Source organism: Ylistrum balloti, unplaced genomic scaffold (genome assembly GCF_031769215.1).
Source record: "Ylistrum balloti isolate Yb309-2 unplaced genomic scaffold, AGI_CSIRO_Ybal_v1 Utg369876, whole genome shotgun sequence".
NCBI classification, from domain to species: Eukaryota; Metazoa; Mollusca; class Bivalvia; order Pectinida; family Pectinidae; genus Ylistrum; species Ylistrum balloti.
Window position 1 is genome coordinate 25,952 of NW_026782016.1, and position 144,179 is coordinate 170,130.

Below are 144,179 nucleotides of genomic sequence, written 5' to 3' on the forward strand. Positions count from 1 at the left end.
TCTGAATTAACAATGATTCATACTTCGACTTTCTTAGTTTTTTTTTTTAAATATATATTGCATTTTAGAACAATAAAACAACGACTTCATAAGTCCTTATGTAAACTCAAAATTGATGCAATGGGACGGCAAACGAAACGAGTAATCATTTTAAAAGGAAAAGGAGAATAAGGCCAGGTTATTCTGAAAGGGTAAGCGTATTTTTGATGCTCGTCAGTTTGCCTTGCCTGTTGGCTCCGTTGTTGTGTACCGTGTTCTCATTTCAGAACATAGCAGTACTTGCTTGGATTAATCAATGTTTACACGGAGGGGTCGTCGATGAAGCAGGACACGCTTACTATTCCGGAACACATGGTCATATTCCCCTTGCACTTATTAAAAAATGTTTCTTGTGTTCATATTTTGCCATTTGAGTTTGAATTATGTTTATATTGACATGGTGGTGTTGTCTTTCCCCTTGATCTTGTCAACATAGTATGTCTTATACCAATAAGTCAATAACTTTTAGTAATAAGAAAGGCATCCTCCTGAAGCTGAAAATTCTGTAGCACAATCAAAATTTTTGATGCATTGGTTAACACAAAATCATAAACTCGTGATATCTAATGATGTGCACACCCGTTTTAAGTATTTCTAGTACATTTCGTCTTTGCCAAGGAAGGTTGGTAACGAGAAATCTAACATAGCCGATGATCTGATTTAGGAAACACCTACTCACACCGATCAAACGATAACACAACCAAACAGGAATATAAAGTATCTGTAAAATAAATCAATCCTTGTTTCCGAAGTGATATAATGTATCGACAATTAATTAAAACGAACATAACATGAAGCAAGTGCCAAGTCTGTTGGTCGATCAAACTATTGTCCTAAACGTTGATTTCTATCGACAGTTCATTAGTCAGTGCCTGTTAGACTGGCAAAACGGTATACCACTTCCCCGTTCTAGTGATATCCACGATGTGATCCGTCTGATTGGAAATGTCAGTTGGTCAATGCCGTCTCCGACCCCAGCAACATGTTATTGCAGAAAATGACCGCTAGGACGAATTGATAACAAGATACGCGACCAATATATTAGAACTGATATAATGGAACCCCGTCATGCCTGTAGTAACAAGATTTACCAACAAGAGGCTTTTGTTATATAAATATGATAAGGATAACATGGCATCGTCTATGTAACAGTGATAATTTGTTTCCGGTCCGAGAAATCCCTAAATGTACTAATTAGAATGACCATCTTCACTCCGGATAAGAAATCGACTTCCAATTATTGGCGAATATCCGCGCATAACATGTGTCGTCCCAAAAGACACGGGACGTGTTTCGATTATGGCATCAATTTTATTTGCGATGACCATCTCCTATGAATAAATTAGGTCTAACACGGGTAAAGGACACATCGTCTTACACTTATTTCATCAAGCTGGACTCTCATCGTTAATTAGATACATCACACACGGGACTCATTGTCAAAACACATACGTAATACTTTGTTTGGAATATACTACTGATATTCATCTTTATTCGGAAAAATCGACATTGTTTATAACTGAATCTGTTGTGCATAGAATGTAACAATATGTACAATTAATTTCGTTCGGCAGATATTGTCATATTATTGATATTACACGTAAATACATATCTTATTTAAAGCGGACTTGATTTTTAGAAACACAATACATAGCTAATCTTGATCATATTTTACACCTCGGCGAAGAATATACATATTCCTTAAAATGGTGGCCTGCATTATTAAATACATCTCTCGTGGTACTAACTTTTTCTACTCTGCAAATACGGCAAGGAGATGGTTTCCAGAAAGCATACAGAGCTTATATTTGCAAGAATTTCGTATTTGAGTGGGGATGTAACTCACAGCATTCAACAAAAACTTAAATTCCTCTACATTTACAAAACAATGCACTTTCAACATTGAGAATTCAACGCCATTATCTTATTAGACATGAAAGAAAATTCATAAAAATGTATAAACAATCAACATTCCGATCGTTTACCATTTTGTCACTACTTTTTTCATTCCTAAAGGTTTAATATGCTGGTCAATTCAGATCGTTAATTAACATATGAAATACGCTTGTGTCATGCTTATGAAGCCGTATCGGTCAAGGATGTTCTGACTTGTGAAACCTCCGTCCTGACAAACCATCAATTTCCATGACGTTTTTATGTCTTGTTTGTTGCGTGTGAACCTACCAATCTTGGCAATCTATCACATTTATGGTAGGTGTGTATTGGGAGGAGTGGTGACATATAGATTTTAGCGTTTATGGCACCCAATACATAAGCGTAAATTAATGCGTTGGGAGTCATTTCGCCACATTCCTTCTTCTGACACTTAAAGATTAGGTCAAGAGAGGAGAAGCAGTGAAGACATATTACTCTTTGCTGCTTCTTCTTCAAATGTCAGAGAACCAGCTCTAAATACTATTATTTAAATGTCATCCATCACACAAAAAGAAAAGACCATGTAGTTAAAACTATCATGATTGATTTGTATGTTATGGCTGACAGATGTCATATGGTTTCATCTTTTGTTGACAGACTGTTCCTTTTCAAGGACAGTCTCCTACGTTTTAAATGCATTCAGTCGACACTGTCATCATTTACACATCCAACGGCTAAATTAATGCTGACCAAATAACATCAATAACATCTTAGTATAATATGTAACTGTGAGGCCGTGGAGATATCCTGGGTCAATTTTTCACTTTCTGAACGGCAGTTTTCCTGGCGACAATGACAAAAGAATTTGATTTGCAAATATTTTTGAGTTTTTAAGTGGAACAGCTGAACGTAAAGAATTCCGACAGCAATATAGATTTGATGCTTTAAATTCGATCCCATTAAACAGTAGACACATAGTTAGGCAATTCAGTTTCGAAAATATCTATGTAAAAGAAATCTTTTATCATATTTGTATAAAAGCGAGACAAAACCCATAAAACCGTCAGGATATATTTAACCATACGTAGATTTGTGTCATCAATACTCACGAAAAAAATTCTTATTGACCGGATCTGCAATCTTAAAGATTTTGCGCAGATTCGCGATAATCACTATTGAACAAATATGTCTTGCTTGGGTCCCTGGCAGGTGCAACATCAGATTCTTTATTTGTGTCATGGGAACGATAGGAACGAAACGAGTTAAATTTCCTTTATATCGAATGAATGTCTTTCTCAATCAGGTAGTGGGCACTGCTATTCCATCCTTGCCCACGTTACACAGATCAGATTATAGTCACTTCTGGAAACAGAATATTCATTCATTTCATTCTCCTCAAAGTATCTGCTTCCTGGTTAAACAGTAGCAGCAGTTTTCGTGTAACGTCGCCTCTCTATAAGACGTTTTTTCCTATAGTCAGCCACTGGATACCAATATCGATGCACATGTTGCTAGTGTTCTTTCGTCTGAGAAAAGGTATCGCAATGTTAGTGGAATCTTAATTCAAACACAAAATCGATTAATTGAGGGAAAATAAAACAAAGCCAAGATCTACAGGGAAACCGGTGGAAATAAGACCAGGTACCATGTAAAACTTGGTTAATCCATGTTAGTAATTACTTTCCCTAATGAGAACAACTTTAACAACAACGAAACCACCAGACATCCTAACGAGTTTTAAACATGCCCAACTAAATGAAATAGAAGTTTTCCAAATGAGATCATTCTGGCAACCCATGATGCTTACTTACCTGCGTCTCTTGCAACCTAGCGTTGCAAGTTTACCCAGCGAGTGGCGACATCTTGTATACAAATTAATATTCATATTAATAAGAAAAGTTTCCCGCTAAACAAAATGGTTTCACTTTTTTATTGTGTAATTCCCATTTCTGGATAACAACATTCCTGCATCCCTAACATATGATTTTGAAATGTCACAGTTGATTCGAAATTCAGGGATCTGTTCCCATTATAACAAAAAATCAACAGCTGACAACATGATAAAGACGTATCACAGTGTTTCCAAAGATGCAGATTGATAAAAATTATCAATTATCAAACTGACGGTCGGTATAGTGATCTCATTGAGACATGTTATATGTCTTTGTGCGATATGAACCTGGACTTGTTTGATGCTCGTTAGTTTGTATGTTGGCTCCTTGTTGTATGCCTCGTTCTCATTTGAGAACGAGGCATCACTTACTGGGATTGACCAAGGTTTACATGGCAGGTGTTATCGATGAAGCAGAAGACACTTACTCTTCCAGAACACCTGGTCTTATTCTCCTTGTACTTTTTTGCAGGATTCGCTGTTTAAATCTTATTGTGTTTAAGGTTTATTGAATTTGATTTGGGATATCATGATTATGTTGGCATGTTGGTATTTCCATCTTGCTATTGCGATGAGTTTTCCACTTTATATCACTCTTGTTGCTTTCGAACGACCTTTTCTGTATACCTTGCATTGTAATTTCCCATTGCAGCATCCATTATGGTTTTTTTTTGTATCGCAGCATTCTGTATTCGGTTTTAATGACAACTGGTCCCAAAAACATTGGATTACGTAATCGTAACTTCGGTTTGATGGGCTTTCTCACAGTGTACCTTCCCTGGAGTTGTTTTCAATAAATTTATTTTCAAAGTTCGTCCTACCGGCATCTGTTTAGTTGTCTCCCTTTGTGGTACACAGAGTATTTCACCTTTATCTTGGATTTCGATCACAAAGGTTGCGGTACCAATCGTTTCTAAGCTAAATTGCTTGCAAACTACCATACACATGCAACATTACGCGACGAAAAGGGTAAACATCTACATTAATTTAGATCCAGACGACAACTCCGGGATCGAAATTTCCCTGCCGTACAGTAAATGAACTAAACACATGCTTACAGAAAATAAGAAAATAGACATCCACGATCAATATAGGGTGTTACGTTAAATTAGCTGTGACTTTTATCAAACGAAGATCTCATACGTTCACATACTGTTCAATTAGCGCCACGTGCCTCAATCAAACGAGATACTGGTAGTATAATGCACAAGTGGAATTTACACGTACAAATACATATGTAGAATGAAGAGTGATTCCTTACATCAAGCTAGCCTCCTAAAAATACCTATGTCATAAAATATGAATATTAAAGAATGTTAACGAGACTATCTGAAATTCGTCTTATAGAAAGTCTTTGATTATGTAACAATAACATTGTTTATGGACTTGTGACATCATCCCATACCTTCTTTTCATTCTTTGTAAATGAAATAAGATAATGTCTCTGAGTATCAAGAAGGGAGCTGTCTCGTCATAAATATCTACACGGCTCGAATCACACGTTTACTTGTTATGGATTTTCGCTGGCTTTTGGCACGAACCACATTATTAATACCAAGTACTGTAATCTTATAAGATGAAGCTCGTAAGTTATCTCACCGAGAAACGTAAATGGATATATTACGGCGTGACCTTGAGGTAGTTATAAGGCTGTGTCATACTGGCCGTAGCTTATCAATATATGAACATATAAAGTAAGAGGTCTTGACAACTCTTACATCATATGAGGAAACAGTCCAGTCTACAAAGCGTCATCAGGAATCGGATAAACAACACTTTGCACTCGCTATGTTCCTTAAGGTAGATTTATTAAGCTGTCGTTTTCCATTAGCGATGTTTATACATCAAGATCACACATCCGGTATGATGTATTTTCCCGACCTCTCGCATACAACAGACGAGTTACGTTTCCAGGAAAATAGCAGTCAGCTTAACGAAGGCATCCAAGGTCAAGAAGCATATATGTTCCTTCAAAACACTAGATATAATACCTCGATAAATCTGGATGTCACACAGATATACTCAGACATGTACTTATCAGCACGAAAACGTATATTGTATTTTTCCGTTTAAACTACATGTGGAAACAACTCATTATGTAAACATCTTCAGCTTTGTTTACCGAATGCAGAAAGGAAGAACACAACAAGTAGAAATTTCAAGTCCCTTAACACATACCATCCCAATTGTTCAGGAGAACGTGTTTACTCTTCCGGGTCTTCTGATGTTTTTTCTCCTTGTAGGTACTTTTTCATAAGTTTTCGTGTTTTGTTATATTTTGTCCTAGTTTTATTGGATTTAAAAATTGGTTATATGATTATATTCACATATTAGAAGTTTTAGTTGCTTTTGGGAGGAAATTGCATGTCATTTCTTTGGTGGTAATTGGATGTTAGTCGTCTAAATGACAGTGGTGATTTTTTCCCATTGCATTACGAAATAGTCACTTAATTCTGTTAAACATCGGTTGGTATATTCCTGATAATTTGATACCTGAAAGATAGACCCATCCAAAAATCATATTTGTGCTACATGCAGATCGGAATACAAACAATGCCTAGAACAGACACTCGATGGTTTAACAATGTTTTCAATTTCAATATAAGGCCGCGAAATTGCAACAAAAACGACGAACCTACTCTTCACACGTCTGAATGTAGTATTAATAAAGCTGGACGTGTTTGATGTTCTTTAGTTTGCCTATTGGTTCTGTTGTTTTCTCATTTCAGTACGTGACATTATTTACTAGGGTTGACCAAGGTTTTCATGGCGGATATCCTCGATGAAGCAGAAGACGCTTACTCTTTCGGAATCTTTGTCTTATTATCCTTAGATTTCTTTCATTAATTTCCGTGCAATTCTTTCTTTTGATCATATTTTCTCCTAGTTTTATTGAATTTGAGTTTGGACTATGTTTATGTTACCGGGATGGTATTTTTGTTGATCTTATTAGAATATTACTTACAATTCGACAATTAATTATTTTTATCAATACAAGTAGACTTCTTTTTATGTTTGCATCTGGAACAAACGGATAAAGGATCCATCAGTACGGAACACAACACGTGATAAAGGACATTCAAATAAGTGTGGTTGTTATTTTTAGTTCAATTTGATTAATCATTAGCGATCTGAATTTTTCTGTAAACATCGTTCCCACAGATACATTTCTGACTCCGTTCTGTCGTCATTAACACCCAACCTTTTCGGTATCGTGATCGCAAATATTACACGTGATTTAAATATACGCGACAAAATTGATATATTGTTTATAACAGCAACATGTTGCACTCAGTTCGAAATGATGTTTACCTAGCAAATAAACATCATTTCAAACTGAGTGCAACATGTTGCTGTAAAATAAATCAATGTATTAAACATGATATTGCGGAAAATCTTGAAAACGTCGTATATAAGTTTTGTCGTTTGTTTGCTGTTTAGCACGGACAATAGAGAGAAATTGGCATTCTTCACTGCTTTATCTATTTTTCAGATAATATGTATCCTGATTTGTTCATGTATGTTTGCTTACACGATTATTTCCACAGGGGTATGATTTTAATTCATTGATCAAGACGTACATCGAACGAACGTGTTGTTCCATTTTGAATATCTTAAACAAGCCGTCTGTTACAATAACAAACGAGCATAATCAACGTTGTAGTCAAAAGCTTACTTTTAAATGCCAGCTGGCGTCAAAACTAACCTGAACATCGGTTTTTTGATGTTATGTATCAGCGTGAAAATATCACGGCTTATTTTCTACCAAAGAATATGAAGTAAGCCGTAAGCTTTCACCCCTACATGTGGTATTTACGTTACGAAAGTTTGAAAAAATAATAATACGGAAAAACCGTAATCGTTGACAAGTTAAGAATAATGTGTATGCGTTCCAGAACCTATATAAAAATAACGAGATGGCATGATTCAGTATAACGACGTTTGCAGAGTTTGTGTACACTATGTTCAAGCTGTCTTAAAATCTACTGCATGTTTCATTTAGTTTGGAAGTAGTATACATATCTACTCCATGACTGTTTCTGTTTTCTATTTAAAACATGTGTTAGAAACAGCATATCCGACAACAGAAAATATAAAAAGGCAGCTTAGCTGAAATATTATTTTTGCATTTCGCGTTCCAATGATGTATGTACTTTTGGTTTTAAGAATTTGTGTAATTCCGCATTCCATGGACTCAGATTTGAAAACGTGTTTTGAACATGCTGGCGGAACTAACCGTATGACATTACCTTTACTTCGGAAACGTATCACTTTTTATCATATTTATATAATCATATTTTAATTTAGACTATAGATTTTTTATCTAACAGTTGCATCTACATTGTATACTGTCTAATAAAAAAGTAATTAATAAACCTTGTTGTTGTCGATGGTCACACATTCATCTGAAATACCACTCATTAGTTTTTTATCATGCTAGAAACGTGTTTCGTGATTTTGTTTTTTTCCTTACTGTGCCACGTCATCATGACCAACTAACATTGATGTCAACAGCTACATTGTTTCTGATCTGTCAGCTGATTTTGAACCGCTTTAATGTCGTAACATCAAAACACAATAACATGGATGGAATTGAAATCGTTCACGGACAAACACATGTCGTGTGATGACAGGTGTCAAAATTGATAATACATGAAAAACAATAAAATATAGATTTTTTATGCATAACATGTCGACGAGTGTCACGTTGGAGTTGACAGGTCACTTATTCGATGTAGAGACAATGCTTTGAAGATATGATAAGTGGTGTCACTGCAGATACCATGAAAAGTGATATTGCAGAATGGAAACTGTATAAAAGATGTCAACAGGGACAAAAAGGAAGACTGGTAGAGTTTATTTGCTGTTCGGTCTCAAGGGTGGATTACTATAAAGAGCAATGGAAGCCAATTTCTGATGCCTGCCAAGATACAGTCAGAATAAGGAAGACTGATGTAGGTCATTTGATTACAGTTGCGAAAAGAAGAGAGACATTAGGGTATCGAAGTTATAGATGTCGTGAAACATTGACAAGGACAGATATAGACTATACAGAGCTACCAACGACAATAGCTGTAATCATATTCAGAAGAAAACAGAAAGATCTGTACTCAGTTCTTATCTGCACTTAAATGGATGATAACTTACTTCAATCTTTTCCAACAACAGGGACTGCTTTTCAAAACTATGGTGTTCATATGTAAGATTAATATGCAAGAGCAGGTTCGAGATATCACGATTTCTTTTGATGATGACGACAGCTGACAGATAAACTTACACTTTCGTGAGATGCAGGCTAATGAATACTATGGGGAATTTTATAGTTGTCTTGATGATTTAATTCAAGTGATTGTGTTCTGGTGTTCTATGTTCTTGTTTTTATTTTCAAACAAATGGATTATTAAGACCATGAAATGCTAACAATACCATGGAGAATATATAAGGATGAAACATACTACAACCAAACGATGACATAAACTGCATCATGCAGCTGTTTCAAAAACGGATTATCACCTTAAAGAATGGACGGCTTTGACAATATGGTCGAGAAAATGACAGCAAACAAATCCAAATAACGCAAAGAACAGAATGAACAGAGAGTTAACAAACTGATCAAGAATAATAATCAACATGCATACAAATCATGATCTTGGATCATGCAGTGCTAAAATTACCATGAATTCAAAATAATACAATTCTTACAGACTTTATTTTTTTCAGTTTTTTTTTAATTTAAACAACCACATATATACGTATGTAACTGTTACTCCTTATTCTTACCTTTTTGACATATGGATAATCAGAGTTTACATGTATATATATATTTTATGTATTCTATTGTAATTCAATTTTTTTCTCTCTTCGGCAAATAATAATTATTCATGTAAAATATATTTATTCTTTCAAAAACACGATCCCTTGTTTGTAAACACTTTAATCATTTTAACTACAATTAACCGGTTCATCACGTGTGAAGTGAAATGGTGCATACTTTATGTTGAACTCTGGTGACAATACATTTAAATCATCGATAATGTTGCTGCGGTAAACTTTAAGCTCGGGTATGCCACCAAGTTGATAAAACAGGTTGATTTTAAGGCTTGTTGAAAAAAAATCAACATAACGATTTTAAAGTAAGAATTTGGACGACCAGATATTTTATCATATGGAGGAGTTGACATGTCAGCATTCACTGTTCCCCGAGGAAGATGGTATCGTTCAAGAACGAGGGAAGCTGCATTAGGCATTCTGTGTTATAATTGTATATTGGGAAAAATGTATTAATCTCAAAAATCGTTGGGAGAACATTTCCTATAAATAATTTGTAACTGATTTTCAAACATTCATTTAATTATATTGATTTACGGGGTTTGACAGGACAGCAAGTTGTTAATACAAAAACAGTAAAATAAAACGCATGATATGTACATATATATTTAAAAAGATATATATCAACGGATGTCAGTCTATAGAATTCGTTATGAGCTATCGCAAAATATAAATCTAACAATGTCTTTGTTTGTGTATAACTACGCCTAACAACTTTTGTAACGAGGGAAAATGCTGATGACATTTACTAAACAAGATATTATGTCATTACAGTAAAATGCCTGAATAAAGCCACGTTAGCATGACAGCCACATGACATTACTGTACTGATAACTTGCCAACCTTCCCCTAGGCGGACGCTGATATCTAAAATTAAGTGCAAGGTTGTGCAAAGTACGGTTTTAGGAATAAATAATGATTTCTAGGAAATAAGGAAAAACATATATTCTAATTACGTTCTGTAACAGTGAGTAAAATGAATCTATTTTGGTCGGCTTTAATTTTTCAAACACCATGAGTCGAATAAAAAAAAAACCAAGAGATTCCAAGATAAGTTACCTTTTACGAAATGCAGTCGGTGGCAGAGGGTTTGATGTTTTAATGCTTTGACTATCAGGTAACAGATGTCAAAGATATTTCAGGAATCCTTTCTAACTGAAAATGAAATGTTATATATATAATTTATGTTAACAGGGTTAGTTGTACGGAAGAAAAATAAAAAAGTAAGAAGATACAGAATGAAAACGAATCAGTTTAAATCGCAATGGGTGAGGCGAAAGCGAAATGAACACGAAGATGAAAGTAATCATGAGAATTCAAGTAGAAAGAAATGTAAATTAGGTCATGCCCTTCTAACGTGTTTCCTACCATGCCAGGGATATGAAACCGATTTTCATATCGAACAAGGAAACTTGTTCTGCTGAAATCACCATAGCTATCTTACTTATGTTTATCAACCTACTTTGATGAAACAGCAGTGGATAACCATTACGGAATTTGTGATATCGGGAACTTACCCTAAAATGTCAGAATGAAGGTGCGAATTTAAGGCACACACGAACGTGACCATCACATATTTGGTAAAGTATTGACAAGTAAGTAAACACAAAAAGCATGCTTTTGTCTGGTATTTCTTATTAACTTCCTATTTTTTTTATTTTCAAATTTTTGATATCTTATATTACTATTATTATTTTATAATCATAGAAACAACAAAATATATTCACTATTTGCACCATTTGTTTGTTAACTCATCATTTGATATCGATTGATAAAAGACCAACATCACACCCATCTAATATATATAAAAGCCTTGTCTTTCCATTTATCTAAATAGAAAAAAGCAAATGTCAGTTACAAAGCGTTGACATACAAATATAATTTTTTGAAATCTTTAAGATATAATGTCAAATATCATTACAAGCAAAATAAAAGATAACAGAATAAGTTACTATCATTTCAGGAGGTCCAAGATTTCGTCATGCCTTACAATGGCATAGTTCCTGTTTATTTAAGAAGTGATGTACGGATGATATTAAATAGTGTCTTCAATAATAACAAATATATTTCACAAGTAACATTAATAATAAGATATTAGGCACACGAGTGAAATATATTTATCACTGAAGACACTATTAAATATTCTACTTATTACATTTTCACAACCAAACTAGTCAAACTACGGGCATGTTTAGAACAGATGTAAAACGACAAAGTTGACTAGACTTTTCGCGGACACTGCTAACTCAATATAATTTCTCAATACGCCACAAAATATAGTCCGTTTGTTGAAAAAATCTTTAAAAATACGTAAACACGAAAATGAATTTCAATTAAAATATCTTTACATTTTGACATAGAAAATGTTACTTATTCATGTCACTAAGAGACATAATTTGCTGTAAAACGTTCAAAGAGAGTTTTACCTGCGACAGGTTACTACGAAGATGGAAATATACCAGCAACCTACAGTTGTCGCTGTTTATTAGACAAATCCGCTTGAAATGTCTAACGTGTTAGCTCCACATTCAAGACGTTCGGTTGGGGATTGGATTTGATCTCTAATAAGATAATTTGCTTTGCATTGTTTGAAGACTTTCACGGAAATAAACATTTACCATGGAAAGGAAGGTCATGTCACACGTAAACAATCCATTCAGATGTCTGGTTTTGTGTGTTCATTTTTTGTTTGTTTTTGTTTTGTTTATACGGTAGTTTATAATTTGTCAATTTCATCAGATCATTTGTCATTTCCTTTTTTCATTGGCGTAAGTCTGCAAAAGTATAACTTTTTCAAAGTACATTTCATTTATAAGAATATTTGATTTCCCCACTATTTTCACTTCTATATCTCATTCAAAACTGAAGAAATGTCCTGGTTCTCTTGGTATGAGAAAGGTGAAAAGTGGTACAAATACATGTCCGTAAACTACACTGAAAAAATATGTATTAAACAATCCTAAATGTGTCGAATTTCTCGCTCACATATAGTTATCTACTTGTATTGGCAACAATGTTTCTAGGTGATGATCTGAGAGTGTTCCTATCAACTTTGTCTGTGGTAGAAAATTTTGAAATTCCAAAGCATAACCTGAATGGTATACCGTTTAAAGCATTAAGACTTTTTTTCTTCACTATATCAGAAAATCAACCAATCACCTTTATATTTCTTAACAGAGCTTAAATACTTGTTCAGTCATTTTCGTTGTTTTAGCAATTGATAAAAAAAGTCAAAGAAATCATATTAGTACCAGACAGATTCAGTCTGCTTGTTCTCTCTGTTTCTTATAAAAGTGTATTCATAATAGGTTACCGAAAAATGGATTGCTGAATAAACGTCACTAGATTCTACATAGTTATGGTGGTCTGTGGGCCATGCGTTCACCTACCGTTTCAAACACCATGTAGTAGTGCAATGTGATAAAGTACACAAAATACCACGATCGGTGCCAAGTACAAGTATTAATCCGGATAAAACAATTGTAGGCAGTAAATAGCCCTTATAGAAACCCTATAACACCCTAGGGAAGACAGCTTTGATGGAGGAGAGTGTTATCTAGGAGAAATCGGAGAGGGGTTCTGTATACGGGTACATGTATGATGGCAAATGTACCCTCGAGATCCATTTGCATTTGTTTCCTCTCCATGATTTTAATTATTTTACAGACCCCTGGCCCCAGTTGCTCACTATTAAGTACTAACGGTATTAGCCTAATGATAATACGTTGTTCATTACAACCAATAACAATATTGCTTGTACTAGGGAGCTCATAAGGAACATGAAGGTTGCTATATGTCTGATACAAAGTTTGTACCAACTATCAAGCAAGACTATATCGTAATCCATAAGGTAGATAAAATTGTAAAAGTTTGGGAATGCAGTATGATGATTCAGTGAACAATAAATGTTTGTGCCGGGACTTGCCAGCTTCAACAGAAGGAATCTTGAGGAATATGGCGATTTCCCATTTTTGAGATGTAGTTTTGTTTCTTTTGTATTTTCTTATTTCGTCCCACATTTCAACTAAATCAGTTAAGACACTGACCATAGAATCTGTACTTTTATGAATTCATTGATTGGAATCAGAATCTCACTTGGTTCTGTTCCATGTACAGGGATATTTCAACCCGATAATATGAATTTAGCTAGGCAGCACGAGGTCTTGATTATTTTTCTCATATACTAAAAAAAAACAGTCGCAAATTGTCAGCAGTCGTAAAACCCTTTTTATCGCGTTATCAGTGCCCTATGTCTTATGAAATGTGCGTCGGAATCGATGACGTTATCAATTTTGCGACATGGCTACAGTACATAAAATGATGACGCTACTCCTTTGTTAGCATGTATATCCGTTTGAAATCCTGTCCCTAGCAAAACCAGGAAGGGATCACCATGTGAACCACAAGTATATGCGAGAAATGTCTCTCTCAAATATCAATCGTCTTTATCAACACTTCATTAGCAAAATCACATTTTCACTGGAGGGAGCAGACAGTGACGATACCAGATCCCAAGGTTATGATGATAATATATATGATGTACAGCCGGTGTCTCTGCGTCGATTCAACTTAAGAAGTCAGAGATTGGAAATTCCTCTAACCCGTTCTTATTACCATGTCCAAGTTCTTTCATGTAAACATGTCTTCTGGCCAGGGTATCCCTAGTCATGTCAAGCGTAGATTTGGGTGTATTCACGTGCTTTGAGCAATCTCCTGATCCGGTGGTGCCAACTTGATCTTGGTAAAGGCACAAAACACTTCACGTAAAGGATGTCACAAAGGTAGAAGACATGTTTACTGCTGTGGTTTTCACAAGCCTAATAAATCAATTTAGTATTTACAAAGGTTTATTTCTCGATTAGAAATGGTGGTGGCGTATTAAATCTTGAATGAATTTTCGGTCTTTACTTTGCCTGCATTTTGTTCTAGTTTTGAAATCACACATGTATCTATATATACATGTATGTGTGTAGGCTTATGATAATCGAGTTTTGATTTATACTAATTATTCAAAATTAAAAAAAAAATTCAGTATCATAAAAAGATAAGTGATTTTACTTTTTGTGCATTCAGAAAAAAATTAATGTGATATGATTTTGATTGACTCATTGTCTTGTATGAGACATTCGATATGTATTTGAAAATTATATTATGCTTTGTTTTTCATCCATACTAATAGTGAAAATTTGAATTTTCAAATAATGTGTGTAGTTTATTTCCCGTGACCAGTCAATACTTTCAATATTTAATCATCCTATTTCAACACATGGATTCTATGAACACGTTTTGTCGATCACTACAATTAATTCTGATAATCTTATTCGTTATCACAGTTGTGTCTCATTATTTTTCAGTTGAATTGTTTCAACTGTGATCTCCCGTGTATATCTAAATTGTTTAAAAATTAATTTAACACATGTCACGCACAAATATAGCAAGGAACATTACGTTGTAAAACCATGGGTTATGTGTACTTTTAGATGATAAGACTAAACGCTTCAACGGGAAGTTTAACAGCCTGTAGCTGCCCTAAAAAACCTTTAAAGCGATAAAACAGAACGGGAATGATACATAATAGGCTCATTAGTGACTGCTCATAAGATAACAAATGCATCTTACTCCGCTTTTATATACTTAATAGCAGGTGAGAATATCATCGATAAGGAAGGAACAATATGCAAAGAGTTAGTTACATATTAACAAAACAGATTGTAAAACTTCCGAGGACTGAATGTACTCCATTGTCTATCCCAGATAATAGTAACATTTTTGCCCTTTTATCATTAAACACGAATTCGTCTCGTGTTCATTCGCCCTCTGAGGGTTATATAAAATGGTTATATAAGTATATCAGACTTTCGCCCCATTCTTAAATTCCTCCTCCCTGTTTATTGATTAAAAGGGCGAAAATTAAACTGGGGCAGACATTTCCTGATTCAGCTATAAAAATAGTATCTTGGTATACTTGATAACAAGCTTGAGTAATTGACTCATCTTTTATTTTGTCAAGTGTTCATGAAATATACAGAATTTGCAAAAGCTGTACGAAACACAACAATAAAACTGAAAACAATGCAAGTGAATTAAGAACAGGTTGAATTCAGAATAACAATATCATTACATAACGACAGCGTTAACGATTGTGTCGGTAAGAGCAATGGTTACAAGTGTCACAAAGTTAGTTCACAAGTCAGGTATGTATCACATCGGTAGTTCACTGGAAACAGAAGTAGTACAGTACCAACGTGCAAGCAAGATATGTATCGAATCAATTCGTAAGAAAGAAGAAATTTAGAACAGCGTTAACAAAGACAAGATTCGCCGACGCCTTGAAAAGATACAAAAACATCGGCAAAGCGAGTGTGTTGCAGCTGCACGTGTGTTTACTTTATAGAAGGCCGATTTGAAGATGATTCTACTGTTTGTATTTTTTCATTTTTTCAAAGGTGTAATGAAATCGATAAAACAAAAACATAGAACACAACTTGAGGGAAAAAAATAAAAATGCATTCATCTTGAAGCATTTGACTTAATACATTGTTTCCAGAAATCCATGTTAATGAACATTTTAGGGAAGTTGTTTTTTTATCATCATGATAATCTCATTTGGAAACATTACATTTCCTTGTTCGAAGTTAGAAATTATCATCCGGATTTCGACCAATGTGGAAACGTGTAATCTCTATATCTCTTAAGTTCTAGATTGTGTTGTGTGATTTCAGTGTGTTCCCTTTTGTATCGACGTCTCCTCATTCTGAAATAGTATTTTTATATCGATCTTTAATTTGGTTTCTGTCTCCGTCAATTAATGAGAATCTTCCCTATTTCACTTCTTTGAGCACCAACATTTTCCATTTTTTGTATAATTGTTAAAGATTTTCCTGGCCTTACAGTTTTGTTTACGTGTTTACGGTCTATATGTTATGAAGGAAACGATCGTGCCTGGGTAATTTGTGATGTGTAGACAAAACGGCTCGAGTGGTGGACAATAGGGCCAACACTGAAGTAGACAACATGACGGACACGACAGCCGTGATAATACTTAGGACCTAATTTGTCTAAGTAGCCATATAGCACCTGCGTGAACTTCTCAGACTCTGAAAATTGCTGTAGACATCTCATGGGTTAGGAGAATGATTGCTTGTTATGGCTTCACTGAGGTAATACCATATTTGTATATACTTGAAATAAGTTAATTTCTTCAAAAGCTGTTAAGTTGGAAATAAATTTGTTTGTGTAGACTATTTAATTTCCATTTTCAATTTCATTTCGAACGCATTCACATACCAGTTTCTGGTACAAGTCTGAGTTATGAAGATATTATCTACTGATCTAGCGTATATGAAATGGAATACATCATAATGTTCCTCAGCGGTTATTGTGGTTTGTTAATATGGCTCTTATCGCTGCTGTTGCCATAGCGACATGTCATTTTTATTGAAATAGTTTCAACGCCACACCCACTCAAAACACTTATAAGGTAATTGTGATAGGGAAAAGTAAATCAAATTCCAATTTGAGGCAGGATAAAGCACAAAATGGAGCCTATTTAAGTATCTTCTTTTTGCTTAATAGATTTTGCTGAATACATCATCAATGTCTTGTTGCATTAAGATAAAGGATACCGGTGGTATTGATTCACGCGTCAGTTGATACCATCGTCTCTTTGTGGAATCGGAAAAAATATCACCTGATGCTTTACACAGAAAGCACACAATATCGATATTACAGTAAAACCATAATTCAAAGCGAGGTCGACTAAACGCAGGCAAAAAATTAACAGAAGGAAGATTTACCTTTGAAAAAGTACTGAAGAGATTATGACCAAGTGTTCCGGAATGGCAAACGTCTTCTGATTTTTCGACATATTCAACGTCTCGAATTTTACTGAGAAGAAACGTGTACTTTTTCAATCGTGGCACAGTTCATTTACTGCAAACTGTAACATGCAGTGAAGATATCACTGATAAAGTCTGATTTATAGGTACTATTGTATCGTCAGCTTTAAGTGATAATAAAATACTGATTCTATAGTGCTACCGTACACTGTATTTTTCATTTACCTGCTAAGAATCGTAAACGTACGTGAAGAATCTTGTTGGTTAGTTCATTCGTAATTCCCTGCTAAAATTTCCTCGCAAACCATGAAATCACAGACTGCAATGCATTAGATGTTCACATGATCACTGGGGACATGCTTGTATCAAAACATTTAGTTGACCATGATTCAAATTGTCTTTTTTCTGAAATTTTCATTTCTCGATAGTTACAATCCTGTTTCTTCCATATAATACAATCGTGTTTTGCTATTATTTTCATATTTCACGTTTGCTAACAGACTGTAATTGATATTAACTTTTTTCACACCGGTGAAGTCATCATTACGAAATCATTTTGAAATATTCCACTTTTTATGAAAAGTAAATAAAGATTTATGATGCTGTTTAGTATAAACGATAATTTCTTGATCACTCCACGAACTCCCAGGTTAAGAACGTGAAATGATTGGGATGTAGCCTGAGTTTGTTGGCGGAGATATGGCAAACTGAGTAAACAAACACTAGCAGTCACAATGGATTATCTCCCAAACACCATAAATTTTATTTAATTGAGTTTCGTCCTCTACCTGATTAAGATATATCATCTCAGTCAGGCAGTTGATTCCAATTGGTATTTAAGCTTACATAGCAACAATAAGTAATTAAACCCTATTAGTTTTCAATCTTTTCTTCCTTCTCAAAATAAATGTGATTACTTGCGCGAAAAATGATGTATACCGTGTTTTATCGCTGTAAATATCAGTAAAGTTTGTTACCAATTAACAAGTGTACGATATGTATAATGAATATAGTGTTTACTGTTTGCTAGTTGAGTATTGAACCTGGATAGAAATGTTGAATCTACTGTTTGTGTCACAGAAATTACATTGGTTCCTTACGCAGTAGAATTTTGTACTTCAACGATTCATTGTTAAAAATGTGTACTAATCCTTTGAAAGATATTTGCGTATGGTATTTGTTTTAAATCGATAAATTTTAGATCCGATTACGTAAGAATAGAACTGGCATTGTTTGATTGAATTGATTGACTTATGCACAAAAGAGCCAGGTCTTGGATATTCCTCTGAGAGGAATGGATTGCCTTTGCCTTTGTACTTTGTGCCTATAAAATTGATTATCACAACTAGCCTGCGCCGCGTCAAATTATGTCCATTTAATAAGAAATGATTGGGAGTTTTCGCTTGATTTTGTTTTTAGAAGGACTGGCTGTATGATAAATAGAATCTTATACTTGTGCCGATGTGGTGATTGAACTCGTTCAATGAATTCCGTATTATAAAGACACTTATTTCAGATCTCTAATTAATATATTTACTTGTTAACTGATATGATATAAAGGCGTATGTTAGACGGATAGTCCTAGGTACATGGTTTTACTGGTAAACAATTGACACTGCGTTTTTTATAGTCCTAGGTACATGGTTTTACTGGTAAACAATTGACGCTACTTATTCTATAGTCCTAGGTACATGGTTTTACTGGTAAACAATTGACACTACTTATTCTATAGTCCTAGGTACATGGTTTTACTGGTAAACAATTGACACTACGTATTCAATAGTCCTAGGTACATGGTTTTACTGGTAAACAATTGACGCTACTTATTCAATAGTCCTAGGTACATGGTTTTACTGGTAAACAATTGACGCTTCGTATTCAATAGCCCTAGGTACATGGTTTTACTGGTAAACAATTGACACTACTTATTTCATAGCCCTAGGTACATGGTTTTTTACTGGTAAACAATTGACACTACTTATTCAATAGTCCTAGGTACATGGTTTTACTGGTAAACAATTGACACTACGTTTTCTATAGTCCTTGACACTACGTTTTCTATAGTCCTAAGTACATGGTTTTACTGGTAAACAATTGTCACTATGTATTCTATAGCCCTAGGTACATGGTTTTTTACTGGTAAACAATTGACGCTACTTATTTTATAGTTCTAGGTACACGTTTTAATGGTACACTGGTACGACAGTAAGTGAATAGTGCCTTTCCATACAGTTTTACTAATTACATCAAATATCTGTCGGATGATGAATTAACTACATCGTATAGCTGTTACATGTAGTTCCTGAAATGAAACAATAACAACAACGGTTGTTTCTCACGAATGACAACAATTGTTTCACAATATGTATTCCCAGGCCCATGTATAGCTTAGTAAAGCTTGAAAGACACAAAACGGTAAAATAAACATTGAATATTTAAATATTCTAGCAATTGATGAGTCATCAGTGCGTTTAATGATGAGAGCATGATTATTTGTGTAGGCAGTCACACTCCAGCGAATCTGACAATAAACTATTGAAGATGTAGACACCATGCCGTGAACAATCATCCATTTTATAAAGTAGGATCTTTGATATAACATCCCCATTAGATAGACCGCAAATGCTACCAAACCGTAAAATTTACACAGACACATTCATACAATATTGATTAAATTCAATTCCGATAAAAATGTAATGTATGCCATGTGTATTTTGCGTTTTGTCAGGTTTTCAAGCGAATCGCCATGTTCCTTTATGCTGAAAAGATGTCTAGGTTTACATAATTACGTTTGGGAGAGCACTTAATTGTCCAGAAACATGTTCAACAAATAAACTCTCAGAGAAATCCATGAACCGATCAAAAGCTATCACCGCTTGTTTCGCATGATATAACAATCCTCACCTTTGTTTACAAGGACGGAAAGTTTAATTAAGTCGATTGTTATTAATCCATAGAAATATGCCGTATAATATTTTCTATCCAACGAAGTGTATAGGATTTATGTATTTGTAGTCTATGTACGTAGACAATCCGGTACAATATGTAGTCATTCTCACGTCATACCTCAGATCAGAGTAAAACATCGTTTTACTCGACAAACTGATTATCCAGATGTACAGCTGTAAGGACTCGTGAGTAAAAGTTCCTTGCCGTGACCAAATTTCGAAGGATAATTCCATATGCGATTTAAATGTCGGTTTTGTTATGGGTGTGTCGTCTGTTTTGCCTTTGAGAACATTCCGAAAATTGTATTTTAATTAAAATGAGATACACCATGTTTATCATCGATATTATTTAAGATCATACATAACTATAACATCTTAAATCATTTTCTTGTATTCTCTTTTTAAAAGATAAATATCTTATGTAAACACTGTTGATTTAGTTATTTAATATAATGCTAAGCTTTTGAAACCCGTGGGTCCTTTTTTTTTTAGGTTTTCCTGTTAGAACACGACGTCTCCTGAACAGTGAAATAGTTTTCCACCTGTACAATATAATCAAGCAGTCAGTTGTCACAGTTATGATTGTCATAAGAGGTCTAATTGACTGGAGAGCGTCAGGAAAATTATCGTAACCAAGAAACAATGTGTGATCAACATTCTAACACGTATATCTGTATGAACTATTTATTAACGCTATGTATTGCCTGGAAGTGGTGGGCATATGTCTAGAACCACAGCGGGGCAGCCATTAAACATATCAGTTAATTTATCTGTCACTGAAATCATGCAAATTAGAAAAATAGATTGGCGAATTAAGTGATCGGTGTTATTATTTGTAGTATTCAATGTGAACGGTGTAAATACTTTGCCGTACGTGATGTATGAACGTGCGAATGAACGCGCCTGCCTCCATGCGTGCGCGAGGGTGCGTGTGGATTTGAGGGTGAACGTGCTTTTGCACGTGAACACATGCGCATGTATGCTCACATGTATGGACTATTTCCATGTTTAGTTATTTGAATGTAAAGCATTATTCACGTCATATATCACAAGCAGACATTCTGAAATTAGAAAAAAAACTGAATGTTGGATTCATCTGCTTTCAGGTGGTCAAGGGATACAGGAAAATACAGACATTTTAACAAAATCATAATTAATATCCAAAACCGTTACTATGAGGGAGAAATATGAACAGATGAAATAAGCCGGCTCTCTAGGAGCAGAATATGACCAGGTGTTCTAGAAACCAGTAATGGCACATTTTCAAATGACAGGTTCGTAAAACCGTAACCACTCGACGAACGCCGAACACAGCTAGCTACATATCGCCAAAGGTAAACTATGTAACAGAATCTGTCCAAAAAAGATCACAATGGCGACCAAAGAATTCCCCAGCCTTTATCGACCTGTCTCTCATAAAACCAAATGTTGTAAGTCCATACGCTACCTGTCGATATTTTTCATGGGATTTTATGATAATTTGGACCAATTCTTGAAAATCGAAACTAATGTGACATTTTAACAACCTTTGGTTGAAGAAACTCTCCCCAATAAGTTCGTTGTTGGTAAATTTCAAGTATACGTCTTCAATTCTGGTAGATATATCCGAGTTACGTAGTCAATAAATATCCTGTTTGATATAATTTTCCGGTGACTTCATTCGAAACGATCTCACTCAGTTGGTACGTTTTGTACAACGTAAATTCACAAGAATAATCTTTCTTCTGTAACAGCTATGGAATGCATACTATCTTGCTAATTGAACATTTGTTCTTAGATATGCTTATTGTACCTTTGATATATTTGACCCAACACATCTTGTGCTACTTGTTATTGTCCTCATGGCATTCATATATCCATAAATGCCAAATGTAACCAGTTCAATGCTTACATTTATTATCTCCAATTTTCTCCTTGTAATGAAGGGAAAAACCCTCAATGTGTTTACATTATTTGCAATTTTCCTAGGCCGTTGGCAGTTCATGAGCTGATAACACACATCTGACTTTGATAACGTAACATCGTAAGAATGTCACGCAATGGTAAAAACATGCCTGTCTTGCATGTTTATTACGTAAGGAAGATGTCATGCAACTACCAATGTTGACCGTATTTACTAATAGCTAGATCAGCTTTCGTAACCTGACTGAAAATGCAAAGATACTGTTACATCACAAACTTATATGATTTTGTTTTTAATTAAAACTAAAATTTAGATGTCCCTAGCAACTGATATGACAATTTTAATCCACATTTTAACATTATTTCAAACCGATTATTACTGATGACAATTTATCAATCCTTATGTAGCTTTTAGGTGTTCAGTCTATTAATTTACCTAGTCAGTCCCATGTCAAAGGATAATTTAGATCGTCCAAATTTGGCACCTTGTTATTGAAGACATGCATACCTCATTAACGTAGGTTGGAGTCAGATGAAATGATCACAGTATCACGAACATTCATATAAATAAAATAAGTAACAATTTTCATTCAGTAATCCCCAGATGATTCCATTGAATGGCACGCTACACATTTACCCACGCGAGACGGAGCAGAATATTTCACCCGTGAATAGCTGTTATTTGAAAAACTAACTAGATATTGAATTGTTTATAAAAATAACTTGGATGTATTTCTGTAGATTAAAAAGATTGTTACAGTGTTAAAATATATGACTGGAAGTGTTACGTATATCAGGAAACTAGATGGAATTCACCGTGTTAAGTTCTTCTGTGATATAAATATAATCGCCTAAGGTTTGGCCTGAAAATGATTGTCAAATCTCTGTATCAGCCTGTTTCTTCTTCAAGGCCATGCTTCTACTACTATTATGTCACGTACTAGTATGCGGCACACAGCAATATAAATAATTATATATATATATATATATATATATATGTATATCTGTATAGCTGTATTTAAATGTCAATATATATTCTTCGTAAATGTAAATCTTACACTTTCCAAATATATACCCCATTACTGTAATAGGAATATCAAAGAAAACGTTCCAATTAGACAATACCAGCGTGCTAATTTGCCTCATATAGATACTTGTCTGTCAGAATCGTATTGGTCGTGTGTTGTGAAATGGACGTACATGACTTATACTAATGTTTTAATAGCTTGAAACAATTATCGACCACTTCACTCCTCTATCATCCATCCGACTCTCGTCCCAGTCCATCTAACATCAGCAACTGCGCGTGTGTACGACACTAAGGCCGCGCGAACAGCAGCTAGCTCCGTACGATAGGCCTCATCGCAACATGGAGAGTTATGAGCCTGTTACATACAACTGTTTGGCTGACATTCACAAGTCGCGGATATAAGCACATATGAGTTGTGAAACCCCGGTACCCGGACAAGATGGGGGAACAAACCATCATTAAGTGATGCTGTGACAGAGACACACCTATTTATGACAGAGTTACTTTGTGCCTTGTGTTATAAAAAAGTGTTGTAGTACAGAAAAAATGGATCTCACTATTACAGCACTAAGACGGGTAGGCGTAGCGATATTGTTACTAGCCTGCCAAATATATCTGGTGGTACCTGAATCAGATAAACAAAGCTTCATCTTAAATGCAGGTAAGTCTTCAAAAACGGAGAAATAAGATATATGATTTACCTGTGTACTGGACAACAGGTATGTACAGGTAAAACGAATACGTAATCTATATATCTTTTTGTAACACGTGTTCAAACATCGATATATGATGTTACTGGTTTGTGTTTTTTCCACGAAAATTAAATTAGTCGGGTTATATATATATATCTGTATTAGTATACCTGTGTTAAATGAAGCGCGGTTGACTATAAACAGATTTGTTGATAGTACAGGGATGACAGTCCATTAACCATCACTGTATGTGTACCTATTGGAGGGAGGCGTCGGGCCCTATCAAATATTTAACAGTTGGATCCCTGATGTTATGATGTGGTGATTCCGCGCCAGTGTATCAGAATGTGTATTTGATGCTATATGGCTGATCATGTCGATAGCACTCGACGTTATCAAGTGTCAAAAAGGCCAGGCCGAGTTATCTATATCAGAAAATAATTAGATACCGAATACAGAAATAGTCCTATTGTATAGCAATATGTCGTTGAATTTAGTATTCTGGTTATCTTGTTTAATAATTACCTCCATCATAGTTATACTGTTTAGTTGTGGGATTCTTTACAGAAAAACAGTAAATGTTTTTGAAAACTCCTGTAATACAGAAACATGATTCATTATTTACATATACAATTTTCATATTGCCTGTAGCAACTTATTTAAACGTGGGGCGAAACGACCTACGCATTCTGAAAACAATCACAGAATTATGTCATATGACAATTATTAACATTACCGGTAAGAGACTTGTTATGACGAAATACAATTAAACTACGTGTTTTCAAAGAATACATCTGTTTTTTCAGATAGATGTGAGGCGTGTTTAATTTAAAAAAAAGATTGTAGACGATACACAAACACAAAAGACACGGTATCTTGTTTTCATGTATCATATCAGTACGGTAGTAGCCGGAAATAGAAAAAAACTAACGCACAAGGGGAGACAACCTATTAAACAATTAATTCGTAATGGCAGACACCCCAATAAGAGTCAGCATTATATACCAAACACAAAAAGGGACAAGGAGGTATCATTAGTATAAAGCGAATACATTTAATTAGTTGTCAATCCAATTTGGAATGAAACAAATATTTCACTTCATGATTCGTATGTATGTGAATGCTTATTACATATTTAAGACCAAGGCTATACATGCTATGAAGATACTTATAACAATTAATTATATACATTAATGACCGTAGAGTTTGACAATTTTGCTATGGCACTTTTAAGTGGAGCCAACTGATGACTTACGTCTTACCAGTATTACAGTCGTAGATGATGCGGTATACATGACTGAAGGGATGTTGGTTCAACATCAGTATTATTTAACAACACCATTAGTATACTATACTATCTGCTGCCGATGATTATTCTTTATGTATATTACACCATAGTATTGCCGGTCATAGATGAAACATCTACCACTCTCATTTTTTTTTCATGTTCAAGTGTTTGTCACAAGCGTATCAATATACAGTTATTGTATATTCTGTTTCCGATGTAGAGTATCATGATCCTGAATGGAAAGATTAACTTACACACAGACATAACCAGAGGGAACAAAAAACATAATGTCTTTGATAATAGTTTAAGTGTAAGGTTGAAACTACGGGCGATTTAACCAAAGTACACTTATTCCCCTCTGTTAACTACAGACTATTGGTTAATTTACTCCAACTGGTATTGCAGGGCCAGACCAAAAACCGCCTGTGGTCTATAACAGTGTTTACGTCATGTATGTGTTTCTGCTTTACATGAAATGTACGTGCAAACGACTATCACCGTAATTGCTGTTTATATATAACTTACAGCTATCACGTGTCCCTCTCTTTAACTGGGCACCTGTTATAGATATAAAACTACGGGACGTCTGACCTTCCGTTCAAAAGCAACATAGATTTCATCCGACAAAATAAATTGTAACAAAACTTTTCTGCCTACTTTTCAAGCAGGAACAATTCTTATCTTGTTTTACGAGCGGTTTTATAATTTATACTTCAGATATAATATATTGGTGTTTTTCAAGTATGGAGCGATTCCTTAACATAGGTTAGATGTAAAAATTGACCCATCTCATCTCATCTCATATTCCTTCAGCTTCAATAATTCACGATGAAATCGGTTCTTTGCTTTCGGCAGTGTATTAAACGCCATCATACGTAAGAACTTGTATTTTTGCGTGTAAAATGTATCTCTCGACTCAGCAGGAATATTTAACTGAAGATTAACTCCAATGCACTCTGGCTGTTCTTCTCAGCCGCTCGAGTCTAAGTGTAAATATATTTATAATGATATTTTATCTGTATATATATATATCCATGGGTGGGCTATATAAATCCTACATTGGTGTGGAGTTGAACTTCCCCCAGAAAGTGTCACACCAATTCCTCTGGCGGCAACGAGTATTAGCGTTAATGAAACATTATGCTCCATCCAAATTATTTTGTAAAAGCAGCATTTTATAGTTTGGTGAAGGAAAAACTCTCAATCTCTCGGAAAGTCTTCCTAGAGCAGAGGTTAATTTGAGCTAGTCAACTAACAAAGGCTTTGTTGTGATAATTATGTTACATGATAACAATGATAAGCCATGTCTGTTGTCATATTTTATCACACTTTTAACTAGATATCGCTCCACGTTAGAATTTCCTATAAAAACCTTAAATATTCCGAAAATGGAATCACTGAAATCTGTTATTCAGGATCATCGTGTCAAAACCATTTTAACATAGTTAATGGTGAGTATATTATACTTTTCTCAATGTCCCCCTCCCATTTAATGAATTAACCTTGATTGAATTTGATTTTGCATTTGTAGTCGAAATCAAATTTCTCATGCAAAAAATACGATTGTGCAATATTGCTATTTCGCTCAAATTGATTCTAAGGATAATGTCGTTTATCGTAAATCCACTGAAATAACTACAAATAATGCACACCCCTATCACCACCCTTTGTCTTATTCAGTTATCATTTCGAATACATTAACTTATAACAATGACGGATGAAAAGACTGTATATTATGTCGAGATTCCTTAACGTAAGTATTGTTGTCCTGAGTTACAGTTCTGTAGGTTTGAAATGAAAACTAAATGTTGCTCTGTCCGAATAATTTAGGGTTAATTCTACAACGGCTTGAGGGACGTAAATAAGTACCAACACAACGAATGTAAAAGATCTTTCACTTTTGTGATAATCTATGAAGAAAAGAATGTTCAAAGTAAATTAACAGCTCAAACTATGTATATCTTGAAAAATAGCAGTACGCGTCAGCTTCACTTTTGCCAGAATGCCATTTCCGTCATTTTCTTCATTCTCGTCTTCCAATCACTATAATATGTGAGAAAATTAGTGTCATATCTATGTGTGAACCACTACACTATTCATTCCTTTCTTTATCTGCAGTTTTTGATAAATTCATTTTTTGAAATAGTTGTATCGATCTGTTCGTTCGTAAGACCTGTGAGAGACAATCATTGTCTTGGTGTGTTAATATCAATTGGTTAAGATTTGACATCTTTCACTGGTATTGCCCTCCCCACAAATTGTAAACGTAATTCACCGAATTACATGAAAGTTCATTTTAATCACATTGAATTTACCATTGCTCTGTTGTCAACAGATTTATTAAACCAATTAAAATGTGAATGGTAGGGAAGCGGAGTGGACAGAATACTCATAATTTATTTTATTGATTTTCAAAACGGTAGTGTGCCATTCGCTTCTCTATTTGGACGTTTAATAGTGCATCATCCTCATAAAAAGTAAATGGAAATGGATTAGCATGTAAAGAGCGATTTCAATAAGAACGGAATAATATCAACGTGCCATCAATAACCCGAGCTCAAATTCAATAAAACTACAAGATATGAATAAAGACGACTTACACAGACTTTCCTGAATAAAATACAAAGAGAACAAGACCAGGGGTTCCCGAAGAGTATACGTCTTCATTTTCATCGCCGACATGCAAGTCTTGGTCAATCCAAGTACGTAATGCCATGTTCCCAAAAAGAGGATACGGTAAACAATAATGAAACCGACAGGTTTTCTGACGAAAATCATACATCAAACTTCATCCCTTTCATTACATATGAAGAAATAGGTTATTTCCCACTTACATAATTATGACGACCGTAAAACTTTCTCTCCGTCTTAATCATCTTGCATCTTTCAAAATCCCGAGTTGTCAGTTTCCAGCATCTCTTATGAAAATCGTAATACTGAGATCAAGCCCTTGAAAATAAAATCAACTGAGACACATGAACTGTTTGAGTTATCATTCTATTTCGGCTATGAGTTAACTCCCACAATATCTGTTATACGACTCACCACCAGGGAAAGGGGTTCCATATTAGGTAAATACATTAGTAGGAAAAATAGATACATCATCGTGAAAGCCGAAAACAACCACTCGGGATTTAAACCATTTCCGTCGCCTAGCGCAGGTGAAAGATGAAGCTGTGTATTTTTTTTATTGGCACAAGTGGTGAACATTGAGTTGATTAGCATTACATTAGTGCCAAGGGCCTGTGTATATGAACTGTTATAACCATTATGTTTTCCAATGCTAAAATGTATCGGTATTTGTCAACGAAAATAATATTTTATGAACTGTTTGTAAAGACACACAGGTTACCTAGTTTTCAACGAAGCAAACCGAGCTGATCAAATGCTTGGTCACATGACGTTGTCATGGTAATTCGTTGGATTACGTGGAGCAAATGTGAGGTAAGAATATATTACTTTCGCGCCTTTATATTTCATTTTTGTGTGAAGGAAATGACCAAATATATTTGCTGCCAATCAGTTATCACAGTGAAACCTTCCCAATCTGCCTGACTTATCACATGGACGGGATATAACAGAGAAGTACTGTCATGGCTGCTCTCCACATTTGACATTATGTATCTTTTTCAATGTATATGTAGATGTTTATTTATTGTTATCGTGAACTAGATATCCCAGATCGCCGTATCAAATTGCCGTTAGTACCGATGTTTGATTTATAAGACCATTATACATACCGGAGATAATTTCGACAGTAGGGTATTATAAGTAATATCGACAAAATGCTTCCTTCAGAGTGCAAAGGCCTTGTCACAATGCAAGTCATACAAAGAGGGGTTCAATACTGGTTACTGTATAACACTGGTTCAGGTCATTCTCACCGGCCTGAAAATGAGGCTCCCTTCCCTGATGGTCGGTCCCATAGGTCTACGATTTTCCTAATTACTTTATAAATGAAAATCACCTTCCCACTGGACATGATACCAGCTACATTGTTACGTTACACAAAGTGTACGCATTGAATAAACGCGATAAGACAATCGATCACGTGACTTGTACCATGCTAAATTACTCGGTACAGACACACCCACCACTGAGGTTTCAAGGTATGTGCCTGAAATATCGGAGACATTGCAATGTCATTATGTTTTTAGCAAAGACAACATCTCAATAAACCGAATATTTTCATTAGTTATAAAACAGTGTGTGCCATTTTTCTTATTAGATGTTGAGAAGGCGTCATCACTTACTTTGAATGTCCGGAATTTACACGGCGAGTGTCCTCGTTGAAGCAGAAGACACTTAACCCTTCTGGAACTCTTGGTCTGATACTTTATCAAGTCGTACTTTGAATCATTTGCTTATTTCATATTTTGCCGTCATTGTACCTATTTTGGAGTGAGAAATTGTCATTGGTGCCTCAGGTATTCATGGTGTCAGCACACGGAGTGGAAATGTTGGCGCACAATACAGATGAGCTTTTGTTAGATCGTGATAAGCTGTATATTAAAGTGCTCTCTACCCTTTAGATTGAAAAAAAATCCCAATTATATCCGAGGATAATTATGCAGAAATTCATTAATTGTAATCTGTTGAACAGAGTTTAACATTAGCAATGTTTTTATTGAATTAGATCTTCTATAACTTATTTACCTCGGGTTTTATTTCCTAGCTTACGTTTGGTAATCAGCTACACATAGCTTGATTAATTATAACAAATACAAAATAGCAAAGAAGCCCTATGCTAGTTCATAATCAACAACATATACTGCACATATTGTTTGGCATTAATGCATTTTATTTGTGTGTACTGTTTTGGGTTTTTTCCCCTCAAAATTTCCATAGCAAAATATTATTTCGAAACTCGTAAAGAATTACTGGTTGATATTGATCATCAATATACATGTACCGTCCCTTTTAAAACTACTGCGATAAAGGATTGTGACAATTTAAAACAGTGCTCGTACTATACAAAACTGTCGTTAGGTTAAGGTGAAGAGCTACTGTTATCGGGTTAGTTCAACTTTGGCTTGGTCTCGGCTTATCGCCTATACAACATGTAAACTTGTTTTATCGAAATTCTGTTTTCGGAAGTAATGTGTTAAGAGAAAAGCACAAAACTTAGTGTATGCTCTGTTTCCAAGGTAACTACGTTCTTCCTTTTTTCTAATTTTAAACAAATTGGAACATTATTTCAAAGTATACACATATTCCTTGCGATCCAATTATTTTACTCACATTTCCTAGAGTGCTTTTCACTGAGGGAAAACTAGAATATATATATATATAATGCTCACACTGCACTCTTACTTCTCAATGTAATTATTTTCCGTTCAGGAGGGAAAACATTTATACATGTAACTCGTGTGATCTAAACCATAGTACCCATTTTCGAAAGCCATTGTAAAGTACATGAGAGACTTAAACAAAAACTGAAAAGCTATTTAACTCCCACTAGGAACGTTCGAAACTAGAGGGAACGTTGTTTCAAATGAACTGTCAGTAACACATCATGTGACATTCCAAAGCTATGTTCATGCTGAATGACAGGACACAAAGACTTGACGAACATTGGTTCAGACGTTAACTTCTTTTGTCTAAAGTGCACACTGACTTTGTATGGACGCTTTGTAGTTCTGGCGCTTTATTTACACTTGCAAAACAAGACCTGACAGCGTTTAATTTTAGAGCGATCCCTCTTGCGTTCTGGCCTCTTTTATAAGCAAATGAGTGTAAACATCTGAACCTGCGATGAAGTAAGTGTTAATTATTAAATGAATCATCAGCTTAGTTTGCGTAGATTTGAACTATGATGAAGATGACAATACATAAGTGAGAAATCTTAACGGCTGGCACTCTGCACCAATATATTGACACTTGGAAGACGGATCTGGAATTCTTGCTATCTGACTATAAATAATTCACAAATTGCTTTCTGATTTGGATATCATTATTTCAAGTGATTATGGTATTCTTATTTCAAGGAAAACTATATTTCATTTTTCAAATTGAAAATTTTCTTCCATGTAATGAAACTACTTCATAGATTATAAGCAATGCTTAAATGCTTAAAAATATGGTGTCAGACAACATAGATTATAAGCAATGCTTAAATGCTTAAAAATATGGTGTCAGACAAGTCTGGTTTTTCTCACACTCCCATCATGAAACAATGCCGATATGTCAAGAAAATGTTAGTTCAAACTCAAGTTCAATCAAACGAGGGGAAAAGATAAAAAAAAAGTAGACTGAGATTCCAGTAAAAGTACAAGGAGATTCAGACCAAGTGTTCCTAAACGGTAAGCGTCTTCTGGTTCATCGACGACACCTTATGCTAGTCGATATATATATGGCCAGATCCAGGTGGAAAAATATTGACCTGAAACATTTAATTTATCACGATGGACGTTAATCGATTTAATGTCTGGTTCTAAATTTGTTGATCTAAAGATATTGGGGAAATGAGGAGAGGTCTCCGTGCTGGTAATTACTTCGTACTACGGTCTTTTAGTTTCAATGAGTTTGAGTTTAAATATTGGGATTCCATTGACATATCGGTGTTCTCTTTAATGTGTTTGAGTCTGCATTGTAATTTAAAATTTGTTAAAGCACATATTATAATAAGCATTGTGAAAACTTAATGGGATCTGAGCTGCATAACATATCAAGGATATGGAGAAAAGACATCAAATTAACATGTTAAATTCATGAGCAGGAAATTTATATTTCAGAGTTGGTTCTTAAGTTCCTGTTTAGAATGATACACACGTATTTATGTGTTGGCAATCCTTTGTAAACTATGTTTTTGTTTTCAAACTTATACTTAGATTTAAACGAAATATATAAACCTTGATTGAAGTGTAACGTACGATAATTTAAGAAATAATTATTTTGAATAATAACCAATATCCATTTAAAAATAAGTTTACGAAAATGAACGTCCATTGGACTCGAGATAATTCAACTGAAGTCTAGGAACTGAATATGCATGTGAAGATGTTCAAGTGTTGTTCTAGATCCCTGCAGTCAATCCTTCAATTGTTCATGATCTTTCGTTCAACTGTAGCTAACTCCTTGAGATCAGGTATGTTTTAACGGCAGTTCCCAAGTTATAGTTTGTATGTAAATGTGTGATTTACACGCCAGATTTTCATTTTCTACATCGTTTCGATGATACTTATGATTTACTTGTAAATATATAGAGAATTTGTTTGGAACCAGGAACATTGCCATAAACACAAACTTCATCAGTGTACATGATGTTTAGGTATCCCCGTGCGATGTAAACAAAAACGGCTATGGAAAGACACCGATAGTGATTTTACTGTCGAGAATGGCCAGGAAAGTTTAGAGTCTGACTGATGTATCTCAGTTGTCAGTGGAACCAAGTCTCGGGGCTATTTATTTATCTTCTGTTTCGCACAGTGAAAGGATTATATACACTAGATATAAGCCCGGTTTGTAAACAGCTTATGTGATCGTGTTTGAGTACAAATGTAACAGTAAACACAGCCGATAAATTAGTTCAAATTTCTTTTTCATTTTTAAATACCCCCCTCCTTGCAAGAACAGATAATTATTTCTAGCATGAAGTTACGACTCTTTTTAAGGTGCTCATTTTCCCGAATTTTTACAAATAGTTCTCATTCCAGGCTAATGTAATCGATAACATAAGGGATGAACAGTGGAAATGTATCGTATTTATCTCCCAGACTTTCTCTTTCCTTTCATCACTGTTTCAAAATATTCGTGTTTCGAACAACTTTAAGCCGTACTCTACATGGCCAAGTCTTTGCTGGTGTAATTAGAAAAAAGGAATACATTCATTGATTGTTAATGTTACATTAAGACGATTATTTATGACTAAATGAATAACAGTCACGGTAACATCTTCTGGTTTGAGAAAGTGTTTGCTATTTTGGACGAGTTAGTGGGGTTAGGAGTGACAACTTCATACATTCACTCACCACCCACAATATAATTATACACGTGATTCATGAAAGATCCAATGAAAATGTTATGATAATTTATTATAGTATCTAATGATAGACGTTCTTATTCTGTTTTATTTATTCATTTATTGTCTTATTTTCTATTTGTTAAGTCATTGCAAGTCATAGCACGGATTTCTAGTTTGTTGTGACGTCACGAAGTTGACATCTTGCTTTCTCATTGGTAATGGCTGTTGTGAAAACGATAAAACAATGTTACAGATAAAACTCCGAAATTTTATATTCAAGCGTAAAAAATATACATTTCCCAAGAAACAACTGTACAGTCAAATATCAAACTGCCGTAGAAGGAAGACCTATGAAGGAAGCAAATATATAGATATATTACATTAGAACAGATATAAACAAGTCATACAGACTAAATTACTCTTGGGAAGGAAATAGAGAAAATTGAAAACAGTTTTTTGTATCACTGAACTATTATTGTATTTTCTCTTACGAAATTATCGATATTTGGTGCTTTAGTCTGTATGCCGCGTCATATCAAGACCCAAATTTTGTTATTTCTATTAAATATTATTATTTTATAAGTATTTGTTGATTCGTTTGAGTTGGGGGACTTTCTGTCCCTGTTTCCACCATATATGTTTTGGTCTGTGCTTTGAAGAATTCAAGAAGAGGGCAAACGAGAGGAGAGGTAAGCATTGCATTGTTACAACTCTCCAGAGGACGTACCGACAAAATATACAGAGCGATGTCCTACTGTTATTCAATATACTGACTGTCAAATCAAGATACGCGTTTTAATGGTTGATACTCAAAAAAGACTCACGTACAATCATATAACTGATGTTTTCCATTGATTTTCTTGTGAATAAATGATGCATGTACCATGAGCTGCTATCTTCATTCGAGATGGTACCTACAGACATCCACGCAATAATGTCATAAAGATATGTACGGTTCAACTGACCGCACATGGAGATGTCTGTTATATACTAAAAATGATGTAAATTTAAATACTGAGTGCCAGCAATAGCTGCAGAGAATATATATTATTCACGAAATGCCAAGTATCAACATTCATTGTTTGTGACATTAATGGAGGTATCTTCTAAATGCAGTAAGAAGGATAAGATATTTATACTTACGAATGGCATTCATAATGGATAAAAATTGTTTTGTTTAACACTAATATGATGTTTACAGAGAGACAAAATAATTCACCGGTGAAAAACAATGGAAACGAAATATGTATATAAGTGTTGCATTTTGACTCGGGCATTTACCACTCGGTTCTGTCTGTATCAAGTTTTGTTACATTTGTAGCTCAGTAACGAAGGGACACCTACTAAATATTTCAGTGGTATTTTGAAATATGGAATGGAAAACATCGATTATTTTAGTAGTTGATAATATCATTGTTTTTGGTTATTTTATGTTCATTCTATTTTTAAAATTCCTTTTTTTTTTATAGTTTTATGAACATTTCATCGACGAGATTTTTTGAATGAGAGCAATTCACAAACATATTTCAAATAGTAATCTATTCAGGAGAATGAAACATGTACATTTAATACAAAGGATGAATAGGAAACAAGTAATAATGTATTCAAACATAGGCCTTCTCATTAAAAAAATAATCTGCTGACAATACCTTGGTAACCTTTGCATTGGCAACGGTGGAGTAATCACGTAAAAGAAATTAGCTGTGAAAACGTAAGTGGTGTACATTACATACATTTGGTAAATGGAAAAGGAAAAAAATACACAGAAGGAACATAGATAAACAGAAGGAACAATGATGATTTTTTTACTGAAACTGAGCGCTTAATTGGGTAGTTTAATAGTTTTAATTTGGCAGCTGTCAAGCTTGTTGAGGATATTCCGTTCGATTTTATTAACTTTTGAGTAGCTTTGAATATTTTGACATTTTGATCATAAGATAGAGATACAAAACCATTCAAATAGCAAATCACTGAGATGGTACCGCTAGGGAGATAACTAACTTCAATCAAACCACAGGACAGCAGGAACTGGGAATCATCTTTTTAAGGTATATACATGTACATAAAGGACTGCCAACAAGAGTTTTTTTTTTTTTTTTAAAGAGGTGACCTTTTGAGGAACTGTGTTCAAAACGTAATGGTACAATTGATCTTACCTAATAAAACTTAGGGGAATGCCTCTTAAGTTAAGGTAGTTTTTAAATGTATGCAAAAACTATTTTTTTCAGAAGAAATATTCCAAAGTACTAATTTCGATGTATGAGGCTGGAGTAATCAGGAGCAGAATGACAATATTTTGGAAAATGGTATCATATTGAACTTTTGTTTTTTACTTAATGCCCAGCCAGTTTCCTGATACAATTTCTCAATCTTTGTCAGTTTTGTAGCAACACATATACTTCTTGCAGCTTGCTGGTTAATTTTCTCCAGCTTATCTACAAATGAGTTACTTAATTTGCCCCAAATGACGTCAGCATACTCTGAACTAGGTCTGATGAAAGTGTAGTATTTTATCATCATATCTACAAACATTTTCTATGGACAGTAAATTATATTTTCCGTAGCATATTGAGTTTTGTAGTTACTTGTGTTATGATAATATCGACATGAGTGATCAAACTACAATCACGAAATAATGTAAAGCCAAACTGTTTGTGAGAGTTTTCATTTTCTATGTGGAAATGATATGAAATACGTCGTAATGGATTGGAACATCTCTTTCCCTAAATTCAATCGCATTTTCTATCTGTCTTTTTTATTTATTTTTTTTTTAATTAACCATGTTTTAAATCATGCATTGCTTCGTTTCTAAATGAATACCCAATAACCAATAAGGGAGTTTCCACAAGATTATGAATTGAAAATGTCACTAGCAAAGAGCTCAATTATAAATCCAGCATCATAAACAACGTCATTCATATAAAGTAAATAGGTTAAGGTCATAGGATTCAACCTTGAGGGACGCAAGCCTTGATTTATTCCAAATAGGACTCCACCTATGATGATATGTTTGTGTCGAAGGCCTTTGTGTCAAACGCGGTCAAACGCTTTGCTTATATCACAAAACACAATATGTAGTAAACGCCCCGAGTCAACTGCCCTTGCGACATAATCATTTAATCATATAATTAAAACTGATTGGTTGCTGAATCCCCTGGACGAAATAAAGACTGACAATCGATTAATAAATTGTAAACAATCAAAACAATTGTGAACATGCTTTAAAATACATATTTCCATCACTTTATCATCACTTAGAGAAATAGGGCGATGATTTTTAAGTTTTATCCTTCTCTTTGTCCAGGAAATACACCGCGTGGTATAGATGAGTTGAATAGAGTACACAAAGGTAAAGATAATTCACTAACGCCTCATTTTACTAAGCGAGGTTTCATGTTATCGGATCCTGTATCTTTAGAGGTGTCACGTGATACTTAAAATCTCTAACGTCCGTTACAGTTAAATGTAAACATCACGGACGAGTCCTGGAAGGACTAAATAATTGTAAGATGCAGTTTGATTATTTGCTTCGCACAACTTTATCTTATCCAAATTTGTGCCAAATGGTAGCATTCATGTGTGTGTCTTTTGTACAATCTTATAACAATATTATGCAGTTTGTTTTCGGCGAGATAGGAGTGTGTATCATTTACAGTTGGCTGGTAAGTGAAACAAGCATTAAAAACCTTCGCGTTATCAATTGCTTTTACATACTGGAAATCATTATGTAATAGGGCAGGGATGAGATTGGAATTTTCAAGGAATAATTTCATATATTTTACTATATGAAGTAGTTTCATCGCGGACTTTGACGGTGATTTTATTAACACTATATTGTTTTAGCAACTCTACCAGCATTAATCCATTGTACTTTTATTACGTAACCGTCTCAACATCAATCAATCAGCTTCGGAGTTTGAATAGCGAGCAATATTTGTAAGATTGTAAGATTTTTTTTTTTTTTTAAATAAATTTATGAATTTTATTACTCATCAAAATTGATCTAACATCAGTTATTGTGTCTAATAACAAAGGTTATATAACATATTAAAACATTTATTAGACTTGTGGCGCTACGTGTATTACACAATAGGTTGTAAGGGAAGTCAGTATTTTGTCGGTATCAGTATTCAATCGCCAAATTCGTATTGGCTAGATTGGCGGACTTAAGAGGCACTCTGTCTTTTCTGACAATATTTAAGGCAGTATTAGGTCTTTCTTATCTATGCATTATATACAGAATTTTATGGAACAGCCACCGTATTTGTTGGTATTAACACAACTCAATGTATGTGAGGTGTCCATATGTTCGATATCAACAGAACTTAATGACTGTGAGGTATTCCCTAAGATTGATATCAACACAACTCAATATCTGTGAGGTATCCCCTCATGTTTGATATCAACATAACTCAATGTCTGTGACGTAGTCCCGATGTTTGATATCAACACAACTCAATGTCTGTGAGGTAGCCCCCGTGTATGATATCAAAACAACTCAATGTCTTTGAGGTAGTCCCGATGTTTGATATCAACACAACTCAATGTCTGTGAGGTAGTCTCCGTGCTCGATTTCAACATATTTCAATGTCTTTGAGGTAGTCCCGATGTTTGATATCAACACAACTCAATGTCTGTGAGGTAGCCTCCAGTGTTTGATATCAACACATAACAGAGTCTGTAAGGTGGCCCTTGTTTGATATCAACACAACTCAATGTCTGCGGGGAAGTCCCTGTAAGTTATTTGAGATAGACACGCTATTTCAGTTACCATTAACGAAACTTGATGTGAGTTAGTCCCATGTTTGATGATACTAACAAAACTCAGAGTTGTGTCAGGTAGACACGCCATTTCTTTTATCATTAACAATACGTGTTGTGAGGTTGTACCTGTGTTTGTTGATGTTTACAAAACTCAGAGTTATGTAAGGCAGACACGCTTTTCAGTTACTATTAACAATACGTGTTGTGAGGTTGTACCTGTGTTTGTTGATGTTTACAAAACTCAGAGTTATGTAAGGTAGACACGCTTTTCAGTTGCTATTAACAATACGTGTTGTGAGGTAGTCCCCATGTTTGTTGATGTTTACAGAACTCAGAGTTATGTAAGATAGACACGCTTTTCAGTTACTATTAACAATACGTGTTGTGAGGTTGTACCTGTGTTTGTTGATGTTAATTAAACTCAGAGTTATGTCAGGTAGACACGCCATTTCTTTTATCATTAACAATACGTGTTGCGTGGTTGTACCTGCGGTTGTTGATGTTTACAAAACTCAGAGTTATGTAAGGTAGACACGCTATTTCTGTAACTTTTAAGAATTCGTGTTGTGAGATAACCGCCATGAATTTTATCATGTTACAACATTTGCAAATTGTGGAGTTCTTCCTGATACTCACTCAGACAACATGGTGGGTATCTTGCCCCTAGCATTGGTTTTATATTCACAGCATCCTGATCACTCTCATTATTCCCGATAGAACAGCTCCAGAGAGTTTTCCCAGGAAGTCAGTAGATTGTCATTCGCGATGCTATTGCATTGCATTTTAAATGTAGGAATTTTCGCTTGTTTACACACAGTACATTAAACGGAATTGTTGAATAGATACTCCGGTATCTATAATGATACCAGGATCAATACGAAACACGTCTTTAAATATTAACAACTAGTTAACATAATTCATAAATGATTTCTTAATTTATTTCATAAACTTAAAAATGTATAGTGCTGAGTGTTTTCACACTCGTTCTCATTAATGGGTTTTGTTAGTTTGAAAAATTTAGAGCAGGACGTAGATTTGTGGGAACATTGGGGAAATAATATAAGGATTTTCGACTTGTGGCATCAAAGTCTGTAAAACATTACCGCAATGTATGTACCACAAAGTTTGTACCATAATACCACAAAGTCTGTACGACAAAGGCTGTACCACAATACCACAAAGTCTGTACCACAAAGGCTGTTCCACAATACCACAAAGTCTGTACCACAATACCACCAAGTCTGTACCACAAAGGCTGTTCCACAATACCACAAAGTCTGTACCACAAAGTCTGTTCCACAATACCACAAAGTCTGTACCACAAAGGCTGTTCCACAATACCACAAAGTCTGTACACAAAGGCTGTTCCACAATACCACAAAGTCTGTACCACAAAGGCTGTTCCACAATACCACAGTCTGTACCACAATACCACAAAGTATGTACCACAATACCAGAAAGTGTGTACTACAATACCACAAAGTCTGTACCACAAAGTCAGTACCACAAAGTGATGTAAAAGAATTAATGGATTGCATTGCAAAAGTACAATATCCATCATTTACAAACAAGTTTTCATTCACGATGAAAGCGACAACGCCGACTTTTTAAGCTACACGCACATGATCTATATGAATACTTCATAAATACAAATAGATTATTAATGTACTCGCGGATAGTTCTTGTCGAGATAAAGAAAATGCTTTTGGAAAGCTATATTCAAGAATGTTTGAATGTTTTTCAATTATTTTTTTCAGAAACAATTATCTTACATTTCTTAAGCATCAATCTAATGGTGTACAATGAAACACGAAAGCACCATGAAAGGTTTCACAGAGGCACGTGACCTTAATGTTGGTGTCTTTATTGCGTGTCACAGAAAGTTAAATGTATTATCATTACTTAAGCCAGTTAGAAAATAAAAATGAAATTTCACCAGCCTTCTGATATTGCTTTTTCACATCAAGTACATTAAATCATTTATGTATGCTGAAAGGTTATTTTCACCCGAACCATAATTAGCTCATTTAAAGACTTGTTTTTTAAAAACTTCCTTTCAAGTCTTAAAATGTTGTGAAAATTGATATAATTGACTCCAATAAACTAGTAAAAATGACAGATTCATATGGCCAAAACAAGGAGCTGTTTTCTATCGATATTGCTAAATGTTAGCGCCAGGAAATAATATGATTTGCAACAAAACGTAGTTTTAACGATAACACTTATCGTAGCGCTGAAGTTAATTTGGAGAACATTTGAAAAGTGTCAACGCCAGGTGTTGTGTTGCAGATTGGTCGAATCTGCTGTTCATCTGAATAACCACGGAGAAATACCGTAAATATTGACTAATGCTTCAAAGGATACTATTGAATTTTCAAATAAACCCATTCCAAATTGATCAATTCCAACATGCTTCTAAGCATATTTCTTCTGATTGCCTTCTGTTGGTATGAAAAGTAGTGACTATCCTTAAATTAACACATTTCCATTATTACTTGAGTGTAATGTTTTAAAAAAGAGTCTCCAATGGCGTGAGAGTGTTCCTTTGCCCATTAGTCGAAACTCAATTTGGAATGTTGTTAAGCTCCGTCTATACTAACACAATATATGAGATCTTGTTGATTCAGTATTCTAGTTATAACGACATATAACGACATTCTTCAGTAATACGGGACGCTAAATTGGGTTTCAATTAATGAAACGATGTCTGCAAATATATAGCTTTCGATTTCAAATATCTCTTTTCACACTAATATCTTTTTGCAGCGAATAGTCGCAAAATAGCTCTGCTTGAAATCTGAGAAATATATTTTAAAGAACAAGGCAGTAAGGAATATAATTACATTCATAAATCACAGTTTTGTAACTGTTCCCTCTGTATCACATTGAAAACTGCAAACTAGGGCAATCTCTTGAATTGTAATGATTGAGCAAATTATTCTAATGTTTAAAAGATCAAATGAAATCTTGAAGTGTTAATATTTTGCAATCTATGCACGCTGTACAGCTCATAAACAAAAAATGCTATATCATTTAGAATTGACCTCCAGATTCTTATTGTGTACTTCCGTATTAGTAATTCCACTCATATTTTAACAAATTTGATTTCCAGGAGTGGTGCCAGCACGTGACGTACAACCGTCCTGGCTAGAGATTGTGAACACATCACTACTTCACCAAAATATGTCCGTCCCTGTAAGTGTACTGGATCTCAGTATCACCGACCACAGATCACAGTACGACAAAATGCTGAAAGGTAGGTAGAGGCTTCCTTTGTCTAATGAGGATCCAATTGTAGCAGACTCTAGCAGACACTGTCGCTTTTGTTTTTGTTTCTTCCTATTCGTTTGCTTTTTCGTCGTTGGTTTACGAAGGAATTTTTCTTTAGAGCAAAACAAACAATAATCAAACGAAATTTGTTTCATGAATCTGTCATTAAAAAGATAATTAGGGCTTTTCACCAAAAGATGAAAAGACCTGTTGTTTTTGTTATTTCTTCTTATTATTAATATTACAAATTTGTGGCTTCGTAATCTTTTTAACGGTAAGGGATAGGCACGCAACGTATACAGAATGTTATGAAAGTACATCTGAACTTGTTAATGCCGAATTTTAGATAAGGTCAAAAATCCAAAATAGCCGCCATGACCCAATTACCAGAAATTCTAAAAACAACAATAACTCGAAAACTATATGTCCTACAAATTTGCTACAATTATATTTTATATACAGGAGGGTCATATCTAACTTTTTTTTATTATACATGTTAATAGAAATTCTTTCAAATAGTTATTTTGTTTTTAAAATTTCCATAGTTCAATGTAAAGTGCAGACAAAAGTTTGAACTAAAATGACTTCAAGAACCTACGATAAAATTTTGCTTAATTGTTATGGAATAGGTTAAGTAACGTGCCCTCTAAATTCTGACATGATTTTCAACTTTGTCGAAAAAACAAAATGGCCACCCTGACGCCATATTTGATTTTTGTCCTAACGTCAATATCACAAAAATAACTTGACATTTTGAAATTATATTTGGATGTGTTATGTAGAAAGGAAAATAAGTGGCACCTTTTAAGGACATTTTTTTAAAATGTAAAACGTAAACTTCCGGGTTTCGGTAGGGTCAAAGTTTAAAAGTGCAATTTAAAACTACCAGAAACTTCTTCTGAAGTTTGGAAAGATCAAGACGTTTGATATTTCACACACTTAATGCTAAGGTGATTGCCTATTAGGTTTGACAATATGCATGACCTCAACCGACTTTCAAGGTCACAGGGGTCAATTTATTGATATAATTAAATGACGTTTTCGTAATTTTTAAGAGTAAAACAGTTACATGATTTGGTCAACAACCGTCTGTGGAGACTTGATTGTGATTGGTATAAGCAACACTTTCACAAAAGACAAACTTCCGGTTTTCCATAGGGGTCAAAGTTCAAAACTTTAATGTAGGGTACCAAGGTATACGAAATTTCTCCTAGAGTTTAAAAGGACAGAGAGACTTGATATCTAATACATTTAATACAGTATATTAATATAATTGTCCATAAATATTGTTAATTTGGATGACCTTGACTCATTTTTAAGGTCACAGGGTATCAACGTATACGAAACTTCTCTTGGAAAGGCCTACAGGTTCGATACATCACAAATATAATGCTAAGATAATTGTCTATTAGATTTGTAGATATGAATGACCTTGACCCACGTTCAAGGTCACATGCGTCAATCACGTTAAAACATCTTAAGAATTCAATTTAATATTTCTAGAGGTTCCTTAAAAGCCTCCTGTGGTCCCGTGTACAATTACTATTGATAAGAATAAGTGATGTTTTCCAAAAATTCAGCTTCTGTTTTTTAGGTCCAGTTTAAAATTAACGCTGCACAGCATTATTAAACAGTACGCTCAGTGCTTTGATCTCTTACAAATGATGATTGTACTTTGATTTCATACAGAGTGTCAATGTATTGCAGACATTGCCTTTAATTACATGCCAAAATAAGTGAAAAGCCCGTCTAAAGTACCTATAACAATTTCTAGTTATACTATTATTTTGGAGTTATGGAATACAAACGCATTTTGTTTTGAAAAAAATTAAGAATCGTAATATGTATTATATATCAATTGTTGCTTCATAGCAAGACATATGTAAAATATCGATTATTGATTAAGAGGTTTCCTTGTAAGATGACTACGATATATCGATTGTGGTAAAAGTCGTTAACAGCAAAATGACTTTAAGATATCGATCTGTGATCAAGACGTAAGTTAAGAAAAATATTATTATAGATATCGTTGCTATTAAACCCATTTCTTAAGGATAAGATAGTTATAAGATATCGACTGGGGATTAAGACTTTATTTAGGAGTAAGATAACTATCATTTATCGATATTTGATTAAGACTTTACTTACAGAGACTATATGGTTAGATTTTCATTCAATAACTGATAAAAAACATTTTAACATTTAAATATCAGTTTGAAATTGTGTACTTTCTATTAATAATGGTATTTAAAGTTTCAAAACCATTTTATTAACAACGTCAAAACATGAGAATAAAATAGGAGCGACCAACACTACCTCATATCATTATCGTTCAGAGAGTAAACAATGTCTTTGCGGATGCATTTTTAGATTCTGATTAATTCAAGTTCAGTTATTATGCATATAGCAGGAAACAAGAGGTCATTTTATAAAGTAAGAATTGAAACATGGCTGGCAAATTAAGCTTTCGCTAATTACATAATTTTGCATAAGAAATCATATAAAAAAAGCCGGGTTTAAACGATGCTCCGAAAAGTCACGTGATTGACTCCGCCAATTGTTCTAAACACAACAGCGAGTGTCGATTAACTTTAGTTTGAAGCTGATAATTTGTATCAGTCTCTGAGAGTGTAATAATTTTGTGAAGACTAATTTTAAGTATTACAATGCTTGCCAGAAATGAAACGCATAGCAATAATAACGAAATCAAACTATCTAGTCCCTTTAAGAGAAAGACAAATAAAATATATCGATTGGAGATAAAAAGTAATATAACATAGGTTGCTTTGTAAAATTTTTATCTTCTGAAATTGCAATCTGAAATTGTTAGTGATTATGAATCGTCATTAAGTCATGTTATCGTTTCGGGAAAAAACAATCAACACTTAAATAGCTGTCCTGCAAGATAGGATATTTCGTGATATCGACATGACAAATGTTTTCACAGAAAACAATGGATATTCTAACACCAACTAGATCTATAGAAAATACAAAATCACAATTGACCTGCCGTTTCCTTTGCAATCTTATTGATGAGAGATGAAAACAGATAGTAGAAGCACCGTTCCAGTTCGACTCGCATTTTGGACGTTAAACCTATTCACAACGTTCGCGTATCCACTTCTTTCTTTTAAAGTCCAGTTGTTATGTACACAGATACCGTGGGCCTGTTTTTAGCCATAGTATAATACTTAGCGTTGTTATATCTTGTCTGTTCTCGATTGACATACAGTCAAAATGAATCTGTTTTGTTTTCGTTCTGAGTTCTCAGGCGACATTACAGATATCACGCTTGGTCATTGACGCCCGAACCATTAAAATAAACCGCAAATAGGATTCCTTCGTTAACACACAGCAAACTGTAACTATCATCGCCATGTGGTGTAGGCTTAGGTTGGTGTGGTTCGTCGCCTGGACGCCGATGTTAAATGAACAGGTTAATTGTCTAAAGTGAGAGATAACTACTGTTTATGACAGTTGGCATTTCTGACTAATCTACAACTCTCTGTTGTTTACGAAATGCAATTTGCAGTGAAAATGGGGAGTTGCTGGGAGCATGGAAGGCTATAATATTGGATTAATAAAGCATTGATTGTTTTTCAAATTAATTGCATAAAAAGATAAATAAAAAAAAATAGTCTTAAAATGTATGTCTTAAATAAAAGCAGAAAATGTGTCGTAATTGTATTGATTCCTTCAACGTTGAGTATATAAAATAAAAACATGATCTATGAAATATATAAAGCTGGTAATTCAAAATACTGTAAGTGTAGTGTTGTAACACAGTACGTATCACTGACATCCTCTCTTGAGGGGAAGTAAGGTCATGACTAGGTTCATCATTTGCTTTGAAGACACATATCTATAATAACTGAGATACCTTTACGAAGTCATTGTATTTAGTAAACTGCTGAAATCTTAACTGACATTATTTAACTGAATACCTTTACGAAGTCATTGTATTTAGTAGACTGCTGAAATCTTAACTGACGTTATTCGTCTTACTTTCTTACACATTTCCTCTATATTTGGTGAAGGCGTTCTGTATTCAATGCCCAGAAGTGATGAGGTAACAATTCAAATAATGCATTCAATCCATCACAGCTCTGCTTTGCGTTATTACACGTGAATTTCATAAATTGTATCAGTTTGATAACACTATTTGATAAAAGTTTATATAAGTCAATTACATTAATGATTGACTGTGCTATTTTTTCATTATTTCAGATGCCTATGTTATTCTACTCCTTTCGATGCTGTCTCCTTCAAATTTTTAAGATTGATTCGGTCGGTTGACATCTGTTTATATGGCGTTATACAGATAATAATATCACGACTTATCGCATTTCTATAAAAAAAATCTTTAAAAAAAGTTATTGGTATAAAGACTTCCAACATTTATACCCCAAAATCTGGAAGTTCTCGAAATATTACAAAGCTGTAAACCACATTTCGATTCACGCATTATTAGGTAATCATATATTCTATATGTATTTATACTTTTATTGTGTTATTGATAAATACAAGAATAATTAAAACGTGTAACTGAGTATTAATGACGGTGTCAGGAAGTGCTAGTGATATGGGAACTGATTTTATCTTTAACTCCCTTCCAATATATAAACTAGCCTGCTGAAGACGTAAATAGAAAAAACGTTTGACATCTATTTAGATAGTAGGAAAGTAGGCGCGTTTGCTTGTATTGCATTAACTCGGTGAACTTTTATGAAATGTTTACTTTGAGCCAATTTGAGCGCGCCTGTGATGATCATTGAGTGATATGACGTGTACTTACAATGTGTGCATGGTATAGTGCTCTTGTGATGATCATTAAGTGATATGACGTGTACTTACAATATGTGCATGGTATAGTGCTCTTGTGATGATCATTAAGTGATATGACGTGTACTTACAATATGTGCATGGTATAGTGCTCTTGTTATAGATACATAAGTAATAAGACTTCCAATAAATCATAACCTGTGACTTTACATCTAATACATAAATGGTATTAATGAAATATATTGTATATTGATATATATTTACAAGATTTATTTCTGCAATTGAACTAGAAATGTATATGGTAAGTTTGGATTTCATACGGGAAAGGCAAAACCATTAACCTTGACCATCAACAATACTAATAGATATGTAGTGCATAATTCAAATTGTATAATAACGCTCTCTTGTCCAAATATCTTTTTGCACATGTAGATAAATTTGAAGTATCATCGCCTTAAAACAACACGAATCGATTGAACATATGAAAATTCTATACCCTTTTCTCTGGCAATTGATCATTTTTTAAGAATCAGTTTGTACATTAAAAAACCAACAGTTGAGTGGGTGTGTCTCAAGTAAAATCTAATTTAAAGCATTAATACTTCTATTCTGTTTTTTTTATATATAAAAGTGGTCTGTTTCATTTGATGTGTTGTAATTGTAGAGTGGTAATTTCAAACTGTAATACCAGTGTGGTGCGTTTTTTGCAGCTCGCTGCCTAATGAAGTTGTGTTGCGTTAGCAAAGAGTGTTATTTTTAATCAAAGCTTATTAGATAAAGCCTTGTAGGACCAGAAAGCAATATTTACTAATACCGTCCAGACATTAAAAAATCTTAATATGATTGTCAGTATTGTGAGTAAGAATAATTCATTAGGATTACAATTGACATAATTTTAAGACACAAATGCATTTCAAGAAAACAGAAGCTTCATCAGCAAACCACAAACTCTGAGGTGAAAAGCAGATGAAGCTATTATCATTGGTTGTAAATTGTTAGCAACGGGTGATGAGGGAAAGAAAATATCCCGAGTTCCTTTTAAATCAACACTTTACTCTTACGTTTTTGGATTTTATGTCTTATTACCTCTTCTCAAAAGAATCTGTCCTTTGCAGAAGACACAGATAACATAGAACATTATGTTTTTTTCACGATATATATATCGAGGCTTGGATTTCCGAATGTATTGTCCCTCAACGTTAACATTTCGTATGCATGAATCTTGAGACTGGTAAATTGAGCAATGTGATTCTTTTAAGGAATGGGATATGGTCACAAAGGGAACCTTTCCTTCCATGATTTGTATTGTTTTTTTGTTTGATTTCAGTATAACGTGTTGTTTCCTCGGTAGTTTAAGCTTCAAATCAGTCGTGTCTCCAGCATTTAATGTTTTGGACTGTTTTTTCTGTAACGTCTTTTTTAATTTGATTGTTCGCAGTGTATTTTTTATAGGCCCCGCATCCATTTCTACTTTGGATACATTGGCACTAGTTTTTGACACTGGTGTGTTGCTTTATTGCATTATTGCTAACGTTGCAAACATGCTTTGTATTCAAAACACTCCCTTTAAACTCGGAGAGACAAAGTAGTACTCTTCACATGGATTCTAAAATGGTTAGTTGTTAATTTGCTAGTGTCTATGCCTTATCGGGTAGTCTTCACTAAGCCATCGGTGCTTCGTGCATGTAGCTTTTCATACGTTTTGATGTTTTAGATTTCCGTCGCCAACAGAAACATCCGACTGTTTAGTGAAAACACAAGCCCATATTTTACATTCTTACATATCCTGATACCCGAGTGGTATTAACAACAATTAACGCAGGGTTTACTTGCAGTTTCATTATATTTCTATCAATCTCGTCCTGCTGTCGAATTGGGTTTAAATGCTAGATCAAATTCGTTATCTAGGTGCGTTGTCTGATCAACCTGCGTAATTACTCTGTAAAATAAATAGCATCTTTCAATGCAGATCTATAATTAGACTTGGTAGAGCCAAATAATGAATTTAACTGCATCGTGCATTCGTTCCGTCATTCTATAAGTCGTCTGTGATGCTAAGAGCTAAAATGTCTAAAACGTCTATGGGTAACCATTATATTTTGGAAATGTTGTGTGTTTATGCTTCACATTTCACAAATCACCTCATACCAGCGTAGTAAAGTATCTTCGTAGTAAATAGTTCGGATTAGAAAGGCATTTTAGATGTCAGATAAAAAACACTTTGTTATTGTAGTCAGTATGAATGAGATAGTGTACACCAATTACTAATACCATACCGTGTCTATCTATAAATCTTTATTGAAAAGTGTGCCTTTTGAACAATCATCGATATCTTTAAGAGGTTGAAGCTGGTCGTATGTCCTGAGGGTTTACCTTTTTCGTCTTCCTCAGTCGTCACCTAGGATATCCCAATGAAAACCAATGTTTAACATTACAAGAGCATTTCACTTCAAATACAAATCGCATATTTTCATTACACTTCCAAACTTTCCGAATAAAATCTGTTTCATCAGGCACTTTACTTTTTAGCTGATTTATAGTAACCAGATTCACTTCCACTAAAATGATTTGACGTTTGAATATGTTAATTTATTGAAATCCTTGCAAAAAATGTATATATTGGATCTAATGACAAAAATTTACATTAGGTTACCTGATGGGCTTCTTAAATACAAAGTCACAAGCTTGTCACACTATGATGTTGCATTAAAGAAACATGATATTTCATCATGTCTCATTATTTCAACAGGGCTTAGGAAAAAAAATATAAAGAAAAAAAAAAAATAATAATGGTAATGGAACAATATATCAAAATAATGGCAGATCATCTTCTGTCTTTGATATATATGGAGTCGATATCAATCGCTCTTCAAAATTTGGAGCTTTGTCGAGATAGATTTAAAAATAGTTCCCGCCTGTAGCATTTGATTCCTCTCAACACATCAATTACAGTTTCTCTTCTGTCTGTAACCATAGCAAGCCAACTCGTGATGATGTCATGTTTTATTAAAATGCATAAAAATAGATATAGAAGCAGGTGCATTTTTGTTTATTTCTTTTTTATAATCGAACGTACACTTAATTACAACTCGTTCGACTTTTAAGCACATTTCCACAGTAGGTAAGCAATTTGGCGTGTGACTGATTATCTCGACATATGTTCGCCTATACTTCGAGTTAGAAAAGATTGTGTAATTTGCTGGTAACGGTAATTATCGAGGAACTGAAACAGAGTGTAGCTCATGACATAAAGTGTGACTACTACCTGACGTAAATTTCATTTATATATTACGTAAAGTCCTGGTTTCACTATTTTTTTTACGTCAGACTTTCTTCCCACTCAACCCGCCCACACTAATTAGTCGAAAGACCGGTTCAGCGGATCACAAAATGCATATTCATTGTGTCTGTGATTCCAACGAGAAGAGACGCCGAGTTTTGACCGTTTGCCATTTGTGAAAGTGCTGCTGCAAAGCCAGAACTCCGGTGCATACCACAAATGGTTAATGACACGTAAAAAATGAACCTCCTACATGCATAACTTTGGTCCCCTAGGTGTGTCTGAACCATGCTTTATATTCCTTTAACGTTATGCGGAAATGACGTCTGGGATTCGTTCCAGCGTTTTCATCAACTCTTTCAACGGCGTATGGTTCGTACATTACAAATAGATTGCATGACAATATAATCACATTTTTATCAAATATTTGCAAATAGCATTAGAGCACTTTTTCCTAATCAAGCTAGAGGACTTTTGACAAACATGATTTAGTATCAATGTGAACGCCTTTCGCTGCTGCAGTGGCTTGTAAAATGAACTGTATAGTGGTCCTTTAAGTTTATACTTCAATTTTATAATTATGAAAAAACTCCGGTAGTGATATTGTGATTACTATGTTAGGACAGCTTTACATTAAATTTCAGATACGATAAGTTAGTGATGATGTCATTCATTGATGTATGATACACTATAGATAAACGGTTTGACAAAATAAGTGAAAGCAAACAACATCGTTTTATCAAAACTCTTTGATGTTTTATTGAAAGCTTTATTTACTGGTTAATAATAATATGTATTACTTACTTATTTAAACATTTTCTATTTTAACCTTAGGTCTTTGAGAGGGTTTTCCGGATAAAATTCTGCAAATATGTGACAATTTATCTCTGAAATCAAGCGCGACTCATTGTTTCTGAAGCTCTCTGTCGTTCTATTAACCTTGATTAAACTGAATGATGGTTTCTCCCATACTTCGGTCCTGTTCGCTTATTCAACAGACCTTCCATTTCATCAGGGCTAATTTTTTTACCAGGTGTTTAGATGATGATATATCGGTAAGGTATACTTTACGTGTCCCCATTTGACTCGGTAAGAAACTAATTCTTACTGAAAAGTCTTTAAAATTATTAATTTATAGTTAACGTTATTCAATCCGCAAAAAACCAAAAAAAAAAAAAAAAAAAAAAAACTGATTTAAAATTTACATCAAATTTAACCCACAATGGTAATATTTAGTGCCTTTTAACAATACCTCATCGTCAAGTATTTTTTATTATTTCCAAAACAAAGATTTCCATACATAGCCAAAACGTATATCTCTAACATAACTCTAATCACATCTGCTTGAGGTTGTATCTACCAAATACTGGTTCTATTGAATACGACAAGATTAACTCACTTAGAATATAGCTGACACCACTTATCACAGGAAAGGGGTAAAAACAACAAAAATATGTTTTCTAGTTGTTAAAGTTCTGACCATATGGATTTTGATAAATATCACGTGCTATTCACAATGTTGTAATTCTTGTTATCATCAGTTTATTCAAATTTAAACTTCAAGCATTATTCTATATTCTTACTTTCGTAACTCATATAAATGTTTTAGATTTCAGTTAATTTCCCAAAAAGAATTTAAGATAAAATTTGTACAGTTGTTGTCCTTATAAATGAGGAGATTCCTGCCTCACTCACAAGTCACACATCCTAATACGTGAAATAATTTATACACATTTAAATATCAAATATTGTACAAATGGACATTCTTGGTATCCTTTACTGAGTCAACAGGCAGACAACAAATAATTGCAATACTGCATTTTATTTCTTTGCACCTCCTAAAACTAAAAAAAATGATTCTTAATCCCCCTACTACTAAAAATTAATTCCGGATTTCTGGTACCGCCATTGTTGAATATATTATGTATTTTACCCTGTTTCCCGTTCATACAATGTAACATGAAGTCGCATTCAAAAGGTAAACATTTGCTGATTTAATTACTATGTATAGATTTTTTCATGATCTCAGTTTGATATGTGATATTAAACATAAAGGAATATTCTATCCACACTTAACAAAATTTATTATTTTATCAAAATAGATAACATATTTAGTTACAATTTCTGGTTATGTATTAGAAAAAAGTATTGCTTGCAAGTAGAAGAATTTATTACATTTTTGCCAATGAATATTTCATGGATAAAAGTGATTTTTTTACTTCTGAAAAATAATTATTTTATTTTTAAAAAATTAAAACTTTTGCAGATTTGCAATGAAAAGAGAGTACATAAATCATCTGATATAATTGACAAATCGTAATCCCGGTACAAAAAACACGAAACCTGACATCTGAATAGGGTTGCTTACTTGTCACGGCCTTCAATTCCATGGTAAACGTCCATTTCCATGAAAGCCAGCAAACAATGCAACGCAAATTACCTTATCAGAAACCAAATCTAATCCCCAACCGAACCACTTGAACGTGAAGCTAACACGTTAGTCATTTCAAGGGGATTCGTGTCATCAACAGCAATAAATGTAGCTTGCCGTCATATTTTTAGTCGCGTAGTAACATGTTACAGTTGTCTCTTAGTTACATAAATCAGTATTACTTCTATAGAAGTATGAAAATAATTTTTTCATTGAATTTTATTTTTCTGAATTATATTTTGTCGCGTACAGCCAAGTTGTAATGAGTGAGTAGTTTCCGCGAAAAGCCTAGTCAGTTTCATTGTTTTATATTTGTCATAACCATTCCAATAATTTGTTTTTTTTTTTTTCTTGTCAAAATGTAAAATTAGACTATCTAGTGGTGTCTTCAGAAGTAATTAACAAATTTTAGTCGCACTCCGTGGAAGATACTTCACTATAAGACACGCATGTGAAATGTGTTAATTATTACTGAAGACACTATTAGATATCGTCTTTATATCATATATACTTATTTTGAAAATGTGTATATATATACATGGATGTATATATAGGATTGTACAAAAGACACGTAAGTAGACATCATTTCCGTGAAGCAACTTCTAGTAGAAGCATACGAATGACAGGTTATCTGGTGAGTCAACGTCCCTAGTGTGCTCGATTGACCCGTGATTTCACTGACGCAATTTCAAGGGCCGACAGGGAAGGTGTTGTTACTGAGCACCACTGTCTACAGTCTTACGGTTCCAAATAATAAAGGCAACGAATAAAACTAAATTGAACCTATTTGGGATTTCAAAGCGCTTGCACACAATAACCTAAATAAAGTTCCGATGAACATGAAACACGTCAACCACGTTTAATACTTTGACAGGCTTCCCTGAACATAGCGAATCGGTTCCTGAAACTGTTCGCCAGTAGTGTTTAATTCCGGGGATCGATATTTCATCAAACCTGCCTCAATAGACTTGTTTAAGATATGGGAAATTGTCCTTGGTGATGACCTAAAGGACTTTCTACGGTTTAGCATGTTTCCGAAATGATCCAGTGTGGCATATCAACAGATGGACCTGACGTTAAAGGAGCGACGCGACGTAATTAAATTCCGCATTTTTAGATTGCTAGTTTTATCGATCGCTTTCCTGTCAACAGTGTAGGCACCTTGTACATCTTGCAGTTTGTTTTTATTGGCTGGGCACAACATGAATATCGCTAGCAGTCCCTTTGTAGAAGCTGTTGGTTGCTCTCTCGGTGAATAACAACAGGAAGGCCCGTCGCATGCCATCCTAAGTAATTCGAGTAAAGTCTCTTTTCCAAGGACACAACCACATAAGCACAGGCCTGTTTCCCAGCTTCACACGAAACAAACTGCAACGAGAAGAGGGCGTCGAACCTTGCAACTCAGATCTACAGTTGAGGTTACACATGTGAAGAAGGCGTCGAACCTTGAACTCAGGTCTTCGGCTAAGGTTACACATGTGTAGAGAGCGTCGAACCTTGTAACTCGGGTCTTCAGTTCAGGTTACACATGTGGAGAAAGCGTCGAACCTTGTAACTCGGGTCTTCAGTTCAGGTTTCACAAGTGAAGAGAGATCAGACCTTGTCACTCAGGTCTTCGGCTGAGGTTACGCACGTATGTTGGCCAACGCTTTACACTGCTGACCTTTGAAATAGTATAAAGGCATCGCAATATCTGTTGTAATACATAGACAGGTTATTTAACGAAATATTTTCGTATATATTATATAATATAGCAACGCAGGTTTGATATTGGTTCTTGATTGCCTCTTTTCTCGAACGGATTTTTTCTTGGCACTATAGTGATTTTTTAATTCTATTTTAATCGCCTCAACCATTTGAGAACCAATCAACACCATTTGCAACATTCAATATTGGTACCATTATTGCTGACATGATCAACCTCTAGAATATTTTTGATCCAAAAAGTATTGCAATGCAGTGCCCGTATTTTGCTTTTTATAATATATGGCTGTCTTCTTAATTTGACAATATGGGTTCAATCCATAGCATAAAATTATCAACTTGAAGTTGCTCCCTTGAACGGTGAAGAATTTTCAGCTTCCTTCGTGTATACACTGAACGTAACTGCCTATCACTATTTTTGTTTTTTTGTTTTTTTTTTTTTTGGTTTTTTTTTTTTTTTTTTACTTCAAATTCAATTTATTAAATATCAACGAAAATCGTTATGCCATAAACATTGGCAAGAGTATACAAATAAAATAGTATTTCACCTGCTAGAAAACCCAAAGGTCGCAATGCTAAGATTAACTGCCGATATACGCTATATCTATATGGTATGTAGACTTAACAGTAACATTATCACTATACGGTATGTAGACTTAACGTTATCACTATACGGTATGTAGACTTAACGTTATCACTATACGGTATGTAGACTTAACGTTATCACTATACGGTATGTAGACTTAACGTTATCACTATACGGTATGTAGACTTAACGTTATCACTATACGGTATGTAGACTTAACGTTATCACTATACGGTATGTAGACTTAACGTTATCACTGTACGGTATGTAGACTTAACAGTAACGTTATCACTATACGGTATGTAGACTTAACAGTAACGTTATCACTATACGGTATGTAGACTTAACGTTATCACTATACGGTATGTAGATTTAACAGTAACGTTATCACTATACGGTATGTAGACTTAACGTTATCACTGTACGGTATGTAGACTTAACAGTAACGTTATCACTATACGGTATGTAGACTTAACGTTATCACTATACGGTATGTAGACTTAACGTTATCACTATACGGTATGTAGACTTAACGTTATCACTATACGGTATGTAGACTTAACGTTATCACTATACGGTATGTAGACTTAACGTTATCACTATACGGTATGTAGACTTAACAGTAACGTTATCACTATACGGTATGTAGACTTAACGTTATCACTATACGGTATGTAGACTTAACAGTAATGTTATCACTATACGGTATGTAGACTTAACAGTAACGTTATCACTATAAGGTATGTATATTTAATGTTAGATACAGATATACGCACTGATCAAGTTTGACAAGGGGAAGTGTTAAATGTGCCTGTTCGGCCTAGACCTGTGCGAGACTTTCCAGTGTCTGTTACTAAGACGACAATTACGTTAAATGCCAATTGCGTCACGTCATTCACCTAAGACAACAGGATCTCTTATTCAACAAAAACATTTCTTTAAGGAATAAAACGATTTGTCGATTGTGTCTCTCTGACAGCTCCTTATTGTTAGACGTATCGGAAAACACAGACAGCTTTACTTAAAACAAGGTTACTTCTTTGCAAAACAGTGTGTAAAAATATCATAACAACGCTACTAGTACAATATGAGTGCTATAAATAAAGTTTTCTATTTAAAGTCGGCAAATCTTTTATATAGTATTAATTTTTCACAATATAGTTGATTGATCAAACATTTCGTATCTTAACTATTTTTAGAATCGGTCGATGTGAAATCCTTAAAACATATAACTTATTGAAAGTCCTTGGGGAATCACCTTTCGTTGATATCTCACACGACATCAATATATCTAAAGTTGATGCTTTAGCAAACTCTTGTTCCGACAGTTCCCTTCCAGCATGTGTGATCTATTGAGGTAGGTTGGCCTATTTCGTAGCGTGCGTGGTGACCGCTGTCGCAGTAAAAACTAAGGGTAGACATTGATCGCAACCCATGAGAGATTGCTACAGAGCTAGCGTGTTCCTTAACAAGTGTCCTCCTCATTTTGTCTGACGTTTGTTTCTCCCAGAAATCAAACTTCGACTCCCAAGAGACATATACGATCCAAACTGCCTTCAACAAATTAAAACAACCCACGTTCAAAATTCATGGAGGTTTATGTAATTAAAATGGTATCGCATGCCTCACGACATCAAAACCACAAGCGTTTATACAAAGGCATTTTCTTTATCCATACTCTTTCCTATAAAGCATGTACGCTCGCTGGAAATCTACAGTATTCGATTAAACTAAACGTACATTCGTGACAAGTCGGTTTTGCCCTTTTTCTACGTTCTAAACTGTTTGAAATACTGTAATATTTACAGACTGTGATGGCTGTCAGTGTAGAAATGTCAACAATAATGTGTTCACTTTGGGGACGTTTGCTCGATTTTCTTTGACTGTTATGAGGTTAAGTATAAAAAACATTGTTGTCAGTGAGTTTAACATAATTACCGTTTTTAAAATCGTTCTCGTTTGTATAATTTACGTGAAGGGTTCGTTAAATTGAACTAGACTTTTACAAAAAAATATATATATATATATATTCATGTATCATATTATAGTAAAGTTTTTGTAACGTTAAAATCAAAATCTCACTTCTTATCCCAAGTACTAATATTTGAAAAGTTAGCAATATTGTAAGCTATCGCAATAATATCACTTAATGATTTTCTTCTTCACAATAAGCCTTCATGTCTCACTTTATTGAAGGTTTTACCTTTAAGTCACAGAAACAAAGCGGAATTCTTTATGAAGGGAATCTATAATCCATGATATGGAGGTCGATTTTTCTATATTTTAGTAATGCAGTAGATAACCGAAAAAAGACCATGATTAAGAAATCCTCCTTTCACACTTGCCTTTTTGAATAGCAAGAGTATTTGCGACTATAAAAGAAAATAAAATTGAGGAATGTGCCCATCATTTCACAAAGAACGGTAAGAGGTGTATAAATTTGGAATATTTCCATCAGGACCAGCGGACTTTTACTCATTTTAGAGTGGTGGGTTGCTGCTTTGTTTTCGGGGGCGTTAGAATTATTATTTTTAATCCTTAATGCAGCAACAGAGATGCGATTATCCTCGGGTTACAATAAATAATAAAAAATACCAACATGTCAACTTAATCATAATCCAAATTCCATAAAACCAGGGCAAAGTATGAACAAAAGAAATATTTACACGGAGGCTCCTGAAAGTATACAATGATAATAAGACCAGGTGTTCCCGAAGAGTAAGCGTCTTCTGATTCATCGACCATTTTATTACCGGATAGGCTCTAGGCCAACCGTTTCCGTGTTAAGATATTTCAGCGGAATGACTCTTTAAAATACCTATCACTGGTTTTGTCATACACAGTGTCATTATATTCAATGCTGTAACAAACAAGACGAACTAACCAAAATAACATTATAGGATTCTAACAAACACTAATGCGCACCGGAAATAGATTGTACAATATTGTACGAAAGAAGTAAATCTTAAATCTTCCAGACATATAACATCAACAGTGATATTTTGACAAGGTACAAAGTAATTACATTATATACTAATTTCCAGTATCTATTTACAGATGTTTTCTTTTGTTTTTTCCAGCTATGTCAAAACTAAAGAAAGCCAATATCCATGTAGCGATAGGACCATATGACGATGCGATTGCCATGGTTACGGAAAAACTAGGAATTCCGTACCTTTCTACATCTACGGTGACGAAAAACAAACTGAATACTACCTTTCAAATCCTGCCACGTCTTTCGGATTTTGGACAGTCAATTCTTGACATTGTCAACTTCTATAAGTGGGAAAAAGTCAGTTTATTCTACGATGATGATAAAGGCAAGTATACCATAAAATGTCATGAATCCTAAGTAGGTACTTCCTTTTATCGGTCTAAAAAGATGATATTACAATAACTTGAGGACAATAAGAATCGTATTGCAATCTTATGGCGTCGGAAATCAAACAATACTTTACCTGGAAATATTGGCTACAGACTTGTAGCAACACAAATCTATGTTTTAAGGTATCGTGATTATCATGACTTGGACGTTTCTGTTCTTGTTTACACCCATTTTCCCTGAAATAGACTAGTTTTTCTGCTGAAATGAATTCAGTTTAGAAATAATATGTGTCGGAATTGGATTCTAAAACTTCTAAGATTTCAGAATAATTGAATTATTTTGATGGAAATGATAATCACGAAAATGGACTTAAATTAAGCAGTTTTTTTTTATTATTCGGTCTAACATAAATACGATTTCTAATTCAAACTCAAATATGAGAGACTCATAAAAAGCAAAGCAGGATATGACCAGGTGAGTAATTACTTGACAATGTTCTTAAATATAAGCCTCTCACCTGCTTGTTTTATCGACTGAATGCTGGTAAGACGTCCCAAGTTTGAGGTATGATATTTAAACGACTAAATAAGAAACGAACTTTGCCCTGTTAACTTAGACTCAGTCGAAGACAGAGATTGGAGATATCCGTTGTTCATTAATTACTGACAATATATGGCCTCAATAATTGATCCGTGTGGTAGGAACCTTTCAACACGTCCTAGTGGTTTAAAAGTAAAATTTTGATTGATTAGCTTACAATGTATCGTTGCCATGACGTTGGCGGTATCTCCATTAGAAAGGAACATTCAAAAGTGATGACTAGGTAAATACGATACCAGATTTCACCAGGGCGAACCAATATTGTTTTAACTCTAATCTGAGGCTGGCTTTGTGTGATCAGTTGTTTGTGGACATTGGTCAATATTAGCTGACTGGGTAAATACACAATACGGCCAAGGTGACCTTTAACCAACCTTGATATGATAACGAAAATGTACTAAGGACGCCAAAACATTAGCGCTGTATACAGTAAAGTTAAGTTAGAGAGCATCAGAATCTGCTGATTCATCGCACCAAACTTTATCTTATTTCAAGAAAACTAATTCCTAAAAAGTAGTATTTCAACATTGAGGCAGTCTCGAAATTCGAGAGGTTATGATCATTTGTACAAAGAGCGAAAGTGATCGTAACATATGCAATTTCGAGGATGACAAAGAGGGAGAAAAAAACAAGAAAACAAATCCTAAAATTGTATTCAAATTTCCCCAACGATTTAATTAATCATTATCAATTTTATTTTATATTAAGTTAATTTCATTCATTCTTTGTATTACACATGTATCGTGAGTACTGACAAGTCGACATTATGATGTAGTATAAACTCCCACATGTATTTACCGTACTTGGTTGTCAGGCTAATTCTATTGGTATTAATGCATATTCCGAGGACACATCATAGCCCAGTCGGTACAGCGTTGATTTGATTACGAAATTATCAAGAAATAACATGATATCCTGATAATAGTTTATTGAAGTGTTTGATGTGATCCACTACGGCCGAACATCATGATCCGGCTGTGTTATGTCATCAGTGAAGAGGCGTGATCACGTGATTAGATCACGTGATCACGGTGCCTTTATACAAAGCTTGTTTGGAAGGAGTTTGCTAATTAACCAGTTTATTCTAATGCATAAATTTGAATACGTGAGAAACCCTGATAGACGATATTAAATGCGAAACGTCAAACAAAATTTAATTGTTATTGATAAATTTAATATATATTCAAAAGATTCCAATACCGACTATTATTTCGTTCTAATAGAACATGGTTACTATGTTGTATAGGTTTCTACCTGCTTAGAGTGGAATAATGCTACCTGATGAAGGTGATGTATCGTAATAATCAGATTTTTTCTCCGCGTGATGTAATTTTTATTCTCGGAAAAAATTTTAACGGGATAATTAAAATCGCAAAGAGTATTACTAGACACAGATTTACATATCTTTCAAACCTGCTGTGTACATACAGCAGTGGACATGTCACTTATCGACAGCGTTCGCTTGTTGATTTACTATCGATTGTGAAATATTGGTATCGAGATCATTTTATCATCAAATCGCTAGCTTTAACAATCGCCAATTAGGTTTTGTAAAAACATTCGTTGGAAGTAGATATTTGCTTGTATCTTGAATCAAGGTAATTGGTCAAGGTTCAAAGGTGACTATATTAACGTATGATTGTGAACATTTGGACTGCACCGAAATCATTATTTGGTATAAGTACAAAGTGTGATTCCTGGTGAATTTGCATTCTAGTGATACCAAAAAAAAAAAAACAAAAACAAAAAAAAACAAAAAAAACCACAAAAATAAAAACAAAACTATAAAATCAATGATACTTTAGAATATAAATTCAATCCAATATGATGGAAAACATCATTATTTCCTACTGATCCAAAAGTACACAAAACGATAATAAAACCGTCCATGGTAAAGGATTTTATTGAATCAGTGACGCATTGATAGCCGAGTGTGTATTATAGAATCAAATTGAATGATTTACAACAAAGGAAAATGACTGAATGTGCAGTTCACACGACTGCATGTGTATTCTATTACATAAGACCCCAGGGAATTATAGTGGCTGGTGTCAGGACCCAAAAACCCGAGCCATGATTGTATACAGTTAGAAATATTACATGGATGTGAAATCATGTGAATGATAGCCCTATTGTTTAAGGAAAACTCCAAACAGCCGAAACATGATATAGACAATTCATGTATCTCGGCATGGCTTATCGTACTTAAGCAAACCCCGTATAACTGTATCCTCGTGTCGTTTACATTTGAATGCGTAAACAGACACATATCAGCGTCCTGTCACATACTGATTTTTTTAAGGATAAATAGCACCACATGTCTGTTATATTCAACATCAAGAATGAACATTTTAGCCAGTTATTTGAAATGATATTAATACTTGTATGTTAATGTTTGATTATGAATATATTTTCGATATGATTATCATGACAAATATTCCCAAAGTATTCCCACCGCTTCATCTGACATTTGTAAACCAGAATGAAATAATGCGGCTCAAATCTAACCAACGATTCGTTGATAAAACTGACCAGCCGGTGTCCTTTTGGCAATCTTTGGCCTAGATGGCGAGTCTGTATATACTTCTGAAACGTTTTTGCAGTATCAATTTTATTGTTCGGTTTTTATTGTTTAAAAAAGAAATAAAAGGAAAACTCATTAGTGTCCCGTTAAATGTTTCTAAATATATAAATATATATCTGCCCATGTTAGCTTGACATAAACTAATGGGGAGTTCGGTAAAGTGTTGCAAAAGTTTTAAACATTTCCTAGTTTTTGATATGTTTTGAATCCTCGTTTAACTGTCTGGGGGGAATAGAATATTCAATTTTCCAGTCATTTTAATAGGGGAGATTTAAGATTCAACATCAAAACAAAAAACTGGTTACTGATATCTGTAAACAAAGGTGTATTCGATAAAGTAAGCCATATGTAGTTAGTGTTGACGTTAAGGACGAAATTGGTGAACGATGCAGTTTAATTCGTATTTTGTCTCTACTGTATATACTTAATCATGCTACTCATTTGCGTGTCTTTTGCACAGTCTTCTAACCGTCTATAGACTCTTTCAATAAGACACTATTTTCAACTTTGTGAAGATCCTGAGATAAACATTAGTTAATTCCCAATTATAATTGTGATTCCCTCGTCGTAACTATCACTGACGAGTACTAGAAGGACGAAATTTCTGTATAATGCAGTTTTAATCATTGTTTGGCTCTACTGTATTTTAAGCATCACAAACGAGACCTAATGGGATGAAATAGCTGTATGATGCAGTTTAAATCATTGTTTGGCTCTACTGTATAATAACATCCCTGACGAGTCCTAGTGGGACAAAATAGCTGTATGATGCAGTTTAAATCATTGTTTGGCTCTACTGTATAATATCATCCCTGACGAGTCTTAGAAGGACGAACTATCTCCATGATGCAGTTGAAATCATTACTTGGCTCCACTGTAAATTGACTCTGTTTAATTATGAATTTGTATATAAAATGCTATTTATTTGTGTGTCATATGTACATTTTCTTCTGTTTTTAAAGATAAATAGACATGACCTGAATGAATAAGCTGATTTGAAAAAAAGTATCTGTAGACGCGTAAGGATGATGTATACTATAAGTACTGTGATGGGCTTGATGATATCACCGGTTATACTTTCTGTGATATGTTTATATCAATATATCATTAATTAAGAGTTATAGATCAATGTACAGACTGGAATGACAGAGACAGGCTGTCCGTTTGATATACATGCAGAACATCAACACGCAATGCGTATCTCCAGGGACAGATCAAACCTCAACCCTACCTGAAGGAATTATACGGGATAAACAGATCGAACTATACTCTGTAGGGGTTTACTTAGGCGATGAAAACACTGGAGTGTGATAGACCTGGTAACCAATTAATCCATGTCGCGTACATTTGTATCTATATTTCCGCAGCACATTTTATAGTTTTGTAGTGTGGAAGGCATCTCTGGAGTACTAAGCTTCATAAACCTTTGTACATTCTACAGGAAAATGTCATGAACTTTGAAATCATTCAATACATTGCGGGACATATTTTGCACACGTGTGGGTAGATTAACACACACACACATATATGATGTATAATTGATCACGATAAAGTCTCTGGTGCACCATTCCACGCGCCGACTATGATAACACCGAATCGCGGCCATGTGGGTGCATTGCCGAGACCACTCAGTACACACGAACTGCAGTTGAACATACAGCAATGATATATACCGCTTCATTGAATGTACACTCAAAAGGAATGTTTACATAGAGCATCGGACATATGTCGATTAGAGTCATCATTTAAGAACTGATGATATTTTGCTACGAAGTCCTTCTCAAACATGTATTCAGAACGCACTTGGCGTACATATACTTAGTACAGATATTTTTGAATACAAATATGTAACAATGCTAACAGTATTGATGATTTTGGGGGCACAGTGCCCTTCATATCGACCTTCAATATTGGCATATGACTGCGTTTCACCTTCCCTATCATCGCTTGATTGAGGAGAGTTTCATATATTTACTGTCTTGTGTTTTTCCTCTGTGTCTTTAAGACAGTGCGTTTTGGACATGAATAATGTAATTTTCTATATTAGTTATCTCGAGTGCTCGATATACGTGTATTTTCAATGTTCCAATTTATATGCACGAGAGATAATTCGAGAGTGTGAAAAGTTAAGTCGAGCACAGGGAAAGTTTAGTCAAGTGTTCGAAAACAAGATGTCGAGAGCTGGAAATAGAAAGCAATTGTTTTCATGTCCTTAATGTACCACTGTAGGTCGTAGCAGTTGTTACAGTCGGGGAAAAGCGGGACGCGATGGAAATGTTATAAAGATCTGTCAATGAATGGCAAATATTTTGAAATTAAAGAAGTTTACGCTATAAGTGATCCTAACCTATTGTAATTTCCAAGCAGGTGTTAAGTTGAACCGTAAGTACACTCTCAAACAGGAATTGCAGTTTCCATGAAAGGCAACACAGAAACTAAGTAATGTGTATTACATATTATATATTTCTTATATCTATTCTGAAAGGTTTCCAGTTGTACAGTTGTTTTTTTTCGTTTATGCACTCGTGTGAATGCCTGTCGTTTCGGATTATGTCCGATTATTGATGTTTTGTATTATTTTGTTACTTTAGGTGTGCATATCATTGAAAAACTTCTGACCAATCATGATCTGGTGGTCAAGTCCTGGCGCGTGGATCAATTACGTGGCACTATGCAGATCAGGGAACACCTTGTGCACATGCGCAGAGCCTTTGGTCAGAAGAGCGTCCTTTTCTGCAGTAAAGAGAACACGAGAAATATTCTTGAACAGGTATGTTGCTTAGAATATGTGTTTTATCCCATCATTTTGGATTTAAAACATTTCGTTGCATGCAAACAAAGGGAAGATGGATCCCTCATTTTTATCAATGCTGTTGAAAATCAATGCATGCATATACGTTTAATTCCTGTCTGAGCGATAAATTGGTAAATGCACTGAAAATGCCGCTTTTTACTGCGGATTCTTCTCCCGAAAATATCAATATCTAAAACATGAAAGAGGTATTCACTGTTTTTTCTATTAGATTTAATCCTTTGTATAAAGAAAGAAAGAAAAAAGGAAATCTTTATGCTATACTTCAATGTCATTCTAGTGTTTGGATGACCTTCGTATCCATTCGCAATGCAGGGTAGTAATCAAATATTTTGTTCTTCACTTCGCTTTTCTTTGTCTGCTATATCCATTAGATGTCGACAGATGCCCCAGAGGACAAAATAAAGTCAACACTAACGTTTCAGGCCGTGCAATGCTCACAATAAATAGTTCCTAATGTTTCATATTTGTCTGAACCTCAAGGTCTTTCATACATTTACCAACAATGTTGTGCAAAAGAAAATCGCATGCTTAACTTTATAAACAGCATGAGATTATAATAAGAAAACTTTGTCCTTGTTCGAAGGTCATTGCAATCATGGAAAAATGTTTTTTTTTCAATAATTTTCTGTTGTCTATTGTAGTTATCATTGTTATGCATTTGGTAGTAGAAAAATCTATGATGAAGAAGAAATGTATACAAACTAATACCATTTTTTTATTTCTTCATTACCTAAATGAACATTTATTTGTCCATTATCAAACACTTAGTGTTTTAAGTGATTGCTCGAGGTCTGATTAGATCCTACTGAATTATCCGTCATAATTGGTCAGAACCTATTGGTCATGCATTTAATGTCGGCAATTATTCTGAAATTGCTTTTCTGAATATCAGCTGACTGTCATTTAACTGATGGCCAAACCCGTACGGATACCACAATAGAATACAAAGTTGTGTAGCCACACTGAATAACAAAGATGTGTACGGACTACGAGTATAATTTACTTGTGTGATTCAAGTTACGATTTGGCTTGACAAAACAAGTCATTATTCCAGTGATCATTTCTCCGGTTTTGACGTTTACTGCAGCATTCCCTTAAGAGGAATCCGCGCACTTAATATTACATTATGTGACGAAATGTTGTTAAGGATACGTTGTCGCTAATTTAGGTCAAGGCTTTATAGCGGTCTTGGGTGATGCAAGAAGCCGGCTTTGCCATGATATCAAGCAATGCCTGTGAAGGAATCCCTGGCCGATGTAACAATCGAGAAACTCACATAGCAGTAGTTGTGATGTGAACAAATGTCAAAACGTACGTTTCTTTACTGCTGTGTTATAGCAAATTATATCGACTATGAATGACATAAAACATAAGAAGATTTCAATCGTTAAAAATTTTATAAAAGACGCACATGTGAATATTACCTTTCTCCTTTTCTCAGTGACGCAAGCGGATTAAAGTGCATAAATCAATGGACAGATATCGGGAAATCAAAATTGGAGGAAATAAATATCGAAATTTACCTGAAATAGTACGTTTTACACCCTAATTCCTTATATCTCATGATCTAATCAATACTGAATGACTACAAAAGCTTTACGTACCTGTGGACATTTGAACCGAACCGCTTCTAAACATTAAGAAATAAAAATAATGAAGATAAATATGTATTTTCCAAATTTTCTGTCGATGATGTCGAAATCAAATGCTAGTTGGAAGACACAATGCGTCACATACTTTAAATATTTTCTATCTGCCTATATCTATACGGTGCTGTTTTATGGTCAGTATACACCATTCTGGCATGTTATTGTTTAAACGTTCAACGCGCCCCATAAGGTTGATGCGCTGATATTTAAATGTTCCTTGACCACATTTGTCTAGGTGTATCGATGTTTAAGTTATCTGTGCAGTAGGCCAAGCAATGTGGTAAAAGAGGTGATCATTCTGATAAACACACACCGGAAAATCCCTAGGCCATCGCATCATTGATTTTACCATAGATAGCTAATTACATATCCCTAAAGTGTCTTTTCCATGCGTTCTTTCTCTGTGACTCTGCCAAGAGCACAATAAACGAAACCGTTCGTAACACGAGATGTGTCTGTCGGCCAAACAATATTGACAATGGGTCTTTCTGATTTTAGATGTAGCTAGCGACCAGTGGTAACGGTATGTTGCAATGTACACTGAATTTCGTCAGTGTGACGGATCCCAACCATTGCATTATCACAGGTATCGAAATCGATGGTTTTTGTTTTAAATGTTTCACAGTCTCTGTCAGCATGGTGTAAATATTGGTATCACGTGTCATTGCAGTATAAATATAAACTTTGATAATGTGATTTAAATCATGAATATCCGTTTTATATTTTAAAGCAACACGCACAAATTAAAGATCGCATGCAAGAAAAATTACGAAATACTAGTATACACGGAGTTACGGGAAAATAAATAAATATTATATAGCCGCACGTGCTGTATATCTGCCCCGCATACGAGTGACTAAACACGGCATTTTGGTATAATAATCAAACAAACAAAAACATATATCACAGTAAAGTTGATCGGTTGTGTCAAAGAGAAAGCAATATATAGAGAATTGGTCTTATTTATGGCAAGTTATGGTTGTCTGTTTTTCATTTATCACAATGCAGAATACAAACACGTTCCATATTTGACTCATGGCAAGACAAATTTTATACATATATTGACGTTTCCCATTGTAGTACAATACATTATAACATATACTTGATTGTCCAAAGATATACTTGTTCATTTATCATGATTTTACTAAACAATTGCAGACAAACCCCGTTGACTAGGTCGCATCTATCAAGTGTTATTTCTTTTCTGTATATAACCATAATATTGCAGTTCGGCATAAAGGTCTTTGGGAATTTTTTAGTCAACAAATTAAATTCTATGTTCCGAGGAAGTACCTGTTCAAAGTGTAAGTAGCTTTCTTGTGATATGATTCACATTGTAAAGACAGACTATTATATCATCGGCAAGTACAATTTATAATCCAGTGATTAATTATTAAAAATTTTAAAGGTTCTTGTTCCTTGGTGGCTAATTCGGTTTATGCGTATGCCGTGATCTTATTTTTCCTGTGTATAACATCTCTTTCCGAAGTTGAAACGACTTCTGATATATATTAGTGGCTTCCATTCCTCTTGAGCATCCATTTTAAATCAGTATTGAAAACCTTGATATATTTCTCCATATCTGAGGCGAGGGAATCTCCAAAATTTATTTCTTGAAATTTGTTGAAAAATTTCAGTGATGAATGATTTTACATAAATAATCCCATTTGATTGATGGTGAATGCAAAATAAATGATGATCAGATGGTGAACATAGAAACATAAAGTGATTTTACGACCAGCTTGTAGTTCTACGTCACATAACGGTTTATTACTGCTTCGACACACTGACAGTTCATTTAATGCTTGTTTTGTAAATGTAGGCTCCGTGTAGATTATTAGGTTTTGGAATATGATTTTATTTATATGGTGATTTTTGTCTTGTTGTTTTCTCTGTCCTTTCCATTTTGTTTTGCAGTGAAATAGACTCTAGATGATATGTTATTGGAGATTTTGTTAAGGACAATACAACCCTTTTTTCTTATGTTTCTTAGTTACACCACATACGATTAATAAACAACAATATGCATATGAAATACCGTAAGCATCGACATTTCATGTTTAATAAATATTACATACTTGATAATGATTGCTTTATTGATAGCACTACATGTCTTGCATATTTAATTCAGGATAAGCTATGTTAATTATTTAAGTTTTTGTCTATCGTATTAGGGAAATAATGATCTGTGGCACATACCGTCGTATTAAATATGTTATTCCCCTCTGTGACCTTTACATTATCTATGTATATTAGCTAAGGTATAGTCATTGTTGCTTACATCAATTCTTTTTATAGACATTTCTGTCAATAAAACAGGCATATTCCGCTGATATATTCTTAAAGTAAGCTACCACTCCATTGTTTGTCATTTCTGTTCATGAGACAAAAACATCAAGAAAATACCAACATGGCAAAATAAAATTATAATTCAAATTCAAATTCCATAAACTAGGGCAACATGTTAACAAAAGAATGATTTACACGAAGACTCCTGAAAAAGTATAAGGAGAATAAGACCAGGTGTTCCGCACGAGTAAGCGTCTTCTGCTTCATAGACGGCATCCTCCATGTAAACCTTGGTCAATCCAAGTGAGTGATGTCACGTTCTCAACTGAGGACAAAGTATACAACACCAGAACCATCAGGCAAACTAACGAGCATCATATACGTCCAGCTTCATGTCGCACAAAGAAATAGAATTTTTCTCAATGACCATAAAACTTTCCCACAATTCCCAGTTCTGGTCGACATATACGAAGGACGTAGTCAATAAATTTCTTGCTATTTAATGACGTCATCAATATATAAAGGTGAAATTAAACGACTTTGCAAGATCTTTGTGACATGTGTTTTTGATATTCTCTTCAGTAAATTCAGCCTCGTATGAAAACAAAAACAATTCCGCCATCAGAGGGGCGCAGTTGACAAACATCGTCTACACGACAGGAAGGCAAACTGTTAATCCAACATAACGACACAACGAGGTGCTAGCAGCACACTGTGATTACCAGTTCTGTCTTTAAAAATGAGCAATTTTAGTAGGCGTGATTGATGTGGCTAGACTATGAATTATTAACCGGAAGTTGATTACAACTAGGTTAACCAGTTGTAATTTGGTCAAACAAAATAAATGTTCACTGAGATCAGATTTATCAAATTCAAATTCCCGAAACATTAAAAGCTGTCATGGTCGTTTTTGTTAATCTGAGTATTTTGTATTTGCAGACTGAGAAGAAGTCTGACAATCGACAGCGATAAAGCTGCAAATGCTCTCTGCAAAACATGCCATATGTATTATAAAAATTGACCTAGGAATTAAAAAAATTAAATAAAAATTCCTAATTATTCTCAAGACATGTTGTGAAACAGTAAAACCGCTGTAACCACTTCAGTTAGGTCAAATTAGTTGTACATTTTGCTCAAATATGTCTATGTCGCGATTCTCAAACATCTCTAAGGTCGCGGTGGTTAAGTGGTTAAGGCGACTGATTATCCTGAAATAGCCCTCCAACTCTGGGTAGTGGATTCGAGACCTTTGTGGTAGGGTAGTTGCCACAGGTACCCGCCGCAGGTCCGAGAACTTCTGCTTTCCTCCAAAGTCAATCCATCCGTTCTTAAATGACCCTTGATTTGTAATAGGACTTAAAGCAAAAATAAACCAAACCAATCTCATACATCCAAGACATCTTGAGCTTTTACCGTAAACACCCCCAGAAATCTATTATTTGGATCAGTTATCAACAGCGATGCCTTGTATATTAGATACAACAATTCAATTACAACCACGAATACACCGAACGAATTCCAATCACGTGATCATTACATGACCTGATTCACAATATGTATATCCTAGTAACAAATCCGTTGAATGATACTTACAATATATGTGTTGGTTCTTTCTTAATCACACCTGTATGTTACATTTATCCGTTGGTAACCATTTTTGTGACATGTGTGGTAAGACATGCTGAAGGTATTATTGCTACCCGAAGGGAACGTTAAGGCTTTGCAATGCATGGTTCAAAATTTCAATAAAAGATGAATATATCCAATGGTTTTATTTCATGAAATGCAACTGTGTGATATTATGATGGTTACGAAATCTGTATTTCCGTTTACTCTTTTGGTTTATTAATTTGTTTATTTTGTTTTTCAGGCGCGGAGTCTTGCTATGCTGTCAACTCCTTACGAGTGGTTCTTTTACGATCCCGTACGTATACTAGACATATGGGCATTAATCATGACTAGTAATACAAGGTATTGTTGTATCATAGTGTAAACTGATAAATGTTCTTACAATATCGATATTGTATTTCCGGATCATGACCGGATCTACGTAGAAGTACGGAGTATGGTATAATAGTGTATACCAATAGATGTCAGTATTAATAATGTATTAACTGTTTAAAACTGAGACTGAACAAACTCGGGGTAAATGCTGTATAAAAGTTTATCCTAATGTAATTATGAGACTACAATATCAATGTTTTAATACTAGATAATAAATAGATTTGTCAGAAATTCTGGCTTCAAGATTGTATTGAAGTATAAAGAGTCGAATTTTGATTGAATATCCTCCTGTCATGATTTTGGTCGGAGAGATTTTATATTTATTACTAAACAATGTACGGTGAGTAAAAATGACATTTAATATCAGGGACAGGTGCTTCTTGGTAATATTTCACGAAACAAACATTTAAACAAATGTTAATATAAATATGTACATCGTTACCATGGATACCATTATCAAGGACTGCTGTATACTTTATATGTATAGACAAATGACAAATTGACTTGACAAAATATTGAAATACAGCAGACATGCATGTGGTTAATACAACATAGATTTAGGTTTTTTGAAAATATATATTGATGTATTTGTTAAAATTATCTTTTGAATTATGTTAATTTTCATATGATTCACGTATCAAATCAACAATTTAAATATGCGATGTATGCAGATGTTTCTTAGGACAGTAACTTCTACACACTGAATGACCCGTGTTAGTAAATTATTAATATTCCAATCAAGCTGGCGATTACGAATGCGATCATGCTCGAAAGGCTTTCCTAGCAAATTATCAAACCTAGATCACTTAATTACAGGTAACAACAACGGTTTTATTTGATTTGAATGCTCCAGTTATCAATCGTTATATCTAAAAGGATACAACTCTCGACTCATTTAATATCAAATCCCTAGATCTCGTCTCTGTCGCTATCAATAATAACACACATCTCGTTTCATCTCACTGACCTCGCTGGCTTCTGAGTGATTAAGGCGTCTGTCTGTCTTTATCACCAGCCACCCTCCACCTCTGGGTCGCGGGTTCGAAACTTACTAGGGGCAGTCGTTAGGTACTAGTCACAGGTCGGTGTTTTTTTCTTCGGGAATTTTGGCTTTCCTCCACCAACCAAACTACGCACGTCCTTAAATGATACGGGCTATTAATAAGAATAAACCATTTTTTATGAAGAGGACATGATTGTTATAACATAGCCCCGACATCATGTTATTTTTCATAACACAGATATTTTTTCCTGAAATGTATTCTAGCCGATTTCTGATTGGTTCATGGTTTGTGACTTCATAGGGTAATCAACTGAATGACGTATTCAATGACTTCCCTGAGGTGACCGTGAACTTTACCATGTTTGGGTTGATGAACGATTCGGCTGATCCAAAGTTTGGAATGAACGAGGACCGTCTTAACTGGTCCTTAGCTATGGACGCGTCATCTCTGGTCAAGATCGCCGTGGACAATGTAAAGAACTATACGACTTCAGAAGTGAGAAAAGGACTAGTCGATGCCATCAAAGAGGTATATTTGTGGAGTACTGTTGGCTAACATCGAACAGAGAGATCATTACCTCTCTTGTTCAGTAAAGGTGTTTTAGATATATCTGATTAAAAGCCTACCGTGATGCTTTATTTACCATTAGACAGATTTCGGAGACCAAGTATAAAGTAGATGATTTGATATTTGATAATAAAAGCTTAGTTAATATCAGAATTCTGAAATCTGACCTCTGGTGTTTGCATACCGGACGCTGAACTCATTAATTATATATCTAATTGATCGATATGTATATTTATCTGCTTATTGATTATAAATGATTTCAGCCTGAAGGGAATTAATTCCATTTTGATTAATATATATATATATATATTCCTATTGCAAAACGTTAAGATTTTCCTCTAGACATCTGCTACTGAATGCCTTTGTCTCAATATAGCGATCAAAGTTCATAGTTATCGGGGAAATTGCTGGTCATTGGCCCTTGATATTATGAACAAATTGTCTTAAGGAAATCAATTGGTACTTAAATTCACCTTAATCTTCAACTTATTTTTTGGACTTTTGAATCCGTAGGTTAAGAATGCGGACGATGTCAATGAAAATACCCTCTCCCCCAACCCCCAACCCCCGCCCCCTACGAACATGAATCATTTTACAGTAATCCGTAATTCTTTAGTTGACTTGTATTTATGTTGTCTCTTTCAGATTAAGGTACCAGGACTGACCGGAACAATGGAGTTTGATGAGAGAGGTCGACGTAACAATTTCTCTATTTTCCTCTCTGAATACAACGGCTTCGAAAAATACGCAGTATGTATTACAATTAATGTTAAATGAGTGAAAAATTATAACGTGGAATATTTTAAGCTGAAAATAGAATCCACCCATGTAATATTTTTTGTAGATGTCACAGGTGTAATATGCCTTGAGGCGTTTTTCATTGGTTTTGCCAGTTAGAAATCGATTGATACGCCGTAATATAGACATTCACATCCTGAATTGCAAAATGACTCTACAAAATGGCTGCCTCCGTCTAATTTTGTCCCAAACATTTTCTATTAGAATTTTAAGACTTGTTTCATACGATCTAATATGAAAGGAAAACTCATTGAATATCCTCCATATGTATTAGTATATCGATTGGCGCTATTAATTGTTATCAACATTTATTAATCGTTACTACAGTTGTAACTCAGTATTTTCGTCAGTATCTATTTCTTTTTTAATTTCTGTGGTTGTGTTTCCCGGTATAATTCTGGTCTGACCATTGTCAGATCCGTGTAACCGCGGGCTACCATTCCACAGTGACCAAGTGGTAATGACTAGATGACATGTTAAGTTGGTCATAAATGTATCCTATCGACATCGCGTCGTCGTTGGAATTGCACGGAAGACAAGCAAATGATCAGCAACTTTCTAATAAAATATAATAGCTAAATACATAACTAAATTTTGTCAAAGTACTGTTTCGTTTGTCTATCACTTGTTAGTTGAGTTACGACATGTACGGCTAAAATCTAGGAAACCAGGCTTAATAGACGTCAAACTGCAAAGTAACAGATTTTCATTTTTTTTTTTTTTTTTTGGAAAGAACGTCAAGTATATGTGCATATTCTGAACCGTGCCTCCGTTTACTTATTTACGTAAGGTGTAACCAGTGTTTGAGGTTTGTTTGTATGTTGGGCCTGGTTTATCGCAACGTGACCACTAAGGTCATTTTGAGGCTAGGCGTGGTCTCTGAGGGAGGTCCGTCTCGTGCTACTCAGAGCGATCGAGGTAAAGATGTTACCACCAAGGTTATACATCTATGACAGCGGACACTGGTTGGTCTATCCGCTTTCCTAGAAACAAAAGTCACCATAGGCATGGAGAATCGAGCTACACACCAGTTTTACTTGAGTTAACATAAACCAATGATCTGTCATCTGAGTAATTGCGAGGTCCTACGTTAATGTTGCCAAATATAGAGACCGAATTATGAAATGCTTAGTACGGAAACTATACAAAAACCCATTTGTCAACAGGTGCTCTTGTGCACATTCACACTAAATATAGAATTTTTAAACACTTTTAATGGCTATCTATTTTCGTGTTCATTTTTTTAATCGACACTGGTGATATATATCAGCAAATTGACGTCACTTGAACATAACCAGACTTCTAATTTGATTAAACAGTCCTGAAATAGGAAACTCCATTCCGAAATCGTTCTCATTTAGCCTTAATTATTCCCGCATTAACCATCTGAAACAATGGCTTTAACTTGCTACTGATGGATCGTTTAAATAGTAAATAGATGATATATGGTTGTAGAACACACCGCTGTATTGTTATGAGAAGTCGACAGGGCGTTGGCGCTGACATACGTTGTTACCGCTAACCTTCTGTAGTCACAGAATCAGATGGTGATTCTACAAGCCGTGCTATCAAAGACATCACTAGTCAATCAATGACACCCGTTTTATTTGCGAATTCATATTTGCCACTAAATCAATTTATTCTGGCGTATCAGTCATCAGGATTTCACAGAGCAGACTATAAATAGTTAATCGTATCGGCATGTATCCCATAAACATATCAAACCGGACACGCGCCGATGATTTCTGTTCTAACGGCGTCGTCACTGGTAATATCAAACGTTGAGGTAAGGCAACCATCTCCCCTAACATATAGTTATGATTCCGTTCAAATTCCATTTGGGTGATAATAAATTTATTTGACTGCTGTTATTGCTTTCTTCACGCTATGAAGGGTAGAGTCGTGCGCGTAGACAACAATGCTTTATTCCCGCTGTCATAAAGGTAAGGGCTCTCAATTTTCATAGCATTGGTATTGAATTGAAGATTTTATTCCATCCTGATAGAAAGTTAATACGGGAAAAGATGAATTCATGCTCAACAGAAGATAGCCTTGTAATTTTCAAGGGTCAGAATTTTTGCAATATCTTTTTTGGATTATTAAATTAAATCAAAAGATCACGATCTGAATGTAAAACGACATATGATACGCACGTGTCTCAATATTTCACGAATTAAATTTTCGTGATAACCTGAATGTACCACGAACTATCCGCCCGAATAACCGGCTTAACAGTAAAACATGCAGTGTTTAAACAAGTTTTATCTAGTTAAGAAACTTCAAAATGAAAAAAAGTGAGTACTTTCAAGGTTTTTATAGAAAAACTGTGTCGTTGGCACTTTATTTCGTTCATAAAAAGTAGTCCCTAAAGTCATGAAATCAGCGGAAACAACAACCTTACAAAAATAATGATGTTATGTGATATCAAAATAATTTATTCACTTAAAAGAAGGACGACAAAAAAGTTCTTTTTTTTAGTAGTGAAATAAAAACATAAAAAAACCAAAGTTGTAATTGAAGGACACGTAGTCTGAAAGGAATTGATCATCATATAAACGAGCTATAGATAATAATGTAGATATCTCCACAATGTCATCTGCATAGTAGGTCTATCTTTGCATAACATTTATCTGATAAATCTATTTGCCAGCGCAGGCTGTGCTTTAAGTATTCCAACAGCGTAAGTATTCATACAGTGCTTTGGAGGTACGAACTCGGTTTGGTGTGATTTTGTTTGGATTGATGATCCACGCCTCGCAGCAAATAACAAATGAAGACTGTATCGGTGGACAGAGTGATGAAAGACTTACGAGCGACATTTTAAATCGTACTCTACCTTGTCGAATTTATGCTGAGAAATACACGGAGGTTTGATAAATAGTGCGATTCGTTTGATTTTTGTATCTCCTCAATTAAAGGACACAAATACAAATTTCAAATTTTGAAGTGTTCCCACATTAGTTCCCTCAGACTGCATGTAGTACTAGATATATCTTTTTCTGTTCTGTGTTCCTAACTAGCAGAATTATTAATGTGATTTACCTAGTTTGTGGACAAACATCATTTGAGAGTTGTCAAGGCATTTGAGGTCGAGATATCACTTTCTTGAAAATACATTAAGCCCACAAGTCTACATCAGAAATAGTCGCAACGAAAGTATACTGAATAGCAGTGACTTTTAAGATCCGTGAAGTCCGTTATTCTCAGTCAGTCTTATAGAAACAAAGAACCAGTAGTGTAGATACAGGCTACATTGATACCTCATTGCAAAATACCATTTTCATTCGTGGAGAAGGTTTCGTCACGAACGATGATTTTTATTTCTAATAGTTTTATTGTCAGACATCTCTTTCTCCATTTGATATATGGCATTAGTTAGATTATATAACTATGTTGACATCGTTCAGAACATTTTAAACATTCCAATAATTAGAAAAAAAATCATTTAAAAAAACAGATGCTTAGCAAATATAGAATGACAGGTCTCCACTAGACAGAAATATATCCTAGCAACATAGTAATCTCGTGGTATACTAGATGAGCACAGCAGTCGACAGTGCGATCTTGATGTTTTTTTTTTTCGATTCGAAGAAATGATGATGTTTACTTTCATCTTGTAGCTCCGAAATGTGTTCATTTCTACAAGAAAACAATCATTTCACAATACAGTAATGAAAACAAACAATAATTCTATCTCGAACTTGCTGAACTGAGGACAACATTATATTTATCATTTAAGTCACAATGCCATGTAGCCACATCTAACGAACATTTTGACGAAAATGTGCTACACCACACCTTGCTTGAGAGCATGTCTTTACTAAGTTGGTGCTAATGCCGAATTATGTGACTTCATGGCATTAATGTTACTGTCTAAACGCGACGTGTGGGCCTTGATGATCGGTTCAATTTCCTGTCATCTGGTTTGTCGTTTCCTGACGTCTTGCGGTTTTTCCTGAGCAATAGTGTCTCCAAAATCTCTCATAAAATGCTTTATTTTGTGAAGAGTTGTAATTGTTGAGTTTTAATGATTCTGAATTTTTAAATGTATTCCTTTAAATGCGGGACGCCATTCCAAAAATAGACAGGCTAAAGAATTCGTTCTAGCGGTATGACGTATGAAAGAAATTCACAATAGGATGTACACTGATTCTTTTATCCCAAAATCACGTTAATGAACCTCTCTCTGAGGATATTAAGCAAGGCCCGTAACTAACCAACTTAAAGTATGTAAGCCAAGTCGCATGATTTGGTTAAATTTCTGTACAGTTTCATATAAACTCATTTAGTCGTTCTAGGTCACTTTTTTCAAAACCTTAGTGAACGTCAGTCACATTTAATGCAAGTAAACGGTAAACTTATACGGTTTTCTGTACAAACATTTCTAAAAAGCAGATGAAATATTACTTTAAACAGGTATCTGCTGTGCTCAATAATTACCTTCGAAGATTTCTGCATGGTCAAGTAGTAGCCATCAGAATAGGATGTATGTAACTATTTGACAGTAAAAGTCGACTATATTCAGTCCTGAAGGTCTAAATATTTGGGGTTTTAAGGCAGAGTGTAGATGTTGTACTGTCTGCAAGAAAAGCTCAAAACATATTCCATGGGTATTTTTTCATTAAAACCTATAATAACGGGTAAAGAAATTATTGGTAGAGTGGGAATGTATGTAGAGGGGTAGTGTAGGTAGAGAGCGTTATATGCATAGGGGTATCGGTAGAGTGGGGTATTGGTAGACGTCGGGGTATTGGTAGACGTCGGGTATAGGTAGAGAGGGGGTATAGGTAGAGGGCGGTATATGTATAGGGGTATCGGTAGAGTGGGGTATTGGTAGACGTGGGGGTATTGGTAGATGTGGGGTAAAAGTAGAGAGGGGGTATATGTAGAGGGCGCTATATGTATAGGGGTATCTGTAGAGTGGGATATTGGTAGGCGTGGGGTAAAGGTAGAGAGGGGGTATAGTTATAGATCCCTAACACAGCCTAAAATACCTCAAAGCAAAAAAAAATCTATAGAGTATTCCAATTAATCACAGTGGTCCTCTTTAAGAAAACAAAGATCTTTTTGCTAGTTTACTTTTTGTGCAGGAAAACACAAAATTGGTATTTTTGTGATTAAATATTTTTGATATTCAAACAGTTTGAAAATATCCATAGACAGATAACTGATAGTTCTTCAAGTGTCGCCATTACGAGAACAACAATGTGCTGCTACAACCAGCACGGTTAAGTAGTTCTATCTTTAGTTTTTTTCTCCATATCATTACTCACTCCAATCGTTTTCAATTTCCATTTTAGATCTTTTACCATAATTCTACCAAGTTCGAATGTAAAACCAATGGTTGATGATATATAGATAATGTAAGATTTAAGATAAATAATTTCTAATTTAGTATGCAATATCTTCAGGATCGTTTAAAATTCCCTTCAGAACCATCCACCAGATAAAGAGACCGACCGATGCTATCGGGGGTTTATTGGACAATCCTTGGTACCAAAGGTATTCCGTTTGCGTTTGTGTTCCTTGTCACATTTGTGTCATCCGTCGCGCTCCTTACTGACGGGGATACTAATTTGCCTTGACACCAACATCCATCTACCTCAACATAATGAAATCACAACATCTTGCACAGTAGTCCCTATCCAAGTCCACAGCACCATGACTAGGCTAATGTCGATTTATAGTGTAATTCGCGCTGGGTTATTACCCTGTATGATTTCCACTTATTCACAGGGAAAATAATCGAAGAGAAATGCTTGTTTTACGGTAACCGTCTCATCAGATTTACAACGCAGACTTGACATCATTCGATTTCGTTCTGATGATAACGGGTATTAATCCGCGGTGCCCACGAAGTAACACAAGTTAACTGCTTGAACATATGCTACATATTCTAGCCGCCCTAACTTGGTAACCACGAGCGGAAAAGAACAGGGAAATTTAAGGTGTATAATTTCAAATAAAGTTGCATAGAACTGCAGAATATGTCGCTCTTTGGACAGAAACAGAGTTTAAATTTCCGTAGATATAGTGGTAATCCAAGAACACTAGTCTTAGACGATAGAAAATGTGTCACTGGTTTAGCTTATCCATATTCTTCTGGTAGGCCCGGTAGACAATCACAATTATACGAAAATAATGTTTACGTTACGCTCTTTTAAGATAGCCTGCCAATATGACCCCAATATCGAACTTTGAAAATGATTAATATATCATCCGTCAACACTGACTCTTATATCATCAGTCAACACTGACTCCTATATCAGCCTTCACCACTGATTCCTATATCAACCTTCAAAACTGAATCCTATACCAACCTTCCACATTGACTCCTATATCAGCCTTCCACACTGACTCCTATATCAGCCTTCACCACTGATTCCTATATCAACCTTCAAAACTTAATCCTATACCAACCTTCCACATTGACTCCTATATCAGCCTTCCACACTGACTCATATAACAGCCTTCAACACTGACTCCTATATCAGCCTTCCACACTGACTCCTATATCAGCCTTCCACACTGACTCCTATAACAGCCTTCCACACTGAATCCTATACCAACCTTCAACACTGACTCCTATATCAGCCTTCCACACTGATTTCTATATCAGCCTTCAACACTGACTCCTTTATCAACTTCAACATTAAGTCCTTTATCAACCTTCAATAATAACTCCTATCACAGCTTTCAACACTGGCTCCTATATCAGCTTCAGTAATAACAACTATAACAACCTTCAGTACTTTCTCCTTTATCAACCTTCACTGAATCCTGTATCATCATTCAAGAATGGCTCCTATTTCAACCTTAGATATGCAAATATAAATAGTTTAGCTTCCAATTCTCTCTCATCCCACTACTTATGCAGAAGTGTCAGTTTCGTTGGAATGTTTCAGAAAATAATTTCTCTGCAGGCTTTATTGTCTAGTTTAGATTTATCATTTATTGAATGATTAATAACCAGAGATAACTGACATAAATTTGACAATGAAAATTTCTGTTTGCTGTTCTTCATCTGATGTATCCCTTTCTTCGTAAAGGCATCCAATTTAAAGTTGGCTAAAGCGGTTTCGATTTAAATGGATGGAAGACATTTGATGGGTTTTCGTTTTTATTACAATGAGCAACGGCAGAAACCTGATTCGATTTGGGTTTCAGATGCCTACTTTATGACAAAAAACAAACAGTCGAAGTTTGCTTCTTCACTGGCGAGGAAGGGAGTATCACTGATTAGTTCTACAATTGTATTATTGAGCAATAATTTCAGGCAAAGACGAAGGTAGGTGCTGATGAAGGCAACTTTATAGGGGAAAAGGTTGCTCTTTTTTGCCAAGTAAACAAACGGAACAGATTGTAAGTGACAGAAATCCTGGTGATTATTGCAGGAAATTAAACTCTGAAAGATAAACTATGACGTAAAATCGATTTGATGGAGTTACCATCATCTCAAGCATTGATTTTGTTACGGAGGCTCCACGTTAGGTGCGCTTCTATTCTGCAAGTTATTCAGTCATCAACAGTTCTGGTATATACAGACAACGTGTTGAAACTCGAGAATTATCCTTCTGCCTTACTGGACTTAGTTTACTTTCTACAATGCCAAGTATGAATATGTATCTGACGGAAAAGAAGTATTTGAAAAAAGGTTTTTGGGATATTGACTGTTAAAGCTATATCATAGAACTAACCAGGCCTTCTGAGGTCGTGGTATCGGAAATTAGATTCTTTTTTCTTCATAACTTCAGCATCTCTCCTAGAGACGTTGACATTTGAGTTTGAATCTCTTAAATGTAGAATCAGAGACGCTATTTTGTGCGAATAATGAGGTTACTCTTTTTATGAAATGTAAGTGTTTAATAAAAAAAAATGGGAATTACACATTCTCTCTCTAGACTTTAAAAAAATGACTACAACAGGTCGCCTTAAAAATGCCTCACATAGCTCATAAATTTAACAAATTCACGACAATGAGATTTTTAAGATATACATTTTGTTAAGTATGAATTACTTTATGTAATATTTTTTATTTATTACTATTTATATCTTTTTCCCTAATATAACAAATTGTTAATGATTTTTGCCTACAAGTCTGTTAGATCTGTCCTCTAAACTAGTTGTGAATGGTATTGAATTTGACTATAAATATGTATTTGGTATACAATTCAGACAAAGTCGATTGAAATCACATAAACTACACTAGAACCCACTTATTGGTTCATTAAAATCCCGTTTAGACTTCTCCATTTGAAGAACTAAATCCTTTCAAGCAATGAAATACATACTGAAGCATCTCAAAAAATATAAACTGATACGTTTCCGTCACAGAAGGTCAAACTTAATAGAAAATAGAGACGAAAAATATTCTAATTTGTTTACTATACGAAGTAACATGTAAAGCTGGTATTCTCAAAACTCAAAATGCATTTCCTTTCAGGTTAATTGAAAAAAATAATGTAAACTAAACTATATTTCTATAATACTCCAACTTATTCATTGAAAGCAGGTTAAAGAAACAACAGTCAATTTAGAGATACAAATATTTTTTCTGCTTGTCCCTACTTAGTTTCTAGGATTCGTAATTTTACGGAGTTTTTACTGCAGTTATCCATCATTCAGCTGTAAAAATCTTCTATAAGAATAGAATAATGATTTGTACATTTATATTTTTGTTCATTGTCTGTGCAGATTAATCGGCTTCTCCGTGAGTCTATAAGGAATGTCTGGAATGCGTAATCTATCAGTCAGAAAACAAATAAAAACAACAGGATGTATAATATAGAGGAAATATTCATTCATTTTTCTCATAACATGAAACAGGAAAATAATAGTGAAATGACATCCGTGTCCATTTATATATCCAGTTTGTTGTTTGTATTGCAATAGACATATAAATCCAGACCATTGACCTACCCAATCTTTTTCTGGCCGTCAATTGTTGCAATGTAATATTATCTGACTATTGTATGCTTGCTCTTTACAATACCATGGATGCCATTCAGCAGAAGAATTGTGATGATCGTGAAGGAATGCATCTTATAGGGAAAGGATATCATTACACATAGCGGATAATACAAGAATTATATCAAGAGTTCAATTGTTGCTAATCCCCTTAAGTTTACATTACAAGGTGCTATTCACCCTAGATTTATGATACAAGGTGCTATTCACCTTAAAGGTATAATACAAGGTGCTTTTCACCCTAGATTTATAATACAAGGTGTTATTCACTGTAAATTTATAATACAAGGTGTTATTAACTGTAAATTTATGATACAAGGTGTTATACACCCTAAAGGTATAATACAAGGTGTTGTACACCCTAAAGGTATAATACAAGGTGTTATACACCCTAAAGGTATAATACAAGGTGTTATACACCCTAAAGGTATAATACAAGGTGCTGTTCACCCTAAAGGTATAATACAAGGTGTTATACACTCTAAAGGTATAATACAAGGTGTTATACACCCTAAAGGTATAATACAAGGTGTTATACACTCTAAAGGTATAATACAAGGTGTTATACACCCTAAAGGTATAATACAAGGTGTTTTTCACCCTAGATTTATAATACAAGGTGGTTTTCACTGTAAATTTATAATACAAGGTGTTATTCACTGTAAATTTATAATACAAGGTGTTATTAACTGTAAATTTATGATACAAGGTGCTATTCACCCTCAAATTATGATACAAGGTGTTATACACTCTAAAGGTATAATACAAGGTGCTGTTCACCCTAAAGGTATAATACAAGGTGATGTTCACTTATGTGTCATATGTATGATCTGAGAGATTGCAAGTAGTATATGCCGCAGGTGGACGTGCATGTCCCGTTTCAATTCGTTTGAATGGTGGCACACTTCAGAATAAACACGTGTTGCAGACGTAAAGAACGTAATTACGAAATTTGTTGAATGATAGGGTATGTGCACCTCCACATCTTTTCTTTTGATCAGTTTAGATTTTTTGACAGTCGCATCCTGGGCTTCAAACTGTAGGCCCTTTTCATCACTAACGGATCTTACAGGAACAAAACAGCTGTTTGATGTAGTTTAATTAATTGTTGGTCTCTACGTAATCTAAATCTAAATTTGTATGAAAAGGAGTTATTCACTTGAGTGTCTTTTGTACAATCTTCAAAATAATATGGCTTTTTTATCAGTAAAAGATGTCAACAAAGTAAGAAGCTTTTCCCAAACATTGAATGATATATATCTTCGTCGCATATTAGTTAGATGCATACACCGAGACAGATATTGCAACATTTCTTTGAGATCAGTTTTAAAGCACACCAGTATGACTTCATAAGAAAATGCAGTCGTGTATTTTACTATATCTTTTACTCAAAACAAACTCCTTAGAGCGATTTCCATTAAAATACTGTGTTTTGTTTTAAGACGAATCCCCTCTGGAATGATATATTTAGTCAAGTTCTCCGTCTCTCCGTCAATCTTCAAAATTTGCGAAATATCAATATGGCCACCTGAACTGAATGGGCACCAAGGGACAAACACCTCGATGGTTAATTTATCTTGAGATCACATTCGTACAGCCAGACAGAGAAAGAACATTGTGACCTGAAGAATCCTAGGTGTTATACGCGCCACTCTAGTTCCATGCCGTTTCAGATATCAACGAAACCTGTAGACGCGAGAATTATTTGTGGTACCACTTTAAAAGGGACAAACATTTTCACGTTACATCGTGTGCTTGGTGACACTTGGTTTGATTGTAGTGAGGAGGACTGATAATACGCAAATGCCTCCAGTGGCTTAGTGGATCGCCATTCTATAGCTTTGTGGTATGAGGGTGCTGGTATATGATGACTGCTAGCGCTAGGTAATTGGTCACTGCGCTGGTTTCTTGGCCATCATAAAATTACAATTTGATGGTTTGCAACACGCAAACGGTTGAGCGACGGTCAGACTGGAAGTGTCCGGTTGGGTCATCATATGTCCCACTAATATCACTTCACATTTTGAAGGGATGGTGAATATAAGTACATAAGCGGTTTGAAAGATTCCCTCAATTCGACAGGGACCGGACAGACAAACAAAATTGAGAATGATGATTAACATGCTTCAGTTTAGAGTTTTGCAGAAATATCTAACAAGCAAAAATAGATGTTCTATACTGTATAAAGAAAGGTGGATTCTGATATGGTCAGAGATGAAATTATTTTATTTCAAAAAAGATATTTCTTATTTCCATTTATCGATGTTTTATAGTATTTAAACGTGGTTGCTTTTTTACTTTTCGATCGTTACCGACATGGACCAAAACGATCACAAAAGTAGAAAATTGACATTTTACTAGATTTCCAGCCTATGAATAGAAATACGCGTTATTGCAACGAGAAACGTTTTCCATGTGATTATTGCGTGAAGTCAAATTGTAAAGTCAAAGTGGCAAGATTAAAAATGAGGGCATGTTTAAACATGCAACCCATTACACTTTGACAGCAATTACGATCAATGGTTGGAAAAGTCTTCCAATTCAATGACTGTTCCTTATTAAGTTTGTCCAACAAGTGATACAATATTGAAGATCACAGGAATGTTTGCTCATCGCTGGGAATTGAAATTATTGATGTGAAATGCCTTTTTTCCTTTTTTTTTTTTTCTTTATTTTTCTATCGACCTTGTTCAAAGTTGAGAAATTTGTCAAATTTGTTGTCCCCGAAACGTAAAGAAACACTTTCTGGTTTCTAACTATAAACTGATTCTGTATAATCTTACTGGTTGTATTGATGTTACTTTAACTTATTCAATCCTTATTTTTGTGTTTTAGAGAAGTAATTCATTACATTTTATTTTTTAACATAGATCGGTAAATGGGTGTCTAATCCAGACTTCTTCGATTCAAGAATTCAGTTCCGGGACAGAATCAATAGAGGAAACAAGACCATGCCTTTTCCACTCCGAGGACGACGAGCTAAAGTTGTCATGATTTTGGTAGGACTTCAATATTTTTTGTGTATTTTGAACATGCGGTGAGGTACAGCTTCCTTGTAACGTTGATCAGACTAAAGACTGCTACAGGAAGTGCTTATTAGAAAGTTCATTTAACAGGTACAATAATATGAATTGTAATTATTTGAAGGAAAATCAGATTTATGAATCTAGGATTTTAATATAGCATGTTTATTTCCCCTCTCCGGATAAATTACATTGTCTCTCAAAACATGTCCAACACTACACTCTACAGAAACAGCTTAAATGACAGGTAGTTTTCATTAATTAGAAAGTCCTATTTTTCTCTAACTACACTCAAAAAAATATAACCCGGTGTGTATTTAATTTGTTGTCTTCCTACTTCGCCGTAAGGATCAATTTCGACTATGTCGAATGATGCTGCCTACAAAATAGTATCCAAAATAGCAAGCTCTTATTTAACTTTTAGATTAAGATTGTGATTTTTACCCTACTCAGCTATGTCCATAACGTTTTTCTCTGCAATTACATACCTGTATCTCTTTCCTTTTCGTATATTCAGGAGCAGCCATTCACAATGCTAAAACGTGATTACACTCAACGGCGTGGTAATGACCGCTTCGAAGGTTTCGCCGTGGACTTGATCAAAGAGGTGGCGGAAATGCTGCAATTCGACTACGATATCTATCTGGTTCACGATGGAAAGTTTGGGTCTAGAGTTGACGATAACAGTGAGGAGTGGAATGGGATGATTGGTGAACTTCTAGCTGGGGTGAGAAATAGTGAAACCATTCAATATATTTAGCTGGCAATTACGTGATTTTCCTCTCTAGGATAACTACAAATACGTACAACTCTCACCAAGATGCCATTGAATGATCGTTAAGAAGGGAAAACAGTATATATAAGAAATTCTTTACTAAAACCAAATTACAGGAAGCCTGGTTAACTTGGCAAGATTTTTTTGATACAAAGAATATATTTAAATAAATTTAAGCCCAAACAAAACACCTATTCGTAGAATAAAAAAAATATAATTTAGAATAAAAATTATGTGTAAGTAAAAAGAGTAATTATGACAGAAAAAAGGCAGGATTTCTTTTGGCATGAAGTTAAGCTTGCTAACTTTAACCAACATGTACTGCCTAGCCCAATAGGTTTTTAACTTTCAGACAAGGATTCACCACTGACAACCAGCATATTCAGTGTGTTTAACGCTACGGGAATCAAACCTGATTTAGTCTGTTCGTGACAAATACACATCGGTAATATTTGTATAAATCTAGAAATATTGCTGTAGTCAGGATATTTGGACTGTGCTTTGCGTGTGTAATTCTCGTGTTTCATTTCTTGTATATTGTAAAGATCATATCTCTGACTTTTATCCTACGGTCAAGTCGTCACTTTGAACAAAAAAGTGTCTGTCTACAACATGCAAGAAGGCATTTGCTCTTAAATCATGAGTTAGATACATTGTTGACACTGAACGCGTGATAGTCATCCATATCTTAAAGATATAAATAACGTTATCGTTATTTTACTCTGAAACAGGAATAAATTGATTGAGTTGTCCCGTTTGTCATGATTATTTCATTCTAACTCGATCTCCTATAGAAATGGGGCACTGCAATGGGATTATTCACATCCAGTTAGAAAACCTGACAATTTAACTTTAATTTAAAATCTATCATTTAATACCCATATATCTGTCAATAAATACCTTTTTCGCTTAAATGGTTTTAAAGAAATGGTACTTCAAGTTTTGTTAACGTTTCTAGAACGGCGCTACATCAGATTACTAAGATGCCATTGTGGTTTACCATTTTGGTGCGATAACTCGGAAACGTTATTTATACTGATCAAGTGGGCATGAGAAAGGCAAAAATACAATACTGTATTAAGTCAAATTTCTTTGTGTTGGAGATTTTCATAGTTGTGGGTAAACAATGAATAAGACTTAAGATAAAGGAATTATGGGTATAGTTGCAAGAATTTGATTTCCACGAAACGTTCTCTTAGGTTTAAATCAAGAATGAATGTACCTGTGCTAATATAAAAAACTTATTTGATATATTTGATGTTATGAAAAGTCAGTCAGGAATGCCAGTCAAGATCTGTTGCCTTGTTATCTCAATATAAAGCCAATGTATTTCTTAAAAAACAAAAATTCCCAGACAGCGTATGTAAAGGTACATGTGTATATTCTGAACCTAGTGTAACATCACTATCACCCCGGAAGTCTATATCTCGACATGTAATCATCTATCTAGATTTCTCCCAGATTAATTAATGCTTTATCTTGGAAACAGATACACCGACCTACCACAACTCTGGTGCTGTATTGTGATATCTGTGATGATTTCTTTATGACAAATTTCAATGATTACCCATGTCAAGATAAAGTGATGTGCACTAAGTACTCTAGTGATAAGGATAAATCTTATTAACAGCAAACAAAAACACACGTAATACGATAGTAGTCTACTAAGGCGACCTTCAAACTCTATGCAGATTGCATTGAAAGGTTTGGACTTGTTGGAGACTGTGTATTTTTAAACTTCACTTCCCGTGTACCACTGCGAAAAACATCAGTAAACGTCTTAAAAAAGAATTACCACTGATTCTTTCGTCTCTTTAACTAAAATAACATTGCCATGCGTTGACAAGAAAACCAGCTTTATATGTGTATAATTATTACAGCATCACCAGATAGGAATTTTTCCCGTGTAAAAATATTATATTGTTATCTACAAATGCGCAATAATTCGGGCAAATTTGGATACCTGTCTGAATGTCGCTAAAGCGTTCAGTGGGATTTTTATCGTTTAGTATTCCTATCGTGTTTGGCTACAACAAAATCGCTGTTGACTTTCCAGTTTAAGTTTTGCACATCTTCACATTGACATTCTGATATCATTCCAAATCTATGTTAGCTAACATCCTGCTGGTGAGTAACCTTCATTGGTGTAATGTTAAATAAGATTGTACAAAAGACACACAAGTTAAATCGTTGATAGAAATTCAGAAGCAGAAACTGTAGAGCCAAATGATATAAAAAAAAGTAAAACAATATCGACAAACCGACATAAGACAAGGAAATTGATAATAATTGGGTCACTTCGTGCAGTTTTGATTACATGTTTTTTGCCAATATCGGAAGTTATTTTAGAATAATTTGAAAGACTAATTTGACATTTTATCCTTAATATAACGCTTGATACATATATAAAATGCCTATTTCTGCGGTTCACGCTGGCTGCTGTCGTTATATAGAATTGAGACGTGTTATCTGGCACCATAATCAGTACAGGAACTGTCACTTTAATGGGTTTAAGGGTATATGGACGGTCTGATCTATACTTAACACCCCCTTTACTTGGTCACATAATGGAGAACCGACGGGAAATCGATACATATCATATAGAAAATAAAAGAATGATAGATTGAGTGTAAACATATAAAATGGACATAACAATACTGCTGAAATAAGCAGAAATGTCCGTCATAGTCTTTTATATTATTTTCTATTCAAAATATCAATATCATTATAATTTGTGTATATTGAGAAATCTAGAGGGACATAAATCACTAATAGCTAAATACTGTACATTGTGATGTGTTGTGTTGCATACAAAAACTGTCGTACCTGGTGAAACCCTTTTCTCGTAAATTAATCATCATAAATGTTCCTGAATTATTACATGTGCCATATTTGGAAGAACTGTCAAAACAAAATGAGAACACTTTTAAACGTCTACCGTTAGATGTGCGCACTGAATTTGACAGTCAATTCAATTAAGGCATATTAAATGAATGCTCAAGTTTTCGACTGCTATCAGTAGGTCTTGAATAGTTCGTGAAAAAAAAGCCGTTTTGATGTATGAATGATTGAAATTTACGTAAAACAAAGAAAATGCCAAGAGGCTTAACAGAGACTTCACACAATAGGTATGTTACTGGAATCATGCAGACACATTCTGTTAATTTTTTTGTCGGTGTCTCAATTCTGTTTAAAGGTTTATTCGTATTCGAGTTCTCTTTTTTTTTCTCTCTCTCTCTCTTCAAAACGTTAAATCACTGCTCGCAAAGTTCTAAATGTTTCGGAGTTTACACACCAGTCCGAGTGAATTAGTTTTTTTTTTATCTTTTTTCCAATTCAAATTTAGAATTAGATACAAGATAATCAAGTAACGAATACCGAATCTTACAACAACTATCGAAAACTAGGAAGCGCATGAAAACAAATCCAGGCGAAGTGATGGTCAAAACCACATATTGATGTTGGCTTACCACCAAAAGTAAATTTGTGATTATCAGAATTAATAACAATAGTATATATAGGAAGCATAAGATTTGACTTGGCAGTACACTTAAAGAGCAAAATATCCCATTGTTTATCTATGATCCGCTATGAAAAGAGATACGTCAGACTAACTAGATATATACAAAATGACCTTCCATTCAATCATATATCAAATGTCAGGTTCTGAAATAAGTCGTTAAAATAGTATTTACGTGTATGTTAGATACAGACAAAATGACCTTCCATTCAATCATATATTAAATGTCAGGTTCTAAAATAAGTAAATTAAAATAGTATTAACGTGTATGTTTGTGCTAATTCCATGATATTATACTGTATTTTGCTTTTTAGAATGCCACAATGTCCGTAGCTCCGATCAGTATCAATTCCCAACGGGAGGAGGCAGTCGACTTCACGAAACCTTTCATGACCCGCTACATAAGTGTCCTTATGAAATTACCAAAGTCTGAGAGGTCCTATTTTGAATTTCTGAACCCTTTGCACCATATCGTTTGGTGTTGTACATGTGGAGCCTTCGTGGTAGTTAGTATAATACTTTATATGCTGGAGAAGATAGGGACGTCTCACAACAAAGATTATCCTGCAATATCCTTCCGCGAGAGTTTATGGTTTGTGTTTGGGTCACTCCTTCAGGGCAGTACCGACGCCTCACCGTCCACCCTCCCTGGTCGTATACTGACCAGCGCCTGGTGGTTTTTTGCCCTTATCCTTATTTCATCATACACAGCTAACCTTGCTGCTTTCTTAACGGTCAAGAAGATCAACGCCCCTATCAAATCGGTCACTGATTTGGCATCTCAAACGAAAATACAATACGGCACGGTTCGAAGCAGTGGAATAATGCACTTTTTTAAGCAGACGACGATTGAGCATTTCTCAAAGATGTGGGCCCAAATGTCTGAAGTCCGAGAGCAGGATTCAATGGTGGAAACAACAGCGGAGGGATTTGAAAAGGTCAAAAAAGGAAATTATGCTTTCTTTTGGGATACAACAGTAAATAAATATATGACCATCATGGACTGTGAATTTATGGAGATTGGTCCTCATTTTGATCCAAAAGGGTTTGGAATCGGGGTCCCTCCTGGTGCCACTTACAGAGAAGAATTATCCATGGCTATTCTCAGGATGAGTGACACGGGACTTCTACACGAGTTGGAAAACAAGTGAGTTTTTTTTTAGATATTTATCTTAAAGTATTTGTTTTCTATACTTTTTTTTAAATTTCTACTTTGCTGCACTTATGTGCGTGAAATTTAATGGCTTACAGCGACCTGAGAATAAAATTGTAGTATCCTTACATTGCCGAAGTGCATAACGTTTTGATAAAGCCAGTTTTTCTTTTACCGATCTCCGATAAATGTGTTCACGCAATTCCACTAATGTCTTCGTTAAGTAAGAAAATAGCCTATATGTGTCCGCATCCATGGAAGACATTAAAGGATGTTATGTGAAACGATCTCTTCACATTCACTCTTAATGGAATCAGCTATCTGTAATTATATAAATACACGCATAACATGAGTGTTACGTAACTGAATTAAAACCAGCCATTTCTTTCTTTTTTATGTTTAGGTATATTGATGACGTGTTCACTGATCGCTTATTACACCAGGCGCAAACAGACCTTTTACTTGAGATAAATAAATACTATTTGCTAAAATCGCAAATAAACACATTATTTTAGCTATACTCAATTACAGCAATATCTTTATTTAACGTACGATCGGCCTTTTATTCAGAGAATTCGCCTGTGTAACATAAATATGAATACTTGTGGCTACATAGTGGATAGAATTATTCACCTTATGCCAACCACTCTTATTGGTTCGATTGTAAGCGCTCGAGGGACCTTACTATTTGAAGGAACCTGAGTATCCGACAAAACCCCGCATGGTCGCTCAGGAGACCCCTACCTTTTTTTCATGTCCGTTCGGGGATCCCCAGACGGTTAGGCGAAAAGCAAGTGCTTTACCACTGCGAATCCCGACCATCCAAACTCTTACTGGAGTGTTTCCCATTGGCTGCACCAGTGAGAGGTCAATTGTGATAATATGGACAATATGACGTTTCATTGTGAATTAAAATTTGCTACTTCCATTTCATTTTGTACTCTTCCGTTTTTACTTTATACGCTATCAGAATGTACAAGGTGGTAAAAAGTATCTTAAATTTATATTTATTTCATATGGAATTTTATGAAACTCTCTCCATGTCTCACAAAACATGCTCAAATAAAACTCCATAACATCTCTTATGAAGTGAAAACTCATTTGAGATCATTTAAAGATATTTCTACACTCTCACATCTATCTTACAATCCAGTTAGATATCTACAATACTATAAAGATTGTCAGTGTCAGGTTTGTCATACCGATCCAAGTTGATTCTCCAGACAGGAACGTTTCACTGTAAGCCCCAGTATTCTCTGCCATGGTAACTGGATTTACTATCGACTAAATCTGGGATTAGAAGAATTTTTCGTTCCTTCATTGTACTTAAATTGATCGCAGATTTCAATCACCATGGGAATATTTGATGCATAATCCGAAGTCGTTCGATAAATCCACTACGAATGAAGTTAATCTAGTTTACGTGAAGAGTTGTAGCTTTGCTGAAAAAAAGAAATGGACATGTTTCACAACGGAGCATTGACAGATAATTTGTAAATCCTGACGAATTACGTCAGCAGCCATGATGAAGTTTGAACTAACGTGAAATTTGAATTAAAAGGGGAATAGAAAATGTTGTAATCACAGACATGTCAATGCGACGTTCAATGAACTCTCTTGCTTACCTTGGTGTTACAGATGGTGGGGACGGCGGAATTGCCCTGACTTTACCAAGCCTTCAGCAGACGAGACGTCAGAATTACAAATAGAAAACGTTGCAGGAGTGTTCTTCATTCTGGTAGGGGGCATAGTGTTTGCAGCCATCGTGTGTGGGTTTGAACATTTTACAAAAATGCTTCAAAAGGCAGCAAAAAAGGTAAAAAGCCGCAGACGCTTATCCTTTTATTTATTTTTTTCTGTTGTTTTCCCTAAAAGAACATTAACACTAGAGATGCTTGAATTTCGTTGTTTGATGGTAAAACTTTACCAATGGAAGAGTGACTCATACATGACAATAAAAAACTACTGTTATCTGAAAAGATTGAATTTAATGGTTTTCGATAAAACTGTATTAATCAACCTTAATGTGTTTATTCTTCTCTTTGAAACCAATTAACAATAAAACCTTTTATTATTGCTATGAATATTTGTTTGAGTGTTTAGGCTTGAGCACTATCAATATTCCTCGTAGGCGTTGCTTCTCTAGTTAATTGAAATCGTCATCTCATATAAGACAAATATTATAGTCCCTCATTGAAACATCAATTTTCAAAGAGCCGAATACTATAACACCATGAACAGACGCATAGCAGGAGGTTACAAACAGAACTGATTGTTATGAAAAGTAATATTTTTTCTGTAACAAATAAATACAATTTGAGACTCTTCATTGTCATCAGTTGGTTTGCCCCGTTACTAAAACACACAGCAAATGTTTACAAACCTCTCTGTCAAAGTCACAACAGTGGTATCTGATTAATAGCCTGGTATATTGACAGTAGTCCAAATATTTATTTACAAGATATTGTATTTTTCCAATACAATTGATATCTGACACAATACAAAAGAAATGACATTAATCCTTGTGAAAATACTCAGTGTCATTAGTCATACACTGTTAGTATGTATGTATTTCAGTGTGTTTACACTTTACAAGAAACTTTGATATTATATGTTAAATGAGATAAATGAGAAGTAATGCCAAATATTTGTTTGCCTCAACGACATGTGAAGTGTAACAGATGTCACAATGACTTTCTGGTAAATAGTCTAAGCTGATAACTCAAATCTGAACATTCTGATATGTTGGTTATTTGGTGAGATTATGAAATTATTAGCAAAGCCATGTACAGGTTTTGTCGCAGAGTAATCGGATTATATTTACCTTTCTCCTACTTTATCATTACAGCTTTGCAAGGAATCTCATATGTTCAACATATTCTTATTTGTGAAAAACAATAATTCATGGTAAAACTACTTTTAAGACATGGAGGAATAACTTGTTATAGTCTATACAAACTTGATACGATATTGTCATCAGTTAGGATCAACTAACTTCAAAATCACATGCTAATCTATTGATTAGATATTTCAAAGATTTGTGTTCTATGTTATTTTGATTCCATTTGATTATAGCAGAAACTATTGGTCATTTTCAATCGATCCTATCAACATATTTACCATAAATAGTACTGATGGCATCACCGATAATGCAGAAGACGATTAAACGTTCAGTATGTCTAGTTTCATTTTCCTTGTATTTCATCATGGGCATCATGTAAATAATTTTGTTATATTTTGCCCTAGCTTCATAGACTTTTATAACTACACATACTCATGATAACTATTCTTTTTACAGCAGAAAACCCCACAGGCTGAAAAGGAACGTGAGAGCTTTTTACTACCTACAAGGACGTAGAACATATTCCATTAGTAGTATTTTGAACAGTAGTAATAAATTGAAGATTGTTTCCAAATATCAATGAGTTATTCAACGACGAAAGCACAAGAAAATAGTAACAGTCATTACAATGATATAACAGAAAACATTGACAATTCATGTTATTCCAACAGAACGAGACATATCGTGTTTTATGTCATAGGTAATTATGATTAAGTAAAATTTCATTTACACCTTTTTATCTTGTCAGAAGGTGCAAAGTTTGTTAATGTATTGTATACAAAATGTGCTTTGGAAATTCGGATGGATCCAGTATTGTGAGTTATGTGTAAAAATTATATACTGCAGTCAGTCAATATTTCGAGTTCAATTTCTCCGAAAGAATGTCAGGAATAAAGAATTGACTTTGGATTTTCGTATTAACCTTCAAAACAAAAGAGAAAGTTCATATGAAATCTTTGACGTCATGCCTGTCATTGTGACGTTTGCCAGTGAGAAGCATCTCCCAAGATTTCATTATCATATGTTTCTGGTGACGTCATGACATATCCGCTGGTGAATAATAATGCAAATAATGAAAGAACGTCGAGTATCCATTGTGACAACGATGTTAAAACTGGCGATGAATTTGTATTTTAAAAAATCCAGATCAGATGACATCTTACAGAAATCAATTGTATACATGTGTCTTGGTCATCCAGATTTTCACTAAGAAATTGATTGAAATGAATTTCAAGAGAAAACAAGTATCATTCCGTTTGTGATTAAGTACTTTTTGAAGTGTCACCTACGTTATGCAGGTGTTTTGTGACTGAGGAAAAATCATTGTGTGCTACCAAAGAGAGGGGAAAATGACACTGACTGCGAAAATATGTTAATTAATGTACATTTAAAGTTTGAGCATATGAGTATTTTCTGTAAATAACTGCTGACCAATTATTTTGGGACACAACTGTTGAATATATATTTTCAGATGATCGAGGATAATTGATGATAACAATGTATGCTGTATCCATGAGCCTTTGATATGACTGTGGAAGTTATTGATACATTTGACAATGTCAGGTTTGCCTCCAAATGTTGACATTATGCCTCTTATATTTATCTGTGAAACAGGATTTAATTTATGACAAGGAAAATCATGAGATACAATGTAAACAAATGTATATAATGATATATTTCTCTTGCTCAAAACGCATACCAGAAATTCTGTTCACATGTAGTTAATGTTCCGTATCATTACAATGTTACTGGTTTCAATCACGCAGGTTAGTTATATTTTGTACCTGTAAAAATTTAACACATATTTACAACAATTTATTGCCGGACGTTTGAAATGGAAAACATATTACAATTCACGTAAAATCAAAATTACTATGAACATTTCTCTGTACTCAATACTTCAGCGTATACTTATACGACAATTCGAACGGACCTTTTATAATAAGCGTTTTTATTCATTCAAACCATCGCATATTTCATGATTTGTCGTCAAGTCTGGTTATTGAAGCATTTACTTATCTCAAAATCACATGCTTACCTCACAAAGTTATTTCTCTTGATTTGTATGGGTTTTATGTGCAATAAAGTTACAAATAAAGTTTAAATATATGCAAAACCATGGATTACAAAGTTCTAAAATTGGAGTTTTACTCTTATGTATTGGTTAATTAGGAGTAAGAACGTAACAAAACAAAAGTTAGTTTCAATAACAGAAATATTCTTGTAAAGTAACGATTTTAATACTCTTTGTGTATTATGAAGTCCCGATACCAATCTGTTACTGCAATGTACATACCTTCCTATACCAGTCTGTACTTCCATGTACAGTACGTATGTGATATGATTCGTTCATTTCGAAATCACTCGCCTTGTCATCACATAGTCTCAGATAGGAGTAACATGTCGAGATGATGTTTCAAACTTTTATAGAACGAGTATATTACAAATAGGTATGTGAAATTATAGTCATTTTTCAGTTGATTGCTAACTCATCTTCAACGCTTTTTCATGAGAAGAGTGATGTTAAATGAATTAATTCTAAAACAAGTTTTATCAAAATGGCTTTTGTTTAAAACCTGACATGACCTTCGGTGAAATTTCCGTATTGTTTTGATTTTTCAACAATTATGTTCTAAATCAATCTTTGCAGGATGAAAGTATACGTCTTATCCTAAGTTATTCACCGAGACGTTTCTTTTTCGAGATATTTTAGCAGTGTAGCAAAAATATCCGATTTTATCTTTCCCTGTGTGACATTATGTCAGTGCCTTAAGATGACAGTACTCTTATTACGATTGATGTTGTATGGCGCATTTCAAGTGTACTCACACTTCATATGTATGTTTGTTTTTTATTTCTCATAGCTTTATCTGCCTGTAAAGCAATCAGCAAAGTCAGAGTACTGCAGGTTACCTATATTTTGAATTCATGCTAAATTATCCTCAGTTTGTATAGTACCTCTTCTTAGTCGTCACTGCTGCTTCTGCTTAATGTCTCATCGGTCCAGGGGAAATGAAATACCTATTACAGTTATATCTCTACATTTGTATAATTACAGTTCAATTAAGATTTTAAGGTCTAAGGGATGTTTGCCATTTTCTCGAGGTCATTCAAGCAGTTGGCAAATGTCCTGTTCTCCATTAAAACTGAAAACTAGCTCAAAATACTGATCTGTTGCGGGACATTTGCTTCGCAAACCTATCTGCAGAAGTGTGTTTAAGCTATTTCTGTAGATTAGAGTTTGTTTCCTGTTTTAGTGTCAAAGGACTCTTTGTAAATTCTGTGATCTTCCATTTAACTGTTTTCACTACACTTCTTTTAATTGTAATACCTAAAACGATTGTCAGCGAAAGATGAATCTCAATTAAACGTCTCTCTTTAGTAATTTTAAACATACGATTTAGTTATATGTATGATATAAGATTTATCACCTAGTATTATTGATGAGAGTGATATGATCAGGTACGTAAGAATTTGTACAGCTGTTTTAACATTTTCCTGAATAACCCAAAAGTTTGTTCTGTTATAAAACAGTGTTAAGAATGTTTGTGTTGTATAGATATGAGATGTTCTGCATATGCTTTATACAATGTTTCCCATGTTGTGTTACTGATTTGTAATAAATATATAACAGATAGTCTGGTTTCCACTACCTGTTATAAGTAGCCCATTCTGACCTATCTATATGTAAATATATCATAAATTGTTCATATTAGAATATCTAGTTGGTAATATATTTGTAAATGTACATGATTTTGATTGTAAAAGATGCACGTTGTGTGTATGTGGGATTAAAAGGAATACGTCCATTTTCCATAAGGAATTTAAGTTTTCAAATCAAGAAGATGAGATCATTTAATTGTAAATATGTCATATAGGTGTCTACCATTTGATAACAATGAAGTGTATTGTTTGTGATTATGTACCATGCTACATGTATGTTCAGAAATCCAGTACATGTTTCATGGAATTCCATATTTTAATCAATCGTCTTTAATGGAGGAACTTGATGAAAAGGTCACATGGAATCTAGTCTGGGTTGTGATAGATAGATACAAATTGCTGTGATACAGCCTTATCAATGTAGAATTTTGAGTGGAATATAACTTTCTCTGATTTTCTCTTCTTAGAATTATATGCCGATCATGTCTTTCAACATTTCCATAGAACACTTGCATATAGCATCAAGTCTTGCCCATATGGCAGCTCATTTCAGCGTCGAAATTTCGGTTTAAAAATTTTCCTCGTCACCTCCTCACCTCCACCCATAGGCATATACCCGTGTTGAACTGTTGTGATCAGATCCTTGGAAATTAAAGATGTATCTGAATACCATCAACTGGGTTCTTGTTTATGATTACGTTTGATTTTTAAGTATGCTCTTGTAGTTGGGACCTTCTGCTGATCTGTCTACGGCCCAAGACGATGTTAAGTAAGCATCAGTGCATAAATTGTGGAACCGGAAGTGGATCAAAGGCACGATTATGATTCATGCTACTAATATTTTTTTTAAATTTACCTTTAGATTCAATCTTCGACGTAAAATAATCATCATAAAAGTGATTCGAAAAAAATAGGAATTGGCTCTGAATATCGATTACTATGGAAAGTTTATACCCTGGTTAATTTCGATTATTCATCAAATGACTCCATATCTCTGATGATCTTTTAGCGGATATCCTTTAATATGCATTCATGTGTATTACAAAGTTTGCAATAACAATTAAGATTTCTTTTAAAGAAATATGTAGCGCTATAGTGTAAAATTGAAATACTGGAGTTTATTATTTGACAGAAAGCTATTTTGACAATAAGATGACAAGACGTTGACACGAAATATGATGCATCGTCTGGAAACATCCAGAGCTTTGTTAGTTTAGGAATTTAATTTAATTTCAAAGTGGAATTATGTTTTCGATATTGGACGCTAATAAAAGGATTTTTTGAAAAAAATCTTCATGCTCAGACAATGTTAGTCAAATGCAAAAATGCGCGCTTTTGATGATGCTGACTTGTCATGATATATGATTATGTACATATTCTTGCATGAAGTTGATCAAACATGGCAACAGACAACAGAGCAGTGTAGTATGTGATCCTGTTCCACAGTTATCGATGACTATTATCTCACATCCCCACTAATGACACAGGGATTAGTTCACTAACCCCAGCGGGGCACGCCCGATTACTCTTGGTGTTCTAGGGAGATGCAAGTCTATCTATTTGATTTCAATAGTGACAATAAATCCGCTGACAAGTGCACTGTAAATGTAAATAGATCTATCCTGTCCATAGTCATGGAACTAAATGCATTTCTATCAGAGACAGGGGAGAGGGATAGCACCCTTATATGCATAACTATCTACTTTTGTTGCTTTAGACTATCCCGACGATTTTGCATAATGCATAAAGAAAACGCCAGACTGCAACTTCAGGCCACAAGATGTACAATATATATACATAACACATTTGCATTCGATTCCTCCGATTACAGGAGATTTAATAAAATGACGCAGGTTAGATTTATTATGTCAATGGGAATGGAAAGCGCCCCTTTTCCAAATGCTATATTATCAGGACCTGGTATACACAGTGTAGGACAGACCGGTCTTTCCTGGTTATCGTGTCTGCCAATGTGATTACATCTAAACTTAAATCAAAGTTATTTAGTCAAGGTAAATAATGGCCTGTCTGTTTACCATTTCTAACTCAGGAAAGGTAAATAGTGACAAGGTTCTTCTCCGTATCCGCTGTGCTTTGATTAGGCGGTTTCTGTGTTTACAAACCAGTACGAAACCCTTTGCCGTGCTAGCAACTGAATCGAGGAATACATGCAGTTCTAGATCAATGGAATCCATAATGATTTTATCTTCTCACAGCATATTTTCATAATTGTATGAATCAGGAGAACGTTTGCATGGGTTAGATATTGCAGCACATTACTTCGGCTTTAAATTTGTATATCACAGAGAGCACTGATCATCTTCACTACCAGAGAGCGACGCCTTCGCAACAGTTGTTTTGGTATTGTCACACAAGGTCTTAAGTTAACTAATTCCTTTACAGAACGTTCTACTTCCAAGCAACCATAGAGCCAGTGTCAACTAAGTGACAAAACATATCATATACTAAATTAATATCTAATTAAATATCACAAACTTTATTTAGCAATGATCTTTTATCATTTAAATATTTATATGAAATTAATGAATGCCGCCATCAAGGAGAAATAAACATTGTACAATATACAATAAAGTACATGACACGTCTATCAAATTACATGTATTTGACTGGAAAACGTGTAGTAAGTTATTCATGTAATCAACTTTTTTTCTGGTGTAAAGACATTTCACCTGAAGATGAACTGTATTGTTGTTTGCTTATGCTTGGCTTGTGATATACCCTCTGCTTGGCACTGGTATTGTCTTCGATACTCTCTGTTGAAGATATCATCTAATCATGATATTATCCGGGTTCACAATGAAAACACTGAGCCATTAAAGGATCAACTCAATACGAACTAAATATCAAATGTACAATCACAAGTCCAGTGGAAGATCAACAAATTTCCAGGAATGTGGAATAACCGCAGCAGTATGAATCATTGTGTTCTAAATTCATAACAATTTGTTGCTGCAATATGTCTTTAACAATAGCATGTTAAAATATGTAGACTTCTGTGCTGATTTACAAACTCATACATATATTTCATGTATTTATGAACTGAAAGAATATAAAAAATTGAAGTTTTCGGTCGCCTTAGTGATCTCATTGTGAAACATTCTATTTCTTTGTGCGATATGAAGCTGGCAGTGTTTGATGTTTGTTAGTTTGCCGGTTGGTTCAACTGTTATATAACGTCATTCCATTTGAGAATGTGACGTTGCTTACTTGACCAAGGTTACATAGCGGGTGTCGTAGATAAAGCAGGCTATACTTACTCTTCTGAAGCACATTATCTTTTCTCTTTTACTCCGCGTTCATCATTTTAGTATTTTCTTAATTTTTTTACGTATATTTTGTTGTTTCCTTTGTTCTTGCTTAGCAATGTTTCATTACTTACTTGAATTGAGAAATATTAACATTACGAGTCTCGTTGATGAAGCAGAAAATGCTTACCCTTCCGGAACACCTGTCTTATTTTCCTTGTAATTATACAGGATTATATCTTTTCATAATGTTCTATTTTGCCCTGATTTGAATTTTTTGTTTATATGACGGTCTTTTCTTTATTGATCTTGTAAGTAACACTTTATTTGAACTTTATCAATCATAAAAAGTAATTTTGAATGAAAGAATATTTATCTTATGTTACTCAACATAGTGATATTGTTATCTAATATTTCTGACTGATCATATCACATCCTACTTGCATAGATACAAGCAAAAATGCATCCACCTAAGTTCCTGAAATGATGAAGACATGTTGAAAACGAAATGATTTCAATTGGTTTCATAACTTTTATTCTAAAACACATCAGTAAGTTGTTTCGTAACATTTTGTGTCTGCCTATCGGTACTCATTAGCATTGCCGCAAAGGAAAGCTTAATGGGATATGCTGCAGGAAAATTCGAACAGTGTTCACAGTCGAGGCAAAGCGACAAAGTGACACACTGTCCTAATTACAACACCAGGAACTAGAAAGATATTAGCATAAATGAGAAGACAGAAATACAAACCAGAAGAAACCAGTTGCACCGCAAGACATTGATTTACAGTGTCAGATCATTCAAGTCGTGAAACCAACCGCAAAGTGAGATGGATGCCTACACATGTCCGTAAAATTTCGAAAAAAAATGCAAATCTTTGCCACACTGAGTGCATAAAATGTATAATACAGCTGAATACTTTGGATATAATTGAAACAGGAAACCCTTTTCCTGATTCCTTTCAAGAACAAAACATTGTAAAGGAATTAAAAAAATAAACCACTTTTCTCACATTAGACCAAATGTTGATCGAGAGTATAGAATAATTAGTGACGAAATAGGGTTATTAGCTGTTTAATACTGCCCACAACCTACCATCTAACCTCACACCGGAAATCCATTCGCTTTGTTTCCTAGCATTCCGGATTCCACTTCTTTACTCATCTGTGTACATAGTATTTCTCTCTGTGATCTTAACAGAAAGCAGTCAACTTGTCTGATAACTAGCAAATTAACCAAGGCAATTAATTTAATCGAGAAAAAATAAAAGTTTCAGAAATTCAGGACAGAAGAAATCAGTTAAGCACCAAATGTAGAGATTGTGTGCACTCTAAGGATTCAATTTGAAAACGGGCTTTGTTGATCCAGACAATTTATCATGTAGTTATAACTGGACAGAGAAAGAGTTTGGCTGACCCAGACTACTTGTTACGCGACATTTAATTAGTGGGGTTCTACTTGGGGAACTCGAATACCATAGCAGTGTGTTTTGCACGTTTGCCGAAGGTTTGTTATGCTTGCCAGGTATTCTCACTAGAAAGACACCATTTTTAAAACAATTTTTGCATTTCCTGAGGGTATCCGCATTGCAAAATGTTATGGCATACATGCGTGTTGCCCATCGGATAATATGTTGCTCCGTCACAACCGTAAAGTAGTCAAAAAGCTTTTGTTGTAATATCACGAATGTAACTTCCAATATTGGAGATTACATAATGGTATACAAAATCGTTTGAAATGGTCATGAAATAATTGCATTAAAATTGTTGATTCAATCGGCGATCGATTAAAATACTCCTATTTCGTGATGATTCAAAGAGACATGGACAGGAGCTATTGACAATATTTTTCCTAAAGTACAAAAAATATCTCATTTCTGTTTTAGTGACACGAGTGAAACGTGTGACATCCAACTGTTCTGTCATTGTTCTGTCATTGCTCCAGTCAGTTTTAAGGAGAATAATATTCCGCCTTTGTTATATTTACTTAATTTGGAGGATACCTACATATGGACTACAAAAATTACAAGTTGTCGGTATTGATAGCTACCACTCAGCTGAGATGTTCTGATAATCTTTAGATGATTTTTGTTTTACTATTTTCATGTTTACGAATTCTGAAAACATAAATAAAACTTGACATCCTTTACATCAGTAATTCTACACAATAACTTCATATTTGTTTTAATGATATCTATTAGAATAATCTGTTCTTCCCTAAATATGACAATTTAGGTTTTATCATTTTAGTCATGAAGCAATAGCAATGTACACTAAATATTAAATCAAAATGTTTCTGAAACAAGATATTCCTCGGAGCTTCATGAATCTCACATGATGAATGCACAACTTCACAAATTTCCCTATCGAGTGAAAAAGAATCAAATCGAATACCTGAAAAAACGAAATGGATTTGCTGAAACAAATACCTGAAATTTCATCAGATTTACACCATATAGATATATCTTGTCTCCATTAACCTGTTATTAAGTAACTTTGAAGCTTTCGACGTCATTGCATAATTATTTATAAACATTGTAATTACCCGAATTCATGTGCACAATGCATATATTTAATTGTATATAAGAAAGCAACATCTGCAGTTTAAAATGGCAATAATGTTGAAAATTGTACAAAAGATAAACACCTTTTAATGCAAATTTTAATAAGATGCAGTAGAGCCAAACAATGATGTTAACTGCACCATACAACTGTTTGGTCCTTTAAGGACTCACCAGTGATGCTAGGGGCCTAAATGTCAAACCTAGATGGAGACTGAGGAAAATCAAAAGTGATAAAAAATCAAATCTAGAGAGAGATGCACCAGCAGTAGCAATTTTATATATAGAATATATCTCTAACTTAATACGAGTACCACGATAGTTATCATAACAGGACTATTATATTGTAAGTATGTAACAGATAAGATAAAGTTACAATATCAAAACAGTCACAGGTACAATTATAATACAATTATATAGACACATTATACAGTAAATAGCTGTACTACACAAGAATTATGTAACATGTCTGTATGCAGTGTCTTGGCTGATAGACATTTTTTCTTTTATTTCTGTGTTAAAGAAGACAGCAAGAACGGCGAGTAAGACTCTTATCAAGGCTGGAAATATTTCAAACAAATTCGTTCGTATTTTACAAATTCAATCATTCTATTTTGATTATGATGTTAACGTACAGTGCATACCCATTTCCAGGGATGAAGTGACCCATGGTGCACTTTATAACAAATTGTGTCTGCAATTGTCAGCGACAAACAGGTAGGAAAGGTAGTAAAATTAGATGATGGGGTTTGTTATAGAGGCAAGAGAGAAACACTGTTCCATTCGTTCAAGCATTATGCACACTAATTCAAGTAGCTCGTAACATTTAAGTGTGCTATTGGGTTATCTGCGCCTTGCTTCTGTATGCTTGTTATTATTCAAATAAATCAGAGTGTTTTTTGGACGAAGTGACATACACGTGGATTGATTGGGATAAATTGTTACTATTAATTCAAAACCGAAATTAACGAAGACTCTAAAAACCAACATGCCGAAATCTTCCAAAACATTTCGATTAATTCCGAAATCGCCATGGGAAATGGCTGTAATATTTGTACATGAAACGCACTCCCATCGTAAATTGTTATGATCCTGTTTCATCGCTACCCCTGAAGTTGAATTTTGTAGGTTGACATCTTTGGATTATGTTCCTATTTCCCTTCAAACTAATAGAATATTGCTCCATCGGGATAATAGCGCGATAAAGGTAATAAATGTAAGACATGTAATAGATCTAATATCCTTCTTTTGAAGTGATATTATTTATCCTAACAAGGGTATACCTAGAGAAAAATACTGACAAGACAGATCAAAGTAGTTGAAACTACGGCAAATATGAACAAAAGAAAGATTTACAAGCAGGCCTTGAAAAAGTACAGTACCAAGGGTTTCTGAATGGGAAACGTCTTCTGTTTCATCGACGACACCTGTATATGAATTATGGACGTATGTTGACTCCATTCTAAGTTATATGATATGAGTTCATGATAACAGTTTTTGATAGCAGACAACACAAATGGCGCAGAATTAAAGTGCTTAATTTTGTTTTGGTTTGTTTTTGCTCTAAATTTCTTCACAATATTTCGAAGACTATAATTTGATCGAATTACATAGCGGGGATGAAAAAGTAAATGTGAATGTACCATGGAAAAAAGGGAGAGTTAACAACAACAGAGGATATGCTTATCATGCATATAATTAAACAATGACAGTTAAAATTGCCGAATAGGTATATGAAACCCATTGCTTCAACAAACATTCGAAAGACCCATGGCAGAAAACGATACTCTAGTTTTCTTTTACCGCCAACAAATTGCAAACCAAGAAAGAAGAAATAATGAAATTATATCACAACACCTTCTTTAAAACAAACTTGATTTTATTCTCAAAGTGACGTACAAAGGGTATGAACGTTTTCTTTAATCAACACGCCTTATCACTGTGTATTGAGATCAATAACGGAACGATTCTATCCCATGTTAACCCGGGCATGTGATATGTCAAGGTTACGCTACCATTCGAAATTAAAGTGTGTCTAAGAGACCAAGCATTCCCTCCACATGTTTATCAAATCAATTGTAGAAACTGTCGAAGGGTAACTGTTGATATTAATTCCATTATCCCTCTGTGGTCCATATCGACGGGTGTCAGGAAGTATGTGTAAAACTGAGATTACGGTATATGGGCAGACATGTATACACTGATACAGTCAATAAATCATGATTGACAATTCGATAGGGTTTCTTATAAGTTAAATTAGTTCGTTACATGTGACAATAGATGTCATGAGAAAGTCAGCTGAAGGGTTAGCAATAGAGCAGTGACAGGAAACGATTTCAAGAAATATCAAAGTAGGATGTTTATCGGGTCCAGTGTAATGAATGGGATTGCATTTAAGGAGAGATAAGAGCCACCAGATTCAGCAGGAAAACTACAAAATCGGACCTTGTCATCAATACAGGGATGTCTATATCAGAGCCATACCATAAAAAGGGTTAATATATTACTACAAAATAGTGATAGAGTCGGTTATTTTTTTAGGAAATTTAGTATTTAGAAAAATATTACCTTTGACTTCGGATTACTTTGTATTTATGTCTCTAACCCTAACTCTAAACTTTTTGCTTCCATTAATACAGACAAGACTTACATATAGATATACCACACGCACGAACGCAGAGTTACAGCAACAGCTAAAAGCGACAGCTATCACACACAAAACACATACACAATACAGAGGATTACAGCAACAGCTATCGTACACGTCTCAAACAGTTATCACACACAAAGCACACACACATACACCATACAGATAATTACAGCAACAGCTATCGCACACGCCATACACATTCAATACAAAGAGTTAAAGTAACAGCTATAAAAAAAAAATAAACACACACACACACACACACACACACACACACACACACACACACCACACAGAGAATTACAGCAAAAGCTATCGCACACGTCTCACACATACAGTACAGAAAGTACTGTATCTTTGGTGTTGGCAAAGAAAAATTCAAGAAAGCAATTACGTTATATAATCAATTTTGCTAATTGAAGTTAACGTTCATCACGAGGTTTTGTACATTGTATTTACTATACTCACAAACGAATCACAAGATTTGACACCATGAAAACATTAAACTATTATATCATTATACTTAAATCACAGTAAAAAATATGATTCATTGTGTTTTCATGGAAATCACAAGATCCAAATATAAAGATAGATAATCGGAAGTTACTCGAAGACATATGGAGAGCCAACATTTCATTTCAACCTTTATCAACATTTATCGTATAATCATAACAGAACAGTCTCGATATATAGTACTACTGTGGTAGACGATAAATGTATTGCCATTTTAACAGTATTGTATACAAAATGCAATATCACTTTACATCCTACATACATTGTACCGTGTCAATATTAATAAATTAATACAAAGATAAATATAGCAAAGGAAGTTACAAGAAAAAAATGAATGGGTACACAAACATATCAATCTAGATGTTTTCGTTTTTTACCATCTCGATCGGTGTCGTCTATTTCAGCTGTACAGAAACTGGGCAGTTCCCTGTCGACGGTAGCCCACGGTGGAGAGTTGATTTGGGTCTGTGTAATTCCCAAGGTTTGATGTTCATTTAGAGAGAGTAATATCGTCAGCAGATCCCGAGATTAAATGAGGTCTTCTCGTTGTCACCGATACAACTCCAGCTGTCGCTTCATTAATCTATTTCTCCGATTGGAAAAAAAGGACAAGACATTGTTGAAACACTCATTCCGTTTCACTACTGACATTTTTGAAATGTGTTGGAAACAGTAAAAAAAGGTTCGGCGACATTATTTCTATAATCAACAGTTGCTCGTTATATTTATATGAAGGAGTGGGCATGCCCACAAGGTGGCAAAACAGGAATAGAGCAAAGTAATAAATGAAACCAAACAGTAATTGTTCCGGATGTAAAGTGACGATGAAATAAATTCCCAATAACGGTAGCTGACGAATCTAACAATCCAAGATTGGGGTCTCTTCAAGATCATTGCATTGAAAGTGGAAATTAATTCGACCCATATAATCTCTCTTAAAACAGCCCGTTATAGTTAACCTTGTGAAATCCTCATCTAGATATGTTCCTCGACACACAGTATTTACACGAATAGAAAATATTAATATGAAAAACTATACGACGTTGATATACATAAATAGACATGACTGGCCTTTCAACATCATAATTATAACTCCCTTCGGGACTGTGAATTTAGTATAACACGTGTTATTTCTGTATATGTTTTTGTGATACTCTCAAAACAATGGGTTTTTTTTTGCGAAAATGTAATACGAAAATGGTATAAAATACGGTTATGTAATCATGTGGTACATCTCGATTTAATATCGTATAAAGATCTTGTGATGATATGGTAAAATAACCATCGTAAGCAAGGACAATGGTTGAATGTCTTTTCCACCGACAACATCACTTTTCTCATATACATAAAAATGGCGGCATCGCTTGTCATGCTTCCTTTTTTCTATTATACAAGGCAAACGGCTGTGTCTCCAACACTTCCACTTGTGTTTAACACTTCCTTGTGTAAGGTACCAAGCCAGAGATACGGTAGGAAAGTCCTGTGGGAATTGGTGATGACACATCACAGTTTGTGTCAAGTATTGTGAAGTAGTAGATAATTGCCTCTATATAATCTTCTTCACATTTAAGGTTACAGAATACAATGTTGGCAAACTTAATAAAAAGGCGTAAGTGTACTGTATTCTATCACTGACATTGAAAAGATGACAATCTGTGTTACTCATTGTCAAGTCAAACTTAAGTATGCTTACATAAAAGACAACGACAGTGTTTGTACTTCTAAATGTCTATTTCCCATAATCAGCCATTGTATCCTTTGGTTCCCTAAGTAAGTGAAAACAACCTCATCAGATCCAGGGTATCTAAGTTGTTATATAAACAAAGCATGGAGAGAGAGTCATCAGTTCGCTTGTAATAGATGCAGTAATAACTATAATTATTTTCTTGGATGAAGAGGCTTATCGGTGGGCCTATTACATTTTACAATTATTAAAGAAATCTCATATTTTCTGCATGTTGATCGATTACTAACCTTTCACAAGAAGAATATCATTCATGAATATATTGGATGGATACAGTGCACAAGCAATGTAGTTCGATGATTACGTAACTTTTGTAAAATAACTTCCTTGATTATCATGTCGCTGTAGATAAATGAGTTCCGGAGGCGACAATAAAATTCCTTGTTAGTTTCATGTAATACTTTCATGAATAAAGAAATTTGCTGTAAGATCTTAATTTGCCTCTTTTTTTTTTTTTTTTTATGTCCAGTCTTCGATTAATAATCTTCAATCAAACAGTGCACACTTTACATATTGAAATTCTATCATCAGGGGTCTTTGTAAAACATTAATTAAGTTTTATTCAATACATTTTGATTGCGTACTACAGTACATGTGTATGTCGGGTTTACTTTTGGAACTCATTTGATTTCATGATCGAAGGCGAAAAAATTAATGTAATTTTTGGGGTTTTTTTTATATACATATAAAGACATATACAAATTGTGTATATGATAATCTCGAGAATGCTAGTTAACGAGAATAGGACGCACAGGGCATACAAATTCTGTAAAGTGTATGAAAGTGTACAACTAGTCGGGATGAAGTGGATCTGATCTGCAGAAACAGGCTGTCGCTACAACTGATTATAGTTTTGTAACGCTCAAGGATATCAAATCAATTTTCTGTGTGACTACGAATATATATCAAGCTCGGAGCAAATAAGCCCTATTAAAATTTAGGATTAAATCACAGCAAAGTAATAACAAAAACTTCGAGCTGTAGAACGATTAAGTGCCTTTAAAAGTGCGAAATGAGAAAAACATGAAAAAATGAAGGAAGTTTAAATAATTTGATTAAAACGATGAATAACAATAAATGGGATTTTAGGTGTGATAATATCCATTGGCTATCAGGATATATATATATATTGCATTAACATACAACGTATTTTATTTTGAATAAAAACAGTTTGTGAATATTGTGACAACAGATTGAATGTTGGTATCATGTTAGAGATGGTAAAATTGTGTATAACAAGTGTCAATAACTCTTGATATTTATGAAATAGCACATATAATTTGAAACAACTATATCACATAAAATAGTGCACCATGTAATTATTTTAACGACACTATAAATAAACAGTGCCAATCAGACGTTAATCTTGTGGATCACAGAACATATCTATTCCGTGTATTAGTCAGGATTAGGGAACGAGAACCATCTGTTCAGGAGATGTCATGGCCCCTTTTTGGAGGCCAGACGTTATACACATTCATTGAATCTTTAACAAAACAGGCAATATTGTGAAGAACGTCATTAGTTGGCAGGCTGTCAGAACGAGGCTATATAATAGTGGATGGTGTCAGAACGAGGCCAGGTAATCACGTTTGAAGCACGCTGCCCTGTGAGTAGGTATCCCGATTCCCCCCGCTCCCTGGTCGTTTTGATGTCCAATCATCAGGCATAATAAGGTTTCTCAAGAATACTGCTCCTACTGAGGTGATTCAAATGCCAATGTCTGTCTCTTTCAAAAGCCTTGGAGCTCTAGATGTAACAACGATTTCCAAATCATTTGGCAATTAATGAAATATCTCCGCCAACACTTCGTCCAATAGAATAGGTTACCGCGACACAACAGACCTTGGAGCCTCGTTATAGTAAATTCGGGGTCAAGAGGCGCTTTGAAGATAGGCAAAGCATTGTGATGAGTGTGCATGCCACATAGAAATGAGAAAATAAAGCATCGCATTGTCATAGCTAGCTTTATTCGTTTTTTAATTACAAATTATAAAATATGTTTTTAATAACACAAATTTTCACAATGATTCAATCAATAATCTTTAAAAAAAAAGAGTTATAAACTAGACAGTGATTTCTGCAGAGACAACATCTTGATTTTTATATAGTTAGACTCTCTCACAAGCGACAAAGTAGACTAAATTGGTTCTGTCGACTGCATAAAATAACCATAAAAATGAGGAAACAATTCCGATTCATTCTTGTTCTTATGACAAGAATGGTACGCTGGCTACTTGTAAGAATTCAAAATGTGTCTAGCTGCCAACTTTCCATGGTCATTCGAGATAACTCGTTGAAATCCAAATCCAATCACACAGTTACCTCCACAAATGTAATTTTTCGCACAGGAGGATTGTAAACAATTTTTGTTTTCAATTCCTTAGGCGACCGTATCTAGCAAGATCCGGAAGTTACATTCAACTGACGTAATTTGTCATTGCATGCCTCGTAAAGAGTTCCGGTTTGTATCGGATGTTTGTCAAAAAAGTGTGAAAAATGTCAGATACAGAATATTAAGTCTTTTTTTAGCTTGAAACCTCTTAAAACCCTCTCTAAGGCGGAATTCTAAACGACATCCATCGCACAATACAGCCGTGCATATTATTGTATTAAACTGAAGGACAGTCTCAATTATACGCAATAACAGGAATGCTGGAACACAAAAAACTGAAGCAGTCAAAATCAATTTTACCCTCGAGAATACATATGATCAAATAAACAAATTGAGCGAGGAATATTTCAATGTCCGACACAGGGAAAAAACAAAACATTTGTACACGTTGTATGTGTCATCAAAAGCTATTTGTTGTATGGGTGTTTCTATAGTACAGTTTCTATAGTACAGTCGCAGATTCATTAAGTCGGCGATTGATCGCTTATTTCCGGCTTCGGTTCTTCCAAGATCATCAAACATGAATGAATAAAATTTCATCAAATCTGAAACGCTTCTCAACACGCTGTATAATGTAAAGTTATGTAAGGACGTAATCTCAGCTCCACTTGATTATTTACAAAGAAAACGAAATCACCAGCTGAATATTTGGACGCATAAATCAACAAATCATATCACCAACTTAATATTTGCACGCATGCATTGGTAAAATAAATCGCAAACGTAACATCTGGACGCTTGCATTGGTAAAAGGAATTAAAAACTGAATATTTGCTACATACATTAGTAAAATAAATAAACAGCTTAATATCAACATGCATACATTGGTAAAAGAAACAAACAGCTGAATATTTTGACGCATACATAAATTGTTCAATTAATTGGCATGCATGAGTTAAAGAAATCACCAGCTAAATAGTTGGATACGTACATATCTTTTGATTTGTAAAAAAAAAAAAAAAAAACGTCCTGACTACTTACCGAATTGCATAGAGCTAATCTTAACCTTTATGAAAGTATAGTTCATTGGAAGGTTATGTTGTGTGTTTACAACAGCAGATGATCTACTTGATCTAGGGTATATTAAGTTCTCAGTGGTGTTTAATCTACACATAGATCAGGTACTAGTCCTTGCTAAACTGACCACATTGTCTGTGGGACATCACAAGCCTTACAGTTCCCCCGATCTCGCTGTATATCTAGGCATCATTAGATGTAGGATAATTAGCAATAAATCTCTTCACAATCTGATCGTTTCCCTGAAAGTGATTAAAAATCGTTACAAACATGATGAATTGGAGTACTCGCTGATTTCGACATTGACAGAAGATTGTTACTGATTTGAAATGAGAAGAATCAAAGCACATCTCGTCAAAATAGGTCACGCATCTCAAGCGAGGTTAATTCCATGTTCGAATCATTAACTTATTTATAGAAATTCTAAGGATAACTCGGTCATACCCGAAACCACCACGTCCATACAAATATTACAAGCTATTCTAACAGAAATAAAAGATAGGACTTTGTCGTTATAATGTTGTTTATTCATTTGACAGATTCCTTAATACCAAATATTCACCGCAATGAAACTGGTTTAGAAAATCTATCAGATTAGGGAAAATAGAAAGCAGTAGCTGTAATATAATATGAAGGGGGTCAGATCTGATGTGGGGGTGGGGAAGGGGGAGGAGTCTTCTACTACAAACCGCTGCATTAAAAAAACTTTTTTTTTTTCTCAGGGGAATTGAAAAAGTATCAGCTTTACAATTATAAAATATAAGCTCCCTACAGGTTCTGACAAGCGAAATATATCGTTGTTAGTTTTATGTTACCGTTCATCTTGTGGTTTAATGCTTAATTGTAACCTTTTAGAGTAGAAAGTATTGAAAATTTTGATTGCGGTGTTATAGAATTCCTAACATCATAAGACGCAATGTGTTTACTTCACTAATATTTAGGTATGGATGGTTTACTACACTTTGGAATTGAACACGTGTCAGTGGAGTATAAGATAGCAACGAACTGCTCACGTCAACCTGTAAAAGGTTAAGTGAGAACAAATTGCACTCTTAAGCAAGATTGATTTGAAGAATTAATTGACGGTTTAATTTGATTCAATTCTTAATCAGGTAAAAATTTTAACTCATCGTAAAAATTCGAATCCTTTGTGACCAGTGAGCGATTGTAATGTCGCACCATCATCAATCAAATCCGAATCGAATCTCCTATTGCACTTCGTTGTCTTTACTCTGTTACGTACAACGAGATACGAAGAGACAAGAGATATCTTTATCTAAATTACAATATAGTACACGTAATCGGGGTGCATGGTGCTTGTTGTAAATACAATACGACGTATTTAAACGGTAATAGTTCACCTGTATCCTAGAGAGCTAAAATTATTCCTTTATGTTTTATCTTGAGAATGACAGCAGTTATACAGGTATCTAGTAAGAAGGCAAAGTGTTGCAGTTACGACCGTCGATCAGTTTTATTGAGTCACCGTCAAGGTAAGTTATCATATTTACCAGCGTCAAATGGCAACACAAATCAAAAAAGAATAAATTAAATCGACTTTAAAATACTATGGTGGTGGTAGAAGACGTGACGAATACTTGTGAAATTGAAACAGGCATTATATTTTCAATCGAAGTGCGGGCGGCGTATTTAGCGCAACTTTCATTAACATACAGAAGCATGTTATCGTGTTACGCCGCAGAGGGATCCTTGGGAATGTGGATATTTTGCCTTATCATGCGAAATATCATTGCTTCTACAGAGATCCTGTATCTCTTACAGAATCTATCACACTTAGAACTTTAACCGTCATTCATTAGATGGAAAATTAAAATATTGATGAGGAGTTTTCTGCTCTCTGACATGAACGGTATTGACACAGCCCCGTCTAAAATGTGATTCTTTGTTATACAATGTACAAACTTTGTTACTGCATATTTCACACCTCTCAAAATTCAAAATTGTTGGTAATAGATCACTTCTTACCACAGTCCAATGCACACTTCATCACATTCCATAGGTAGTCATGATCATAAGTCTGTGAAAGCGACAAGGACAGTGGCTTGTGGTAACAACCTGCAAAAACAGGGCAGATAACCAACAGTAATGATGAAGTGATTACATAGATGAAGGGGTCAAGTTTAATTATAACATAATACATATGATTAACAATACTGAAATCACTTACTTTCTCACCGTTAACAGCATAACTTTAAATTTCCGAAACACGGGAATGCAAAACGCCCTCTCCCAATACTTCCTGGAAATGTATCATAATCACTCGGGACTACATTGGCTTGTTCACTAAACAACTCATTCAAATAAACCGTTCCTTGACAGATACACATACACAATGCTTGAATTATTTAGAGATTGAAATTGCTTTTTGCGTCTTACACTATTTCACTCATCATCAGAGCGTCCAACTGACTATTGTTTATCCAATTTTTCTCTAAACTCCAGAACAGAATTTCCCCTTTTACCTGGTAATTGGTTCAGTTTCCAATACCGGTGCTTGAGCTCTCAAATAAACCAGTGTTATAAAACTGAAACAATGACTGTAAGCAAGCGATTCGACAAACCAATTAACCCTTATGTTCATGAACAACATGCCATAAACGAAAGCCACAAACATCTCAGTAAAACTGTTTCAGCTAACCGTAGTTTGACCGTTCATTATATTGATGTTAAAGCCTCTAAAATAACGCCTCCTTAGTAATCTTAAATTCAGTATGGATGGAAAGTCCCTCCAAACGATGTTTTACTTTTATTAGACCCGTGTTAATATACGGTAACATTACACGGGACAACATAACTGTATGTCAAAGTTATTAGAAAATATACAGATTAAAGCATCCAGACCAGTCACAACAGACTATACTTAGAATCACTTTGGGAACACCTCATTGTCTGAAGGAGAGATTTTATCAGATTGTTCCTGGTCAGTGTCATTCTTACTTTATTAACGTACTACCTGCTCGACATCTTAATTTACATTCCTATATAACACCTAAACAGTCAAACTAATCTCTATAAACATTCCCTCCTACCCTTCTCTGTTGACCCATAGAACACACCTCCCGATGACATAAACACAATCCATCATTTAATTTACTAACCTTAAATATTAACTAAATGCCAATACTCCTGCAAAAATAGACACGGTCAGATCCATCATGGGGGACTGAGGATAAACAGCAGCTCCTTGAATGATATCTTGTATACACGAACCTTTATTAACAGTCCCCTTTGTTCCTGTAATCAATCTGCTGTCCTATTACCAACAGGTCAGAATTCAGTACTTTAGGAGCCTTTCACCAAGGTAGGAGTTCAACATCTTACTAAATGGTAGTCCAGAAATGCCAGCTCAGTAAAAATGGAACTAATTTTGATTGTGTTCAAAACTTTGTCTGTCACTTTAAATGTTTAAATAAGGTTGTTCTCTCAAAGGACAATAAGTTATTAAATGCTAAAGTCTTGTCTAAAATACCCGTGTGATATGACACATGTCCTATCTTTAATGGTGTTTCATACATTAAATACATTGTAGTGCTTCACTGGGTATCATTTAATACAGAGATCGGACAAGACAACTTCAGATACAGCAAACATATTTCAATCCCTTTTTGTAAATTGTGAACTGCATTTGCAGTTTGGTTGTATAATGTACTACTTACTACAACGTGTACAGCCCCAGTAAACTTATCATTATGCTCCAAAAATGTCGTTATCCTCCATCATCACCAAACATGACGAAAACCATGATCGTGTACGATGGAGATTATATATCACGTGAAATGTACGGCTGGTCCGTCAACAGGAAGGAAGACGGGCATAATACACAACTGTAGAAGGAATACCACGTGACATTATCTATAAAACAACCCGGATGTGCCAGTGTGAGCGAACCCATTAACATGAAACGGACATCAGACATACAGGACGTGACCGGCATATAGTTGGCTCCGGTTATGTTTCCGATGCAAAATTTAGGAGCGAATATCATCAGACGCTGTTTGAGAAGAAACATCCGGGAGCTTATAGATGTCGTAAAACACGAGGCAATAAACCAAATATTTCTTGGAACAAACGTGCTGCTCAAATTGCAAACGTGGACGCAGCTCTGATTTTCGAGAAAATGGCTGTGACGCGAATTACCCATTTGAATCTTTACTGGAAGGAGGAGTACTTATATTCAATTTTTTTCGTGTGTATACAAATTTATATTTTTCAGTTCGTAGAAGTATCTGTTCATATTTTGTGCTGTGAGAGGATTACATTCTAAACAAAACATTGCAATCATCCAAGCCACTTTACTAGTGGTATATCTTTTCGTTATAAGCGTGGATAACACTAGTACTTAAGGTCGTACGAGACATATTTGTGACGTCACAGTCCGAAAGATTCTTCATGTCGAAAAGGGGATAAAGTATCATTTTAGTTAAAGTGTTGACAGCTTTAAACATAAAACAAGGTTAACAAATACAACATATAGGCATGGCACACGATGTAGTTCATAAAGTATTCGGTCAGCCGCGATTTTTCGTGTATGTATGATTATCGGGGTAATGGATTCTCATCATTCTGTTCTCATACCAAAGAAACCAGCAGATGGATATTTGTTCAGGTTTAAGTAATTTTGTTCATAGGAAAAGCATGATTGGTGTCAGACATATTGTTTTTTTTAATTCTGAAAATCATAAGGCAAGAAATGAATTTAGGAAATTTCCAAAGGAATGTTGGTAACATTGTGCCCTAACTCGTTCCTTCATTTCCAATAATATTAGTCCGCGCGTTACATGTGACTGTGTATCATATATCATGTCTTAGTATTCTGGATTCATCTGATGGAATGCTACTTCTTGTACAACCTGTTTCTCTGACGGGATTTTTCCAATATTCGAAATATATCAATGCCAAAATGAAAAATTGGCCTATGTCATTACCGCAAACATATTGAAATATTAATGTCAAATGTCAGATTTTTCATTACTGCTAATGGTGTGATGTTATTTCCTGCGAACACTAGGGTTTACAGAAACTTACACAGTTGTTAAAGCTGCGCTAGACAAGTAAATCAGGTCCGAAAACGGATGGCTGAAAAGTCAACATAACTCGTAATCTCACATGAAATCTGAAATGATAAAATGATTAGCAAAGAGATAATTAAAATCTATTGACAGCGCTCACACGCGATAATCCATTCCACAGGGACGAAATGTCCTAATTCAAAAGAATATTGGATACCGATGTTGAATGAACAAATTAAGTCTGAAAGCACAAATAGATATGAGATGGTTTTATACATAAGAATCTATATATTTATTCACGTGCTGATGTTGACGAGTCAATGATATTGGTAGCCAGTGGCGAACATAATCTGCTTCAATTCTCGTCCCCTGCGAGATTAAAAACACGCGGGAATACCAGTTAAGTCAATTCGTTACTTTTAGATTTATGGGTATTAATTTTGTCGCTGAGTTTTAAAAAATGGTTTACTAGGTGTTAACTTCCTGTCTTAACGTGATATTGTTTTTATAGTGATATTACATCTGTAATTTAATTAACAGCAATCAATTCGAATGCTACTTTTAAAGACTGGCGTGGCAATTAGCCTTTAACCAGCGTAATTACCAACAGAGATTGTGTCTGGTTAGGTTATGGAAGTCCTACAACAATACCATACTGGCAACTATCATAATAATTTTGTCTTCAGATGAAATTCAAATCGGATCGAATATAACTCGGAAACTGCGATATTTACCTCTGCAAAAAGAAAAAAAGTAGCGTTTTTTGTTGTTTATTTTCTTAACATCTGACACTAAAATATCTTCATCACTAAAACTTAATGATGGAAAGTGTAACCTACATATACAAAATATACAATTTGCTATGAAACAGATATAATTTCTTCTTTTAGTTAACTTTGATTTTGATGTTTTTCTTTCACTTGGTCTAAAATGAATATCAGAATTACTTTGAGAAGCCAGGTGTACCCAAAAAGGTATAACATTAATTTACTCCGTTGTAGCATCCTAAAGATATATATTAATTTTCAATCCCTTACTCTTAAAATAGCACGAGGACGTTCTGTAATTATCCTGTTTCTCTTTTCACTTGATTAAGTGTCGTGCTATTTGAAAGAACTATATTTGGGTCCCGTTTCGTTTGCCCGTGGCCTTCATGACGTGATCTTGTTGTTACTTTCAACACACAGACTATTTCTGCAGCCTCGGTTTGCCCACAAAATAAACAAGATTTTCTTTTATATATTGGAGCTGACAGTAGAGGAGTATGCAAATTTCCAACAGTCGGAATAAAATCGTGTTTCTGTTTATCTGTGATCTATAGCCTTACGCAAGAATTCTGTAGTCTTAGTTTACCGTATAAAGACACCACGCGTGTTAACACCAGACTTACGGTAGCTTTCGTTTCCCTTAAAAGGCACCCGACTTTATAGTCAAGACACTATGTATACTGATAACCTAATTGGAAATCAGTCTTTCTTGTGGGCTAATTTGCCCCAGAGGCACGTCACACTTTCGGTAACATCTTTGTACCCTGCAAATACATCCGAAGTCTTTTTTCTATAACCTTGATTTGCCCCAGAAGGACACTAAATACTCTGTCACCTTAATGTAATTCAAATGTATGCCAGACTTCTTCTCAGTAACCTAAATATGCCAACCATTCCAGTGACCTTAGAGTGCCTCTGGGCGTTGTCACACTTTCCTGTGACCCAGAATTATCTGAAGACTATAATAGCTTACATGAGACATTATTATATGTAGAATAAAAGAAAACTAAAATGTCTATAGTCTGAATAAATACTAAAAGGATACCAGAATTTATGTGGACGTCATGTATTCTAGAACGGTACCAAGACTTTCTGTGGTCTAACTGCATTTGATACTGTGCTCTGAAAGGACATCAGACTTCCTATTTCCTTCATACGTCCTAACCGGTATCATACTTTCTGTAATCTTTATACTGCAAATATATCGAACGTTCCGCCATTATATACATCCCGACAGGATACATAACTTCCTGTCATCTTTATACGTCCCAGAATGACATCGGACGTTTTGTGGCGCTAAAACGTCATATACCAGACCGTATACCAGACTTTTAGTGCATCCTAACAAGGACACCACGCTTTGTGTGACCTTAATACGTTCTAAATGGACAAAAAGTTAGTACTTAGTACGTCCTAAAGAACACTAGTCTTTCCTTGGCCTTAGTATATTCTCAAAGGACAACAAGCTTTCTGTGGCCTGTGCACATGTACGTTCTAAAATAACAACAAACTTGGCATTAGTACATTCTCAAAGAACACCAAGCTTTCCTTGGCCTTAGTACATTCTTAAAGGACAACAAGCTTTATGTGGCCTGTGCACATGTACGTTCTAAAATAACAACAGACTTGGCCTTAGTATGTCCTGAAAGAACACCAAGCTTTCCTTGGTCTTAGTACATTCTTAAAGGACATCATACATCATTTGGCATTTGCATGTCCCGCAGATTTATCAGAACACTGTATGCTAATTACTTTTTCCTGTGTCTGGTACAGATAGTAATTTTTTTCTAGTCATTCATTTGATTGTCAGTATACAGGTGCTATATTTTTTCCATTGAAATGATATATTTTACAATGTACAATACTTCTTAATTGTACTAGGGTACTAGCATCTTGTATCAGGATCTCGGTGGTTTGAATTTCCCTTCCTGGAGTTAGTTTAAAGGATATTTGGTGAAAAACAGCTTTAAGACGCGGTTTACAGTTAACTTTCTTGTGCATATTAAAATTTTAAAATGTCATTGTTAGATTTAACGACCCCTTCCCGGAATCAGAGTAAAGTTTTCTTTAAAAAAGTCACTTCTCGACAGCGTTAGGAATGAGAGATAACAACAGTACTGATATTTGGGTTCATGACTCCTTTGAGGAATACCTTCTCTAGTTCAGTCTAGTTGAAAGATGTCAGATTAAAAACTTCATTTGTTTCAAAGGTTTAGATATTGATCAGTTGACATTAAAATGGCAAATTATGTTTTTATTTGCTATTGACAAACATGCCGGAGGTGAGGGCCGCTACAGCTCTTGTTTTAGTTCATCTGAACCATCGTCGGAATGACCTTCATTCATCGTGTATCGTCGTGTGTACCGCGTACATTTAAACTTTTCACAGTCAATGATCCCGAGATATGCCTAAGTGTTGCTATTTGTAAGGTCTGTAAGAAATCCAACCATCTTGACCGCCATCTTGAAAAAAAACACATGATAAACTTTTTTTCAAGCTCAGCTGGTACCTTCGTGTTGAAAATTGGTTGGATATTGAGGAAAGGAAATCAACAGTGCTGTTTTACGGCTTTCCTGAAACTTTGACATGAAAGCCGCGGTTGCCATATTGTAACATGATTGCACAATAACCCCTCACTGAAGTTCAACTTAGACTTACCTGAAGTACTGCCGAGATGGTCCTGACCAAGCGTTATTTTTCGAGTCGGTCAAAAATCCGATGTGGCCACCATATTGAAAAACACATTTTAAACCTCTTCTCAAGCTCCATTGATACTAATTATGAGCTGAGGTTTTGAGGGAATGTTGACGATTGAGGAACTAAATTAGACAATGCTGTTGGTTTTGCTATCTAAACTGCTACAGTACTATAAATTGTTGTTACAATTTACTTACTGTGAACATTACTGCTGTAATATCACTTCTAAGTGTTTTAGTCAGTGACCGTTACAGCCCATGGGCCTCTTGTTCTGTAAATTTGCTTTAGAGACAACAGAAGATGACAGAGATTCATTATCATTATAGAATGATAGAAGGATAAGTTTTATTTCTCCAAATGTTATATGTCCAAAAGCCTTTCATACAATCTTTCAACACATTTTTCTAATCCTTCAATGCACATTAAAACAGATCAGATTGTTACCCATGTATGAAGTATGATTTTGAGTAAATAATAAACATTAAAATGAATAAATGGTATAATTCAGTTTTGTTTTTACCCCCTCCCCCCAAAGCTTTTTAAATAAAAAAATGAGACACGTTCTATAAACACCATTCAGGGAAGATTCACATTTAGTGGTTATCTTAGGTCGCCTGTTCAACGCAGTGTTCACTAATGTCTATTGATAAAGTAGGGACAGCCATGTTCTTATTCAGACGTGTTAAAACAGACCTTTTGATAAAAACCGTGTGGTGTGTTATATACATGTACAAACCTCTATACATTTTAGTAGTCAGATCCCTTGGTGGTTGATATTTTAAATTGGGTGCGCGTGCTTTTTTATGTTGAATTATATATTATGTGAAAATAGATCATTTGGTATGATAACCGACTGAACACAGAGCCTACTGGTCAACTCCACAATATTTCTGACACTTAAAATTGTTATATTGGCATCTGGTAATTGAGTCGTACCAATATATCGGATATGCATATTTTGAACCAAACATACAATGTTTGTTTTTGACAACGAAAACATAAGAACATGCTTTGTATGTGTTTGGGATCAACGTAGAAAACGTTACATTATTATCGACGTTTAAGAATTGCAATAGCCTGTTGATGTGGCTGTAAAGCAATGTGGTGCCATGTCTTTGGAAACTCGCAAAAAGCCTTACAATATCATTTCATCTAGCGCGTTCCTTTCCCTGATTCTCATTGGCCTTCGTGGAACGTATTCCATACACACAAACGAAATCAGTATAGGTCAGCAATTACAAACTGCTGTCATGGCCGGGAGCGTGTAACATCAGTCTAGGTATTCTAGACACTACGATAAAACGTCGCTATCTCTGGAGCTTGAGTGTGCTGACCCCAATTGGGATGATGGGCCATGCTCTCAGCATATCTCCAATATAGCACGTGTTTTTTTGTCCCTGAAAGTCTTTCTGAGCAAGCCTTTAACAGCTGTCTTTTCCAGCTTATGCTATACCAGATCAGATAACTGGTAACAAATATCAATGACTTGAGATTGTGACATTTTCTTTGAGCTAGACATGTCTACTGAGGAAACTGTAATGTTACATTTCCTTTTGCCTTTGTGTCACTTTTCAAAACAAGAGGACCATGGGGTCTGTATCATTCATAAGCAGTAAAGAATTAATTCATACTCTTACTTTTATAACCAATAATGGGTTCTGCCCTTCAGCGGGCCCATGATTTACATAGAGTTGAGTTCCAACTGAGTTCCCCAGAGGGATCATGATCACTGTTTGTACAAAATATGGAGTGTCCCTTACCCAAGGATGCTTCAGCCCAAATTTGAACTAAATTCTATTATTTTCCCAGGAAAAGTTTTTCAAGAATTTACTATATATTTCCCCTTTTGAGCCCCAAAGATCAGTCCAAGGGAGATAAACCATCTACATGTGTACATCTTTTGGATTCACAGATGAGTGATATCCAATTCATAGTTCTTGAGAAATTATTTATAACAATACAACCAAATTGTTCCATTTTGGCCCCAACCCTTTGCCCAGTGATATCAGCCTCATCATCTTTTGAATCCCTAACCCTTTGTAATACTATCAGTCAAATAATTGTGATATCCAATAAGACTAAACAGCCCTTTATGGTCCCACCCCTCAATTTGTATAATATGAATGAAATGTGAAATGTGTGTGATATCCAGGCATAGTCCTAGAGAAGTTGTTCATAGCAATATAGCCAATTTTTTCCTTTTTGAGAGCATCCCTCAGCCCCCTTGGGAGCCAGCCATACAATTGTTTTAATAACCACTATCTTGGAATGTTTCCTGTCCAATTTGATTGATAGCCAATCATTGGTGGAGAAGTTTTGAAAATACTGTTGATTTTAGATGGACAAACACCAGAGTACAGCATCAACTCACCTTGGTCCTTTGGACCAGTTGAGCTTATAAGTGGATACCAGAATTTGATCTTTTGAGCCATTCAGATGAAGTAAACAATAGGTTGATAGGTTTACAATAATTCTAATTTTGAAGATGTTTTGACAACCAGGTTAAGGTGCCATGTAGTTACAGTACAATAAAGTCACAATAACAAAATTATCAATTATAAAAATCACTGGTCCTTTGGCATCTTATTGGATGATAGGCTATAGTGGTAAATATTTGTCTTTGAAAAATGTAAACCTAAAAAATGTTTGTCTTTGTCCTGATTTTTCTGACACATTATTCTCCTAAATCCTCTCTCCTTTAACAGTTAAAATTCATTCTGTCAAAAAAAGTTGTTTATTGTCAATCAGAAAAGAATAAATGTCAGTTTCTTTGTGATAAATGTTTAAAATATAAACTAGTCTAGACAACATGATGGAGATGAAAGGACAGGGTTGTTCAAGGGGAGCCAACTCTTACTAGAATGATCGCTGACACGATAAAATCATATAGTTTAATTTAATGAAAAGTATTCACAAGGATATTACATATACATGTATATACAAAATATCATTTACACATTACATATCATGTACAAACATTTGCAGAAAATAAAACAAATATTTGTGGTTAAAAATCGTGTGTATAAATCAAGATTGACAATAGCATCTTTTTAAAATTACTGATTTCATGAATTCAGATTTCATACATTTTTGAACAATGATTCTTTGTTTTTATCACAGATATTGCTTGTCGAAATGTTCCTCTTTTAAGATGTCTCATTCTGCAAGATCTTGTATTCTATTGTAGGAATGTTGATGTGTTCCTCCATGACAACTATGTTTACTAATGTCCAATGTTAGGGCGATTGCTGACTATAACTTCCTGTATGTGATGGCTTCAGGAGTGTCAGATTTCATCAGGTGCCCTGGGTTGTGTATAAGATCTACTATATATGCTCTGGGTGGAAATTTTGGGGCACCAGGCTGTAAGGAGAGAAAATAAAATAATGAAAATATTTATTCTTGAAAACAATTCACAGGTGGATGTATGCAGACAGTATGCTTGATCAGAAAAAACAGGCAGAGATCACTGATGTCTGTAAATGTGAAAATACTTGCTCAGACAATGTAAAATCCAAAATTGACGACTAACAGATACACATATGTGATATTATTTGACTTATGTGACTTAAATTCATTAAAAACCTGCAAGGCCTGCATATTTTTACACAATTTCCTACCTAATTTTCACTGAAAGTATGTGTATTTGGTAAGTTTTGTACAAGCCACACCAACTAACAACTAACCGTGGGGTCACTATCGGGCAGCATAACCTCATTCCATGCTCGGTTGTACTCTCCTCTGGTCAGTGTACAGGGTACAGCTATCTGGTCTGCTAAAGCCTGGTAGGGAACATGAAAAATGAAAAGTTGAATTAATTTGAAATTTGAAATAGATTCAACATATAATGAAAAAATTATCTTAAAAACCTCCAGCATCTGCTGATATCTTAATGTACATTGTAAAATGAATGATGATTTTTTTTTTTAATTTTTGCTGTTTGCTTTATTTTCTATCATCATTTGATAGAAAAAAAATAAAAATGTAAATTAAATCAATAAAAATGAAAAGCAACATTTACAATTCTGATTTTATTTGATTTTGCATATTCTAACATACTTAAATCTGTTTACTTTAAGGCACAATGAAAAGGTTATATGTATAACTATTGATATGTCTCAAAAGAACTTTTTGAAAATACATTTTTAAGCAAAAATAAACAAGTAATTTTCTAATATAGTTCTTTTTTATTTATAAATACATGAACATCTGCATTTTGAAATTTACAAAAAACAAATATCTCAGAAACAAATCTTAGTTTGTAAATGTCAAACTGTGATGTCATGAGAAAGTGCTGTCTTACCTTAAAAAGAAGAGCTCGGTGGATGTGTATGCCTGTCTTGATCTTGCCAATCGGCACAACATTGGATTTCAGCTCAAACTTAATCTGACCTATTGGGAGTTCCCAGCTGAAGTTTGTGAGCTGTCCCTTCTCTATAGGGCCTCCCATCTTGTCTGCTACAAACCTGAAGCACAAACCTGATACACTGTAGAAATACTATGTTTTGAGGAAAAACTACTACTTCACATAAGATTAATTTAACCTTACTTCTCCAAGACTACTGCTGCTCTTTCACCTTGGTAAACAATTTTTTTCCTTGCCAACCTCTGAATATTGGTTGTTTTTTTGTCAAACATTCTGAATGTTGATACATCAGTTTTTTATCTTCCACCTTCTGAATCTGGGCAAAATGAATGACCTTAACAAATGTATATATTACTCGGGCCAGCAGACTGTTCATGTGCGCAGAAATAAGTTTAGATGCAGTAGGCTTTTTGTGAGAAAGAAATTATCACTACGACCTTTACCTGGCCAGAGTGTTGACCTGTTCATGGACAGAGGGAATGGGCTGGATCTTCTCTGTCACCTCCTCCATGTATTTGAGTAGAGTGGGATCTGTGGGAAGTTCAAAGGGCTTGTTTTCTCTGCCACCCTGTGACATTGCTTCCTTCAGTAACTGTGCCTGCATCTCTTCTTCACGCTGTTTTTCCTCCCGATCTCGCTGGGTGCGACTCTTCCTGTGTAAACCAGAGGGCAGCACTAAGTGAGAGGTAATCGTGTGAGTTATATCAAACTTGTCTCTAACAAAAGACTACCATATTCATAGAAACATTAATAGCATTATCAACAAGTTCTTATGTGGACCTAAATGACTCTGTCAAGTAACTGTAAACAACAAGTTTTTGTGATTTCTCACAAGGTGATGAATTTTCCAAGGGAAAAAAAGACAGAAATAAAAAAAAAGTGACCTGAAATTTTTACTTGTGAGATCTTAAAAACTTGAATCTAGTGAAGAATGCAATTTCAAACAATTGTAACAATCTATTCTCTTGATATTTCACTACAAAGTTATTACAAGTTCAGAGACTTCTATACAGGAAAAATCGACATCCATGAAATTTAGTGAAAGATACAAAATTTATACAGTTTCATATATCATATAGAGACTACCAAACTAAATAATTATTAACACATCAGTGGGAATTAAACAAGATGATATGAGTTATATTAAAAGATTTCATTATGCAATACCTATTGTACAGCCAGAAACCATCAGATGTAGATAAACCATAAATAAAGTTTACAAAGTAAAATTCTATTTAATACTGATACTTAACTTCTCTACAAGAAATCAATACCATGGTAATAATATTTCCAATCAAAGATAATGAAACTTCTAGTAGCTCTTTTATTTAAGTATCTGGGAAGAACATTTTTGGATTTTCAGAACAGGGACTTGGCATGAATTCCATGGTCCATATATATATATCATAACACCTTAATACACATATATCGACCGTGGATTGGGAATTTAAGCCAAATCCCTGTGATCTACAACAAATTATTGTTGTCAATATAACATATGACTTACATGAAAATCTATACCTGAACTTTCTCTGTGACCATAAATTGACATCCTAAAGGAATTTTAACTCATCATGACAACTTCAAACTACAAGAACTGGTAATGTATCAATACAGAGTGTTAGAAAGCCAGTTATTATTTACCATCACCATTACTTCACATTACAACAAAAATACTTGGAAGCTGCTAACAACCATGTTCACATGTTATTTCATAAGCATCAGAGAACTACCTTACAGAACTATAATCTAAACTACACATAAATAAATCAACAATTTTGGGTTCTGAACTTCTGTATCAATTATTCTGAACTTCTATACCTAATGTTCTGAACTTTGAAAACTATTGTTCTGAATTTCTATATCTAATATCTGAACTTCGGAATCTATTGGTCTGAATTTCGGAATCTATTGGTCTGAACTTCAGAATCTATTATTCTGAACTTCTGTATCTATTGTTCTGAACTTCTGTATCCATTATTCTGAACTTCAGAATCTATTATTCTGAACTTCTGTATCTACTGTTCTGAACTTCGAATTCTATTGGTCTGAACTTCAGAATCTATTATTCTGAACTTCTGTATCTACTGTTCTGAACTTCTGTATCTACTGGTCTGAACTTCAGAATCTATTATTCTGAACTTCTGTATCTATTGTTCTGAACTTGTTCTGAACTTCTGTATCTATTGTTCTGAACTTCTGTATCTATTGTTCATATTATCTTCATTTTTCATTATTGATTGTTTTTGTTTTTTTTTGTTGTTGTTTTTTTTTAAAATAAAATTGATCTGATAATCATATATATTTTTCTTTATATTTTTGTTTTTACAATTCACATCAGAATAGAAATCCAACATGTAACTTAGATGAGTATTTGAACTACATGGTAAGGACATATAAGAAAAAAAAAATTTGGTTTAGTTCCATTAAAACTCTCCAAATGGCAGCAAATAACATCCCTGTACACCAAACAAATGCCATATATATATTGCCAATGTGTGTGTCTAGTAACACAATGGAATGAAACAGAATGTATAGCAACTCACTGCATCAAATAAATCCTTTAAACATGAACACTGTTTTTGGAAGCTTGATGGTTAATTTCAAATTTGATGTTAAACATTTCTAACATTCAAAACAATGAAAACACTACATCAGCTTCACAGTCTATATACAGAGCTATACATGGAGGAACTAACAGCAATATGACGACAATTAAATTCTGGTTATATCAACACCGAGATTAATTCACTTACAACGGAGGACTGGTATCATCCCTGTAAACATTATCATGGGTTAGGTTACAAATTTTTCTTATCGATCATGTAAAAATTAATTTCCACGGTTAAGGAGATGATGCATGCCTTGTACCTCACGGTCTCGCTACTTAGATTAAAACCATTCCCCAGAATACCTGTTCGGGTTGTAAACTATATATATTAATGATATCATTGCTTGAAAAAGATCACCAACCATCTCATGTCGTCATGATGGTCTAAACTTTTCAAAATCAGACAATGTATATATATACCATGGTATTTTAAACGTGTGTTAAGATTTGATAAGATCAGTAAAAATTATAATGTATGTGGATATTCATATTACATTTGCATGACAATGCCACTATAAACCAACCAAAGAGAAATGTCGTTTAAAGTACTATAAATGACATCCAACAAATTGGTTTATTCTTGTGTAAATTGAGTTGTAACCTCATAAAACAGTAACATATAAAGGGCATGTAGAATTAAGCATTGAACTTTCTTATTATGGTATTTTAGGGTATAACGATATCTGCTTGGAAAGTTCTGTCATTCATCCTGACTGTATATGTCATAACCAGACAGTTGAAGAGTTAATTACATATTATATTATTATATTTGGGGAAATTTTACATTTGATTTATTTTTTAGTTTTTACTGTGTAATTATATGATGTCGCCTTGAAAGAAGTCAACATAGACCATTAGAGAAAAAGTCAGTGAACCAGGGAGGTAAAAATATATAAAACTTGCATTCCCAAATTTTTACCTTGTAACAGAATTATATACATGTGTATAATAGTTTAGAGCTTCATTTGATCTGCAGTGAGATCAGTGCATAGTATATTTGTATATACTGTGTTATTGTTAATTGATAGTAAAATAAAATGGTCATGCAGGGATAGCTTTAACTCAGAGCACATGCATATTCCAATAAAATCATATAACACAACTTCATTTCCATCTAAATCCAGTACATATGTTATTTTCTATCCATGCAAAAAACATGGCATCTGTGTTAAGAAAAATAAAAATAACTTCAACCACCCAAAAACCTGCAGATTTCATCCAAATGAAATAATGTTCATCCATGCAAAACATTAATTCCTAATTAGTAGAGTGCCTGCATGCACTGATAGGTGAGGAGTACACAGTGGCAATTTGGGATCATTACAACATCCCTTGCCTTAAAGTCGCACACCTATGTGTTAATATTGAAAGAAAACAAACAATATACCCTGAATATCTACAAGAAACAATAATACAGAATTTCATTAATGATAATATTTTTTAAAAATTAACTTATCATAATTGTAGTAGAGATTATTTGATTCTTTTTATACATATTTTCAAGACAATTAATCTTTATTATTTTTTTTGTATTAATTGATAATATAGGAAGTTGAGGTAAAGTAAAACATTTTTAGAGAACTTAATGCACACATGATATATCAAAAGCATTTAAAGATGTGAATATTAATTTGATAACACTTCTTGGGTACCCAGGTTCAATATTACTAATCATTATTGAATGAACACATGCATTATAAAAAGTAGTCACCAAATTTATAAGAAAGCCCCCTCCCCTCATTTTCACTGATGATAACCATTGTTAAGACAGTCCCTCCCAGCCCATAAATGTTGATTACCTATTGTAGACAAAATTAAACACAAGGCTATGTACTGTAAAATATATTGAAAGAAAAGGTAATAAAAATAGAAATTGTAAAATCAAAAGCTGAAAAATAAACAAAAAAAATAAAAACAACAACAACAACATATCTAATTCATGCATTAAGTACAGGTCTTTTCACATGCTGCAACATCACTGATAAGGCAAATTTGATTAATAGGTAATCCCTGGGGAGGGGCAGGGCCATGGGGAGGAGGCACCAAGCCTTATATGGGCAGAAAGGCACACACAACAGATTAATGTGCTACTTACGGTGGTGATGCACTGGAAGCAGGAAACGGAACAGCAGTTAGTGATTGGACGAAAATACCAAATGTAAAACCTCGACCAATTACATTTTTGTTCAGTTTAGGACGTACTCCACTGGTTCATCTACTTGTACGAATTGACCAATACCGAACACCAACAAACTTATCAAAAGAGCCATCAATGTGAAATGTTTCATATCAAATTCAAAGTCAAACTGGACTTTACTTTATCACTGAAGACAGAAACATTTCATACTTGTGCTGGCTATTTTCTTTAATCATTTATTAGATATAAACTTGATTTTTTTTTCATTTAATACATATTTCTTATATATATTTCCATTTAACTACCAATAATGTCATTTTTTGGAAAAATTCCTAGACAATGCATTTTTAAAATATACTTTCACATAAAGAGAGAAATATGAATAAAAAACGGTTATGTGAATGTGTATATTATATAATATACAGATTTCTGTTTTTTTCATATTTCTATTTCTTTACACCAGTGTATCTATAAAACCAGTGGAATACATATTGTATTGTCAGTAACCAGTGTATCGGTGAAGCACAGCAAGAACATACATTGTTTAACACGACAATACAACATTTAACTTTACTGCGGTCTATAAATTCTGTCGTTTCATCATGTTTGTGTGTGCTGTACAGACCTCACTAATAATCTACAGTTATAAATCCTTGAAAATCATTCTTAGCAGTAACTTATATTTAATTTGTAATTTTTTTCTAAATTATGGAAACCCTTCACAGAGGAAAAGTCTGTTCTATAATTTATTTGTATAGATAGTATAAAAAATGATACTTTCAGATGAGACATGTGATCATATTTCAGTCAGAATAACCAGAGTAGGCATAATAACAAAAAACTATCCTGTCACCCTTTCCACAAAAAAAAAAAAAAAAAAAGAAAAAAAAAATCCTTGCGTATTTCCATATGGGTCAATAGTAAAAGTGAGTATATGTAGATTGGTATTGTTTAGCAGTTATTGTGAAATAAGACTTATAGTTTTGATAACTATATGGTAAAACCCTGTACTGCCCATCTCAGCTATATGTCAGCATTATAAAGGGGTCAAAGAATTTTGGAAAAAAAAAAAAAAAAAAAACCATGAAATGTCTTTAAGAATGAGACAAAGACCATTTAAGAGAGGCCACCAACATTTTGTGTTAGGTATTTTTAAGTTATTCTGACTGGTGTCATCCACCCCTACATACTTTAATTTTACAATCAGATGCTACAGTATAGGTTTTGATATTACACGAATCATTATACTCAATCTAGAACTACTGATGTAGTAAATCTTGAAAATATTACAGTAAGACAACATTATATAGCTCAGATTTTTGTTAGATTAGATTAAAGTGAGCTATGATAAAGTACAGCTCAAAAAGAAAATGATGATTACATCTTAGGAATATTAATGACCTTCAAGAGAAAATTCATATCCAAAAGTATAGTTCTGTTGAATTCAAAGTTTCTTTAAAGTGATCAGGTCTACACTACACCAAGCAATAACCGATACCAGGAAATGCAGTAGAACTTGGAATTAAAACGGACAGAAAAAAATCCTATGAGCTAGTTTTAAAATCTACCAATAGCAAAGTTTTTAATGACAGCTGGCTTCGGGAAATGTTCTAAGTAGGCAAGGTAGCAAAGAATAAAACTCTTCATTAAGGCTGTGACTTTTTGATACATACGCTTTTGATTCCCTTCCAGTTCTAGATGACTTCCCAGAGACACTTGTTTTGGAACTCTCCTGTTTGACTTCAACATCCTGTTGGGACAAGGATTGTTGTGCGGCTGGGCTGAGAACACAGAGGACACCACAGGTATATATACACGGCACACCCCTCAACCAACACTTTTGCCAAACCAATATTTCGTTGATATGAAATCTTGTAATTTATCTGCCAGTACATCAATTTGAAATTCTACCAATATTTTAAATAAAGTTTGTTTCATGTTTGAAAAAAAATTACCAATATCAATCTGAAATTAAGCCAAAAGAATAAACTTTGTGTGATGTTTGGAAAAAGTCAGTACAAGCAACATTATAAAATTCAAGCACACACCCAGTATACCAGTTTAAACATTCCACAGATTACACACAGGTTAATCATAACTGTATACTGTCTTATATTACAGAAGGGAGGATTCATTAACCATTAAATGTACATTGTAAAACATCATCTATTTATAAAAGATGATAGATTCCATGTATCGCTTTTTTTAAATGACACAGCATCCAAATATTCATCATCCTACACATTGATGTTGAGTGGTAACGGATCATTAGCCAACCCAAAGGTTTTCTCCTGCTTCCTATCACAGTAAGATCCCAGCACACTTAAATTTGGACCAACAAAAGTAATTTGTATAAGTTTAGATTATTTGTTGTGCAATCATAAAATTGATCAACTATATTCATATTAATCTCTCGGTACCTCCTAGGTCCTGCTTCAAATTACATAATTGAAAATCCAAGTATATATTGAAAATAAATTGATAATTCAATTTAGGTTTAGTAATACCGTCAAAAACTGCCATTAAACTGGTTAATGCATATTATCCTAAAAAAATTGATCCAAACTTTAATTCAGCATAACAAACAGTGAAACACTTACGCTGGTTTGGCATTGACCAAGAGAATAGCACGTTTGTCATTGAGATCTTGTTTACAACAATCCTCAATTGTCATGAACTTGCTACCTGGTCTCAGCTGTCCAGCATCGTAGAAGCCATTCTCTATAAGGTTTGTTGAGCCTGAAACAGATTGTAGACAAATAAAGCATATTTAAATGAACACTATGAGAATTTTTTTAAGATTAACAAGAAAGGCTTTAACAAGCTTAACAGGTTAACTGTGAGAAAGTTCTAAGTGAGCGACTTACTGAAATTTTCTGTTGGACATATTCAACTGAAATGCAGATTTTCCGAGGTTTCCTATGGGAGAGTACTTGACTTAGATAAATAACTTACTATTATTGAGGTTTTTGGTGAGGATGTTCCTATTGACAATAAAGATGTACTGATATATGTTGTGAGGACATATCTAAATGACAATAAGGACTTACTGAGATTTCCTGTTAAGGCATATTTGGCTGACAGATTACTGTCTAGCAGACGTTCCAGAGCAGCTTCTGCAAATGGATTCTTCCTGGTTCCGGACACCTGGATTTCTTGTAGGATTTCCATACCTCTGAGAAATTGAAAGGGAAATGTGGCATCAAAATTTGATAAAATCCATAAAGTTGTGTAGATTTCATAGAACACCTAGATACCAGATTTGACAGAATACCCGGATATCAGAATAAACAGAACGCCTGGAAATCAAATTTGACAGAATGCCTGGATATCACATTTGACAGAATGCTCACATATCAGATTTGACAGAATGCCTGGATATCACATTTGAGTGGAACATTTTGAATCAGATGTGATACCTGTATCAGGTTAAGATTTGGAATTCAATCAAACATCTTTAGCAGGTTCCAAATGAATTCATACCTACCTACATGTATCTTACTTGATTTTACAAGGAAGACTTTTTCTTACTCTTCTGTGTTTGTGAATTGTCAGTTATCAAAAGTGAATACCTACCCCAATTTACACACTTCCGTGGCTGTTGGTTCGTCTACTGCACATACTGTGATAGCCCATGATGCATTTCGCCGCACTTCATCATTCCCAGAATGCAAAAGTATGACTAGGTTTTCGATTCCACTTGCATTTCGAAACTCTGATCTAGAGTCTGAATCACACACATATGCAGCTACACACAAAGATGTTTTGGCCTGGACTGTGGTATTTCTGTCAAATAAACCATGGTGAATAGGTAATGATATAAAAACTTAAAACAAAATGCAAACCTATGATTATAAACACTTAATCATCAAGTTACCTTTGTGATATTTTCAAAACTGTATTCTTATTTATATTGAATTTACATTCTGTTCTTATTCAATATTTGGGTGAGTGTACTAGAGAGCATTACTCATAAATTTATCAACAAGTCCTGAATGTCAGCATTCCAGTTTGTAAATTTCTAGTCATTTGACAAAACCCAGTCCCCAATTTAAAAAATCCTCATCTTTTCCTTGGAAGCTAAGAGTACTTGGACTTAAACTTTCTACAAGAGTGGTGTCAACACCATTATTTCACCAGGCCCCACTTGTATAAAACATCTCAACTTAATATTTCCTCAAGTCGAGATTTTCCTCAGCTGATACCTCCTCAAAAACGGCTTGTATAAAATTTTCCCAAGGAACAGGAGGAAGGCATCGGCTAGGATGTCCTGAAATTTCTTGAGGAATTTTCATACAAGATATTTTCAAGGAGATATTAGCTGAGGAAAATCTCGACTTGAGGAAATCTCAAGTTGAGATGTTTTATACAAGTGGGGCCTGGTCTCTCTGAGACATACCAACTAGACTTGAGGTTTCTCACAACAGTGTTGACAACACTGTTTCTCTGCACCTTCCTTCATACATCTCATGCAAGATACTGTCAGTTCTTAAAGTTTTACTGAACTTTGACTCTAAGTATGCTATGAGGTTAGTGACAAACCTCATGCTAAATCACAATACATGTATGATACTGTATACAGCACTGCAGTTAGATTTAACCTGTTTCTTTTGCCGTTTTGAAAAAAAAACCCTAAAGTTCGAAACCAAATCAGATACATGTTTCTATGTAGTTTACTTTCCATGTATACACTATACTGCTCTCTACTAGGGTAAAGACAAAGGCTGATACATATAAGGTCTTCATGCCCTCCATTGGGCTAGTTACAATCTGTTCACCGTTGGGAACAATGACATTTGGTACCTACTTGGACTTCAGGCCCTCTATCAAGGTGGTAACAACTCCTTTTCCCTGGGCCTCCATTCGGAGAGCCTCTTCAGTAGCCATATTGGTGAGGACACAAGCAGCATTGGCAACTGCCTCCTCTCTAGGATCAGTCAATAGATTTACCAGGATTTCTGTACCACTGAAATTACTGACTTCACTGAAATAAATAAAATATTTACTTCACAAACTGTTTAAAAAATATTGACCTCAAAAATAGTAAACACAAAACATTGGTCTTCCTAAAAAATAAAAAAAAAAAAGACGGATACATGTATTTTAGCAAGCATTTGGTTAAACAATAATTCAGGTTTAAAACACAAAGTGATACAAGGAGCATGAGTTTACAGTGGAATATTCTGTTGAATAAAGTTTAACTGACTTCAAATTTAGGTATTACTGATCAATAATCTACCATATTTTACATTAACTACGGGTATCGTGCAGAAGCATTCTATCAATGATGAGAAATTAATGACACAAACACATTCAAATGCTCATATATTTGTCAATTCCAATCCTCCAAAAAAAATAAAAAGAAGTGATTTCTACTATAATGAGATAGTGGTACGTACTGACAGTTGGTGCTGTTCGAGGTGGTGAGATTAGCTAATGCTAAAGAGGCACCTTCTTTTACGTCTCCATTCTCTGAGTTGAGTAGTTTAATCAATGGCTGCATACCATCTACAAAACAGAACCTCAAATGAGACACTATTCAGAAGTCATAAACTAAAGGTAAATAAATGCTGAGGTTCTTTTTTATATTTTTTCAACTCTAATAAATGTTGACATCATGCTCAGATATTTAATACAAATATCATTTCTTTTGTGTAATTTTAAGATTGTTTTTGTGTTTAAAATTTGGCCACTTTTTCCTCCATTCCAGTTTTGTTTTTAAATGTGAAGAGCATGAGGTTTTATTTCAATGAATTAATGCCATTTCATTAAAACCTGACACCAAATTTTTTTGACAAATTTGCGAAATAGCCAATATATTTATTGTGAAATTAGTGCAAATCTTACCCCATTCTCTGATGGAATCCTTTGACATGAGATTCTCTGACATGACTGCGATGGCCTGGGCAGCAGCTGTCTGTACCTCTGTGGACTCATGAGCCAACAAGTGTATCAACATCTTCTCTGCCTCCTGTTCATGTAAGATCTTTCTGTTCTCAGCTGAAACACAGAAAACAATGCCATAGATAACACATTCACTATTAATATTCAACTTCACAGTGACTTAAGAAATACTTTATTTAAATTTTGATAATGGATATTTGAAGCTAAAAATATCTTAAATAAGAAATTGGATCAGCTAAGTGTATAAACAAATATATCAATTTATCACATATTCTGCTTATTATCCCATGTACTATTTTTACATTTTGTCACTTGCGTTATTTCTCTGGAGAGTTTTCATTGGCTGTGCCCGTCATGATATGTCATGATACAGACAATAACATTACATTATGAATTGAAAATGGAGCTACAAAATGGTTGACCCTTTTTATTTTGTTTTTACTTCAAAACTGGTCAAAATGTAACTTCTCTGAGTGATATAATTAAAAGTATCTCAAATTTGTTTTCACTTCATATAAAACTTTATGAACTTCATTTCAAAATTTGAATTTTTTGCTAAAAAGACCTTCTAAGAAAATTTCATAAAACTCCAAGAAAACTCACTTTAAGATTTTATATAAATGTATTAGAAAATGTCAGACCACAGACACCAGAGCCTGCACAGGCCTTGATTAAATATTTAAATCTAATCAGAGGTTAAAAAAAGATTTCAAATATGAATAAATAAACTTGAGAACATTTCATCATTTTACTGCTGTAGGTTTGTTAAGATATATTAGACTAATATTTTTCAAGGTCAATTTTGTTTTGAAAGTCTTTTCAGTGGCAACAATTCCAATTGTTTTACTAACTGGTGGTTACAGCATCAAATAAAACTGCAGATGATTTTTTAATTGTTACAACCTCCACAAAAACATGTCATAAATTAATTCACTTTGTTAACTATTAACTTCCACACCTGCTTAGAAAATTTGCGGTACCTTTTTCTATGTCTATGATAATATGCATTTATTTCTTGGTTTGTTAATGCAAGGGAGGGAACTCTGTTTTCCTTTGAATAAAGCTTACCATTCCTGGCTGATCGAGCGATGGCTTTGGCTGCACACATCTTGACATCAGGTAAGGTAGGGATGATAGCTTCTCCTGGTGGTGCATCTTCTTTCTCTGGTTCTGAACCACCCTTTTTACCTGTTGAGCATATTAAAATCAAACATTTTGGTCTTCAAATTTTAACAGATTTCAGTAAAACCTTAATTATTGAACTAAAAACTACTTACAAAAAATTCCAATTCTATATAGAAATTCAACACAGGTATGTAGGAAAAAAAGAGATAGATATATATACCTTACAGCTTAGAGAGAATTAAATTGTCAATTTATCAAAAAAAAAAAAAAAAAAAAAATGTTGAAAGTATTTACCAGCAATGAATTCAAATTTTTTTTTTTATTTAAATGTGCATACCACTAAAATGGTACATTTTATCCAATAGTGTATTAACTGCTGAAAGTAAGTGTTTATTATATCTGTACTGATTAAAAACATTTTCTTACCATCCTTGGCACTTTTCTTTGCAGCTCTAGAACCTGCCTTTTTCTCGCCTTTACCACCCTTTGGCTCCTCTTCGGGTGGAGTCTGGTCTGTGATAAGGGCCACCAGACGTTTAAGTCCTCCTGTCTCTTTTACCTCCTACAAATATTACAGAGATTCTGTATATACACAGATAACATATGAAACAGCTAATTTTCCACAAGATTCAAGGATAGAAATATTATACACATAAAGACAAGATCTTACTCACAGCTAAGACGTATAAATTTACATATCTATACAGACGTATGTATGGAAATGGTTCATTTACATATAGAAATTTCTCATAAACAAGTTATTTTGAAATATTTTCAGAAATGATCACCCATAAATTTACCCTAAGCAAGTCACTGATACATAGAAAGACATTGTTTTACATTTTAAATTTTTATTTTTGAATCAGTGAACAACAGGTATTAGAAAACCATATTGGGTGTTTCCATCTGGCAATTTAGTGAAACTTCTGGATTAGCAACTTAAAAAGCAGTGATTAACTGAGCAATATATATATCACAGTCTACCTCTAAACTTTCCAAATCCTCTAGAAGGTTGGAGAGAACCATTACAGCCATCACATGAAGGTCGTTCAGCTCAGGTTTAGCTACAAAGTCAATCAGTCTTGACATGGCTTCCAGTTCCCGAAGAGCTCCACGATTCTCAGCTGCGAGGAGACAAGAATACATTTTTTCTATGATCAGTTATTTTTAAGAGAAATGGTTAAATTTTAAAGTGGATTACATCTTGTTGAAATCATTTCACAGACAGACCTAGACACTGGACTGACATTTAAAGTCCATTTTGAATTTATGCTATAGACATTATAGAGAAAACTGATTTAAAAACAAGGTCCTTGATATAATGTGAATGCATGTATGTATATCTCACAAGAAGCCAAATGTAACAAAACAAAATTCGGTCCAATGTTGATTTTTTATTTACTGGTACTAGATTTACGCCAAATGTTTGAGACATAAAAATTACATTTCAACTCCAATTGTTAATTTCATGTCAAGTGTAATGTACTGAACTGTAAATGAAAGGCAGACATTTACATTTTGATTCCATTCACAAATCTAAACTCCAGACTTGTAACATGCAATATTCACCACATGTGTAGACATCACTTGATAGTTACAACAAGCATGATCACTTACAACCCCACTCCCTCACTTTACCCTCCCCGCCCAGGTGTCAGACAGGGCCATATAAACCTGCTTCATTAAAACCAGGTTTTATCACAGTTCAAAAAGTCCCCATATGAAGTAAAGTATATAAAACTGGGAGAAATCTCAGACAACTCAATATCAATCGAAATAAATTCCCATGGGAAAACCATTTCAAAAGGCAAGATTCAAAACGCATCACTTTCATCATGTTCAAAAGAAGGTACTTGTAATATCTAATGAGAATTTTTATTACGATACCTTACACTTTCATGTCAGTTTACATTTTCTATTCTTTTTTTAAAAAAAGTAAATATTTGTTAAAGAGAAATGCTATCGATGATTTCAATTATTCTTACAAAAAGGTAAAATGATTTTAATACATCAATTCCAAAGTACTGCAGTTCTACTTGATTTCACTCCACTTGATGTCAAGTACATTTTTCCATATTTCACTCTGGAGGTTGTGCGTTTCTATGTCTTTGATAACTGTATGGTATAGAACTCACAAGTTATTTTGTAATATCTAAATCGATCCTTCAACTTGAAATATCTAAATTACAAGAAGTCACTACTTGAACAAATACTTCCTAGCTTCTGGTTTATCTTCTGGAACCAAAAAGAAAAACTTTCAAGTATTACAGGCCTTAGTTTAAGTGGCCTTGAGAATCAATATGATAACTGGTATGACATGGAATTATTTTTTGTTTTTCAATTAGTAGATTTATAGCCAATGTTCAGAAAAAAAATCCATGTACAACAACCTAAAAGATGAATATCCGTAATGTCCGCATCTGTGTAAACTTTTTTGACACAAAAATCTGGGGAAAAAACCCACCTTCCATGTAATGTCCGCGGGTAAAAAATGCAAATTGAAGCTGCCGATTTCATTTCATGTACGCTAATGTCGTAATGGCCGAGAGCATGTCGCATTGTGTATAACTTAATTGTTTATAACAACAGTTATTCTCCATAATGGTACAGTAAGCTTACCAGTATGACAAGTCCTCATTTCGATAATTGGTGTTTTGATAAGGGTTAGCCCAGCAGGGTAAATACCCAGAAAGTACAGAATTTATCACCAACATTGTGACATTTAAAGAGTTCAATACTTACCATCTTGTGATGCTCTGTCCAAGGCTAGCAGCGCCAGTTTCTGAATAATTTGAAATTCTGACTTCAGAAGATCTAACATAGGAGCTAATCCTTCAGCATCTCTGATAGAGGCTCGTGTCTGGTAGTCCTGGTAATGGAGTAATTTATGTCGTGAATTTTAACCAGAGAGTATTACACAATGAATGCATCAGAGTATCATTTTTATAATTTGGAAAAATAAAAATTTAAACTCATTAATATAAATTTGGACATCACAAAAGAAAAATTATTTCTTGGTTCATAGACAGAATTTAAAAAAATTTGTATGTACATACAATTTTACAATTTTAATAACTCTGACAAATTATCACTGACAAATCAAACAAGGTTTTACTGTCTGTTTCTATAAACCATTAAATTCTGCAGCATAATTTATTATAGCACCTTACCATCATCATTTGTGCAAGAGCTTCAATTCCATTCTTCTGGACATCTGGGTCATTAGAACTGAGACACTTGACCAACGGCTCTATACCACCATTCTCATAGATGGCTGACTTGCTGCTAAACTCTGTGGCCATATTGGACAGGCCAAGGGCGGAGAATTCATGGCAGACAGAATCTTCTGTAAAGTGTATCATGACCAGAGGTCAGAAATTGATATAAATTTCCTATTCAAATTGTGTCTTAAAATTATCCAATGTAAATAAAACAATATATATTCTAACTAACATTGTGAAATAATTGTAAAAGATAATTTACATTCAATAAATATGTCGTAGATGTTTTGTAACTCTCAATATAATCCATATCAGTCTCCCAACAGATATTTTAAGTGTTACAAATGACTTCCCCTTTTGACATTCTCAGTAAACCACGGTCAATATACGAAGTACAATCAAATGTGCCAGGGTTACTGCTGATGCCTTTTTGGCTAAACTTCTGCATTTATAGTTTCCATGTTCTCCTATGCATTAAAGATGCATTATTGCTTTTATTAGTAGGGAAAAAATCTCAAATGCACTTTTACTTTGGAAATATCACCATTTGCATAAGGATCGTTTCAATACTGTTTTTACAGAATTCATGTACATGTATCACTATTATGTCTCCGGTTCATTATTACAACTTTTGTAACTAAAGTTCATCATCAAACATAGTGTATGATGAATAGTCCATTAGTGCTGTGTGCTGTTAACAAAAAATCTCTGTTCCTGGGATTTTAATACTTAGCCTTGACTCTTGAACTTAAACTTCCAAAATTTTACCCTGTCTACCTTATGTATTTATCACAAAGGAATGTTGCATATGGGCATGGTTTCTCTTTTATCAAGATTTTCTAAATTTCATCTTCTGTTGTATTCTTGATATATATCTAATACACCTACCTTCTGGTGCTAACAAAGATATAAATGTGGGGATGCTTCTTTCTTTTTTTCTGAGGTATTTCCGTACATCAGCTATAATAAAGAATTATATGAAGTGAATATGTTTACAATAATTATCATGAGATAAATTTCTTCCTTTTTCACCTTCATAAGCAGAGAGAATGCTTGTTTTGCTATGAATTCAACATTTAGATAATAATTCCATATAAACATATTGTTATGATAATCAAGCATTTACTTCAATTCTCAGATGAAAATATCCTTTTTTCTTGAAAAAAAAAATCTGTGGAAAACAAATGGCTAACAAGGCTGTAATCCAAATTATTCTGGTTTTTTTTACCCCATTTTTTGGATGAAACTGAATATAAACATTGAAGATATGAATAGAGTTTACCAATTTATGATATGCTACAAATCTGCTTATTCATTTAGAGGTAAGGATCAGATGGGAGAAAAAACCAGTGTAAAAACTTACGTTGAGCTGTCATGGAGCCTAAAGCCATGCAGGCATTTCTACGGACAAGTCTATCCTCACTCTGCATTAGCTGTAACAAAGGGTCGCCAGCTCCCAAATCCAGGAGCTGTTTTCTGTTTTCATCACCTGTAGAGGGTTGATAAAACAAAATAATCCTTTTATTTTATAATTAATAAGTGATACAGATTTCTTTCTTTAATTATTTCCTTGGCTGGAGTAATTTTTTTTTCTGTGTTTTTGGAACCATGTGTTACATCAAGCCTCTGAACATCTGTCAGACTTGTGAAATATTTTATAGTCCTAGATCAAATTGTACCATTTTTCATCTATATTATTGTGAAGGTGAAAATATTTTATTTTTTCTTAGAATGTTTAAAATTTGTTAAAAATAGTTCAGCAAGTTCATTTTTCTCTGCACATTACAAAATTAATACAATTTTATTTCATCTGAAAATGTATAATTACGAAAATTTGTTTACATGTGGTAAACATCAGTTACTTATATTTTGTGCCATATGTGTGTGTTAAAATCATGTCTACAAACAAAGGAAGTTTAGATCAGTGTTGTCAACAGCACTTGGGATCATGTAAAACAAAAGCTGTATATATTTTATGTTTTAAAATGATGATGATGATGATGATGATGATGATGATGATGATGATGATGATGATGATGATGATGATGATGATGATGATGATGATGATGTAAAAGTTATCTAAAAAGCACTTGTTAGTTAAACTGACAATGGAACTACTTACATATTCCATTTCAGATGAAGGAAAGCACCATTAACTTTAGAATATTTCAAATAGTTATTAAATTTAGAGGTTTTTTTTATAATGAATTATTTTTAAATAGAGATATTTGTATATATCCCCAAATATACTTACATTTCTCCACAAATTTGTAGATAGCCTCACAAGCTTTAGCTTGAACTTCCTCCTCTGGACTGTTTAGCATAAGAACCACTGTTCCAGCCTGTCGGCTCTCAAGGGCTACCACATCAAACTGATTCATAGAAATTTAAAAACATATATATTGTGTTTTCATTCATATTTCATTTGTTTTAAAAATCGAGTTTAATGTCTTTAATAATAGGTCAACACTGTTGCAGTTTTGTTCAACTTCAAAAGTTTTATACATTTTGCAATTTCCACTCTAAATGACATTCCTAAACATATTTCAAGTTCAACTTTTGGTCACTATATAGAGAAACTGTACTCTATATATTTTGTGCAATCATTGAAAGAGAGTCTTAACCAAAGTCATCTGTAAACAAACCATTTCTGACTCTAAACATGCAAATACATAATTGGGAGTTGCATATATTTTAATGTGGTGGATCTTTAGTTGATTGAACAAATGTTCCAATAGCAGGAGACCTGGATCAAGCAAGATAAACATGTCTATATGATATCTCCTATTTTGTATACAGGAGATATTGAGTTACGACACATTAATTATTTTCACAAAAACAAAAATAGTTACCACATCATCTGGAGGAGGTTTCTTGTCTTCTTTGACCTTCTTACCCATTGTTGACACCTATTAAATGGAAAAGATTCAAGATGAAAGGTACAGTACCAAAATATGCATACAATGCTAACTGCATGTCCAGTGGTTTTATATGCTCAATATTACTTGTTTCTAAGACCCTCACATAAATACTATTTCATTACAAATAGAATGAAAAACATTCCTTACACAATGCATAAATAAATGAAATAATATAAAATCATCTTGCCTGTATATGTGTCAACAAACATTGAACACATACACATGCATTTACATAAAAATACCAGTATAGACATTTAACTGAGCTGATCCTCTGAAACACAATAAGATACAAACAGTACCAGTAATTTATACTTGCCTTGTATGTGTATCATTTGATAACATGAAAATAAATACTGAAAACCAGAAAACATATGATGGAGTCTTACTGACATCCAACTGTAGAATGTAAAATGAAACAGGTAGCCTACGTCTAGTCCAAAATGTTCTATCAGTCAATAGGATACTTTTGCCTTTGTCACTTTTAATACACAAACGGAAAGTTTCTAGGTCTAGCAGTTAGGTAATCAGATATTTCCGTACTACATGTATGTTTAGAGTTGTGAGTGTAAACGAGATAGCGACAGTGACGATAGATCTACTGTACGATACACTCGCCAACTCAGCGTAGGTTCATGGCACTCGACTGCAGTATGATGTGTGTCTGTTTAGTGATATCAGTGTTTAAGAATTGTCTTCAGATTACATAGGAATAATCATAGCATCGAAATTTATTCTATATCTGTCTATTTACCTTATTTAGCTGTTATGGTTATGATACAGCTATGCCGCCATGAAAATGCTGTGTGGTGTTGCTATATGACGTCACTAGTTTTGTTGCTCTTTGTTTGGTGACGACACATGAAATAGTCGACAGACAGCGCGAAAATTCTAATGTCAAACAGGTGCACTACTGCCGACCGGATTGAGGTGACCATAACGTTACACTGGAACTGTGCATGTGTCCCTGTAGTCGGTATAACTCTTTTTTGAAAAGAAACTGTTAAATTCAAAGAGATGATATACGAAAGTAAGAGATTTATGCAATTTATAACGCATGCTAATTATATATAATTACCCATGATGCACGTGAAAGATTAATTACTTTTAGTTACCTTGTGACTAATAAAATATAAACTTAACATATTTCTTGTATACTGATCTGAATTAATAGTGATGTATGACTAACAATTTATTCATTTGAATGAAATCACAATCATGTAGTTTTTTCCTAAATATCTTCTGTATTTTGAAAATCTTAAATGTTGATGTAAAATATTTCTAAAATTTTGGATGCTGATTTCAAGTAAAATATTATCAATGTGTATGTTCTTTCATTGATCCTACATACTTTATGAAGATTTTGATACGTTTTCGAAAATGATATTGAAGTTCAACTACAAGATGAAGTTTCAGAAAAATAACACTTTTTAATGTTGATTAAGTGTTAGGTCCTATATTTATATATATATATAGATTTATCTGATGATGATAGAACATTATCCAAACCTATGTTGACACAGGTGCCGTTCTAGCTCTGATACATTTGTGTAGATGTGGAAGTAATATACTTTATACAGTCTATTTACACATTTTTTTAATCAGCAACAACTTTGTACTCATTATATTGTTGGAAAATTTCAAAGATATTAAAAAAGTAAACATATGATGATTTTATATAGTTACCTTTAACTTTATTTCAGTTATATCTCGCATTTAAGTTTAAAAAAAAAAACTACTCCCAGCACCTAACTAATGACATAATGCAGGACTTAATAGCCACCTTTCGAGTTAGGTTCAAAACAAAGTTTTCTCAGATTTTAGACATTCCAGTCACGTAACTTGTTAGCCCTAGGAATTTCTAGTCGGTGCTATCAATACTAATTGGCAGCTGGGGAATTTCAAGTATCAATGCATTTTTTAGATGCTGTAGCAATGGAAATAAAGAGGAGAAGATGCCAACGAACATCAGAAGTAAGTTTCTTTTATTTCAAATTCCCTAAGGATTTCAGGTATGTAAAAACTTGTTCATATCTTTTGTTAATGTTAACGGATAGTCTAACGCCTTGTAGGTTCATCCAGTTGAGATTCAATTATAACTGTGTGACATTCTTTTCTTACATAAGTTGTTTACGGATGTCTGTGCAAAATAACTTGAAGCTATATTTGAGATGTACAAGCATTTTTCCATAATCTTGAATTAAGCAAGTTTCATTAATTGAACATGCATTTATGAAAGCAGGTAGGACTAACAAAATTTCAAAATATAAAACTAAACAAAACTGATCCCAGAAATGGCTAACTTGAAAGGCAGCTACTACAAAGGGAGTTTTTATGTTAGCAAAACAAATAAAAAACTTAATGTCAAATGATTATTCAAATTGGATCAGAACAATTGATGTTTACAATTGATATTGAATTAGGGCGCCTTAATTAATCTCCATATTGCATTACTGTCTCCTGTTTATTTGACCATTATCTATGTAAGTTTCATCTGAACTTTGTTTTTATACATTTGTAGGTCAGTCTGATATGGTAGAGGAAGTCTCCTATGTAGTTTTATACATAAAAAAACCTATCTGAGACTGTTATCTTGCAGTGAACCTTGACATGATTATCAGTATGTCCAACAACACAGCAGACACATGGAGATCTCTTGATACTTCACTGGAAGTAAATGTCTCTGATGTTTGCTATATAATATCTACTTCAAAGCAACCAAGATTGAGGAGGATTTGGGGAAGTTTTAATCCAACATCCTAGTAAGTAGTAAGTATAACAAACTAAACCCCAAAACAAAGATGTTGGTCATTTTAGAGGATAGGTTCTCTGTTCTCTTTCTTTTTACTTGTGACTTAATTGTCAAAATCCTTATAACAAATCTGTTAACAGGGCTCTCGATCTGCCAGATTTGGGGCCGATATTTGGCCCCTTCCCAATGCAAAATAGTATCTTTTTTTTCCCAATTTAGACCCCAAGTTTTCCCAATTCTTAGGAAAACACCATTATCTTTCCCAATTCAAAGGGCCCCGGGCCCCAGTCCCAAAATGGGGTGTGAGAGCCCTGACAACAAATCTATTAATCACCACCCACTCCGGGCTAATAGCGTCTTTTTCTCCCTTGATATTACATCAGACTTTGCCTTGAAATGCACTAGAATTTTCTGAAAAATTGAGACAGAATTTTTTAATTTTGCTCAATTTTTGGAAAATATACCATTTGGGTTGGGAAAACAGTCTTTGTTGGTCTGTGAAACAGAGCAAAAAATAAACTGACATGTAATTCCTTAATAAGATTTGAATGTCGATTTATCAGGAAATTGTCAGCCATCTGTTTAAATGATAGATGACAAAAAGCTTCAGTCTCAAACTCGGGTCATAATCAGGATAAGTTGGAAAATATTTTATTTGTTGTGAAAGTATAGATAAGCAGAATTTCTTCAAATATAATTCTTGTTCATATAGAAAATTACAATTCCAAGGAAAGATAATTGAGTCACAGACTTTTGTTTTTTAGGGTGTAAAAGTTCCTATTGGCAACAAAGATGTTGAATCTAAAGGTCAAATGAC

General features: G+C 34.3%; 3 protein-coding genes across 3 annotated transcripts in view; 1 reads left to right on the forward strand and 2 right to left on the reverse strand.

Moving 5' to 3' along the window:
• The window catches only part of LOC132546192 (uncharacterized), an 18,583-nt gene extending 14,119 nt beyond the window's left edge, over positions 1-4,464 (reverse strand). The window contains exons 1-2 of the mRNA XM_060209902.1: positions 4,433-4,464; positions 3,726-3,776 (exon numbers count right to left, since the gene is read on the reverse strand). Of these exons, the coding sequence (XP_060065885.1) occupies positions 3,726-3,776; positions 4,433-4,464 (83 nt within the window). The remainder of the gene's footprint in view (positions 1-3,725; positions 3,777-4,432) is intronic.
• A 19,434-nt stretch (positions 4,465-23,898) lies between these two features.
• LOC132546193 (glutamate receptor 1-like) lies at positions 23,899-92,543 on the forward strand. Its single transcript, XM_060209903.1, has 12 exons — positions 23,899-24,013; positions 41,172-41,315; positions 57,193-57,432; positions 63,213-63,391; positions 69,245-69,298; positions 70,683-70,910; positions 71,595-71,699; positions 83,585-83,713; positions 84,255-84,464; positions 88,347-89,179; positions 90,824-91,001; positions 92,484-92,543. Exons 1-12 carry the CDS (start codon positions 23,899-23,901, stop codon positions 92,541-92,543), a joined length of 2,475 nt encoding a protein of 824 aa, XP_060065886.1.
• Positions 92,544-121,361: 28,818 nt separating this feature from the next.
• LOC132546175 (armadillo repeat-containing protein 3-like) lies at positions 121,362-141,393 on the reverse strand. The gene is made up of 23 exons (XM_060209884.1): positions 141,365-141,393; positions 140,545-140,601; positions 139,947-140,064; positions 139,056-139,181; positions 138,581-138,652; positions 137,642-137,817; positions 137,214-137,340; positions 135,456-135,595; positions 134,898-135,033; positions 134,415-134,534; positions 133,290-133,442; positions 132,842-132,950; positions 132,250-132,426; positions 131,019-131,228; positions 130,493-130,617; positions 130,043-130,181; positions 129,116-129,223; positions 127,401-127,412; positions 126,693-126,701; positions 123,138-123,347; positions 122,632-122,794; positions 122,015-122,110; positions 121,362-121,691 (listed from the first exon to the last, which is right to left on the reverse strand). The coding sequence occupies exons 2-23, from the start codon at positions 140,590-140,592 to the stop codon at positions 121,581-121,583; spliced, it is 2,685 nt and encodes an 894-aa protein (XP_060065867.1). The 5' UTR covers positions 140,593-140,601; positions 141,365-141,393; the 3' UTR covers positions 121,362-121,580.
• Positions 141,394-144,179: the final 2,786 nt, after the last annotated feature.

Excerpts from the sequence above, each read along its gene's own strand:
- LOC132546193 (XM_060209903.1), top strand. The coding sequence starts at position 23,899 with ATGGATCTCACTATTACAGCACTAAGACGGGTAGGCGTAGCGATATTG. Across the intron at positions 24,014-41,171 it reads AAGCTTCATCTTAAATGCAG|GAGTGGTGCCAGCACGTGAC; the intron begins GTAAGTCTTCAA and ends TTTGATTTCCAG. Across the intron at positions 84,465-88,346 it reads TTGGTGAACTTCTAGCTGGG|AATGCCACAATGTCCGTAGC; the intron begins GTGAGAAATAGT and ends TTTGCTTTTTAG.
- LOC132546175 (XM_060209884.1), bottom strand. The coding sequence starts at position 140,592 with ATGGGTAAGAAGGTCAAAGAAGACAAGAAACCTCCTCCAGATGATGTG. Across the intron at positions 138,653-139,055 it reads AGGCTCCATGACAGCTCAAC|CTGATGTACGGAAATACCTC; the intron begins GTAAGTTTTTAC and ends TCTTTATTATAG. Across the intron at positions 137,341-137,641 it reads CTCTTGCACAAATGATGATG|GACTACCAGACACGAGCCTC; the intron begins GTAAGGTGCTAT and ends CTCCATTACCAG.